The sequence below is a fragment of the Scyliorhinus canicula genome, chromosome 20 (genome assembly GCF_902713615.1).
Source record: "Scyliorhinus canicula chromosome 20, sScyCan1.1, whole genome shotgun sequence".
Lineage (NCBI taxonomy): Eukaryota > Metazoa > Chordata > Chondrichthyes > Carcharhiniformes > Scyliorhinidae > Scyliorhinus > Scyliorhinus canicula.
Genome location: NC_052165.1, coordinates 11,185,760 through 11,329,938, shown reverse-complemented (window position 1 = coordinate 11,329,938; position 144,179 = coordinate 11,185,760). Strand labels below are relative to the sequence as shown.

The window sequence follows — 144,179 nt, the reverse complement described above, 5'->3', positions numbered from 1 at the left end:
GTATTTTTGGGGGAATATTTCCAGTAAGACAGAAGATAATATTGGTATAAACAGTATCCTAATGGTGGAAGGGTCAGCTGAACCATTTTGCCTTTCCGCTCAGATAGTTCTGAAGCAACATTCACTGCTCCGCTTGGCAACCCAGCTAAAACTGGCAAAGCCCTTCCCAAACTAATTGGTGCTAAGGGTTCTTCCCTCAGGAAGCTATCTATTTTAATCAGAGGAAAACCCCACAATTGCTTAATAACAGCAATGTTTGAACAACGCAATACTGAAGCAACATTCAGTTTGTTTGCGATATATTGAAATGAGCAACAATACTTCATTAAAATTAAACATCTCTGCATTTAATGTTCCTCAATAACTAAGTCAAGTGGCCCCATTTAACTAAATGGGAACAAGGTCTCCTGGTGATCGCATTTAACCACGTGTTTCCCGGTGCTCGCTGCGCCGAGAAACACAACACTATCGAACGGCACTCGGGTTAGATAGAGGGCCTCAGCGGGGAATACGCGGCTGAGCCCGCACGTAGCCCGTTTTCTACACTGAGGAGTTCCGCTCACCAGAACTCTGCAGTGTCGCGACAGATTGGGACGCCATTTTTAAATGGTTCCCGATATCTGGAGCCCCTGACACGGTTCGCACCCAGCCCCCAAGTCACAACTCACTAGGAGGGGGTCCCGGGGTCCCCCCCCGCAGCCCCCCCAAACATACACGCGAGGCACCCATGGCCCGATCGCCGCCATGAGAAAAATGCCAGCTTGGCACCTTGGCAGTGCAGCACGGCAGCACAGTGGTTATCACAGTTGCTTCACAGCTCCAGGATCCGAGGTTCGATTCCAGGCTTGGGTCACTGGCTGCGTGGAGTCTGCACGCTCTCCCCGTGTCTGTGTGGGTTTCCTCCGGGTGCTCCCGTTTCCTCCCACATCCAAAGATGTGCAGGTTAGTTGCATTGGCCATGATAAATTGTCCTTGGTGTCCATAAAGGTTGGGTGGGGTTACTGTGTTACGGGGATAGAGTGGAGGTGTGGACTTGGGTAGGGTGCTCCTTCCAGGGGCCAGTGCAGACTCGATGGGCCTAATGGCCTCCTTCTGCACTGTAGATTCTATGATCAATACACAGTGCCAGCCAGGAAGTGCTAGCCTGGCAACCAGAAGGCACTGCCAGGGTGCCACCCAAAGGGCATGCACCCGGGATCCTCCAATCCCCATGGGAAACCCCCATGAGTGTTGTTCTGTCTGGTCCCCGTATGTGGAGACCAATCCTGAACAGCGGTCACCCGAGGCTTCCGAGGTGAGGAGGTAGATCTCAATGCCTCTGGTGCCTTGGGAAACTGTACACGAGAATGATGTTGGCTGTCTTACTCTAATATGCAGATTTGCCAAAAGGTGATCCCACCCACAATGGGCGGCATTTACAGCGCAACAGCGAGTCTCTTGGTTTCTATCGGCCACGTTGGGCCGTGGCGCGCTGCTGTTATGGGCGCAGTGTGACCGTTCGATCGCCCCAAATTATTTTGTGCCATGTGCTACTTTTGAAAAGATTGTCACTGATGATCTCATACAAGGTGCTTGAATGAAGGATGGTGCATACAGAAAAAAAGTTTTTCTGTCTATTCTGATAATCTACTTGATGCCGGACAGCACGGTGGCACAATGTTTAGCACTGCTGTCGCATGGCGCCGTGTTCGATCCTGGCCGCGGGTCACTGTCCGTGTGGAGTTTGCACATTCTCCCCGTGTCTGCGTGGGTCTCACCCTCACAACTCAAAAAGATGTGAGTGTAGGTGGCTTGGCCACGCTAAATTGCTCCTTAATTGGGAAAAAAAATAATTGGGTACTCTAAACTTATTTTTAAAATGATAATCTACTTTGAAGTGTTGGCTAGTGTAGACTTGAGAGATGAACAGACACTTCCAACACTGACGAAGGTTCAACTCAATTTTATTAACTACTTCTAACTAACTAACACACGATGACTGTGTGTCTAAATGATGCTAACTTAAACTAGAGACCTAAGCCTTGTCCGAACCAGTTGATTCTCTCAGCACGTGGTGTGAATCTGTGCTGGGCTGGATGAGTTCTTGTTACACTCAGAGGCAGCACCCAGAATGAATGGGAACCGTGGTGCCCTCTGCCTTTATAGTGTGTGTATTCTAACTGGTGATTGGCTGCGGTGTTTGTACATGTTGATTGGTCCCTGTGTGTGTCCATCAGTGTTTCTGCACCATGATATACTGGTGCATATTATGACATACTTAGCAGCAGCAACCCGGGGGGGGGGGGGGGGGGGGGGGGGAGGGGGGTAAGGGGGGGGGGTGTAAGGGGGGTAAGGGGGGGGGTAAGGGGGGGGGGTAAGGGGGGGGTAAGCGGGGGGGGGGGTGTTCCTTATTATAGTTTCTATTTTTTTTCCCTCTATGGTTATGTAACTTAACATTGTGTTAATTTAAGTTGTTGTTAATTTGTTGTGTTGTTCATTGAGGAGGGGCGAATGTTTATGATTGCTATCATTATTGTTATTGTTGGTATTTTATTATGGTTCGATGTTGTTGTATAAATACAAAATTTTTCAATAAAAATTATTTTTTAAAAAAATGTTACATTGATACAACTTCAGAAAGTAACCTGTGACTGTCATTCAACTGCATTTTGTTGGAATACAAATAAATAAATACATATATTGAACCTGTCCCTGCCCCTCCTATATTATCAAGGCAAGAGAACAATCTATACTAATATACTTTCTGAATTCACAATCCTTCATTTGATTTCTTTCAAGTTAGCAAACATATTGCAACAGCTGAATGTACCCTGCTCTATACAGGGGTTGACCATGTCTGAAAAAGATACATTTTGATCTTTGTTTAAAAAATAATGGCCTCTCTTTTCCCATCACGGGGGAGAAATAGTTTTGCTGCTATGCATGCAAGAATATTTCTTCCCCGGCAGAATTCCAGCCTTGTGCCACAAAAGAGAGTTGATGTATGTGTGGGAGTGGCTATTTATGTGGGAAAGCAAAATGGTTACTCCACCATGAGGAATAAGCAAAGTGCTTCAGTTCTCCGGGAGGCACATTACTGGGCTGACTCTTAGTGCTGGCTTCGGGCCTCTGATATTGGGGAGAAAACGGTGTCCCAAACCGTACCTGCCGGCAGGTGAACCAGCTCCGCCATTTAGCGACAGCCATCCTTCTCGTTTTCCAATGAAGGGTGAGGTGGGTTACAGAAGGTGCAGGCCCAAGAGAGAGAGAAGGCAAAATCGGATGTAATGGTGTTACAGCTAAATAAAGGTAATTACGAGGGCATGAGAGAGGAACTGGCGAAAATCGACTGGAAGCAGACCCTAGTGGGGAAGACAGCAGAGCAAAAATGGCAGGAGTTTGTATGCATAATTGAGGACACTGTACAGAGGTTCATCCCCAAGAAAAGAAAGATTATTCGGGGAGGGATTAGACAGCCATGGCTGACAAAGGAGGTCAGGAAATGTATCAAAGAAAAAGAGAGATCCTATAAAGTGGCCAAAAGCACTGGGAAATCAGAAGATTGGGAAGGCTACAAAAACAAACAGAGGTTAAAAAAGAGACAAATAAGGAAGGAGAGGATCAAATATGAAGGTAGGCTAGCCAGTAATATAAGAAATGATAGTAAAAGTTTCTTTCAATACATAAGAAACAAACGACAGGCCAAAGTAGACATTGGGCCAATTCAAACTGATTCTGGAAGGCTAGTGATGGGAGACGAGGAAATGGCTGGAGAACTTAATAAGTACTTTGCGTCTGTCTTCACAGTGGAAGACATGAGTAATATCCCAAAAATTATAAAGGGTCAGGGGGCTGAGTTGAGTATGGTTGCCATTACAAAAGAGATGGCGCTAAAAAAGCTAAAAGGTCTTAAAATTGACAAATCTCCTGGCCCCGATGGGCTACATCCTAGAGTTCTGAGGGAGGTGGCTGAAGAAATAGCGGAAGCGTTGGTTGAGATCTTTCAAAAATCACTAGAGTCAGGGAAAGTCCCGGACGATTGGAAGATCGCTGTTGTAACCCCCTTGTTCAAGAAAGGATCAAGACAAAAGATGGAAAATTATAGGCCAATTAGCCTAACCTCGGTTGTTGGTAAAATTCTAGAATCGATCGTTAAGGATGAGATTTCTAAATTCTTGGAAGAGCAGGGTCGGATTAGAACAAGTCAACATGGATTTAGTAAGGGGAGTCGTGCCTGACGAACCTGTTAGAATTCTTTGAGGAGGTGACAAGTAGGTTAGACCAAGGAAACCCAGTGGATGTGGTCTATCTAGATTTCCAAAAGGCCTTTGATAAGGTGCCACACAGGAGGCTGCTGAGTAAGGTGAGGGCCCATGGTGTTCGAGGTGAGCTACTGGCATGGGTTGAGGATTGGCTGTCTGACAGAAGGCAGAGAGTTGGGATAAAAGGTTCTTTTTCGGAATGGCAGCCGGTGACCAGCGGTGTCCCACAGGGTTCAGTGTTGGGGCCGCAGCTGTTCACCATATATATTAATGATCTGGATGAAGGGACTGGGGGCATTCTAGCGAAGTTTGCCGATGATACGAAGTTAGGTGGTCAGGCAGGTAGTGCTGAGGAAGTGGGGAGGCTGCAGAAGGATCTAGACAGTTTGGGAGAGTGGTGCAGGAAATGGCTGATGCAGTTCAACGTGAGAAAATGTGAGGTCTTGCACTTTGGAAAAAAGAATCCAAGCATAGACTACTTTCTAAACGGTGAGAAAATTCATAAAGCCAAAGTACAAAGGGATCTGGGAGTGCTAGTCGAGGATTCCCTAAAGGTAAACATGCAGTTTGAATCCGTGATTAAGAAAGCGAATGCAATGTTGTCATTTATCTCAAGAGGGTTGGAATATAAAAGCAGTGATGTGCTACTGAGCCTTTATAAGGCTCTGGTTAGGCCCCATTTGGAGTACTGTGTCCAGTTTTGGGCCCCACATCTCCGGAAGGACATACTGGCACTGGAGCGTGTCCAGTGGAGATTCACACGGATGATCCCTGGAATGGCCGGTCTAACATATGAGGAACGGCTGAGGATCCTGGGATTGTATTCATTGGAGTTTAGAAGGTTAAGGGGAGATCTAATAGAAACTTACAAGATAATACATGGCTTAGAAAGGGTGGACGCAAAGAAACTGTTTCCGTTAGGCGAGGAGACGAGGACCCGTGGGCACAGCCTTAGAATTAGAGGGGGTAAATTCAGAACAGAAATGCGGAGACATTTCTTCAGCCAGAGAGTGGTGGGCCTGTGGAATTCATTGCCGCGGAGTGCAGTGGAGGCCGGGACGCTAAATGGCTTCAAGGCAGAGATAGATAAATTCTTGATGTCGCGAGGAATTAAGGGCTACGGGGAGAATGCTGGTAGGTGGAGTTGAAATGCCCATCAGCCATGATTGAATGGCGGAGTGGACTCGATGGGCCGAATGGCCTTACTTCCACTCCTATGTCTTATGGTCTCATGGTCTTATGGTCTTTGAAGCCTCAGCAGTGCCCCCGACAAAAGCCCTCTGGGGTAATGGGTGGGGCTTCCTTCCCTGCCCACAATCCCCTTTGTGTCATGGTGTCTTCAGCTCCAATGTTTCCCTGGCTGCCTCAGGGCGATTGTCTCCATGAAGCTGGGAGGGCCAAGCATGCTGAGGGTCACTGGGAGCACCGAGTGAGAGGGGGGGTTAGGGGCTGGTGGGGAGGCGGGGGGGTGGGGAGGTAGGTAAGTGGTGGGTCTTGTACAACACATTAAACCCCATTTGTACAGCCAGTATGATGACTCTGTCACTTTCTTCCGCAATGCAGACCGGCCTCTGGTCCCTTTGCCCATCTCCGGGCATCTCCCCGCTCCCTGTGGCGTTCATCCCCCCTCCGGCCGTGGACATGTCCTCGGAGTTGCGTCCCATCCCCGAGGTGTTTGGATGTTGGCTGCTGTGTGTCTGGTGTTGCCTCCTGCATTGCTCTGGCACACTGTCCAGGCATCAAGGTGTGATTTGGATGCTAGGCAATGACTCCCACATGGCCCGCCCACCCACGGGGTTCCACTTGGATTGTGTGAAGTGCTCATTAACCACAATTGCCGATTCCCTATCGGCAACAGCCTTCAACCGAGCAGCCAGGGGCCTCAGCAATTGGTGGGGCAGACGGGCAGGGACAAGGGTTGATCCCAGAATGGGTACACACGATCCAGGGTTGGCATGGTTGTGCCACGAGCAAATCCCACCCCCCCCCCCCAGTGCCTCCCCCCCCTCCCCCCAACCCCCATGGCGGCCCACCCTGCGGAGGGTCCCCACCCCCGCCGAGCACTGGTGTGGCACGCCCAGCACCCCAGGGCTCTTTGCCTGTGAACGAAGATGGCTACTCGCCTCTCGGCTCCCAATGGGAACCCTTCCACCAGGTTCACGTTTTTCAAAAGTACTAATTAACGACAGCGTGAGCACTTGCTGGGGAGGCTGCTGGATGACGAGAGGCCGCTGGATATGGGGTGGCTCTCGTTGACTGTATGGAAATGGGGCTTAAGTGGTGATAATTGGTTTCGTGCCATGCTATGGCAAGCTCCTGATTTGGACCAATACAAGCTGGCTGGTTGCATAGCAAACTGTTGGCGCCAGGCACGGATCTTATTTTTGGCCTCTCCCCGCTATGCACTGGGCTCGTTACACTTGAACAAGAGCGCAACGAGGCCAGAGAATTGCGGCCTCTGTGTTTAATTGCGCATCAGCCCTGTGGCACTAGCACATAAAAGGCCATGATGCTTTTAATCTCAGTGTTATTTTGACCGCAGTTTTTGGACCGATACTACCTGGAATGCAACAGAATGGTTAAAAACATAAAATGTAAATCAGGACCCTGCAACAGCAATTGGACAATGTTCATGCTACCTCTGTTGAACATTTTGTTGTCCCTTTTGAAAAATAGATCAGAAAGTACAGAAGCTGGAAAAATAAATGCACCTGGTTGATAATTTCCCCTTTTTCTCACGTGTGAGATTTCTCTGATTTTCTCCCTGTTGCATATTTTAGCCTCCTACCCTCTGATTTCTGCTTGGACTCTCTGTGAATGGCACAGCTATGATTGGCAACTCAACATGTGGAGGAATGTGGCCAGAGCCCAAGTCTTATCACTCGACACAGCGCAGGATGGTCTCTAATCTGCCGGAGCATTCAAAATGCCTGGGTATGTTTATGGAGTTGAATTGTTCCATTTATAGTCAAAATATTTGAGTTTGAAAGGAAAATCGTGTTTGGAACAAGAGTTAACATTCTCAGCTATTTTCCCAAGTTACAATATCAGTCCTTTAACCAGGCTGTGGAAAACTGAAGCAATTGCTGCATTTGATGGATTGGAGTATTTCAATTTAATAGATTCAGCAAAGATGTTTGTTTGTTTAAACTGTGCCAATGATCACTTTAACAAAAAATAACTTCAATCTGTAGTCATTACGGGACAACATAACTTGGCAATGGAATACCAGACTCTGGTATTAAACTCATCACACAACACAATCATCAACGTGACACCACTGTCCATCGTCAACCCAGTTTTATAAATTAGAGCGATTGAAATTTGTCAGCTGTGACTTCCATAGTTACCCCAGTCCCAAGCACCGTGTACAGTAACTGATTCTACACGCTGTAAGTCAATTCAGGCTGTGATGTCTGGTGAATTACTGGCCTGGAATGTAGCACAGAGAAGGTGGGGCGGACAGTGTTAGGGGTCAACTGCTTCACAGAGGGGTGGAACCAAAACATTAAAAGGTCTACATTTTCTTAGCATCTGTTTTTCTTTAATTGTGTCCTGGGTAAAGATAGTCAGAAGGGAATTCCTACTTTGCAGAAGTATTTAAGTTGCCAAGTAGCGTAATGTCATTGTAGAAGAACCACCTACCATGATTCAACGATTCTTCTGCTCCTGGACCCTTTTCAGTGCTTGCTTAAGCATTAGTTTTTGTATGTATTCGATTTGCTGTAAAGCCAGAAAGCCTCATGTATCTTGCTAACATTTCACTGAATTGCCAAGTTCAGTTACTGTTAGGAACTAACTTAAGAACATTGAACCTGCTCCGCCATTCAACATGATCAAGGCTGGTCTCGGGTTTCAATGCCATTTCCCACCTGCTCCCCACATCCCTTAATTCCCTGAGAGATTAAAAATCTGCTTATCCCAGCCTTAAATGTATTCAACAAGGGGATGTCCGTATTCCTCTTGAGGTAGAGAATTCCACAGATTCACAACCCTTTGAGTGAAGGAATTTTACCTCATCTCAGTCCTAAATGATTGGGCCCCTTATCCTGAAATTGTGGCCCTAAATTTCCCCAGCCAACAGAAGCAATCTCCCAGCATCCACCCTGCCAAACACCATGGGCTGGATTCTCCGATTTGGAGACTATGTCCCCACGCCGGCATGGGAATGGTGGCAGGAAAACTGGCGCAAAACGGACACCGATTCCTCGTTTTGCTGGGAGCTAGCAGGGAGGCAGCGCGGAGCACCCGGCTCTAGCTGCCGGTACGGCCTCTAGAATTGCCTGGTCTGTGGCCACGCATGTGCATGGCGGCAGCCTGTAGCCGCCGCGCCGTACTTCATGGCTGATGCCACTCGTGGACCCGGCCTGGCTGGCTCGCGCGCCCCGGACCGCCCCACCACAGTGCCCCCAGCCCCGAATATGTCCACCCCTGCCTGCGGATCGGCCCTCCCCAGACTGTTGCGGCGCTGGACTGAGTCGGCAGCCACATGCTGAGTTCCCGACTGGTGAGACCATGAGAGACCCACGCCGTCGGGAACTCAGCCGGTCGGGGACGGAGCATCGGGGGGGCGGGCCTCAGGCAAAGTACAGGGCCCGTGGATACGGTGTGCGGCGTACTCTGTGAGTATCCTGCTTTTCAGGGGGCGGAGCATCGTGAAAGCGGCGCCGCCCCCAATTTCGTTGTCATCGGGATTATCTGCCCCATCGCCGGACACGATTCTGTCGCCAGGTATCGGAGAATCCAGCCCCATAGGTTTCAATGAGATTGCCTCTCATTTTCCAAATTCAAAAATTATAGGCCCAATTTACTCAGACTCTCATTGTAGGACAAACCCCCCATCCCAGGGATCAATTTAGTGACTCTTTAGTGTATGGCGTCCAATGCAAGTCTATTAAATGTGGAGACTAAAACTGCGCATTGAATTCCAGATGTGGTCTGACCAAAACCCTGCACAATTGAAACAAAGCTTCTTTATTCTTGCACTCCACTCTCCTTGCAACATGCCACTTGCATTCCTGATTGGTTGCTGCAGCTACATGCTAACTTTCTGTGTTCCTTGTATGAGGACAGCCAAGTCTCTCTGGGCATCAGCACTTACAATTTTCTCATCTTTCAAAAGTGCTCCTCTTTTTTATTTTTATGACCCAAGTGAACAACTTTACACTTCTCTGTAATAGTCTCTGTAATATCTGCCAGCTTGTTGTCCACTACCTTAATGTGTCTGTATCTCCTTGCAACCTCTCTATGTCCTCCCCACAACTTAACTTTTCACCTAGTTTGGCTTCAACAGCAGACCTAGATACATTATTCTCTGCTTTTTCATCTAAGTCATTCATATAGATTGTAAATAGCTGAGGTCCCAGCACTGATCAAAAACACAAAGTACTTTTTGCAGTTAGAAAAGAGTACGTTTTGGGCAGCGTGGTGGCGCTGTGCTGCCTCATGGCACCGAAGTCCCAGGTTCGATCCTGGCTCTGGGTCACTGACCGTGTGGAGTTTTCACATTCTCCCTGTGTTTGCGTGGATTTCACCCCCACAACCCAAAGATGTGCAGCGTAAGTGGATTGGCCACGCTAAATTACCGCTTAATTTGAAAAAATTAATTGGGTACACTAAATTTATTTTTTTAAAAAGACAAAGAAAGTTAAAGCACTTATCAGTTTTAAAGAGGCCAGGAGCTGTCAATCATAACAAAGATGTTTATAAACATTGCAGTTAGGATCAACGGACGGCACTTCAGATGCATTCAAGCATAAAGGGAAAGATAAATAAACAAACCACTTCCCTGCTGGGTTTAAATTGTCAATCAAAGGCTTGTTAAAGATGCAGTAAAATTGAATGAATGCTAAGCATAACAAAGGATCTCAGCGGATTTCAAGGTTTTTCAAAGGCTGGGGCATTTCTAGGAAGGCTCTGACACTTCAAAAAGTAAGAGTTTAACAGCATAGAGCTGTGGCAGAAGATGTGAGGAAAGGGAAAATCTTCCAGCCTTGAATCTTCAATGAGCTGCCTGGTCTACTCATCAGCTGCTAGGCAGAGCAGTTCAGAGTGTGAAGACATTAAATAGGTCAGACAAGGATGATGATTATGAACATATGGCTGCCTGAGATCATCACGCCAAGAGTGATATTCACATTTCTCAGGGCTGGAAGGGACATTCCAGACACTGGACGCCCACCCGAGGGTGTATCCCAGGGTTGACAGCTTACCGAGAGCCCGAGTCCACCCAGTGCCTTGGATCCTTGAGGGACCTTCCGTCTGCAGCCTTCCAGTGGCCGAGCGGCATATCAGCAAGGGGCTAACCCCCTTGGGAACCAGTGTGCCAGGCCAGGCATCGCTGCCAGGGTGTCAGTGTCATAGTGCCAGGGGTCGTATACCTTTGGCAATGCCAAGGGGTGGGCCCTAAACATGAGGCCTATGGGCTGCTGAAGGAGGGGCCTGCGAGAGGGGTGAAGGAGGGGCCTAAAGCTGAGGTTGTGGGGCTGAAGTGGGAAGGGGTGGCTGAAGGGGGGTTGCTGATGGAGGGCTGGGTTGGTCAGGTTGGGGACGGGGCACCCGTGAGGAGGTGACCCATTATTCCCAAAGTGGGGGGGAGGGTGCTTCTCCTTGATGAGGAGTTGGGGTGCTCCCCTTGTCAGTGGGCGGTTAACATTTGCATTGTGGAGGAGACAGGGGCCTGTCTCTGGATGCTGGGATCGGGGTGCCCTTTAAAAATGGCACCCAAGACTGGTAAGTGCATGGTGTGAGAATACCACCTCAGTGACACTCCTCATGCCAGTGAGACAGTCCCAATTCTTCGCTGGCACGAGCACTTAATTTTAAAACTGAAGTATTCCACCCTGTAGCTATCTCTTTTAGAACTTTAGTGTGCAGTCATCAGATCTCGGACATTTGTCAGATTTTGGCACCTTTCTCCAATACTTTATCGCTGCTGATATTAATTCTCCGCATTTCCTCACTCTTTACAGCCCCTCAGTTATCGTCTATTTCTGGCACGGAACTTGTGACTTTTATTGTGAAGACAGGCACAAACTGCTGACAATTACAACTCAGTTCCATGTAAGTAACTCTTACGTTAGACCTGGCTGACCAAATATGTAACTTGACATTATCCAGGATTATAAAATCAACTGATAAAGAAAACTCCAGCGAATATCAGAATGAGAAGAGTTATGGAGATTTTAAGGTTAAAAAGAAGCCCAAGGGATTTGGATTTGCTCCAAAGTTTCAAAAGGATTCCGCGCTGTCCGATCACTTGTCCAACATTTGGGCGAGGTTGAGTCGTAACCTCTTCCAACGAAATGGAAAAAAGACGGAAACTTTTTTACTTGGCCCTGCTATAAACTTTGCTCCCTCATTTCTAACTCCATCTTCCTCCTCAGCCACGATCTCAGGCCAAAGCATAACTTCTGACTCCCAACATTTGATTCTCTTTTAATTTCCTTTGCATTATCTTCACCAATTCATAGCGTTGGACATTGCCTCAACCACTGACACTGTCATATGTACCTTAGCCACCTCCAATCTTGACTAGGTCAATCTATTCCCAGGTAGCCTCCCGTCCTCTGTGGACTTCAAGTGATCCAGGTTCTGATGCTCGTATCCCATCATGCATCAATTATTTCAACCCATCACCCTGTCGGCCCTGATTTACATTGTCTACTGGTCATCCAATGCCTCATATTTAAAATTATTGTCCTCAGTATTCAACTGAACACCACCACGTGAAAGTTGCCCTCCAAACAACACACCTGATGGAAATATATCGCCGCTGCTTCACTGTTATTGGGTCAAATTCCTGGAACTCCCTCCCTAATAGCATTTAGGGTGTACCTACACCACACGGATTGCAACGGTTCAAGAAGACAGCTCACCACAACCTTCTCAAGGGCAATTAGGGATGGGCAATGAAAATGTTGACCTCGGCAATGACGCCCACGTTCGGTGAAAGAATAACAATTTAAAAAAATACCTTCATGGATCCTCCCCGCCCTAACTTTCCCAGGCCTACGACTCTGTACCACCAGCACTCACTTAGAGTATAATAAAAACAGAATTTGCTGATGAATAAAAACTAACAACTGTCAAAGCTATTCCCAGTTGGGTGCACAGAGTACGAACATTTCCTAGCCCCACGAAGCTAACCTGGGAAGAAGAGGCCCTACAGGTCAGATTTTCGTTCTGATGGTTGGGGAGCACAGCCGGGAGTGGGTGAGGTGTTGCCCTGCATCAGAGGTTGGGGCCCCCCAATCCAAGGATGTGTGTGAAGGTTCCTTGGTGTGTAGGCAGGCTGGGTAGAAAGCTTACCCCTGCACACAAGCACTTCTGTGGAGACATCATAAAATGAATAAAACAAGCAACATCCCTCTCGCCGTCACGCACTCCCCATGCCCCACCCTTACCAGCCCATGACACCTCATGCCCCCAATATCACCCTATTCCCCTTTTTCCACCCCATGTTCCCTCAAACCCCATTTGCCGCCTTATGCCTCTCGTCTTACCCCCATAGCATCTTATTTCCGTCTGCTAACTCATGCTGTCTTATCCCATGACTCATTATTGCCCCTATGCCAAATTAGTGCCAACTCATGCCAACCCATGTCACCCGGAACTACCCTTTGCCTATGTGCACTCGTGCCTACTCACCTAGTACAAACCTCAGAAACTTGCGGACCAATTACGTGTTTATTAATTTCACTATTTCGAACAAAAACACACTTTCATTGACAATACAAATTCAATACAATGAAATTCTTTCAACTAATTGCTTATGAAAACAAACATTTCTATTCTATAACCACTTGGAGATGTAAATTAAACTACTCACTTATGAAATACCCAACTGTGATTATGCCAGGTTCCAAATTCAGCCCTCACGCCTATGTCAACAGACAGAATGAAATATCAAGCATTAAGTTATGTTAAACACCACTCTGTTCTCCTTAAGTTAAAGACTGGCAGAGCTCAAACCCTTTACAGCTTTGCCAGTTCCAATGAGCCTCGACAGTTCTTTGACAGCTTTGACAATTCCAATACATTTCTGCCCCTTTTACACATAATCACATCAACTTTTAATCAAAGGGTACCGGATCTAACCCAAGGGTGGTCTGGGACCATCTCCGAAGGGATACTTTACTTCTCCAAAAGGGTACCCTGGCTATCCAAACAAATGTGCAAGGTTCAGGACTACTCTAACCAGGACTAATTTGCACACTTTGGGTCTAAGACACCTCACTCACCCAAATCACACATGACTGGAGACAGCTATTGATTCTATGGGCTGCTGCCTCTGTAATCACATTTGTGCAATTTATAACCTGCCCCTATTTCATCCCTCTGAAAATGCATGGAGTGCAGTTTTGGGGGCGAGACATCTGGATTTAGGCCTCTGTTACCATTTTTGTGTACATGGAGAGGCTCCTTCACCTGCGCCAAATCCACTGGGTGGGATTCTCCGTTACCCAAAGCTGAGTTTGTAATCTGCGATCGGGTGGAGATTGGGCTCACAATGCTAAAATAGGGGCCGGCGATAGATTGACGGTGGTCAGCCATGCTCCACCCCCCCTCCCCCCCCAAAATGGCATCATTGCGTTTGTGCGCCGCGTGCCATTGCAACGACGTCATCGGAAGTATTCCTGCGATGCTCCGTCCCCGATGGACCGAGTACCCGACCATGTGGGACATGTGTGGTCTCCGTGGTTGGGAACCTGACGTGGCGGCTGCAAACTGTGTCCAGTGCCACCACACTCAGCCGGAATCCATGCCGCTGGCTGGGGGGGCTTCCACGTGGGTTAGGGAGACTTGTGGGGGGATGGTCAGCGGGTGGCCTGTGGTGTCGCGGATGGAGGGTCAGGTCCACGCATGGCCGGCGCCATGTTGTACGGCACGACCACTGCAGGTCGTCGCCGTGCGGTCTCCGGCCGTTTCCGACGTGGCAGCCAGGAGTTTCACCTGGAGCCGCTGCTAGCCCCTCACCGGTCCCCGAATCGGTGAGGGTTTGGAGTCATAAAATTCCCACGAATTCTCCTTTCGAGCCAGCACTTAGTCGCTGAAACGGAGAATCCAGCCCACTGTGTTTGTTTTCCTACATTACAACAGTATACAATTATTACACTTTAAAAACGACTTAATTGATGTTGTGGCTCTTCCTCAGATAGGAATAGGTGCTACATAAATGTAGCTGTGAAGCTGTGCATACAAAAAGCTGGAAGGCAAAACGTTTAAGGATCATGGCGATAGACTTAATTTTTAAAGTCACATATCATTTTAAAATACTTAAACTCAGAGATTTTCATAATACAATTCAGCCAAAGATGAAAAGTATTACACTTCACCTTTTATGGTAACGAAATAAAAACTTGTGGCTTCTGCTGGGATGGGAGTTCCTCCACGGTACTTGAGCAAAGAAACTTAAACATTTACAATAAATGATCCAGGATTTATTGAATGCGTTCTCAATGCCTTACAATTAAATTGTGCTCCTCAATGTCTTTAACCCTCACTGTCCACGTTGCATTTTAGCAACATTTGAGCTTTATTCAAGAGCTGCACACTTGTAGTACGCAACAAAAATCCAATCCCTTTGAGCAGGAGCTGGATATTGGGCAACATTTCTGGCAGACCAAAGGGAATAGTTTGGTCTATCAAGAGCTGAATTCTACCTAAAGCTTTGACCTGGACAATGCTCCAAGCAGCGTGTTTGGTCAGCTGGATAGGATCGTCTCCAGATGTATCTGGGTGGTAAGCAGCATCTGTACTTTCCACCCCACATTTGAGACTTTGGGCGGGACTGTGTCATCGACCTTTCAGCAATGTTTTTAGGCAGTACATTTAATCTGGTGACAATGTCAGTGAGCAATGAATTGAAAACCTGATTCCAAACTGTGGATGAAACTTCTGACCATGTCAACTACCTCCCCTGTTTTATTAAGACCAAGAAATTAAACGCAAAGCTAATTGCCGGGTTTACCTTGCACTAAGACTATGAGAATGGGGTTTGTAAATTTGAACCCACGAGGCTCAATTCACTTCTCATCCTGATGTTTTGGGAGATGTGTTCAATCTCATTTTTTATTTCTGGAAAGATAGTGGGCTGGATTCTCCTTTTCATTGGCTAAGTGCTGGCTGAAATGGAGAATTCACGGGTGTCTTACAGCACCAGAATTTGCGCCGAACCTTCAGTGATTCTGGGACTGGTGACGGGCTAGCAGTAATGCCTGGGGAAACGGCCGGCTCCCCCACCAAAGATGGCCGGAGAATGGGTGGGTCCATGGCCACGCATCCCCACAGCGACGATTTACAGCGGCCGCGCTGAACAACATGGCGCCGGCTGAGCATGGACCTGACCTGCCATCCACGACCCCACAGGCCACCTCCTGGCCACACCCTACCAGTTCCCCCCCCCCCCCCCCCCAGCTCTCGCGGAAGCGTCCCCGGCCAGTGCCACCGATCCCAGCCAAGTGTGCCTTTGTTGGACACAGTCCGCAGCCGCCATGCCTGGTTCCCGATTGCTCAGACCGCACGTCAACCATGCGGTTGGGAATTTGGCCCATCAGGGGCGGAGCATCGCAGGAGGGCCTTCCAATCAAGCACCAATGGCGTGTGGCGCGCAAAGTGATTACAGCACTTCCGTGGGTGCAGAGCATGGCTGACCAGCGCCAAACCAACATCGGCCCCAATATTGCCATCGGAATGGATTCTCCGACCAATCGCCGATTACAATATCGGCGTCGGGTATCCAGGGGAATCCGGCCCAGTGTTTTAGATAGTTAGGTTGTTTAATATTCAGGACATCAACTGTGTCTTCAGACAACACTGATCATGCACTGGCTGGAATAGAGTCTTTAATATCGATAAATAATTCCTTACTGAAGCACTGCAGGTGGAGATTATTTGCTTTGTATGAAATAGAAAAAGAACATCTATCGATTTCTGATACAGCGAGAAGTTAATTTGAAGAATCCAGAGATCAGAGAAGAGAGTTGACACTATTTTACTGGCCTATAGTTGTTAACTTTAATTGAAATGGACTCGAGGAGGTTTCGATGCGTGGCCACTTAGCTCGAGTCATTCCAGCCCAGTCTCATTGGTCGCCTAATGTGTTAATCTTTGAAGCAATGATTAATGATATCCACATTCTACTATATTCCAGAAACATCTGTCTGTAACATGATTTTATTGGAGTGAGGGTCTGGCAGGGATGAAATAGAAAACGAACGTGCCCTTATAATTTTTATCCTGGATTCTTCATGGTACTATTTAGGAGCTTAACGTCGAATTCTGGGAGTCTCCAGGATAGCCCAGGACGGTGGACAATGTTCTGCTGGCCTCACTTCCGTATTTCACACAAGGCTTACATTGGACAGATTAAATATTCATCCACTCCCCTTGACAGTGAGAATACCTTTTGGCACCAGAGTGGAGAGCTGTCATTACTGGGTACTGCTCCATATTCTGGTCTCAATATCTGCTACCCGCTGGTCACCTTACCAATGGAACTGGAAATGTTGGTGTCATTGGCTAGTCATTCATTCACACATTTGTTTTTTTGTTGGACCTTTCCTGATGCAGGACAGTAGTGACGACATTTCCCAACAACTGAAGACACCTAAAGGTGATAAATTAATGGACCTACTTCCTTATTGAAAGCTAAGTCATCCAAGATATTTATGTAACAGATGTCACAGAGATAACACACTTCAATCTGGTACGGTGATGAAGGATTGATCAGTCAGATCTTTGCCCAATGGTCCAATCTGCTCCCTGATCCAGCCTAGCAAGTTGAATAGATTCTATGGTTACATTTCTTTATTGCTGTGTATGATATGGAGTTATGGTTACAATGTAGAGAGTCAAAGGTCTTCAGATAGCACTTTTATTTTGAGGCGCCCTTTCAGTCTCCCACCTATAGGGGCAGTGCCCACCTCAGCCAGTGGTGCTGCCAGCTATCCAGAGCATGTCAATTGGCCTTCTGCTGCCGAACATCCTCAGTTGGACAAGATTACCAGAAGCTGCCTGTTAATTGATTGTGTAGGCGGGCAGACCTCAGAAGCTATTGGGTTCAGGTGATGGCCCTGGCCCATGTTTAAAACTTTTTTTTTCAATTATGGGGCTGGTTTAGCTCACTGGGCTAAATCGTTGGCTTTTAAAGCAGACCAAGCAGGCCAGCAGCACGGTTCAATTCCCGTACCAGCCTCCCCGGACAGGCGCCGGAATGTGGCGACTAGGGGCTTTTCACAGTAACTTCATTGAAGCCTACTCATGACAATAAGCGATTTTCATTTCATTTCATTTAGCATGGCCAACCCACCTACCATGCACATCTTTGAGGTGTGGGAGGGTGAGACCCATGCAGACATGGGGAGAATGTGCAAACTCCACACGGACACCCGGGGCTGGGATCGAAACCGGGTCCTCAGCGCCGTGGGGCAGCAGTGATAACCACTGGGCCACCATGCTGCTCTGTTTAAAACTAAGGCGGCATGATTAAGTGAGATATTTGTCCATAAAACCTGCTTCTCAAGCTGTGCCTGACTCAATGGCTCGTTATTCTTGAAGTTTTCTGCAATGACAGTTCGTGCTGGAGGGAATCGCTACCTGTCCGACTTCTGATTAACTCGGAGTTGCTAATTATTTATTAAGAGTGGGAACTCTGGACAATTCTTCCCTGCTACTCCCCACCACTATATACACCCACACTACATCATCCATCCACCTCCACCCCTGCCACTATCTAAATACATCACGGCCTTTTCAAGCACCTCTCCAGTTAACTTTGCATTGACCGGAGATTAAAACTGGGCTCTATCCTGTTTGCACAGTTGAGAAATGGAAACTTTACCTCTGAGTCATTGAGACTTTAATATATTTGCTTTAAAAATTCTTAGTCACACAGCAAGTCAGAACAAGAGCAATGAACAGTGGAAGAAAATTTGATTCCAGGCCAGTACAACATTCTCTTGGCGTGGCGATGAAGTAGGGAGGAGGAGGACAGAAGAACAATTCTTTGCTTCTGAACAGATTCAACCTCCACTGTCGCAGGCCCAAAAAACTAAGCTATGGTGCTCCAGAAAGGACAGTTTGGCAACATACAGCCAATAACTGCCTCAGGCCAAGCCTCTTCAGCACCAGGATGATTCACTAGCATAGAGGAGTCGATAATGCTACAATGTTAGCTTTGTGACAGTTCCATGTTATTGTTTATTTATATCTTGAGATAGTAAAGGTTGCTAGATAATTGCATAACACCGCATGGTTAATCAACCCAGCATGCCCTTGGCTAGTGACTTTGAAACCGTCTGTATCTCATACACATTCTTTGGCTTATCCATCTTGCACGAATTTCTATCTCACCAAAAATGCAGTAAAAAAGAAAATTAATGCTACAAGTCATAGAACTCTATAGTGCAGAAGGAGGCCATTGCCCCGACCCTCCGAAAGAGCCCAATCCTGCTCCATCTCCATAACCCCACCTAACCTTTGAACACTGAGGGGTAATTTAACATGGCTGATCCACCTAACCTGCACATCTTTGGACTGTGGGAGGAAACCAGAAACCTGGAGGAAACCCACAAGTCCCAAAAGACGTGCTGTTAGGTGAATTGGACATGCTGAATTCTCCGTCTGTGTACCCGAACAGGCGCCGGAATGTGGCGACTAGGGGCTTTTCACAGTAACTTAATTGCAGTGTTAATGTAACCCTACTTGTGACAATAAAGATTATTATTATTATTAGCTTTCCTATTGTTGTGATGCATACTAACCTTTTGTGATACATGCACTAGGACACCCAGATCCACCTGAATCTTACGAGTTCTGCAGTCTTTCACCTTTTAGATAATGGGTGGGATTCTGTGGTCCCCCAACAGGGGGAGGCAGTGCACCGTTCGTTGGTGGTGGGATTCTCTATTCCTGCCATTGTCCATGGGAATTCACAGAAAAAGGCCAATTTATAACAACTCGTTGTTTCCTGCCAGCGCGTCAATTTTCTATTCATGCCAATGTGTAGCCCCCTACACCAAGAGCATTTATTTTCCACAGTAACCGTCTTATCAAATGAGTCCTAGAAATCTAAGTACAGTACACCCACCGGTTCCCCTTTATCCACAGCACATGTTACTCCTTAAAAGAACTCCAATAATTTGGCAAGACATAATTTTTTTTCACAAAACCATGTTGACTCTGCCTGATTGCCTTGAATTATTCTCAGTACCCTCCTATAAATCATAGCTCCTGACATTTTCCCTACAACATATATTAGGCTAATTGGCTTATAGTTTCCCACTTTTTGTTTCCCTCCCATTTTGAATAAAGGAGTTACATTTGCTACATTCCAGTGTGATGGAAGCTTCCCCGAACCGAGGGAATTTTGGAAAATTAAAGCCAACGCATGAACAATCGGACAATTTTGTGCGTGGCAGCTGTTGGCATTGCCGTCCTATTTGGAATGGCTGTCTGTCCAAACAAAGGGCCGGGAGCTCAACAGTGCACCGGAGCAGTGGCTATTGTTGGTGCAGGCCGGGGCCATGTAGCCTACAGGAGATAGGCAAGAAAATGGTTTTATAAATTTCCAGCGGCATGTACTAGAAAGGACTCTGACAATATCATTGGAGCTGTAGGAGCTGACTTTCCTACCCACGGCCTCCGCTATGCTTAACAAAATCCTCCCACCCCTACAACCAAAGCTGCCACTGGGAGGTTGCTTCTATTTAGGTGGTGGCCTCCTCATGCGGAATGATGTTGACCCACCTCGTTAAAATCCCCACGGCCTGGATAAGTAGTTCTCGAAAGGGCCATTGCATATTTATGTTGGCTCCCTGACCCCCCCCTATAATTCCAATCCTTCAGTCAGTAAAATTCCCAGAGGTTCGGACATTGCTGCGGGGCCACTCCACCACAATTCCCATGAATTTCCGGGCCCTTCCCCCCCACCTCCATTCCTGCCTCCTGGGGCTGGTACAATTCTGCCGAATGTGCCAGGTTGATGACCCAGTTTGAGAATTTTAAAATCTAAGGCATTGATTAATCAGGAGCCAATGTAAGCGCGTGAGCAGAGCGGCTATGGACGAATGAGACTTGGTGCAAGGAGCAGATGCTCAGCCGAGATTTGGAAAGCCTTAAGTTTAAGGAAGATGAGCGGCTGGAAGTAGAGCATTAGAATAGTTACATCTAGGCAACAAAGTCACAGTTTCAAATAAGCTGTGGTAGGGGCGGAGTTGGAAATAGATAACAGCAAGGTAATGTTTTCAACAATATGGTGCTCGGTATGACTTACACCAGACGTGCCATGGATGTCATTGAAAAACCTCAAGGCAATGAATTGGCCCCTCAAGTTGGCCAAAGGTGTCAAGATAAACAAGTAACCATTTCCTTTAGACAACAAAGGTCTAGCTTCATAAATACTGTTCATTGCCTTTAGGATCTGGATTGAGGGCGGCACTGTGGTAAGCACTGTTGCCTCACAGCACCAGGAGTCCAGGTTCGATTCCAGCCTTGGGTGACTGTGTTTTTGCACTCCCTCCTCGTGTCTGCGTGGGTTTCCTCCAGGTGTTGCAGTTTCCAAAAATGTGCAGGTTAGGTGGATTGGCCAAGCTAAATTGCCCGTTCGTGTCCAAATATGTGCAGGTTAGGTGGGGTGATGGGGATAGGATCAGTGCAGCCCCGATGGGCTGAATGGCCTCCTGCTGCACTGTAGGAAATCTATGGTCCTCACCTTTCTGATCCTCTGCCCATTAGACCACTTTGAGCAGAACCTGGTGTGCATCCTCTACATTTTATTGAGATCTTGCAGGAGCACAGTGCTTACATTCATCCTATTCCGGAACAGAAAATTAATATCAATGTTCCTTGCGATGCTCTAAGGAGTGTTTGATCTACATTTATAATATTCCTGTTACCTTTTGAACTAGTCATAACTGATCTAATTACTATTTTGATGAAAATAGTTGTTACAAAAAGGTTTAGACTTGTGTTCAAGTCTCAAGATCAGCAACCAAATCTGAGAGATTGGTTGATCCCTATTCCTATCCGAGCCGAATAAGAGACTGGCTACATGAAAGTGGTTCTTTCACCTTCCGCAGACTGTTTTAAGGTTTGCTTCATTTGAAATGTCTCTTCCAATCAGCAGATATTTTTTTTAAACGTTGACATACTGAGTCTCCTGGGAAAGGTGATTTTCGTTAAAGTATTCCCTGCAAAGAGTGGCATTTCTCTTCAAATTTTCATACAAATAAGAACAAAGAAAAGTACAGCACAGGAACAGGCCCTTCGGCCCTCCAAGCCCGTGCCGACCATGCTGCCCATCTAAACAAAAATCTTCTACACTTCCTGGGTCCGTATCCCTCTATTCCCATCCTATTCATGCATTTGTCAAGATGCCCCTTAAACATCACTATCGTCCCTGCTTCCACCACCTCCTCCGGCAGCGAGTTCCAGGCACCCACTACCCTCTGTGTAAAAAAAACTTGCTTCGTATATCTCCTCTAAACCTTGCATCTCACACCTTAAACCTGTGCTTCCCAGTAATTGACCCCTCTACCCTGGGGAAAAAGCCTGTGACTATCCACTCTGTCTATGCCCCTCATAATTTTGTAGACCTCTATCAGGTCGCCCCTCAACCCCCGTCGTTCCAGTGAGAACAAACCGAGTTTATTCAACCTCTCATCATAGCTAATGCCCTCCATACCATGCAACATCCTGGTAAATCTCTTCTGCACCCTCTCTAAAGCCTCCACATCCTTCTGGTAGTGTGGCGACCAGAATACTGTAAAACTGTTATAAAAGTTAAACTTTAATCTGGGCTTTTCAATAATTTGCTATCCTCAGCTTCAATTGATATTTTGCCTCCTTCAAAAATTGAAAAAATGGCTTTCACAAAGGTTTCTGCAAATGTATGCATACCAAATTAGTTGCAATCTCCCACAAGTAGCACGTCTTCATCAATAACTTGCTTCCCGATGCTTGGTTGGGTTCTGCTTGGGTAAGGTGCTGAATTCCTGGGTTGAGGCGAAAGTGACTATCCTTGACATTGAGATAGCATTTAACCGAATGTGGTGTCAAGGAGTCTGGGTAAAATTGACGTCAATGGGAATTGGGGAAAACTCTCAACTGACACGAGTCATACCTAACACAAAGGAAAATGGTTCTGGCTGTCAGAGGCCAATCATCTCAGCCCAGGACATCTCTGAAGAATTTTCTTGAGCTGTCCAAGGCCCAACCATCTTAAGTTGCTTCATCAATTATCTTCAGTCCTCTCTGAGATCAAAAGTGGATTCATTCGCTGATGAGTACTATTTAATTCCATTTGCAATGAAGCAAGGAAGAAAGATGCAAGAACAACTTGGAAAACTTGGGCTGATAAGTGGAAAGTAACATTTCTGTCACACAAGCATCTCCCCTTGATGTCCAATGGTATTACCATTGCTGAATCCCTCACCATCAACACTCTGGGAGTCACCATTGATAAGAAATGTAGCTGGGAATCCTATGGCATGTGGCTCAACTCCTGACTGTCCCAGGTCTTTCTACCATAAAGCGAAAGTCAATGGGATGGTGTCCGCATGGCTGGAGATTGCATCTGCAACACTCAAGATATGTGACACCATCCAGGATGAAGCAGCTTACTTGATGGCCATCCCATGTGCCACCTTAAACATCCGTTGCCTCCAACGCTGCCGCACCCTCTACATCATCCACAAATCTTCTTTAAATTACCTTCTAAACACAAGGCCTCCACTGCCTAGATGAACAAGGACAGTAGGCGCATGGGAACACGGCCACCTGTAAATCCCCTTCTAAACCACACATTATCCTGACTTGGAACTATCTCACTTTTCCTTCACCGTCATTGGATCATAATCCTGGAATTCCCTCCCTGACAACACTGCAAGTCCGCCACATGTTCCTCACCACCACCTTCTCAAGCACAATCAGGAATGGGCAATAAATGATGTTTTCTTTCCAATGATGCCCACGTTCTATGCAAAAAGAAAATGTATGTAAATTTTGAAAAATTCATTTAACGTGGCCGTCGCTGGCTCGACCAGCATTTATTGGCCATCCCTAATTGCACCTTGCGAAGGTTGTGAAGAACTGCCTTCTTGAACCGCTGCAGTCCCTGAGGTGTAGGTACACCCACAGTGCTGTTGAGGAGAGAATTCCAGGATGTTGCCCCAGCGACAGTGAAGGAACAGCGATATATTTCCAAGTCAGAGTGGTGAGTGACTTGGAGAGGAACCTCCAGCTGGTGGGGTTCCCAGGTATCTGCTGCTCTTGTCCTTCTAGATGATAGCAACGTGGGTTTGGAAGGTGCTGCCTGAGGAACCTTGGCGAGCTACTGCAGTGCATCTTGTGGTTATTTCTGTTGCTTTAACAACATGTTTTGTCCTCGATAGATTCTTGTGCACGAGGGGGTGAAAGCTTACTGTGGAGTAGGCAGAAATGTGGGGTTGAGGTTATAATCAGATCAGGTTATAATCATGATCTTATTGAAAGGGTGGAGTAGGCTCAAGGGGCCAAATGGCCTACTCCTAATGTGTATGTTCATACATATATCTGTATGTTGATTAAGCAAGATCAATCATAAAATGAAAGTCAGTTTTAACTTTGATTGTGAATATCAACAAGCTTTTCAAATATGTTACAGTGTATGTCCAAATATAATGTTCATGTACTTTGTATTATATTGTGACAAATTAGTGCAAAGCTTGTCTTTGCAATGTACACTGGATAATATTTGAAACAAGAGCTATTAAATTCTTGCTGAAACATGAACTGAAAGTGTGACCACTGGAAATAGCACATCAAACCTACATGAAGCTTTAAGTATTTTTTATGGGAAGAATTGAATTTACTTCACAAGTATGTTTTGTGAACCAGTGCCAACTTAAACTCGTTGAACCCACTGATTATTTTAAATGGCCTGTCATTCCTCAAGACTATCAGACATTCTGCAAAGGCAAAGGGAGAGTCTAGTACCATTCACTATGTTCATACTCTGCATATTTGTCTCACATTCCACAACCAAATGCAAATCATGTTTTCAATCTTGGAATGCAATTTTACCAGGGTTCTGTGAAATATGTACATTAAAAATTTTAAGAAGATCCGGGACATCTTTTAAAGCTTTCCCTTCATCTAGACTTGTACTGACTTTCAAGTCTGTAAGACCACTTTTCTGACCTCGGGCATCGACTGCTACAGTTTTGCAAAGCTGGCCAGTGGCAGCCACAGCCCTTGATGCCACTGGTTTTAACACAGGGCAGGTTTTCCATGGGCTGCAGGTCAGCCAAGCATGAATTGCACTCGCTGGCCTAAATTTCAGGCCTGGAGAAAACTAGCTCCAGGGCCGAATGCTGCAAATCTAGCTAAGCTGTTCCAGTACAGCTACAACACTGGCATTTACCTGGCAATATGGAAAACTGTCCAGACGTGTCCTGTACGCAACAAGCACGCCAAATCCAATCCATAAAATTGTAGCCCTGTCAGCCTACTCCCAATCTTTGGTAAAGTGATGGAAGGAGTCATCAACAGTGGTATTAAGCAGCACTTACTGAGCAATAACCTGTTCACTGACACTCAGTTTGGGTTCCATCTGGGTCATTCAGCTCCTGACCTCATTACATCCTTGGTTCAAACATGGACAAAAGAGCTGAACTCCAGACGTGAGGTGAGAGTGACTGGTCTTGACTTCAAGGCCGCATTTGACTCAGTGTGAAATCAAGGAGCCCCAGCTAAAGTGGAGTCATTAGGAATTGGGGGAAAACTCTCTGCAGGTTGGAGGCATACCTGGCACGAAGGAAGATGGTTGTGGTGGTTGGGGGTCAGTCATCTCAGCTCCAGGACATCACTGCAGGAGTTCCTCAGGGTAGTGTCCTCGGCCCAACCACCTTCAGCTGCTTCATCAATGCCATTCTTTCCATCACAAGGTTAGAAGTGGGGCTGTTCGCTGATGATTGCACAATGTTCAGCATCATTCACGATTTTCTGATACTGAAGCAGTCCGCGCCCAAAAGCAGCAAGACCTGGGCAATATCCAAGCTTGGGCTGACAAGTGGCAAGTAACCTGCATGCCGTAGAAGTGCCAGGCAATGACCATCTCCAACAAGAGAAAATGTAACCATCGCTCCTTGACATAAAAAAAAATAAATTTAGATTACCTTACCCAATAATTTTTTCCAATTAAGGGGAAATTTAGCGTCGCCAATCCACCTACTCTGCACATTTTTGAGTTGTGGGGGGCGAAACCCACTCAGACATGGGGAGAATGTGCAAACTCCACACGGACAGTGACCCAGAGCCAGGATCGAACCTGGGATCGCCGTGAGGCAGCTGTGCTAACCAGTAGGCCACCGTGCTGCCCTGCCCCATGACATTTAATGGCATCACCATTACTGAATTCCCCACAATCAACGTCCTGGGTGTGACCATTGACCAGAAACTGAACTGGACGAGTCATATAAATGTGGCTACAAGAGCAGATCAGAGGCTGGGAATCCTGTGGTGATTAACTCACCTCCTGACTCCCCAAAGCCTGTTCACCATTTACAAGACACAGGTCAAGAGTGTAATGGAATACTCTCCACTTGCCTGGATGAGTGCTGCTCCAAAAACAATCGAAAAGCTTGACACCATCCAGGACAAAGCAGCCCGCCTGATTGGCACCCCATCCACGAACATTCACTCCTTCCACCACAGATGCATAGTAGCAACCGTGTAACAGCAACAAGATGTACTGCAGGAACTTGTCAAGGCTCCTTAGTGAGCATCTACCAAATCTATGGCCACTACTGCCTAGAAGGACAAGGGCAGCAGGTACGGGGGAACACCACCCGCCTGGAATTTCTCTTCTAAGCTACTGACTATCCTGAGTTGGAAATATATCACCGTTCCTTCTCTGTTCCTGGGTCAAAATCCTGAACGTCCTCCCTAATAGCACTCTAGGTGTACCTACACCATAAGGACTGCGGATGTTCAAGAAGGCAGCTCACCACCACCTTCTCAAGGGTATTTAGGCCTGGGCAATGACTGCCAGCGACGCCCACATACTCTGAATGCATTTTAAAATCCACCTCTTGTCTGGAATGGGCATGGAGAGTACAGGATAGAAACTGATAGGTAAAGTTCAGCTTGTTCCTCACCGCCAATTGGCTGCTAAGCAAGCGGGAATTTTGGGAGGGGCTCGCAGGAGGAAAATCCTTCTGAATAGGAGTAGGCCATTGAATCCCTCTGGTTGTTTCACCATTCAATTAGATTATGGCTGATCTGTAGCTCAATTCTACCTTTGAACCGTATCCTTTGCCTTTTCCTAATAAAAATCTGTTGAGGCTTTCAGTTGTGTGACATTATGTGAAATGCTCAGAACACAAAGGGTTAATGTTATATCATAATGAGCCACTAGATGGAGTTAGATGCCGAACTATATAAAACACTGACTCGCAGACCTCTGGGAGAAGGCTGGAGAGAGTACAGAGGAGAGGTCTAGAGAGTGTAGAGTACAGTTATAGAGTGTAGAGACTAGTGTTAGTACAGTTTACATTGCAGATTACTAGATTATTGTTTACTATAGGAGTAAATGGTTGAGCTTGAATAAGTAGTGTAAATAAATGTTAGCTTCGTTAATGAACTTAGTTTCTGTGGTCTTTGTGAACACCATGACATCCATCCAGAGAACGAAATCACAAAGAACACCACAAGTTGACACAACATTCACATCCATTTGTGGGAGAGATTGCCAACATTTCTACTCAGACAGAGTGTAAATTATTACACAAGAGAATGGCCCAATTTTAATTTTAGAATTGTTTACCCGTGTCTTGCATTCTCTTTGTAACTCCTCTCTCAAATCCGTTTATCATTTTTAATCACATTCGTTAGATCATTTGTAAACTTTCAAAACTCAAGGGAGTGCAAGCCAGGTTTATGCAACCTGTCCTCCTAATTTAGTTCCTTTCAACCCTGATAAAATTCTGCTCAATCTGTGCTGTAACCCCTCCAACGTGAATATATAATTCTTTTCACTCCCCATAGTAAGGGATGCCAGTCCTTGCTGCACAGCAGTACCAGCTCTGATTGCTGAAATGTGCATTAACCTTATTTCCCTTTTCTTTTATTTTGCCGATACATTTTTGATCCATGAAGGATTTAGGGACATGTGTCTTTAAGACAGCCTTATCTTTAATTCAAGCAGAAGAAAGCAGTGGCCTGTGCCATTAATTCAAGCAGTGGATTTCAGCAGCAGGAGAGGCCACTGTGTTAGTCTGTGTTGGTTTAAACCAGAGCTGTGGATTGTCCGGCACCAATGGCAGAGATTTACTGGGAGTTGGTTTGCTTGAGTTGGCTGGTGGCCAATGAATTGGTCCAAAAGGATGTGCTCTGCCTGGTAACAGGTGGCAATTTGATCTGATCCCACTGGAATGTTCTCAGATACACGAGGGTTCAGGTATGGTTTCAGTTTTCATTCTCGCAACCTGATGGACGTATATAACTAACTCATACCCAAAAGGTCCAGCTGAACTCTCTCCGGAAAGGCCTATTGTGAAGACTGACTTACTCTTCTGTCTGGGTGTCTTTGTCTTGAGACTGCAGAGGCAAACCATGAGCTGGAAACAAAGTTTGATGTGAAATAAAGTGTCTCTCCAGAAAGGTACAGGCCTTAATGTGATCCTCTAGCTTGGAGGGCCCAGTTTAATATAAACTAAAGTGTCTCTCCAGAAAGCCGGCTGCCTGTGAGTACTGAATCTTTAACCTGCAGGGACTGTGAATTAATGTTTTTGTAAAGAAGACTGGTTCACCAACTGATTAAACAGACTTTAATTAGCAAGTGTGCTGTGAGGAATCACTATTTGAAGCAGAGAATCTTATCTTTTGACCCTCACCTTTTATTATTTTCACCCCTTACTCTCCCCCCCCCCCCCTCCCCCAATGTCCGTCTGCCTTGTGTGTGTGGATAGAGGGTGGGAAAGTTAAAGCGGGCAGTAATAATAATAATCGCTTATTGTTACCAGTAGGCTTCAATGAAGTTACTAGTTGCCACATTCCGGTGCCTGTTCGAGGAGGCTGGTACGGCAATTGAACCCGCACTGCTGGCCTTGTTCTGCATTACAAGCCAGCTGTTTAGCCCAGTGTGCTAAACCAGCAGTGTGCTAAACCAGTAAGAATTAGCTTGTCGTTATCCAGTTGTATTTACTGCATATTTCATGATAGTATAAAAACGGAACTCATGTTTAAACTTACAAACCTGGTGACTGTAATTATTGGGCAGGCAAAGGCCAAATACTTCAGGTATTTGTATAAGAATTATTGGTTAATTTAGGACTCCGGGATGAGATGGACTGGAATTGACTACAGGTGTAGTAACACTACCCGGCGAAGGATGGGTTGGGGGAGGGGGGGGGGGGGGTAACACCACCATGTTATGATCACTCTTACCTAGAGGATCCTTTACTATGAGGTAATTTATTAATCCCATTACACATTACCCGGTCTCATACAGTCTGTTCCCTCGTTGGTTCCAAGAATTGACAGTTCTAAGAAACTGTCCCAAATATTGCTAATTAAAGTCTTTGGTTCACAGCTGGTAATGGTCTTCTTTACATAAACATTCATTCAGGGTATTCTTCCTGGAATTTTACCATCTTACTAAAGTCAATGGACTTTGGAATGGCTTGCCAAATTTTATAATCCCACCCCCAGCAAGGCAGGGCAATAAATCCTCAATGAATTTATTCTCCAGGCTACCTTTGGCAATTTAATCCTTCCAATTTGTACAAAGAATATAATCTCCCATGATTACTGAAGTATGTTTCTCAAAGAAAAACGTTATTTCTTGACTTATATTCTGTCATAGTGTAGCTATAGTAAGGAGGGCGTATTTATCACTCACACCACTGACTTCTTTCCTTTGCAATCCTTATCTCCACCCAAATTGATTCTACATTTTAATCCACTGAATCAAGATCATTTCTAACTTCTGTACGGTTCCATTCCTCTATTAACAGAGTTGCCTACCCCAATTTTCTATATTGTGCTTCTGAAATGGCAAATACTCTTGAGTATTTAGGTCCTAACTGTAATCACTTTGCAATCATGTATCTGTAACAATATCATATAACTCTCAGTTATATCTATCCATGCTTTCAATTCTACCGTCAATATGAGAGTCTAACTACTTCCCATTGACATTTAATGGGATTACCATAGTTGAATTCCGCACCATCAACATTCTGGGGCTTTACTGGATCAGCCATATAAATGCTGTTAATACAAGACCAGGTCAGAGCCTGGGATTACTGCAGTGAATAACTCACTTCTTGACTCCCTAAGCCTCTCCATGAAAAATCTGGGTCGGAATTCTCCGACCCCCCCGCAGGGTCGGGGAATCGCCCGGGGCCGGCGTAAATCCCGCCCCCGCCTTGGCCGGAATTCTCTGCCACCCGGGAAACGGCAAGGACGGGAATCACGCCGCGCCGGTCGGCGGACCCCCCACAGCGATTCTCCAGCCCGCGATGGGCCGAAGTCCTGCCGCTGTCAGGCCTCTCCCGCCGACGTGGTTTAAACCACCTCTGGTGCGGCGGGAGCAGGTGGTGCGAGCGGGCCCCAGGGTCCTGAGAGAGGGCGAGCCGATCAGACCCCGAGGGGTGCCCCCACTGGCCCGCGATCGGGGCCCACCGGTCGGCGGGCGGGCCTGTGCCGTGGGGGCATTCTTTTTCTTCCGCCGCCGCCGCGGCCTCCACCATGGCGGAGGCGGAAGAGACCCCCCTACCGTGCATGCGGCGGGATGACGTCACCGGCCGCTGACGCTCCGACGCATGCGCGGCCTCACACTGGCTGGCGGGGCGGAAAAGCCGTTCGCGTCGGCTGGCGGGGTGTCAACCCCTCCGGCGTGGGCCTAGCCCCTAAAAGTGCGGAGAAGGGGAGGCCCGACGCCTGAGTGGTTAGCGCCACTCCATAAGATTTCACTGTATAAAACAGAAGGACTTTTACTATGCAGGAGTCAAATAAAGCAAACACTAAATATTATCTTAGATACCCTCCTGTACTCTAACATCCAGAATCAACATAAGTTAAACATGAATTAACAGGCAAATTGTGATTGATTATCAATGATGAATTACACATTAAATGGAAGATACAGCCAAGACAAATCTTATGAATTGGGTCTGCAGTCCACTCAGCATACTGACATTAAACCCAGTCACAACGTCTTTTAATACTTTTGTCTTCTTTACAGACAGTATCAGCACCTCTCCCTCTCGGATGAAGTCTAATCCCCAGCTGACAGCAATGCACAATCAACATGATCTTCACCACAAAAGGCACATGTCGGCAGAGGCTCGTCAATTTGATCTGGACGGTGTGGAGTCACCAATGTTATTTGTAAATCACGGAAACAGCTGCAGCAATGTATTTGCACTTTTGGATGTAACCGCAGTGTTCTTAAGCTGTCGGAGGGTGTCTTTGTCCTGTAATCTCTGTCACACAACAATCCTGAAACTACAGATGAAAGTCCAACTTGATTTTAGATTGAAACAGGGCAGTGCTCCATCAAGAAGGTGCCTTCCTGTTCCTTGATGTAACTCTAACACAGTGTTGAATTTGGCTAAGAAAAGGTTTAGGAGATCTAGTAAACCACCTGAACACTTTAAAAAAAATACTCACAGTTGATTTAAATGGTTAGAAAGTGCAAACAGTCCTGCCTTCATTCTCAGAACATTTACATTTTAATTGCGAGGAGGGGCACTTGAGAGCAGCAGAGCTGGAATCAGAGTTAAATTAGGTATTTTTTTTAGCTGGAACTAAATCTACAATTACTAGTTTCAACCCGAAGAAATGCACCTCTGGGGAAAAAAAACATTTACCATTTAGATTCTTTGGTGTTAAAATAGAACATCTCCCAAACCTGCAGATTGGGTTGATAAACATTAACGCACTTTGGGGAAAGCAGGTATTTTGAAGATTGATTTTGTCAAGTTTAATTCTTTTGTAGCTTCTTTTGTTGTTCATGCAGCTAATACCTCATCCCAGTTGATTTGGCAGGTGAAGTGGATCAACGCTGAGAAAGGGCCCCTGCACTCCCCCTCTCTCCCTCCTCTTCCAACAATCTTCTATGACTTCCAACATAAACCAGCCAAAGATCAAAAATCTGCCAGTAGGAAAGACTGAGTGTGAAGGCCTAACAGAGGAATTTAAGATGCGTTCCTTTAGGTGGGCCACGTTTTATGTGGATTTTTAATGCAGTAGAAGTACTGTTAATGATATATTGATGCATCCAGTGCAGGCAAAATATCACCAGGACACTTCAAAGGTTTGAGTTTAAATGCTAAATAATGTGTCTGCATTGTCAAATATTCAGGGTTAAATGATCCTCAAATCGTACAGAATATTCAAGGACCATTAGAGAAAATGACATTTCGCCAAATACCTCAGCCCAAACTGTCATTGAGCAATGAGTTAACTATTTGCTTGTAACTTGGTTCAAAACAAATCACTTCCAACACACATCTTAGGCAGGCTTAATTCATCTAATTAAAAACCTGATCATCTCTCATAATGGACTGTTACATACCACACTACAGTGTGCTGGTATTTATTACTTTTACAGCCCTATATGGAAGCAGAGCATTCTTCCACTGAATTTTACTACCCTCTAAACTTTTCCAGAGATCTGTCAAAATATTTTGGATGCAGAGTAAGAAATGAGCTTCGTCTTTTATAAACATGGAACATGAACTTTAAAACAGAGTTGGTTGGAGAAATTTGCAGATATCAGAATTATGTTGGATCTATATCGGAGTTACTCGGCGACTGAATGTGGGCGGGGGGGGAAAGTTTTAATTTGTCTGTGAACAATATAGGCCAGGGTTTTTCAGGAGTGGGGCAGACTTCAGAGCTATTTGAAAACTCCTGGATTCCTGCTCCCCTTTTCCCGGATCAGGCTATTTTCGCCAGCACAGGAGAACCGCGACGGTAGTGAGGGTGCACTTTACACTCCTGACCTGACCGGCCCCATTGGGAGAGTTGGCAACTCATAGTCCCTCGCAATCCTTGTGGAGTTGGGCCAGCTTCTCCATGGCTCCTGGTTTACTGCCTCCCTGAGGTTATGTTTATGGAACCTGAAAGTCTCGGCAACAACCAAAGCTTTAGGTGAGAGGTGGCCCTGCAATATCCTTGCAGTAGAGGGAGCACTTGAGCGCCCTTCCAGAATGTTCCGAGCAAAGCATATGGCAGGTTCTTTTTTGAAGCCTTTCCTTCCAAAATCTTTGTTTGAGTTTTGGGTCCTTCAATGGTTGCTACTATTCGACACCCCTAGGTGGCCAGCTTTGGTGTAGTGAAGATTTTATCTTCTTAATCCTTTCTGGAGGTCTTCCCCGATGATTTTTCTTACTCCAATGGATTTCTGCATTTCTTTTTCAGGTGTTTGCTGTGTGGATTCTGACCTCCTCCTCGCCAGTTTTCACTATGGTATTTTTAAAGTACAGGCTTGCAGACCACAAAGGTACAAAGCAACTAAGAGCTTTATTGGGAAGGTGTTTTCACACAGGCTGCTACTGTAGACTGATGTTCGTCTGTCCAAACTGTCGATGATGTCATCATGCGATTGACCTCTTAAAAGTGACCTTGTACCCAGCAGGAACAATATGACCCGGAACAATATGAACCCACAACAGGCAGAATCTTCGAAACCCGCAACCTCGACCACCTACAAGGACAAGGGCAGCAGGCATGTGGGAATATCATCACCAGCATGTGATTTCTGAGAGTGGTCTCTTTCAAGCCACTCACCATCCTGGCTTGGAAATTCTTCATCAGTCCTTCACTGTCACTGGGTAAAGGACTCCTTCCGATCAGCACTGTGGGTGCATCTACACCACATGGACCTCAGCGGCTCAAGAAGCTGGCACACCACCACCTTTTCAAGGGTAATCAGTGATGGGCAAAAAATGGTGGCCTTGCCAGCAACCCCATGAAAGAATAAATGGTAAATGAAAACTAATTCAAGTACCGGCAACAGGAATTTGTGTGGTGATTCAGGAACTCATTAATATGGAATCTAAAGAAAATATCAAATCACATTCAATGGGAAAGAAATCGGTATGCACTGGACTCATTTGAAGAAATGAATAGTAAAAGTATGTGATCCACTTTTAATCTACACATGGAAACTCAAGATGAAGTATTTGCAATGGAAGATCACAGCTCAAGAAGCATGGATAAAATAAATATTAAAGAAATGGATAAAAGTAAATTGTTATGGGTTCAGCTGCTCTGAAGAATTTTTTGATATGCAAATTAGTTTATAAGCAGGGTAAATAGATATTTACAGATATTTCTACCTTGCTTCTGTTTTGTAGAAGGGCCATTTAGATCCAAAATGTTAACTCTGTTTCTCTCCACAGATGCTGCTGGACCTGCTGGGTTTATACAGCCTTTTCTGTTTGTGTTTACTTAAGTGAAGTTGAGAACAATAGAGTATAGATGTTAAAACTACAGAAGGTGGAATTCCAAAGTGCAGACATAAGAAAACATGTTGCATTTGCATGTTAAATTACTTCTCTGATGTGTTGTTTGGATGGGATAAGGTCAAAGGGAATCAATGATACTCCAGTGGCAGGGTTAGTTCTGTCCTACAGAGTGAAGCACAGCTGATGAGCAGCTAAGATGCCCATCTGGAAATAGAAGTTCTCCCGAAAACAGGCTTCTGGGCTGAGAAGCGGCTTTTTTGAAAACCTCAAAGATTCTATGCTGAACCAGACGAAGGCTTCCAAAAATAAAGGTACAAATCGTGTGTCGCAATTATTTGCTGCATTTGGATTGCGAAGCTAAACTTTCTGGGATATTGTTTTAGGTAAAAAGGGGCATTCTCCGAGTTTACGAATGTGGCTAGATGCGGAAAGGGGTTAAGTCAAGTGTACTGTATGTGTGTGCGTGTGTGTGTGTGTGTGTAGCCAGGTTTGCGATACCCACGCATTTAACATCAGTGGGACTCTTAACAACAGGATTAAAAACATTTCATGTTCAAATTTCACCTGAAGTTCCATCCCTTTGATTTTCACTTCAATCTTTTTCAGTACGGCAATAGATAACAAATTGACACATTGGGCGATAAATTGTGCGAATGTAAGTGAGGTTGAGTTTTCATGGAGGAAATTCTGATTGTTTCAATCTCTGGAACAGTGATGATGTGTCCAGGGCATCAACCCATACATTACTGGCATGGACCCAGGATGACAGGATGTCCATTGTGTATAGTAACATACTGGGCAACTGCCATGAGTAAAATTCAATAAGATTCTATTTTATTTTCATTCTTTCTATGTAAATAGCGGAAAGGATAGCGGGAACTCAGAGTGTTGAACTGGAAATGGCAATGTTCACTGATATAAGAACAAAGAAAAATTACAGCACAGGAACAGGCCCTTCGGCCCTCCAAGCCTGCGCCGATCCAGATCCTCTATCCAAAACTGTCGCCTATTTTCTGAGGACATGATAAAACAGTAAAAATCTTGAGGAATACAGATAGTTAACTGAGGGGATGAAAAAGGAGATTAGAATGCCTGTAACGGATCACAAATTTTAATTTTATTCACCTATTTGACTTTGTTATATTTACTACACTGCTTCTTGTACGGAAGGTGAATGATTTTTTCTCGGAGGTCTAAATCATTCTTCAGAGACCGAAATTGATTCGTGAAACTGGCAATATTGTAGACATTTGGAGGTTAAGGAATAAAAGGGAACAAGGTTTCCACTCCACCAGTTAATCAAGACCCAAGTGGAATGGTCCCCTTGGACAAGATTCAACTTATTTGTCCAGCCGCTTTACAAAATGGCATGTGCAACAACAAACAACAGTTCTAAGAAAGAACTATTCTGTCTATTTTCACCTCTTGGCCTATAGCCCTGTAGGTAACAACACGCCAAGCACAAACCTGGTGCTCATGATTAAGAAGGGGATTTCTTGATTAATAAGGGGACCGGGGTTATGGGGAGAAGGCAGGAGAATGGGGATGAGGAATATTTCAGCCATGATCAAACGGCGGAGCAGCCTCGATGGGTTGTATGGCCTAATTGTTCTCCTATAGTTTATAGTCTTATGATCTAAACCCGTATACAAAATGAGTAAATTGGGTGCTACATTGATGGATGTTGCGTTTGCACTCGAGCAGAACTCCACTTGTTTCTGAAATGAGTTCTGAACTGTAATTTGTCTTAAATGTTTATATCTGCCCGTCCTTGGAGGACTGTTTGTTCAATTATATTGCCCAACTTCAGATGCAAGGCTGCACTGCACCAATTTAAGGAATACCAGACACATCCGTTTTTCCTGTGCACTTTCAGGCGGTTGAGTGAAGAGCTGGAGAGAAATGGAAGGTTATCAGACTCTCAGCTAGAAGTTCAGAGCAAGAGCAAGCCCCCGAAGAGGCATCAATAAAAATAGACAAGGGAAAATAATTCACAAAAATTAGATACGTTAAAAGAACTCCCTCAGGATTTTCCCATAGTAGATCGCCATAAATAGCATAGGCTATAGCAGCTGGAATTAATTCATCCTTTTCAACTTGCTCCGCCTCCCCTCAGCTGCACAATTTGCTGAACACACTTCGAGCGTTTGGCTCAAAAATCAGATTGGATTGCGCCTGTTTTACAGGCAAAGTAGGTGCCCGAGGGTCCATGATGTCAGTTGCGTTTGTCTCTTCAATGCGGCTGTCATATTGGATCGCTTACCTCCACAGGCATCCAGGGCACATATCAGAAAGGTTCAAAACACTCATTAGAATTTAGGTCTTGCGCTTGTTACTTTACCAATATGCCTTCTGTTGCAGCACAGCACATTGAATCATCGAATCCCTATGATGCAGAAGGAAACTATTTGGCCCGTCAAGCCTGCCCCGACCCTCCGATAGATCCCCAACCCAACCCCACTCCCCCGCCCTATCCCCGTAACCGCATTCAACCGTTGGATGCTAAGTGGGGTGCTCTTTCCAAGAGCCGGTGCAGACTCGATGGGGCAAATGGCCTCCTTCTGCACTGTAAATTCTATGATTCTAAAGGGCAATTTATCATGGCCAATTCACCCAACCTGCACATCTTTGGACTGTGGGAAGAAACGGGAACACCCGGAGGAAACCCACGCAGGCACAGGGAGAATGTGCAGACGCCACACAGTGACCCGAGGTCGGAATCGAACCCAGGACTCTGGTGCTGTGAGGCAGCAGTGCTAACCACTGTGCCACTCATAATCAAAATATGGCCAGCACTGTCCGTCGCTGCCTGTACGGATTTCTGAAACATACTCCTTTCAGGATGCAGCTGGGCTCATCAATGACATCTCCCAGCTTGCTGTCCACTATTGCATCAGGAACGTCCAACCAGAGAAACACAATTCTGAAATACAGAACATTTAGCGAAAAACAGATCAAGTAGAATTTGATTTTGGTTCCAAGAAAGTAAACATTTTTTTTTTAAATTTTAGATTACCCAATTAATTTTTCTAATTAAGGGGCAATTTAGAGTGGCCAATCTACCTACTCTGCACATTTTTGGGTTGTGGGGGCGAAACCCACGCAGACACGGGGAGAATGTGCAAACTCCACACGGATAGTGACCCAGAGCCGGGATCGAACCTGGGCCCTCAGCGCTGTAAGGCGGTTGTGCTAACCACTAGGCCACCATGCTGCCCTTAAGAAAGTAAACATAAGCTCCAATCTTGCCTGGACAGATATTTTCTAAGTATCAAAAGCATTTTCAGATATTTTTATAACGAGATTTCTCGAGGGTCGGAGAAACATCTACATCTCCCGTACCAGCCTCCCCGGACAGGCGCCGGAATGTGGCGACTAGGGGCTTTTCACAGTAACTTCATTGAAGCCTACTCGTGACAATAAGCGATTTTCATTTCATTTCATTTTCATCTACTTTCCCGGGAATGGAGTGAAGCAGGATGTAAGGGCAATAGGTTTTGCTGACACTGTAGTTTGCCTCGGAATGCAAGATGCCATAGATCTCACCTACATAACCTTGTGTGCTTCCCCGTCATCATCCGGAATAGAAAGGGATTTTGCTCCCCGGATGTCCGGCTTGCTGCTGACCATCGTTCTGGTCTATGCCTGTTTTCCTGACAGCAGCCAGACTTCATTCACCCTGCACCAGTCCTCTGTGCTGGCTTTTTCCAAACAAGCTGTCGGGTGAATATCGTCGCTGGGTGACAAACTAGCCATTCCAAACATGGCTCAAGACTCCCGTTAGGGACACAGACCCAGCCGCAGAGCTGATGTACAAGAACCGTGGGGGAGATTTTCAGAGAGGACAGTGACCCCGGCAGGAAGTTCGGAGGGTATCAGGAAACGCAATTATCTCTGGAGATTGCGTTTCCAAATTTTCCCCGCCCCTCGCCAGTGTCAGAAAGGGTGGAAGCCTCATTAATTGAGTTTAAATACATTAAAATATTACTAATGGGTCTCCCCACCACATGATCCCCATCACTAAATGTTCATACAGTAGTTTTGGGGAAACGAGATAGAGCAGAGGGGCCCCCTCTGGGTACGCAAGGTTAAGTAAAGCCTCGGAGGGGGTGGTGAAAGAGGGACATACCCGGGCGAAGCATCTAGTACCAACCTGGCAGTGTCAACCTGTGCCAGGCATTGGTGGGGGAGGCCCTCAAGGCAAACCCCTGGCAGGGGGGGGGTGATTTCCATTAATGTGTGGCTGGGAGGGGGGCATAGGGCTCACTGTGAGGGGGGAACTTGCAGGCACTGGGTTGGAGGAGGGAGTGGGTACTGAGCAGGGGGGAGGGAGGTAAAGAACACAGGTGATACTTCTGCAGTAGTGGAAGGAGAGACCTGGATAACCGTCCATGGTGGGGGTCTTTAGGTTTAATTGTTGATTGGGGCATTTTTTAAAAGATGGCGCACATTCTCCGTGAAGCCGGATGGCGGCTCTCAGCCCCCCCCCCCCCCCCCCCCCCCCCCGCCAGAGTGACAGCATTAATCCCGCCCAATTATTTTTTTCCTTTAAAGAGTCCCAAGATCTGGAGAGGAAGCTGGGGCCGGATTCTCTGATAAGCTCAACAGGCCCCCAAGAGCAGCGATCCTGAGCCCTACAGGGGGCCAGCATGGCAGTGGAGCGACTCATGCAGCTCCAGCAGCCGATACCGGTGTCAAATGGGCGCCACGGGTCTGCGCATGCGCGCTGCGGCCGGCGCGAATTCACGCACGCGCGATAGCTTCCTTCTCCGGGCCGGCTCTGATGCAATATGCCGATGAGCTACAGGGGCCAGCGCGAGTAAAAGAGGCCCCCACCAGGAGAAGCCGGCCCGCAGATCGGTAGGCCCCGATCACGGGCCAGGCCACGGTGGAGGGCCCCTCGGGGTCGGGGCCCCCCCCCCCCAAACACTTGCACTGTCTGTACCACCTGGAAGGAAATCTGCACTACGGCCCTGATTTGCGACTGTTTGCTACATGGCTCTGAATTCCTGAGGGAACTGCACTTACCCCTCAGATGGACAGCAGGGAGTATAGAATGAGAATGAGCGTGGCGATGAACACCAACAGGGGCATCGGCTGCCATGATTCCATTCCTTCAATCCAAACGTGTTGGGCCTTCCCATCACTTCACCACAAATATTCGCACCACATCCAGAAACCCGCCCCAGCAACTCTGCTCCATCTCACAACCAACAATTAAACATCGCACTTGTGCATTGTACACCTTGTGTATTTTTTTATCCATCCTCGTGTACTTACGAAGTGTTTTCCCAGCGGCTACAACTTAGGTGGTGTAATGCTGTGTATGATCCACTTCAGACACTCACGGTAGATAAACTCTGCATAGGTTAGCAGCACAAGTGGGTAGACCAGTCACAAGTGGATAGCACTGTGGCTTCACAGCGCCAGGGTCCCAGGTTCGATTCCCGGCTGGGTCACAGTCTGTGTGGAGTCTGCACGTTCTCCCCGTGTCTGCGTGGATTTCCTCCGGGTGCTCCGGTTTCCTCCCACAGTCCAAAGACGTGCAGGTTAGGTGGATTGGCTATGAGAAATTGCCCCTTAGTGACCAAAAAGGTGTGGAGTGGTTGTTGGGTTACGGGGACAGGGTGGAAGTGAGGGCTTAAGTGGGTCGGTGCGGGCTCGATGGGCCGAATGGCCTCCTTCCGCACTGTACGTTCTATGTTCTAATTCAGCTGCAGCGTGCGGCCTCTCGGCAGGAGCTGGGATAATTAGCACAGCTGCCTCTGAGGCACTAAAAAGGGCATTGATGGACTGAGTAACAGGGATGATAGAATTGTCAAAGGACAACAGGTGTCGCTCCTACGGAACCAAGATTAGTTTCCTGCGCCTGCTCCTCAGCTTTCCTGCACAAGAATGTTGCAGGGCCGGTGTGGTGTTCTTCAAACCTCAGCCAAACTGGCAGTTATATAAGTTCCACATCAACTGTGCGTGCTGCCATGGAGGGTATTAAGAAGCTCCAGGATCCACGTCGGACAGAATGGTCTCCATACTTTGTGCAAAGCCCATACAAGTTGCAACTAGACTCCTCCATGTTCTGGAGCCACAATGTGAAGGCTCACCTAGCAGCACACCTAGCTTGTCCTGATGATTGTCCGCCATCGCTTTACTGAGGTAGCCTGGGCCCTCAAAATCATAAGCATCCAAATCTTCATCTGCCGAGCTAGTGAGAAATCTCACCTTCCAGCACAAGGGGATCTATGGCATACTACCTCCCGCCCCATCGCAGTTTCTGCAGACTGGTGTGGATGGTGATTTAATCAGATCTCTCCTCTGGCCTACTCACTGCAGCTTTGCCTGAGAAGCCTGACTTTCCATTCCCACCGGCTCCCCAAAACAGGCAGGCAGCCAATAATGGTGGCTGCTGCCTGACTCATGATAGTGAGCTGCCAGAAACACAAGTCTGAAATACTGAACACTGAGTGAAAAACAAGATCAAGTAGAATTTTATTTTGAGCCACAGAATGTACACATAAGCTCCAGTCCCGCCTGGACGTATATTCTCCAAGTATTAAAAAGGGAATGCATTTTCAGATATTTTTATGATGAGATTTCCAGCTTTGATCTTCCGATCACACAGATGCTTTTCATGAAGTGTGCACATATTTTTCAGTAAAAGAGGTACATGCTGTTTATAGATTCCTTAGGCATGATCATGCAATGTATTCAACCCTTCAATGCAATGTTTGATCATTTAACAAATGCTTATATTTTGTGGTAAAACAGAAATCCCTCAATTTACAATACGCTAGCAACAGAATCTAGAATGTAGAAATCGAAGAAAAGGATGGTTGTAATCAGCATTTCAACTCGTTGACGTGAATCTTGCCTCTTCTTTAAGACATCACCTTCTTCTTGCACTCCACAGAGCAGAAAAGCATTCCCTCCACTGGCATGAACTTCTGACCCATCAGGCATTTGCCACAACAGGAGCACAGGAAGCAGTCAGCTGAGGCATGCCAGTTGTAGTTTCCATAGGTAACACGTTGGGCCTCTGGATCAATGACGTTGTGACAACACTGGCACACCTATAATCAGACATTGATGCAGAGGAAGAAAGTCAGGGGTACAGAATTCAAATCGGCCTTTACCAAAACATATCTGGTAGCAAACACGCGAGATTTGGACATTTCGTCCTGGACCGCATTCCTGCTGCAGTTGGCTCGCGTTCTAACCAAGTGCCTCTTTCCCCTACCTCCTCCACTCACGAGACACAGTTTCTAAGGAATGCCACAAGTTGGCGCTCCCTTGGTTTTCCCAAAGGTGGTTGTGTTATGAGCCAATCCAATTAGGACACGGTCAATCAAAAATTTAGAATTATTGAAATGTATGAAGGCACGTGGGTTGTTATTCATTACACATTTTGGGAACCTGGTTGTAAGCCAACCTCAATGACTACAGTTTCACTTCTACCCTAAAAGAATTAAAGGTCATAAGCCACATGGCGTGTCATTTTTGTTGGTTACTTTACATGTTTTTGATATTACTTTTCTTAGGAGTCAAGGGGCGTGATTCTCTCGCCTCCCCGCGGTGCGTTTGTCGGCAGCGGGAGGAAGCTCCCTGTTGGCCGGCAGCGGGATTTTCTGGTCCCACCACTGTCAATGGGAGTTCCCACTGAATCCACTCCATGCCAACCCATGGCGGGGGTGCATCGTCAGTAGGGCTGGAAGATCCCTCCTGCATGAACATCCGGAAGATCGCGCCCATTTTCTAACTGCAAATACGGATCTCTTGCCTCTTTTACTCCAACACTCAGGTCTTCTCCATTCAGTCTCCTGTTTCAAAATCTGACTAACTTAACCCGGGTCTCTTTTATTCTTCTTGTGTTTACAAGAAGTGAAGGAACTGTGCCTCAACTTGTCCTCCATTTGGGGATTCACCAACCAAATCGACGACCCCTTCTCCCAAGAATATATCATCAGCAGAAACCTTGTGCTGGTCTCAGGTGAATAAAATCATTCCGACGTTAACAGGCGTGGCTATTTTGTTAGGCTACCTGAATGGTGGTAACACATGGTCTCATGTCCTTGGTTGTAGTAGAAAACACTGGGCGGGATTTTTTTTGTACCGTCGAAGGCGGCCACGGCGACGGATTCCCCGGTAACAGGACCTTCGAATCACGCAAAACATCTAAACAATGGCGTGACCGGAAAATCCCATCATTGGCCAATAGAGAGTTGCCTCTGCTGCCGGAAAATGCCTTGGGTTGGTGGTTGGGGGGTGGGGGGGGGGGAAGGGTGGAAAGAGACCCATCCTGAATCATTGCCTCAACCACCACCTGTCCTGCCTCAGGCTAGAACCTGTGCATTTTGGATCTTTAGCACCTCACTTGTTATAAACAAATCACCGTAGATTGTGACATACAAGTCAGCCCCGTTTACCGGGTGCCAAAAATCATAATTAAGTTTATACTTAGCATATAAGTCAAGCCCCTCTTTTCTGCTATGAAATTCTACACTTTCAATACGAGTTGGCCTCAATCTTTCACCTCAGAAATGCACGTTTTGCTCTTCTTGTAAGTTGGTGCCTGGGACCAAGCAGGCTGCACAAACGGCGTTGCTAAGATGTACAGGCATTTAAGACACGTTCACACAGAGCAGACCACCCGTGGTGAATGTTGATGAGAAATTGGTCCTCTGGCAAAAAGAATCAAGCACGAAGCTGATTTCAACCTTGAAGTTGTAACATTTGCTAACTTGTTAAGTCGCTATAGTTTAAGTGCTATATACACATTGCATTCCTTGACAATGTGACCATTCCAGTAATTCTTAAGGACCCAGTCCAATATGTGCCTCTCAAGATCAAGCAAGTGTGGGGCAGCAGGGTGGTTAGCATAAATGCTTCACAGCTCCAGGGTCCCAGGTTCGATTCCCGGCTGGGTCACTGTCTGTGTGGAGTCTGCACGTCCTCCCCGTGTGCGTGGGTTTCCTCCGGGTGCTCCGGTTTCCTCCCACAGTCCAAAGATGTGCGGGTTAGGTGGATTGGCCATGCTAAATTGCCCGTAGTGTCCTAATAAAAGTAAGGTTGGGTTGGGGGGGGGTTGTTGGGTTATGGGTATCGGGAGGATACGTGGGTTTGAGTAGGGTGATCATGGCTCGGCACAACACTGAGGGCCGAAGGGCCTGTTCTGTGCTGTACTGTTCTATGTTCTATGTTGGTCTGTGTTCTCCGGGCACATTTGGGTCTTGGGTGGATTCCATCCTCTTTCAGTTTTTCACTAACGCAGAGTTCCCTCTCTATAGTACAGCTACTTAACAAGTTAGCAAATGTTACAACTTCAAGGTTGAAATCAGCTTCGTGCTTCATTCTTTTTGCCAGAGGAGCAATTTCTCTTCAACGTTCACCACAGGTGGTCTGCTCTGTGTGAACGTGTCTTAAATTCCTGTACATCTTAGCAACGCCATTTGTGCAGGAAACCACAGGACATGGGAAGACCAGAGTCACGGTGGTACAAGCCTGCATGGCCATTTTGGTAATTTTGAAATGTAAAACCACACTGAGAAGCAAGTTCTTTGCAGGAACTTTGTGCGTGTCCATGACAACAGTTGGATGTATGAGGATGGAGCAATAATGTGGATCAATAATTTGTTAAATAGGTATGCTAGTGACCTATGCAAAGATTGGAACTTTTTAATGTGGGACATGTTCAGATCCCAGATAGCCAATAACATCAACAGGTGCCAGTGAAGAAATAACACCCACATTGCCATTATCCTAGGGGCTATTATGCAACAAGCCATTCAAGGATCGTGGTTGTGCCGAGTTGATTAGGTGGACAAAGAAACCTTCAGGAAGAGTAGAAAAATGCACACTGCCCCATTTGATGTTTTTTTGCGGTTTCATCATCAAATCGTGGGATGCTATTAATGCAGATCATGTGACTTGTGACAATAAGCGATTTTCATTTCACTTCATTTCTTTTCAGAAAATGTGGACCACCCAATTCAGTGGATGGAGAGGACGATGATTTGTTGTTGAGGGCGATTCTGATACTGAAAGCACCAAATCTGATCCAGAGCGAGAACCTGAAGATGATGCCACAGCGAAAGTGACTCGGGTCGAATTTGATGAAGTCTTTGCATCGGACGCTGAAGACAATCATTTTGGCTGCTCTTAAAACATTTTGATTCTGAGTGAAAGGTATGTTTGTCGAATTAACTTATTCAGTAAAATGTGCCAAATTTATTCAATCTTAATTATTGGTGTTATGGTTAGTTTTCCATTGGCGTGATTCAACGGGGAAAAAAAAATGTCCCATTTTGGGTGCGTTTAGCGTGGTGTTTCTCGGAACTCTTGTTAATCTTTATGGCCTCAATGGGGAAGCCCAAACCGAGGTCACACACACCTTCATTTCCTGCACTGATGAGTTCAGTTTGTTAGTGTGGAAAGAGATTGGGGAGCCATTTTTAAATGCCGTCCCAATCTCTCGACCCCCCTCAGCATTCGCACCGTGGTCTCTGGACACCCACACCAAAACCTACCTCTCAGGGGGGTCATCACCCCATCTCATAACGGCAGGGTAACTCAGGTCTGATCACTGAGCAGCCTGGCAGTGCCAAGGTGCCCAGGTGGCAGAATACCAGGGTACCACCCTGCCCAGAGCCCGACCACCCGGGGGCCTCCGATGGCCCGGAAGACCCCCCCCCCCCCAGGTGTCGTTGCATCTGGTCCATGTTTGTGTGGACCACTGCTAAATGGCACCATGGCGAGATTTCTCACATGTGGGCATTCATCCTAGATTGCGCCATCTTGCAAGGCGTTCCGAGCGTTGCAAATGTCAACGGCCTCGTCGTGTCACCGAGTCGGGAGCGATGAGGGCATCCGATCACGCCCCACATTTCAAATTGGATATCATCAATATCAACCGATAATTTGCATTTTATACTTGTCATAAATAAGTTGCTCCGAATTTTGGAGGTTTCACAGGTGGACTTATATGCCGCGATCTACGGTAACAACTCAATTGCAAATCTCTTCCTTAAGGCAACACAAGATCAATAAATCTCAAATAAGACATTATCCAGCAATAAAATTTTAGACAGATGGTAAAATAGTCAATTAAACCCGATGTGGTAAAAAGATAAGGTAACTGGCAAAAGAATCGGAAGCAACAAAGGGAAGACCTCTTTCCACAATCAGCGATTAGGGCGCACATCAATGTGCAGCCTGATAGGGCAGCAGGGGAGTGCAAAAGTAGATTTCTAAAGGGAATTGAATGGCGATTTGAAGGAGAAAAAAATTACAAGGTTGTGGGGAAAGAGTTCGGGAGTTGGCACAGACTCGATTGGCCCTTCCTGTGCTAAATGGCCAATTATTTAATAGCTGAATAATGGAGTAGTCCGTTTCATTTTCTACGGATAATTAGCCAACTAGAATATTTTAAAAATAACTGTTTTGGCATCATCGTTTGCAGTTTCAAATCAACCTAATGGCTGGATCCATTAAATATCCAAATATGCACAATGGAAAGTGCATTTACAAGACATGAAGGGCCAAAAATATCTGTCCACAAACAGCTGCATTTTTAGCAAAGGTTACAAACATTGAAAATCCCTCAAGTCTCTCAGAATAAGTGAAGCTGAAGGGTGGGATCGACCTTCAATATGGCCGTTTGCAGCTTGAGAACCTCCCAGTTATAAATTCAGATGTCCTGGCAAGATACATTACCGCAGCATGAAGCTTCACATAGCAAGGTTTGCAGACAGGTTTGTCATTCACCATCACATAAATCTCCCCAGCGAGGACACAGTCACATTCGAAACAGCAGAAATGCTTCAAGTGCCAATTCTGGCCTTCGGCTTGAGTGTATTCATTGCTGAATATCAACTGGGGAGTGAGAGAAACAAGGAATAAATGAGCAGAATATACTTCTACATTGTAATCACAGGATGCAGTCATTAAATGGTGTTAGTGGTGTTGTCACTGGACTAATAATTCAGAATTCCAGGATAATGCTTCTGGGACACAGGTTTGAATGCCACGACGGCAGATGGTAACATTTGGGAGATCGATTAAAAACAAATTGGAATTAAAAGACGATGAAACCGCAGTTGTAAAAACCTACCTGGTTCAGGGAAGGAAATCTGTTGTCCTTACCTGGTCCGGCCTACATGTGACTCCCAGTCGCTAGCAATGTGGTTGACTCTTCAATGCCCTCTGAAGTGACCTCGCAAGGCACTCAGCTTCAAGGGACAATTAGGGATGGGCAATAAATGCTGACTCAGCCAGTGTTGCCCACCACCCATGAAATTAATAAAATATCTGTCTGAGATGTTAAATCACATAAATTGGATGCAGAGCAAGTGCGAGAATATGTAATGTTCGCAAAATGCATTTCCTTCATTCGCACCCCACGTGCATCAAAAATGGAAACAATCCTAACAACATAATTTTCATAAGGAATGAATAAGCTTTTATATTACGTACTCTTGAACCAACCATGAAGGGCCGGATTCTCCGTCCCGGCAGCCAGCCAATTGGGTTTTCCCATTGTTGGCACCTCTACGCCATTGGGAAATCCGCGCCCGTGAGTGTGCTGACCGCGAAGCGGAGGGTCTCGCCGACGGAGCATCCGGCCCGAAGCCTTTAAAAGCTGCAGCACTAAATGTATATTTTGAGGTGATTTACAAATGGGGAAGGTGTCTCCGGGATCCAAAGTATTTCATAAAGGTTGCAAAGGGTGGGAGTCACAATAATAGTGATTCCAGGATGTGGAGTTCATCACAGAATACCAATGTCATCCGCATAATTAGAGAAATATTGTCCGTAACCCGGTGGCCGTCGGTATTTTCTGGTCCCGAGGGCAGCGCTCCCCCGCCAGTGAGTTTCCCAGCAGCGTGATGCGGCTTCAATGGGAAAACCCAGTGACAAGCAGCGCGGGTCGAGAATGCTGCCGCCAGCCAGCGGTGCGCCGCCGGTAACCACTCGTCCAGGGGACCAGGATTCCAGCCAGTTGGTGTTTTATTGTTGTGTCAGGGTCTTTCCTGTTGATTCCCTTAGAATGTAGAAAGAAGGGAAGCCCCTATAGACAAGTCGTTGTTTCCCATACCCCATTGCAGGGCTAGAGAGCCACCGTTACAAAAGTAAATCCTCTGCATATGACGAGGGACCTTTACTGTCCAACTCTTTAAGTTGCAGTCTTTGTTTTCAGTCAACGTTGGGAAAGATACAAAAAAAATGAAACCCATTTGTTTTTTCTTCTTTCTCAAATACTAATGTTCCAAAATGCTATCTTTAAATATTCATGTTTAATTCAGGACCTGCACCAAGTTGGGACAATGAATTCCTTGTGCAACTTGCTAATATGCATCTGAACAATAATTGTTCTCAGCTCTCAATGTATACATATAAAGGAGTGACAACCATATAGAATACAATTAAAATATGTAAAAAATGCTTCTTCCCCCTTTGTAACTGTGTCTACATTCAACTCTCACTGAGATTGGCCAATATATAATGTACATTCTTTTTCATTTCAGGGATATCTGAAAAGAAAGTTAAGGTGATCATAGTTTCACATGTTTCTGCCGTTGTACTCGTCATACAACTGAGCGAAGCAGCTTGCAAAAATGACAGTCCTGTAGATTTTCGCTGAGACTAATTTCCCACTGATGCAAAAAGTGGAGGAAGCCCGGAGATGCTATGCGAATATGCGAATAGCTCGTCTTTTGAGGCTACATGTTGGGGGCCGTAGGCCACAATCTGATAAGTTGACCACAACAGGCCTCAACAGCTCCGGGAATCTCAATCCGTTTCAGCCTGGGGCCTTTCGTTAAACCACACGTGCTCGTTTCAAAAAACTGTCTCAAGCATTTGATGAATAGAAAATAGCACACACATTTTTTAAGAAAACAATTGTATGATGCTACAAACCTGACTCCAAGTCCTCTCTTTAGGGAAGAGCTCAAAGTGGCGGAGGGTTTTCAAAAGATAGTCCAGAATTGTCCAATTAATCTACCCGAGGAATGGGAATCTGTCCCATTTTCTAAGTCATCGGAAAGTTTACACTTTTCGCAGTCGAGATGTGGCTCATTCCTTTGAATTTGGTCCCCAGTATTTGACTTTCCACAAGACTGGTGTGCAAAATGGCCTTTTAAAAGTGAAAAAGTACTTTTGAACTTTGAAGCATGTGGAGGTCACTACGGGTGAACGGAGTTCTGTTCTTTTTAAAAATAAATTTAGAGTACCCAATTTTTTTTTTTTTCGAATTAAGGGGCAATTTAGTGTGGCTGATCCACCTAACCTGCACATCCTTGGGCTGTTCGAGTGAAGTCCACACAGATACGGGGAGAATGTGTAAACTCCACACAGACAGTGACCCGGGGCCCAGGATTCAACCTGTGTCCTCAGCACCTAGGCAGCAGTGCTAACCACTGCGCCACCTTGCCGCCCAAATGGTGTTCTATCCTAAAAGCTATCAAATTAGTGAAGCATTTTCAACACACACAACTGGACTGTGGTTTCGCATCTGGGTGCCCGTAGGGAGGGGTTAAGGAAATATCTTGGGAGTCTGGTAGACATTGGTTGATTTAACTAAAGAATTCAAACTTTTGATTCCCTATACTCCAGTTGTCAACTTCAAATTCAAAGGATTTGGGAGCTATACTGGCAGCAGCAGTTCTGCTCTGTAGAAGTCCTCTCGTGCTATTGCTCCGTCTACAAGTTCCTGCCGATATTCAGGTTTCGCAATAGGAGCAGACTGTGCAAAGTGCCTTTTGTTGCTTCTGTAACATTGGAGAAGGGGTAAGTTACAGGCTCTCTAGGAATAGCGCATTGTCCCTTTCTACTGCTTACCTGCTACTTTTAAATAAATCTGTTCCGCTATTGACAGCTAAACTGCAATCTGACCGTCCCTCCTATTATTTAAAATCTGGAAGTTGTTACCGGGGCTGGGATCATATCTGGTAAGTGACAGACAGTTATAAAAGTTTCTGTTTGTCCTTTAGATAGTATCACATGCTCAATATTTGGTAATATAAAGTCAAACACTGGCTGAGAAGAAAAACAAAGGGTCACTTGTGGACTTAGTCTTGGTCGCAGAGCATGAGGGGTATCCATGCAAAGTCCTCAAATGTGCAAGTTTTCTTTTGTTGGACAAGTTTATCATGCGCCATGCTTTCTTGATGTTTTCTTACATTTTTTTTGGGATTCATTGCTGTTTTAGGAATATTAAATTCAAACCAATCACATAAGAAATTTACGTGCATACAGAGGAAGAATGATTCAATGAACAACACATAAACGCATAAATAGCCACAGCACGAGGGCAACATTCACTGTTTCTCTCTCCAGTCACTGAATGAACCGGCTGAGTGTTTCCAGAGATTTCCAGCCAGTTCTGGATGTTGGCCTTTCTATGGCTAATGGCAATGTGGTGCAATGATACATAAGGGGGCGGCACGATAGCACAGTGGTTAGCAATGTTGCTTAACAGCTCCAGGGTCCCAGGTTCGATTCCCGGCTTGGGTCACTGTCTGTGTGGAGTCTGCATGTTCTCCCAGTGTCTGCGTGGGTTTCCTCCGGGTGCTCCGGTTTCCTCCCACAGTCCAAAGATGTGCTGGTTAGGTGGATTGGCCATGCTAAATTGCCTTTAGTGTCCAATAAAGGTTAGGTGTGGTTACTGGGTTATGGGGATAGAGTGGAGGTGTGGGCTTGAGTAGGGTGCTCTTTCCAAGGGCCGGTGCAGACTCAATGGGCCGAATGGCCTCCTTCTGCACTGTAAATTCTATGATCAATGAGCTAAGATTATTCGGGCAAAGGCATGAAATAGTGGTTTCATTGAAATGCATTTTGAGATTTTCAGCAGACTTTTAGTACACGTAGATATTTCTATTAGATTTGTAAATCACAGTTCAATTATTTTTTTAAAAATAAATTTAGAGTACCCAATTATTTTTTCCAATTAAGGGGCAATTTAGAGTGGCCAATCTACCTATCCTGCACATCTTTGGGTTGTGGGGGTGAAACCCACGCATACACGGAGAGAATGTGCAAACTCCACACAGACAGTGACCCAGGGCCGGGATTCGAACCCGGGTCCTAAGCGCCGTAGGCAGCAATGCTAACCACTGTGCCACCATGCTGCCCTCACAGTTCAATTATTAGATGCTACCCAATATGTTTTACTGAAGGTCAGGATTAGAGTAAAACAGTAGCTAAAATTTGAGGGTTTTGGGATTTTGCAGCCAGCAAATGCCAAGATGCCACAAGTTGCTGTCAGGTTGTACAATATGAAAACAGGCATTCAGAAGTTATGTACTAATTTTGTTTTAAAAGGTACATCAGCTCAAACATACTCAATCACTGTACCAGAGTTGACCCTTATAGCTAGGATCCCATGATTCAGTGCATCTATATTAAAGAAATGTTGAAATTATACATTTTCTAGAGTATTGATAAGCGATAGATTTTTATTTTTTCCCACCTCATCACAGCCAGCGCACCGTGGCTTCTCGGTGTCACAGTAGTGACGGCCGCAGTAGAGTTTTCCCTTCTTCCAGAAGTAGATCATATCCACCAGCAGCTCACTGCAGATGCAGCAGACAAAGCAGGGGGGGTGCCACAGCTTGTCATAGCCAGCCCGCTCGGCGTACACAGCCGGGTCGCCCTCCTTCATGTTCAGTTTACAACGGAAGCATGCCTAAAACAAGAACAAAACTCATTCACAAATGGAAATACCACACAACACTTGATGTGTCCCTCAGTTATCTAAGGAAAGGCAAAATTAAGGCACCCAAATGAGAATGTAAGAAACAGGATGGGGTGGGGAGTAGGCGAAATGGCCCATGAGCCTGCTCCACCATAATCTGATCTTGGCCTCAACTCCCACTTTCCTGCCTGTCCCCCATAGCCTTCCATCCCTATCATCCTCGATTCCCCTATCATCCTCGATTCCCCTATCATCCTCGATTCCCCTACCATCCTCGATTCCCCTATCATCCTCGATTCCCCTATCATCCTCGATTCCCCTACCATCCTCGATTCCCCTACCATCTTCGATTCCCCTACCATCTTCGATTCCCCTACCATCATCGATTCCCCTACCATCCTCGATTCCCCCACCATCCTCGATTCCCCCACCATCCTCGATTCCCCCATCATCCTCGATTCCCCCACCATCCTCGATTCCCCCACCATCCTCGATTCCCCCACCATCTTCGATTCCCCTATCATCCTCGATTCCCCTACCATCCTCGATTCCCCTACCATCCTCGATTCCCCCACCATCCTCGATTCCCCCACCATCCTCGATTCCCCCATCATCCTCGATTCCCCCACCATCCTCGATTCCCCCATCATCCTCGATTCCCCCATCATCCTCGATTCCCCCACCATCCTCGATTCCCCCACCATCTTCGATTCCCCTATCATCCTCGATTCCCCCACCATCTTCAATTCCCCCACCATCTTCGATTCCCCCATCATCCTCGATTCCCCTACCATCCTCGATTCCCCCACCATCCTCGATTTCCCCACCATCCTCGATTCCCCCACCATCCTCGATTCCCCTACCATCCTCGATTCCCCTACCATCCTCGATTCCCCCATCATCCTCGATTCTCCCACCATCCTCGATTCCCCTACCATCCTCGATTCCCCTATCATTCAAGAATCTGTCCAGCTCAGCATTGAATATATTCAGTGGTCCGGCCTCCACGGCTCTTTGGGGTTGGGAATTCCAAATAATAAAAAGATTGATCCGCTGAAAGGAGGAATTGCTCCTCATCACCAATTTAAATGGATGAACCCATTGTCAATGGAATTTTCCATTGAAGCCACCCCAACACTGCTGGGAAACCGGTGGGCGGGAGGGGGGGGGTGGGGGGGGGGGCGCTGCTGGCGGGAAACGAGAATCCCAACAGCCAGAGAATTCCGGTCTCCAGTTCTGGTTTTCCAACTCACTGGAACTTTCCAAAATCCAAGGGCGTTTGCAAGATTAGAATCAGTGAATCCACTGGGCCAGATTTTCCACACACCTCCGTGGCGTAATCCGCAGCAGCAGTGGCTGCCCACCATCGGCCAGCGACAGGATCTTCTGGTCCCGCTGCTGCCAATGGGATTTCTCATTTATGCACCCATGAATCCCGTGGCCGGGGGATCGCCGCCATCGGAACGGGAAAGTTTGCCATCGGCGGGACGGCAAGTTCCCGCCAGCAAAAATGGCTAGAAAGTTCTGGCCAATATCTCTGCAGCCAATTCAAGATCCTGGAATACAGGCCATCAAGTCCAGGGACTCATCAGCCTTTAATCCCATTAGCTCGCCTGGTAATTGTTTTCTACCGAAGATTGTTGGAATGCTTTAGTATCTAAAAATTAAATTCAAACAAGGTAGTTCATTAATTTAAACAAAAGCTTGGCAGTTAACTGCTCCCTGGTGCCTTCTCCACGGCAACACCTCTACTAATCAGTGGCTACTTGCCAAACAATCAGCACGTTCTTCTCATGCAGTATAAATTGTTGTTTCCTTTACAATTGGTATTTTTGTGAATCTATCCTGACGAGTGCTAGAATGGCACGGTGGCACAGTGGTTAGCACTGCTGCATCATAGCTCCAGCGACCTGGGTTCGATTCCGGCTTGGGTCACTGTCTGTGGGGCGTCTGCACGTTCTCCTGGTGTCTGCGTGAGATTCCTCCGGGTGCTCCGGGTTTCCTCCCACAAGACCTGAAATATGTGGTTGTTAGGTGAATTGGGCATTGTGAATTCTCCCTCAGTGTACCCAAACAGGAATGTGGCGACTAGGGAATTTTCACAGTAACTTCATTGCAGTGTTAGCGTAAGCCTACTTGTGACACTAATAAAGATTATTATTGTGAAAAATTTTGGCCGTGTGTCTCTTTTCCAGCAAAAAACTACTTTACAAGCTCATCTCAATGCAACCTTTTCCAATTTGATTTGTCCATCCGAAGATTAAAGTTGCTCAAGATTATTGCTGTACCTTCCTTAGAAAACTAATTATTCCCAGTGAATTCTTCCCTTTGATATTTCTCATCTCCACCCAAACCGATTCTACATTTTGATCTTCACAAAGAGTAAGAAAGACTGGATTTATTAATTAAGCTATCAAATTCCAGATACAGGATTGAATAGAGAGGGTACTTGATATGACTTTTTCAGTACATTTTCCAGTACTTTGCTGTCATGCCAATACTTCACATTTGAACTTTGTCGCCAGATTATTTAATCACAGGGCAAGAGGAAAGAGAGGAAATTCGAGCCGAGCCCAATTCTGTCCTCACTAGACACGTGGACACACAAACAATTGAGCAGCGTTGAGTGGAGACAGTCCTTTATTCCCACTCTGATCACTGGCCAACCTCGTCTATCATTGCCCAACTGAGACAACAAACCTAACAAGACCCAAGATTGAACTCACGGTTCTCCTGATCTTAGCTCATTCACTAACTGGTCCTCAACCACTCAGTCTTAAACCAGGAAATAAATTACAACATTTTAATTGTAGTCACAGAATCACTACTGCAATTCAATATTATTTTTAGTTTTAGTATTATTCCTACTTAGCTGCACGTTAGCAGTCTCCGTGCTTCCACAAGGGCATTTGAATCCATATTTTAGCTTCACATTTCAGCACCCGATTGAAGAATTGCTGTAATGATAGGGCCACTGGCTTTTGAAAGAGATGTTAAACTTGGGCCGTGGCTGCTCAGTTGGATGCAAAAGATCCCCTTGGCAGCCCCTCCCCTGCCCCAAGTATGTATTCCAAAACTAAACTGGGTTAACTGCTCATTTCTCCTCCTGTTATTAGTGGGGCTATACGCTGAACAAATTGGCTGCTGCAACGTGAAAATGGCGACTATCCATCAAAAGACAACAGGTTGGATTCACCCTTTTTCAGCCGAAGTGAGGAGGATCTGTGGTGTTTTACATGACAAAAAAAATCAGCGCCGCCCCCTCACCGATGCTGCGACTGGTGAGGGGCCTAGCAGCCGGCTCCCAAGATATAAACGGCCGGAGAAAGGCCGGGTCCGTAGCCGCGCACGGCGACGTCCTGCAGCGGTCGTGCTGTACAACATGCCACCGGCTGCGCGCTGACCCGATCTGCCAGATAGTACCCCCCTGGCCACCCCCCCCCATCAGTCCCCCTAGCCCTCGCGGAAGCCCCCCCACCCCCCCGGCGGCAGCGCTGGACAAAGTCCACAGCCGCCACACCAGGTTCCCAACCGCTGAGACCACACGTCAGCTGCGCGGTCGGGAACTCGGCCCATCGGGGGAGGGCCTTCAGGTGATGTCCTGAGGCTGTCACAACGCCGTGCGTTGCGATGACGCCGTTCCGGAGGGGGCGAAGCATACAGAATCTGCGTCAAACAGGCACCGCCCTCCGGTTTCGGCATCAAAACGGATGCTCCGCCAGATCGTCAATTACAAAATCAGCGTCGGGGAACGGGGGAACCTGCCCAATTGGTGGAAAAGGGCTTTGGGACGTCTCGAGGGCATGAAATGTTCGATATGAACGCAAGTTTCTTCCTTCTTTCTTTTACGGGACAGATTCTTGGATGACCTTGAAGACAGAGTCGGGCAGTAATTTATATTGATCCTGGACACTCTGAATTGCTGGACAAAGTAACTGGCCGGCCATTGAGCAAATCAGAATTAGCAGAACAATGATTACCCAGCAACACCTTCGGCGTTCGACATGGCGCATGTGAGCTCAGTCTTGTTGGCCATTTCTGCTGCTGGCAATGGTTAGCAATGTATTGAATTTGGTTACAAATCAACTGCTAGGGCCTTAATAATTGTTAGATTATTACAGGTTTATGAAAATAAGCCTTTGTTGCCTAGTGGTAAGATGTATATCCAGTCAAGGTAATGGAGTGGACATACAGATCACCAACAATGTTAGACTGGATTAGATGACTCTATAATGTGGTCATTTAGTATATAAAGAAAGTGTGGATGAAGGCGGGGTGGGGGAGGGGGGGGTCGATGAGTGTGCCACTAAAACTTCCATTTTTGCTAAGAATCACTAAGCCGGCACGGTAGCACAGTGGTTAGCACAGCTGCTTCACAGCTCCAGGGTTCCGGGTTCGAATCCCGGCTTGGGTCACAGTCTGTGCGGAGTCTGCACGTTCTCCCCGTGTCTGCGTGTGTTTCCTCCGGGTGCTCCGGTTTCTTCCCACAAATCCTGAAAGACGTGCTGCTGTTGGGTAATTTGGACATTCTGAATTCTCCGTGTGTGTGCCCGAACAGGTGCCGGAATGTGGCGACTAGGGGTTTTTCACAGTGACATCATTGCAGGGTTAATGTGAGCCTGCTTGTGACAATAAAGATTATGATGATTATTCTCAATATATTTTATTGGAGGGAAAAGTGTTGCCGCTGGGGCTAAACGCCGCTCGATTTGCGTTTCTGTTGGGGTGTTTCTCGTTCCACGATTGAGGACTTGCCGGGACCGGAATTAGTGCTAAAGTGCCTGACAATCTGGAGCTGCTTGTAAACTCTCCACTTACCACTCTCTCACTGCAGCCGTGAAGATGACTCAGAGACTTTGCCCACCCACCCCGATTTTGGGAGTCTGAAGTGGATCCACTGCTAAATGCCAATGAGAAGTGGGCCGCAGATTCAAGCCCGCCCTTCTGAACACTGGGAGGAGGCAGCAGAGGAATTCAGCGCTACCAGCCTCACCAGGAGGAGACAGCTGGTGATCCTGAGGGTGGTAGGGGGCGGTCAATGGTGAGGCCTCTGCCCCGAGAGAGGCAGTGTGCCAGGGAGGGTTCCGAAGGCCATGCTGCAGGTGACTTCTGGTTGGGTCACCCACTGCTTCCTCTGCAGTGGGGCAGTGCTTCTGAGGAGTTCCAACACCTGGTGGGTCACTGATTGAGCTTGGCCATGCCCGCCGCATGACGATACCGCTGGGGTGTGAGCGATTCCAGAGAGGTGGCTAGTGGGCTCCCACATCACCAGAGGCTCTGTGAACATTTACAGGACCCACTGAGCAGTCGGCGGAGTGACCCACCGGCACGGGGCGCAAACGTGGCCAACGCCAACAGCGAGGGACTGGAGCACAGGGTGCAAATCACGATCTGCCACTTGTGTGCTATTATATCTGATTTACCACAGTGGGCTAAATAGCTGGCTTGTAATGCAGTACAATGCCAGCAGAGCAGGTTCAATTCCTGTACCAGCCTCCCCGAACAGGCGCCAGAATGTGGCGACTAGGGGCTTTTCACAGTAATTTCATTGAAGCCTACTTTTGACAATAAGTGATTATTATTATATCTGCCCGATCGCAAGAGAATTCAGCCCCTTAATTTGATATTCCCTTAATAATAACCTTTTATTGGCATAAGTGAGCTTACATTAACACTGCAGTGAAGTTACTGTGAAAAGCCCAGAGTTGCCTTACTCCGGCGCCTGTTCGGGTAGACAGAGCGGGAATTCAGAATGTCCAACTCACCTAACAAGCACGTCTTTCGTGACTTGTGGGAGGAAACCGGAGCACCCGGAGGAAACCCACGCAGATACGGGGAGAACGTGCAGATTCTGCACAGTCAGTGACCTGCCCGGGAATGGAACCTGGGACCCTGGCGCTGTGAAGCAACAGTGCTAACCATTGCGCTACCGTGACGTAAGATTTTCTAAACATTTTGTTACACGTCTATTCGTGAAATGCTTCAGTAAAATATTCAGTCGCACCGACAACCATAAAACCTGTTGTGGCCCCATTAAAATTGATGACTGCTCATGGCCACAGGGTCCTGCTCTGTATCCATATCCCAAGACTCATCCCAGAAAGGCACGTGGGTATCAGGATCGACTGATTTTTCCCTCTCGGGGAACAACTCCCCGACTGCCTCACCCACTGTTGAGATTCAAATTGGAAGGTTGGTCATTACGGTGACGCGTTGGGGGAGAAGCCCCAATTGAGGCGTCTCCAGCCTCTGGATTAAGTGGGAGCGGGAACATAATCAGGCAAAGGGAAACTTAGTTCCATCGCAAAAATGTGTAATTTCAAATCCAATTCTACCGCATGGCGAATTAAAATGTGGTTCAGCAGAAACGGCAACAAATCTGGACTCCTTTATTTGTCCCAAGACCCTGCCAGAACGACTCGGGGGGGAGGGGGGGGGGGGGAATGAAAATAGGCCATTATGGCTGTTATGGGAACAAGGCAGTTGGCTAATTTTGGAAAGTCTGTCTCGCATGTTAATGCTAAATTTGTTTTCCCATGTTGAAGGGCTAAACTGCAAAGAAAATAATGGAAACAATGCGAGTGCATCCAAATCCCAGGGAAAGTAGTTCCTGTTTGTTGGAATGTCCCGTTTCCAAGGGCTGAACGAGATCACAATAAAGCAGCACTTAGGGGCGTGAGTAAAGGATTCTCCCCGTCGGCAAATAGCTTGTGAAATAGTTAGCTTCTGACATCTTGTCAGGTTTGCCAGAGAAGCTGCGGAGACAACGATGATGCGGCGAACAGACCAAACTGTTTCCTTTGGCTGAAAATAATTTCAAGGGGGCGTGTGGCTAGAATAATAATGGCCTGGACAGAAAATGGTTTGAGGCCTTTCGGTTTCTACATCCACTCAGTGGATTTGTCAGAATAACAGTAAAGGCCCCCCTCTGCTGGTCACTGCTTGTAATGGCTCAGGACAGTTAAGTTTGGGTCTAACATTTTGACATGTTCAGAGACAGCTTCTCCCCCCCCCAACCCTACCCATCATCAGCACATGTCTGCATCCCTCCCCCGCCCAACATGACACAGGCACGATGGTGAGCCAGCCAGCCTGGTCTGTAGGTAACGTGCAATGACTGAAGGTGCCATTGGATTGGCTGCAGGTGGAGACGCCACTTCAAATAATTCTGCAAGATAAATATTGAGAGATTAGACGGAGGGCGGGCAGTGGGGGGGGGGGGGGGGGGGGGGGAGGGGGGGGGGTTCCCCCGAAAAATGACTAAGTGACATTTGGGCGGAAACAACGGGGAGAATCTCGCCATGAGATGTGGGGGCGGGCCTCGGTGACCTCATGCCAGGGCACTGCTCACTTTGGGAGGGCGGGGAAGAGGATATCGGTGAGGATGTCTGTGTGTGCGTGGGGTCAGGGGGTGGGGCGGTTGCAACGTCCGGCGTCTTGAGTCCCTATTGCAGAAAATAAAGTGTCGGAGGATTTAGTGAGAATCTCTCCAATTTCAAAATAATGACCAAGGGCTGGATTCTCACGCCCCGCCCACCGCAAGATCACCACGGGTGGGACTTGGACCATTCATTTCCAGTCGAGGTCAATTGCGTCGTTATGAAGGGTCTCCACGCAAGCGTCAATAGCCATGATCTCAGCAGGCAAGCCTTGTCAACCAGGAGCCAACCCTCACCCGAGGGAGCGCCTCGATGGTGCCAGGAACCGTCGAATGCGCCAGGATGTAAGAGTCATGCGCGCTGCCTGGTATTGGGCGCAGATGTGCATTATGTTCAGCTGGTGGTCACACACCAACTATACATTCCTGGAGTGGAAGCTCTTCCTGTTGATGAAGGGTACTGCATGTTAAACCAGTACTTAGTGTAGTGATATGCATCACTGCATATACACAAGGGGTTAAGGTAAATATACTACAACTAAGTAGCCACTAGAGGGAGCACCAGAGATGAGTATATATACACATAGACAAACAGGAAGTCAGTCTGTCTCTCTTCACAGGAACGGCAGCTGGTGAACAGGACGCAGACAGGCAGCTCAGATGTAACATAGTATAAGCGCTGGAGAGAGAACAAACTCATAGAAATAAGCCATCTACTTCAACTGTAAGACGATGAGCTTTATTCAGACACAAGGAATAATATATGGTACCATGGTACTTCAGAACGCTTACTAGCAAAGTTAAACAAGATGCAGACAAAGCATAATCAAAAACAGAAGAAAACTCGGACCTGGGGAGACTTCACTGAGTCCATGCAACTCGTTGGAACTCCACCGCAGCTGAAAACAACCGGTAATTTAAGTCATAAATGGAAAAATCTTTAAATAACATTAGAACTGTATATCGTAGCTAATGGGTTGAGCGCGGCCTCAGAAGAAATTAAAATAGTACTTCTCCTCACAGGACATGAAGGTAGAGAAATCTATAGCTGCTTTAATTACTTGAAAGGTGAAGACAACACCAAATTAGAAGTAATACTTCAAAAATTTGAAGATTACTGTAACACCAGTAACAATGCTGCTTTAAGACGTTCAATGCTCAGACACCAAATTGTACAGGGAATGAGTGTTGTGAAACTCAAAAATCATCAGAACAGAGAGGTTTAATGCTGGAAATCACGATTGACAAGTGCAGATCGCAAGTAAATATAACTTTAAGTGTTTAACAAGAAAAAACGGCAAAAAAGTTCTTTTACTCGGGTCTGAAGTTAAAATGGTGTCTGAGCACAAAAGATGCAAGCTGCACATGCGCAGTGTACGAAAAAGTGCACAGTAAAGGAAAAGCGATTTGCGCATACACAATCTATTCCTACGCTTTACGTCACAAGCATCATGACATCAGAGGCCCCGGATCACGCCCACTTAAAGGGGAAAGCTCCGAAAATTGAAAAAAAGAGTTTTAAAGCTACAAAACACTATTTTTTCACCTCGAAAGAGAGAAGAATGCCTGAACTTCTACCAACAGTTGAAAATAACCTCCACAGCACCCTGGAACAAGCAGTTTGCACCACCCAAAGTGAAGAGCACAATGACAAATCCAAAACCAAAAAAGATGATTTGTTCATTGAACATGAAGAGCACGCTGACAAATCTGAAACAAAAAAAGATGATTTGTTTTTCGAAGAATAATACTCAGACATGGCTGAGTTATTCGGATATGATGATCATAAAAGCATCAGCGCCGCCATTGAAAAGTACAACACGACTCTACTCATGGTAGGTGAATCCAAAACCATGATGCAATGGCAGATCGTCGATACATTGGATGACAGCAACCTGTCAAATACCCAAGAAGAAAATGATGCCACACAGCGCGTACTGAACGACTCCATTGGGAGAGCACAGATTGACTCCACAGCGAGACCACTGCACGACTCCACACAGAGAGCGAAGAAAGACTCCAGAGAGAGCGATACTAGCCTCCACAGAGAGCTCGTTGACAGACGCCACAAAGGACGCAACTCAAGACTCCGTAGCGAAGTCCATGCATGAACAAGGTCTATCAACCTTATCTGAGCAACCAGCAGCAGACTATGAAAATCTACCAAGCTCACGTGAACAACAAAAAGACTATGAAAGTCTACCCAGCTTATTTGAGCCACCAGAAGAAAACCCTGAAAGTCTACCCAACTCATTTAATCAACAAGAAGACACTGAATGTCTACCCACTGTATGTGAGACAAGTGACGAAGAAATCACGATTCCCATACAAGATGTGCAAGATCACAGCGAGACGGACAGATTTCAGCTCGTATGCACAGAGGCACTCAACAATCAAAGTGAAACTACTCTTGAGTCAAGTGAGACCACGTCAATTAAAACCTCATCTACTCTAACCTATCCACCAGAAAATGAAATCTTGAAGATTTTGACTCCAGTGGAGGAGTATCAAGGAATCAAAGAGGAATCACATCACAATTCCCGCCCGCGTGACTCCGGCAGGGAGGGCTGTAGGATCGTGGAACGGTGGAGCATCAGGCTTCCAGTCCATTAGTCATATTTAAATCCCACTACCGTTGGTAGAGAATCCAGCCCCAAGTGCGAGCGGCTTGCGATGGAAATTGCACCAGCTTTCCTGCCCGAAATAACATTGGGAGAATCACCCCATAAATGTCCGGGTCACGTTCCCCCACACAAATCATGCAGGCAGAGGGTGTGACCATCCCACCACCACCCAAGTGAGCGATACCCCGCTCTGGGGTTGCTGAGGCCACCCCCTGTGCTAGCCCACCCTTTCAGTTCCCCCCCCCTTCATCTCTGCCCTCCATGCACCTCCTAACTGCCCCCCCTCCTACATGCATCATTTTCATTCTACCCCCCCCCCCAACCACCAAATAACTATGAGCCCTCTCCGGCCCCCTCTTGGCACTACCACCCTGGCCTGTCCCCAACCACCCAGGGGCTCCAATGGTCTCCGAGCGCCCGGTGTGGTCACCACGACTGGTTTCAGTTTTGGAAACCTGCGGTGATTCCCGCCGGCCACACGACGCGCCGGTGGCGGCAAAGATTCCCGGGAGCCGGGAGACTCCAGCTTTGAACGTGAACATATTTTAAAAAGGGTTTAAAGATGGAAATCCGGGTCTGATAGGGGCACCACTAAGAGGGAACCACAGATTTGCGCCGGGAAACACAGGAGGGGGATTCCAGAGCTGGCAGAGGGCGGGTATTAGACAACTGAGGGACTTGTTTATAGAGGGGAGGTTTGCGAGCCTGGGAGAGCTGGAGGAGAAATTTGGGCTCCCCCCGGGGAACACGTTCAGGTACCTCCAAGTGAAGGCATTTGCCAGACGACAGGTAGCGGGGTTCCCCGCGCTCCCCGACAGGGGGGTGAGTGATAGGGTGCTATCAGGGGTCTGGGTCGGGGAGGGGAAGATCTCGGACATCTATAAGATTATGCAGGAGGTGGAGGAGGTACCAGTAGAGGAGCTGAAAGATAAGTGGGAGTTAGAGCTGGGGGAACAGATAGAGGACGGGACATGGGCAGACGCCCTGGAGAGGGTTAACTCGTCGTCGTCATGCGCGCGACTAAGTCTCATTCAATTTAAGGTACTGCATAGAGCCCACATGACGGGGACAAGGATGAGTCGGTTTTTTCGGGGGTGAAGACAGGTGTATTAGATGTTCGGGAAGCCCTGCGAATCATGCACATATGTTTTGGGCATGTCCGGCACTGGAGGAGTTCTGGAAGGGGGTGGCAGGGACGGTGTCGAGAGTGGTGGGGTCCAGGGTCAAGCCAGGATGGGGACTTGCGATCTTCGGGGTTGGGGTGGAACCGGGGGTACAGGAGGCGAGGGAGGCTGGAATATTAGCCTTTGCGTCCTTGGTGGCTCGGAGGAGGATCCTGATTCAGTGGAGGGACGAAAGGCCTCCGAGTGTTAACACCTGGTTAAACGACATGGCAAACTTCATCCAATTGGAAAGGATCAAATTCGCCCTGAGAGGGTCGGTGCAGGGGTTTTCCAGGCGATGGCAACCCTTCCTAGACCTCTTGGATCAGAGATAGAAACTGAGGCCATGACAGCAGCAACCCGGGAGGGGAGGGGAGGGCGGGAGGGAGGGAGGGGGGGGGGGAGGGGGGAAAACGACGAAGGAAGTACGGTAGCGGCGGTGGCACGGGCAAGGCCTGCCCGAGGACGCTGCTAGAAATGATAAGTTGGTCTGACTGTCGGTTCGCCGGCGGGGGGGGGGGGGGGATGCGCGGGTAGGGGGGGGGGGGGGGATTCTTTTTCTTTTTCTTGTTAAGTAGGGGGGTTTGACTTTGTTTTGTTATAATTTAAATGTAAATGTAGGGGGGGTTAAAATGTTTGTATTTTGAAAAATTCAATAAAAATTATTTAAAAAAAAAAAAAAAAAAAAAAAGATGGAAATCCGGTTCATGCCCAGCGCCGGCTTTTGAGTTGGAGGGAGGGAGGGAAAGGCGGATATATAATCACGCCCAAGGTTTATTTTGTTGTTAAAATACTTTTTTCTTTACAACTTGTTGGAGGAGAGTCAGATACTAAGTACACTAGAGAAATACCTTGGAATAAGGAAACATCATCGATTCGCTGAACACCAGTCTATGGAAATATATCCCAGAAAATAGCTGTAAATACTTTACTCAGTTCCCAGATTCTAAGACCCAGAGTCCAGGGCCAGATTAGTGCGGGAGCTCTTGTGGCGGGGAGGGGTAGTGAGGTCCGGGTGGGGAGGGAGCATCGGGGGGGGGGGGGGGGGGGGGGCGAGGGGCAGGCCTTGCATTTTGGGGGTGCTGGATGTGGAAAGGGGCCATTCATGAAACCCATTCAAAGCTATTACATTTCCTAAGCGGTTAATACCTTATAAAAGCAAACAAAATTATATTTGGACCCACACATCAAAAGATGACTAATCCTTTAATATCCTCTTTAAACTGCAAATCAATCTGTGAACTCAGAACCCCTTACTGAGCTCACCATAACTTTGGATATTCAGCTGAGCGTTCATGACATAATAGCCTTGAAAAATATCAACAAACACCCCTATTTTGACAGCACGAACAGATGATTTTTTTGCTCACCCAACCTACACTAAATGGCCTGTCAATCAAAACAGTCCAGCAGGTCTTTGCTTTTTAAAAAACTCTTGACTGACAGTTTCAACCTGTTTTTATTATTTGTAAAGAGGAGGATATTTTAAAAACCTCAGGTCACAACACAAGGCCTCACCCATGAATTTGCGACTGTTTTACAATCCTTGGATCAGCCAAAATGGGGTCTGTTTGAACTCAGCACTGAGGCCAAGCGACCAGACTGAGGTTGGGTTAGGAATGGAGTAGGATCTCTATATCCAGGCTCCGCCTGCTATTTTTAAAAGCTCTTTAAGACTGTGAAACGCACCCCTTACACTACAAAAGGGCTTCAATGGGAGAAAGTGCTTGGGGCTGTCCTTTAAGTTGGTGTGATGCAAATTATTTATTTCTAGCTACACAATGACCTGCTTGTCAAAAGCATTATAAGTCTTTGGTTGTTCAACTTAATGTTTGAAAGCTTTCAAAAATATTAACAGATCGACATGAGAATCAGCTTTGATTTGTGTTGGATTTTCTCTGCATCGCACGTCGTGGACAGTATGACACATTCGCCGTGATACAAATGGTATTTCAGGCCTTGCTAAAAATGGGCATGTTCAGAAGAGTTTACAGAATCTGGCAACACTCAGATATTTCAACAGCTCAAAAATGCTTCACTGGATTCAAACCAAGTCAGGACTCCGAAGAGTTTCTGTATATATACACATGTATGTGTGTGTATGTGTATAGATGATATAACTGAATAAATAAATAAATAACCAACTCCTCAATTCCAGATCAAAGATCCAGGTATTTCTGCTCTGCCAACAGGGCTGGGAACAGAAGGTACTGCACAGGGCTAAACAGCTGGCTTTTAAAGCAGACCCAGGCAGGCCAGCAGCACGGTTCAATTCCCGTACCAGCCTCCCCGAACAGGCGCTGGAATGTGGCGACTAGGGCTTTTCACAGTAACTTCATTTGAAGCCGACTTGTGACAATAAATAAGCGATTTTCATTTGATTTTACCATGTGACTTGCTGGATTCTATTTATTTCAGGGGTTTTTCATCGACATTAACTTTCTGGTTCGTTGACTTCATTGATAAACACCACACAGGCATCAGCCCGTGCGCTGCCTGCCCCTGGGGAGTCTGCATAATCTGTGAAGATCTGCTAAAAGTGTAAAACACACTGATCCCCATTGTATTTTGCTATGTACTTATTGTTTGACAAGGGAGAAGTTCTCCCACTTTCGGACAAAGGTCACAAATTGCTTTAGTCTGCAAATGCCCATTTTGTTTCCTGTCATCTCTCGAGGCAGAATACCCCCGGAATGGCCCAATTGCTGTCTTCTTTCTTTTTCGAGTCCAAAATGGCACTATTTAGTGGAAGATTTGGCAGTTCAATATATATCCCGACCAAAATTCCTCCCACTTCCACCACCGCAATCAAATTTGTTATCTCACTGCTATTTGCGAAACCATTTACAAAATGGCTGCCACATTCAGCAGTGGCCACACTGCACAGTCACTCATTGTGTGAAAAAGGTCTTGGCGTGTCTCGCAGATACATGGTCGCGCACGACGCAGATGTTTTTTCCTTCTTTTGCATCAGAAATTTTTTTTAAGCAATAACGGTGCCAGGATTATGAGGCAGTTCCTTTGGCTCAGAAAAGAGTCTGGGCCGTTCGAGCCACTGTGACTCCCCAGCTCACAGGAAGGGCTTCTCAGTTTCCTTTTGCACGTACTCATTGGCTGGCATGGAGTTGAAATGAAAATCGCTTATTGTCACAAGTAGGCTTCAAATGAAGTTACTGTGAAAAGCCCCTAGTCACCACATTCCGGCGCCTGTTCGGGGAGGCTGGGACGGGAATAGATCCCGCGCTGCCTGCCTTGGTCTGCTTTCAAAGCCAGCGATTTAACCCAGTGTGCTAAAGCAGCCCCAGTTGGGAGGGGCAGGGTGTGCGGGGGGGGCTCTGTTGAAGATTACAGAGTGCGCAGGCCCCAGTGAACTGCCAATTTTATTGATAACAAGTTGTCAAGGGAGCCATGTACCTTAAGGCATCTAATCCCTTGGTATATGCAGCTTTCATATGCTCACTTCCACTGAAGGTGACTGACGCATGACAGAATGTATCAGGGTGTCTCAGGGACCGAGGCAGCAGATGCAGTAGTCTATGGTATTGGAGATCCTGATGGAGCAGAGGCAGTGGAGTAGAGTGGGGGGGGGGGGGGTTTGCTAAAAAAAATATATCTGAGGTCCCCATCTCATCCTCCTGCTCCTTTCTGCCTGGTCTCATCTCCTCCGGGATTTGTGGGACCCCTCGTCAGGGAGTGCTTGGTCAGGAGCACCTTACTCCTGAGGACTTTTAGGGGAGAATCTCCAACAAAGGTATGGTAGCGTAGCGCCCACGCTCCTTCGATTAAGCCCTCAGAAAATTTCTGGGAAACGTGGTGGTAGAATGTGGACGGAACCTTGACAAAAGAAAGTCTCCCGAGGTACGGAGATGGGGTGGGGGAGTGGAGCACGGTAGAGTGATCTTTCGGAGGGTTGGTGCAGACCTGATGGGCCAAATGGCCTCCCTCTGCACTGTAGGAATTCTATGGTGACTCAGAAATCCTCCTCAAACAGCAAGTGAGGCGAGAGAGCCAAGCTGCACCTTAAAATAGCGTGGGCAATCCTTGGCAATTCTTTAACTCCTGTTCAGCTGGTTGCTGTTATTTCGGAGGAGTCATTATTTGAAAGGCGTGCCATGCAGCTTCTTTAATGAGCACGCGCAGGTAATTTAATTGCGAGAGTCTCAAACGTTCCCTGCACGGCCGTTCCTGGCTCAAGTTTCAACTCCTTTATCTGGATGGCAATTTGTGTCGAGGGCTGGTTGGCCTGACATTTCAGATCCACGCCCCAGTTTTGGCTACCTCAGATGCGCCTCAAGTCTATGGGGGGGGGAAAGAGCTGGTCAAATGCGGAAGGTTTGTCCAAGCTAAACACTGATGGTGGAAGAGCTCAAATCATTACCAATACTACTAAGTGGTAAAAAACAATCGAGAAATCAACTACAGAGCGGAGACTTTTTCTTCATCTTCCCCCACAATGACTGAAGATTTCCCGAATTTGTAGAATTTTACTCAACCATGGATGTGTTTTCATGGCACCCGATAAAATGTTGCACTGTTGGAAAGTTCAATTTCAGTCACTCAATCAGTACTCTCATTTGAATCACTCCCTCTGGGGTCTTGTTTTGCCTTTATTGGGTGGGGAGGGGGGGTTTGCTAGACCTTTTTCGTACGGTCTGCACTCTCCACATCTTGGAGTCTAAGATATCTGTCAAAGCCTTTTAATTTCTCAGCTATTGATACAGGTCAACTATCGATCTGTAAGTTGCCTGTGGAGCAGTTCACCTGCAAATCATAGAATTCCTTAAGTGCAGAAGGCGGCCATTCGGCCCATCGAGTCTGCACCGGTCCTCTGAAAGAGCTACCCAGACCCACTCGCCTGCCACATCCCTGTAACCCCACCTAACCTTTGGGCACAATGGGGAATTGATCATGGCCAATCCACCTAACCTGCACATCTTTGGACTGTGGGAAGAAACCGGAGCACCCGGAGGAAACCCACGCCGACACGGGGAGAACGTACAAATTCCACACAGTCACCCGAGCAAAGAATCAAACCCAGATCACTGCCGCAGTGAAGCAGCAGTGCTAACCACTGTGTCACCCCACCATTACTGCTTCATTTTGAAATGAACCCAACACGAATAGAAACATGTCAACTTGTACTTTTCCTGATTTATTCCTGCAATTCTCCTGTAAATTAAAAATTCTGTTCTCCGAGACTCCCACGCTTGGTGCTGGTTTAGCCATTTCCTTGTCCAAAAAGGACCTGGCTCTTTTAATTTCCTATCCATGGCTGTATTTATTTGTGGCAGCTGCAGTGTTAAAATGCTGTTGCGCGTTTAAGTCTATCTGTGCAGTGACCATTTTTCTTTTGCTCAGGTTGTCTCTGCACTGTTGGTTTGCTCTCTGCATGTCTTCCACATTTTTTTCATACTTGGTGGGATCCCGGTGATCATGGAATGGAAGAATAAACATTTTCCAAACTTTCAAACAGCAGCAATTCATTCTTCTGTTTTCAAAACTTTTCAGGAAACTTCCTCGACTCTGCTATCCTTCTTTCTAACTAGTTTAAGAATTCACTTCAGCCCAGCACGTGCTACGGTGCCTGCTGTAGACAGTATGTGCTATGGTAGCCTGCTGTAGACAGTATGTGCTATGGTACCTGTTGTAGACAATATGTGCTATGGTGCCTGCTGTAGACAGTATGTGCTATGGTAGCCTGCTGTAGACAGTATGTGCTATGGTGCCTGCTGTAGACAGTATGTGCTATGGTGCCTGCTGTAGACAGTATGAGCTATGGTGCCTGCTGTAGACAGTATGTGCTATGGAGCCTGCTGTAGACAGTATGAGCTATGGTGCCTGCTGTAGACAGTATGTGCTATGGTACCTGCTGTAGACAGTATGTGCTATGGTGCCTGCTGTAGACAGTATGTGCTATGGTAGCCTGCTGTAGACAGTATGTGCTATGGTGCCTGCTGTAGACAGTATGTGCTATGGTGCCTGCTGTAGACAGTATGAGCTATGGTAGCCTGCTGTAGACAGTATGTGCTATGGTGCCTTCTGTAGACAGTATGTGCTATGGTAGCCTGCTGTAGACAGTATGAGCTATGGTGCCTGCTGTAGACAGTATGTGCTATGGTGCCTGCTGTAGACAGTATGTGCTATGGTGCCTGCTGTAGACAGTATGAGCTATGGTAGCCTGCTGTAGACAGTATGTGCTATGGTGCCTTCTGTAGACAGTATGTGCTATGGTAGCCTGCTGTAGACAGTATGAGCTATGGTGCCTGCTGTAGACAGTATGTGCTATGGTACCTGCAGTAGACAGTATGAGCTATGGTGCCTGCTGTAGACAGTATGTGCTATGGTAGCCTGCTGTAGACAGTATGTGCTATGGTAGCCTGCTGTAGACAGTATGTGCTATGGTGCCTGCTGTAGACAGTATGTGCTATGGTAGCCTGCTGTAGACAGTATGTGCTATGGTGCCTGCTGTAGACAGTATGTGCTATGGTGCCTGCTGTAGACAGTATGTGCTATGGTGCCTGCTGTAGACAGTATGTGCTATGGTAGCCTGCTGTAGACAGTATGTGCTATGGTGCCTGCTGTAGACAGTATGAGCTATGGTGCCTGCTGTAGACAGTATGAGCTATGGTGCCTGCTGTAGACAGTATGTGCTATGGTGCCTGCTGTAGACAGTATGTGCTATGGTGCCTGCTGTAGACAGTATGAGCTATGGTGCCTGCTGTAGACAGTATGTGCTATGGTGCCTGCTGTAGACAGTATGTGCTATGGTGCCTGCTGTAGACAGTATGTGCTATGGTGCCTGCTGTAGACAGTATGTGCTATGGTGCCTGCTGTAGACAGTATGTGCTATGGTGCCTGCTGTAGACAGTATGAGCTATGGTGCCTGCTGTAGACAGTATGTGCTATGGTAGCCTGCTGTAGACAGTATGTGCTATGGTGCCTGCTGTAGACAGTATGTGCTATGGTACCTGCTGTAGACAGTATGTGCTATGGTGCCTGCTGTAGACAGTATGTGCTATGGTGCCTGCTGTAGACAGTATGTGCTATGGTGCCTGCTGTAGACAGTATGTGCTATGGTAGCCTGCTGTAGACAGTATGTGCTATGGTAGCCTTCTGTAGACAGTATGTGCTATGGTACCTGCTGTAGACAGTATGTGCTATGGTGCCTGCTGTAGACAGTATGTGCTATGGTAGCCTGCTGTAGACAGTATGTGCTATGGTGCCTGCTGTAGACAGTATGAGCTATGGTGCCTGCTGTAGACAGTATGTGCTATGGTGCCTGCTGTAGACAGTATGTGCTAAGGTGCCTGCTGTAGACAGTATGTGCTATGGTAGCCTGCTGTAGACAGTATGTGCTATGGTGCCTGCAGTAGACAGTATGTGCTATGGTAGCCTGCTGTAGACAGTATGAGCTATGGTGCCTGCTGTAGACAGTATGTGCTATGATGCCTGCTGTAGACAGTATGTGCTATGGTAGCCTGCTGTAGACAGTATGTGCTATGGTACCTGCTGTAGACAGTATGTGCTATGGTAGCCTGCTGTAGACAGTATGTGCTATGGTGCCTGCTGTAGACAGTATGAGCTATGGTGCCTGCTGTAGACAGTATGTGCTATGGTACCTGCTGTAGACAGTATGAGCTATGGTACCTGCTGTAGACAGTATGTGCTATGGTAGCCTGCTGTAGACAGTATGTGCTATGGTGCCTGCTGTAGACAGTATGAGCTATGGTGCCTGCTGTAGACAGTATGTGCTATGGTACCTGCTGTAGACAGTATGTGCTATGGTGCCTGCTGTAGACAGTATGTGCTATGGTGCCTGCTGTAGACAGTATGAGCTATGGTACCTGCTGTAGACAGTATGTGCTATGGTGCCTGCTGTAGACAGTATGTGCTATGGTAGCCTGCTGTAGACAGTATGAGCTATGGTGCCTGCTGTAGACAGTATGTGCTATGGTGCCTGCTGTAGACAGTATGTGCTATGGTGCCTGCTGTAGACAGTATGTGCTATGGTACCTGCTGTAGACAGTATGTGCTATGGTAGCCTGCTGTAGACAGTATGTGCTATGGTACCTGCTGTAGACAGTATGTGCTATGGTACCTGCTGTAGACAGTATGTGCTATGGTACCTGCTGTAGACAGTATGTGCTATGGTGCCTGCTGTAGACAGTATGTGCTATGGTGCCTGCTGTAGACAGTATGTGCTATGGTGCCTGCTGTAGACAGTATGTGCTATGGTAGCCTGCTGTAGACAGTCTGAGCTATGGTGCCTGCTGTAGACAGTATGTGCTATGGTGCCTGCTGTAGACAGTATGTGCTATGGTAGCCTGCTGTAGACAGTATGTGCTATGGTGCCTGCTGTAGACAGTATGTGCTATGGTAGCCTGCTGTAGACAGTATGTGCTATGGTGCCTGCTGTAGACAGTATGTGCTATGGTAGCCTGCTGTAGACAGTATGTGCTATGGTGCCTGCTGTAGACAGTATGTGCTATGGTACCTGCTGTAGACAGTATGTGCTATGGTAGCCTGCTGTAGACAGTATGTGCTATGGTAGCCTGCTGTAGACAGTATGTGCTATGGTACCTGCTGTAGACAGTATGTGCTATGGTGCCTGCTGTAGACAGTATGTGCTATGGTGCCTGCTGTAGACAGTATGTGCTATGGTACCTGCTGTAGACAGTATGTGCTATGGTGCCTGCTGTAGACAGTATGTGCTATGGTGCCTGCTGTAGACAGTATGAGCTATGGTACCTGCTGTAGACAGTATGTGCTATGGTGCCTGCTGTAGACAGTATGTGCTATGGTGCCTGCTGTAGACAGTATGTGCTATGGTGCCTGGTGTAGACAGTATGTGCTATGGTACCTGCTGTAGACAGCGTGTGCTATGGTGCCGGCTGTAGACAGTATGTGCTATGGTGCCTGCTGTAGACAGTATGTGCTATGGTGCCTGCTGTAGACAGTATGTGCTATGGTGCCTGCTGTAGACAGTATGAGCTATGGTACCTGCTGTAGACAGTATGTGCTATGGTAGCCTGCTGTAGACAGTATGTGCTATGGTACCTGCTGTAGACAGTATGTGCTATAGTGCCTGCTGTAGACAGTATGTGCTATGGTACCTGCTGTAGACAGTATGTGCTATGGTAGCCTGCTGTAGACAGTATGTGCTATGGTAGCCTGCTGTAGACAGTATGTGCTATGGTACCTGCTGTAGACAGTATGTGCTATAGTGCCTGCTGTAGACAGTATGTGCTATGGTACCTGCTGTAGACAGTATGTGCTATGGTGCCTGCTGTAGACAGTATGAGCTATGGTAGCCTGCTGTAGACAGTATGTGCTATGGTACCTGCTGTAGACAGTATGTGCTATAGTGCCTGCTGTAGACAGTATGTGCTATGGTACCTGCTGTAGACAGTATGTGCTATGGTGCCTGCTGTAGACAGTATGTGCTATGGTGCCTGCTGTAGACAGTATGTGCTATGGTGCCTGCTGTAGACAGTATGTGCTATGGTGCCTGCTGTAGACAGTATGTGCTATGGAGCCTGCTGTAGACAGTATGTGCTATGGTGCCTGCTGTAGACAGTATGTGCTATGGTGCCTGCTGTAGACAGTATGTGCTATGGTACCTGCTGTAGACAGTATGAGCTATGGTAGCCTGCTGTAGACAGTATGTGCTATGGTGCCTGCTGTAGACAGTATGTGCTATGGTACCTGCTGTAGACAGTATGAGCTATGGTGCCTGCTGTAGACAGTATGTGCTATGGAGCCTGCTGTAGACAGTATGTGCTATGGTGCCTGCTGTAGACAGTATGTGCTATGGTGCCTGCTGTAGACAGTATGTGCTATGGTACCTGCTGTAGACAGTATGAGCTATGGTGCCTGCTGTAGACAGTATGTGCTATGGAGCCTGCTGTAGACAGTATGTGCTATGGTGCCTGCTGTAGACAGTATGTGCTATGGTGCCTGCTGTAGACAGTATGTGCTATGGTGCCTGCTGTAGACAGTATGTGCTATGGTACCTGCTGTAGACAGTATGTGCTATGGTGCCTGCTGTAGACAGTATGTGCTATGGTGCCTGCTGTAGACAGTATGTGCTATGGAGCCTGCTGTAGACAGTATGTGCTATGGTGCCTGCTGTAGACAGTATGTGCTATGGAGCCTGCTGTAGACAGTATGTGCTATGGTGCCTGCTGTAGACAGTATGTGCTATGGTGCCTGCAGTAGACAGTATGTGCTATGGTAGCCTGCTGTAGACAGTATGTGCTATGGTGCCTGCTGCAGACAGTATGTGCTATGGTGCCTGCTGTAGACAGTATGTGCTATGGTACCTGCTGTAGACAGTATGAGCTATGGTGCCTGCTGTAGACAGTATGTGCTATGGTGCCTGCTTAGGCCCTTTCTGCAGCTCTCTTTCTGTATTCGGTTGAGCTCCAGGTCCTGCTGCCTATACTACGGTGCAAATAAAGCTTGTTCGTTTTGTAATTCTGCTCACCTGCCTTGTGATTTGACCAGGTTCCTTCACTCTTCGGGGTGGCACAATTTCCACCCACAGTCCAAAGATGTGCAGGTGAGGGATTGGCCACGGTGACATTGTCCCTTGGTGTCCCAAGATGTAGGTTAGATGAGGTTATGGGGATTGTGGGCAGGAAGTGTACAGGCACCTCTGACTGGAAATTGCTGCTTGCCATATTGGGTAAGGGAGAGAGATATCCTTCACTTGCACATAAAGCAGCCATAGCACTTCTGAAAATGCAAATAATGGGTCTAATACCCGATTGAAATCTCACTCCAAGAGGGTTTTGCCTTGTGGTGGATGGCGCCATCTGGCTGCTCTCACAGAAACCAAAAACTAGGGATCGCCTGACCTGAACATAGTACCACCGATCACTGACCCAGGCTCCAGGTTTCTTCCCTCAGCCCCGACCATCCCATGTTGCGATGTCCATCACCACAAATTCTTCCAGACCTGATCAGGACCCACTTAGCTGAAGCTACACGACATGTTATAGCAGCCTGGTGCTTCAAACTAGCATGCAGGTGCAGCAGGCAACAAGGAGGGCAAGTGAAATTTTGGCTTTTATAACTGATGTGATAAAGTATAAAAGTAGAGAAGTGTTGCTGGCACTGTACAAGGTGAGGCCAGACCCGGAATACTGTGTACAGTTTTACTCCCTGTGATGAACAGTATTAATAACTGCTGTAAACGGTACCTGACCTTTAATACCTTGCCCCTTTAAGATGCTTGGAACCCTGGGGGACTCCGCCTCTGGCTACGCCCCCAAGAAACGGTATATAGGATAAGGCTCCATGTGGGGAGCACACTTCTCTCGGATGCTGTTCAGTTCTCAGTAGATTAAAGCCTTTTGATTACCGACCTCGCTCTCGCGTCGTAATTGAGGGTGCCTCACTCCCCTAATTTGAGGAGGGATGTGATTGCATTAGAGGCAGTTCAGAGGAGGTTCACAAGATTGATTTCAGAGATGAGGGGTTTGCCTTATGGCGAGAGACTGAGCAGTTTTGGCCGATACTCCATCGAGTTTCAGAGAATGAGAGGAAATCTAATGGAGGTGTAGAGGATGATAAAATGTATTGACAAAGTAGACATAGAGCGGATGCTACCCGTTGTGGGGCAATCTAGAATGAGAGGTCGTAGGCTGATGATGTAAGCAGATTTAACTCAGAGATGAGAAGAAATGACCTCTCTCAAAGAAACGTGAATCTGTGGAATTCATTACCCCAGAGTGTGATGGATGCTGCAACACTGGGGAAATTTAAGGATGAGACAGACAGGTTTTTAACTAGTAATGGATGGAATAGTTATGGAGAACGGGTAGGAAAGAGGGGTGAGGATGAGAGATCATATTGAATTGCGGAGCGGGTTCGAGGGGCTGAATTACTTACTCTGCCTCCTTGTTTTCATTAGCATTTGCCTTGAAGCTTCACCTGCTCCATTCTAAGTCATGTCTGAAGTCTGGACCCTAATCTTTCTCTCCTCAGACTATACCCCTCACCATCCGCCTACCTCCCCCTCTGCCACCATCCTCACACCCTGTTATCCTCCAGACTTTGATTCTGCTGCTGGCTGCTGCTACCCTCCCAGACTGCTCCCCAAGGACTACACGCCCCTCCTTTTCAGAGGTTGACACTCCAAAGCCCTCTGATTATCCACTCAATCACCTCATTCAACAGCTAATGCCCCAATCTGTGTAGAATGTGTGTTAAGAAAGATGATATTATATTAAATATTTTGGGGGTTTATGTGTTATCCTGTGAAACAGGCTTGTTTGTCTGTGCGTCTGACTAACTTAATTAAACTAGAAACAGTTGATCTGAAAGTCCTAGGATATAAAAGGGGTGGAGGTGGGAAAGGCTCGCACTTGAAGGAAATATGGCTCAAGTTGAATTTTCTATAAGTAAATAAGCAGTAAGTAGAAGTTTGCATTAGGTGATAAGGGATGATTTGGATTTTTAGCTGTTAAGTTTCAAAGTAGCTTAAAATGGGTTTGCAACTTGGAAATAGTCATAAATAATTAAGGCAGGTTATTAAATTTTAGTTGACCCAAAGTGGGGCAATATGGAGAACATGGGGTGGGATTCTCCGACCCCCCGCCGGGTCGGAGATTCTCCGGCCCGCGATGGTCCGAAGTCCCACCGCTGACAAGCCTCTCACGCCGGCGGGAATCAAAACACCTACCTGACCGGCGGGATTGGCGGCGCGGATGGGCGCCGGGGTCCTGTCCCGCGATCAGGGCCCACCGATCGGCGGGCGGGCCTGTGCCTTTGGCGCCACGCCAGCTGGCGTAGCGGGAACCACTCCGGCGCGGGCCTAGCCCCTCAATGTGAGGGCTTGGCCCCTAAAGGTGCGGAGACGTCCGCACCTTTGGGACAACCTGACGCCAAAGTGGTTCACGCCACTCCAACACGCCGGGACCCCCCGCCCCGCCGGGTAGGGGAGAATCCCGGCCATGAAAGATGTTTATACTCTGGTGAACATAAGCTTCACAGATGGATCAGGACAATGGAAACAAGATGAAAGAGAAAATTATTACTTAACAAGAGATGTGAGAGCTGTGTTGGGAGTGGCCATGTACGAGCACCTAGTGTGCTACTCTTGTGTTGTGAAAATAATTGTGAAGTGACAGAGGGAGGCAGTTTCCAGACAACCCAGAAAAGTGTCTGTTTTCTGTTTTGTTTCAAAGTTTCTTGAATTTCCACTGCAGAGTGGGAGTAAGTAAGAAGCCATCTTACATACCTTCCCCACTGCAAGAGTGGGTTTCTCTTGTTGTAATGTTATTGCATTTAATAGATGAAATATCCATAAGACATTGTTGTCTAAAGGGATACTTATTTGTGAGTCTAACCAAGTAGAAAATCTTTTGGGGGAAATGCTCTTTCAGACTGCTGTGTAAATGTAACCTTGTGTGGTTAAGTTTTCTTTTCTTAATAAATGTTTTAATTCAACAGTTAAAATCTCTAAAAGTGTCACTGAAATTTGTAGCTTCTGCCTTCAGAACACATTATCTTCTAGTGATCAAAATATAAGTGGAAACGAGTTGTGATATGTTTTCAAGTGTCCCTTTGGGATTTGTTTGCGTGGCAGTTACCCTCTGACGGATCATAACGATTGTTCATCTCCCTTCATCTCTTTCTGCACCTTCAAGCCAGTATTCACAATGGTATTCGCACAACAAATGAAATCATTCAAAAGGCTTTCACCATAATTCTTTGCAAAGATGAAAATTGATAAAGACAGAGTGTTGTTTAGGATTCCTGTTGATGGCTACCCAACCTGACAATTCTCAACGCACAGCCAATGCACGTGTTGCATTTTGGTGCAACTAAGCTGCTCTCCAATTTTAAGTTAATAAGAACTTTCGCTGAAGATTTATTGAGGGTGGAGAGAGATTCTACTGAATGCATGGAGAGAAAGAAAAAGAGAGAGAGAGAGAGAAAAGAGAGCGAGAGAGAAAAAGAGAGAAAAAAAAGACAAAGAGGGAGAGTGAGAGAGAGAGAGAGAGAGAGAGAGAGAACTTGCATTGATTTATTGCCTTATCATATCCTCAGACCACCCCAGAGTTAGAAAACAGTGCTACAAGAATTAACCTTTTCAGTCCAAAGATTCAAATTGCCCCTCTGGTCACCCCACCAGCATTTTCTTTTTCAACAGATGTCAAAGTCACTATCAGGGTGCAAAGTTTGTAATTTAGTGTGGCGAAGGATAGGAAGGAAAACCGGCAAGTCATTCAACCACATTTTCTGAACCTTCGGTTCAGTTAGGATATCACTAGATACCAACTGTGTGGACCATCTTGATGAGCAGAATGCCAGCCATCAGTCTCACTTCCAGGATCAGATGAAGGTAAATAAATTGCTCTCAATTTGCAGTGCCTCCTTGAGGTACGATTACTGTTCTTTGGTAAACACACATGCACATTTGATCACATATGTAAAAGTCAGAAAATTGGATCATTATAAAGATGATTACACTTTTGGGCTGAGTGTCAAAGTATATTTTTGTCTTAGAATCCGAGCCTTTTTGTCATTCCTTTGACATAAAAAGCAACCGTCTCTAAAAACCGAAAGCAAATTGTTTCCAAACATGTACATGGAAAATACTAGGGCAGGTCAATTTATTTATGAATCAGTAAAATTAGTCATTTAAGGCTCCAAGCATAAATATTAATATTTTCAAAATGTTTAAGGTTTACATCCATTCAGAAAAATTTTCAACATTGCAGTGCAGATAAAAATAGTCCAGGCTCATTATCCAATAAAACACAGGCATTCGCTCGTGAGTTATTAATTCTCACCAACTAATCAGGGACTAGCACTCAGAATTACAAATTTAAAAGTACAATCGTGTTTTGGAACCTGCAGTTTCAAACTGTTGAGAGTGTCTGAAAGGTTAACGCATATTAAGTCTGAATTCCACCTTACCGACGTAGCTTTAATACTTACGTATTGGGCAGCTGGTTGTCCAGCCACTGATCCAACAGCAGCTTTGGTGCTCCGTTCACCAATATCACTTTTGTCTTGCTCCTTCGACTGTGCTGCCATGTCATCCGGGAGTTTGACGTCGCCGACCCCAAGGGCCTCATTCTTGTACTTCTTCACAAACTGCTCCATCTGCTTCACTTCGTTGACAGATAACTCATGGCACTTCGAAGGGTCCTGATCGTGCGCAGGCAACTGCTTGGCCAACTGCTTCTTTCGATACTGAGCTCCCTCTGAGCCAGCCACGGGCTGCTTCTCCTTTGGTAGCAGCTCCATGTACCGCACAGCCTTCAAAAGGAAGAAATTAGTGGGATCATTGCAGCCTTCCAAGTTTGTGACTCAGGCAAGATAAGTCTTTCCCTTATTTGCCTCTCTGAGGGAGCACACAATGCATCTAACGGCGCTGCCCGAGGATAAACCAAATAACTTCCAAATGGTCGCCCTTCTTGGGCTGAGAGTATTGAACCTTTCAGAAGCATTTTTTAAAAGATGATAATTTTCCAGCTCTCGATAAAAACAACAAGATAAACCTGCAGCTGTTGTGATGTCAGTACTTCTGAATGGCAAAAAGCCACGCCATACAGGCTTCCTTGGAAAAGCTAAAGGGACATTATTGTGGTCTGCCAATACAGCTGGAAGGGTAGATTTATTTCCCCCTGCACAATAAATTTGTCATTCAATTTTTTTCTGAGATCTAAGTAATTATTGGTATGGTCACAACTGTGGTACCCCCCAAAAATGACGACAATTAACAACCAGTAAAACAAAAGATGAACAATTTTTTATATTGTTCTGAAAGAATAATTCACAAGTCTGAATTTTCCTATTCACTTAGAACAAATCTAATTTTAAACAACACTTTTCCAGAACTGATGGATTCACACGCCTTCACTATGCACTTACCAAAGCTTGATTCTGGACTGGTGGAGCCCACTCGTATGTAACCGTGCTGAAGGACACGTCCTTCTTGGCTGCTATCGGGTTAGTGAGTGTCACCATATTGCGCTTGTAAACAGGGACTCCATCAGTTTTAAGTTTTGCAATGAGGCCCGTGTACTTTGTATCCTCAAAGAGTTTGCCCACTTTCTTGTCTTCTTCATTACCAGTGAGGACATCGTGTTCTTCTTGGCCACACTTACAGTTGCGGCAGATCTTTCTGTGAATGCAAGGCCGACATTAAATTTGCAGAATTGCTGGTCTTATTTGTTTGAAGTTGCTTCTCCAGACATGGCGATTTATCCATACAAATTTCAGGAGAGCTGCTTACAGTACAGCACCACGCCGTCTCTTAACAAACACAATAACTTGGGGAACTCCTCCATGCTGTCAGAAGATTGTTTAGGCACACTCAAGTATTTCCTGGTAGCTAGTTAATTAGCAGTGCGAGCTGGTGCCTCCAGCTGAGAAATGGCATTGAGAAGGAGAAAAAAGAAAAAAGACCGAAAACAAGGCAGATAAAATACAGTTCAAAAGGGAAACGTATTGTAAAGGAGAATCAAAATGAAAGAACCTAGATATTATAGAATAACATAAATAAAATTAAACTAATGATTAACGATATAAGAAGCACTGGTATTTTGAAACGAAAAATATATAGTGTAGGAGAAATGTAGCGTCGTATTAAAGACATTAGCGTTATTTTACCATGTAAATTATCATGAGTATCGTGTCGCAAAAGTGAAAGAATTGCAACTGTCAATACTAGTTAAGTGTGCCAAGACTTGACTAGGGATGTTGCTATGACCTTTGACCTGGAAGTATTGCCATAAAGCAAATTTGTAACACATCTGTATTATCTGCAATTAGTTTCAAGAAGTTTGAAAAGGGCTTTTTAAGACTTTGCATCAACTGTAAAGGGATCAATTTAAAGTTTGTGTAATGATAAGAAACACTGGCCCGTGTGACCTAGGGCTCCTTGCCATGGAAACAACAACAACAACAGGAAGGAATTTAACATATGAAATCCAGGTGGCCAGTCACAAAGGAAGAGTTGCACCACAGAAAACATATTTACAAGAGGCTGTGTTTGTGTAAGAGAGATGAACAAGACAGAGAGCTTTGGACAAAGTTGGAACAGGGATTCAGAATTTGACCATTTTACCGCGCCAAATAGGTGACAAATATCTCCATGGAACCGAGATTGAATATAACTACTGGTAAACATTGCACGAGAGCCGAATCGATTGAGTTGGAAAGTGAGAGATTCTATGGACTGGATACTGAGTTAGAGAAGTTTGGAATGGCACGTTGTGCAATATGTCTGCAATGAGTGATGTAGGTGCCTGTGGTTGTGTCAGATTTACCTTTGTTAAATCGATAATTGAAAGTCAAATTTACCTTTTTATTTGAATTATCATTTGCTTGTTGGTTCATATTTACTTTGCATTTGTTCTTTCATATTTAATTTGCACCCCGAGGAAATCCACGAGGACACAGGGAGAACAAATTCCGCACAGTCACCCGAGATCAGAATTGAACCCGGGCCCCCAGCGCTGTGAGGCAGCAGTGCTAACCACTTTGCCTCCGTGATGCCTTTGATGTGGTGACACATTGTAAAAATTCTAAACAATTGCGCTTGACCTCATTTTCCTAGTAAACTCATTAATAAACATTTTTGGTGAATTATAATATCAATATTCCGAACTAACCTGGATAACAGTGGCACCAAGTCATCAAATTCAACTCATTCCACATGTATTAGGTGCAAATGGCTTCCTGTCTGTAAACGTCTATCTGAACGAAAAAGAACTTCAAAGTAACCTTGTGTGGGCCCTGGGCTGACCTGCTATCATATTAACTCAATAAGGTTCCTCGCGCTTCGATAGTGGTTTCCTATTTCTGAAGACATTATCAGCAAGGTGGGTGAATACAATTTGCTACATCACTTCATTGAATTATACTCAGTTCAGAGATGGTGGCCTAGTCTTGCGGTTGGAACAGCTCAACAACTTCACTATTCTTACATGGAAATAGGAGGAACTGCTGAAGAAAAGTTGGTTTAATAAGAGTATAATTAGTGCAACTTTCTTAAAAGAAGCCACAGTCCAATCCAAATAGTATTTTAATATGAGGCAGTCATAAAATTTGACATTTGGGATAGTAGAAATAGAAGCCGCTTGTGACGTTAGGGAACATCTATGAACGAGAAAATTGTAAAGGTAAGTTATCAAACACCATCCTTTCGAAATATGTTAACCGCCAAGCTAGTTATTCAGCAACAGGTTAAAAGGAGAAATTGCAGAAGTTGCTGCTAAGAAAAGTCAACTATATCCACCACAGTGAGAGAAAAGGAGCAATAGCAAATTGCAAATCAATGGCTGCAAGGTTAATCTCGGTCACACACACACACAAGCAGGCCCCAACAGAAAGAGCAGAGCCACACCAAGCAGGAGCATCTGGACCAGAAAATGCACACGTCACCCGGGCAATCTCCTAGCAGTGAATGCAGGGAGTGAGCAAAATGAGAATCAGGGGCTGGATTCTCCCCTACCCGGTGTGACGGAGGGTGCCGGCGTAAGGGAGTGGCGCCAACCACTCAGCGGTCGGGCCTCCCCAAAGGTGGGGAATTCTCCCCACCTTTGGGGGCCAGCCCCGCGCCGGAGCGGTTGGCACCAGAAGACTGGCGCAAACAACCGGCGCCCCCGGCAGCGGGGCTGGCCGAAAGGCTTTCGCCGGTCGGCGCATGCGCCGGCAGTGACGTCAGCGGCCAGATGCCGCTGACGTCACCACCGGCGCATGTGCGATGTGGGTTTCTCTTCTGCTTCCGTCATGGCGGAGGCCGTGGCGGCCGCGGAAGGAGAAAGAGTGCACCCAGGGCACTGGCCCGGAGTCTGAGTGGGGTGTCCCGATCGCGGGCCAGGGCACCATGGGGGCACCCCCCAGGGTTCGATCACCCCCCTCCCCCCCCCCCCCCCCCCCCCCCCTCCCCCCCAGGGACCCGCTCGCGCCGCTGATCCCGCCGTTCCAGAGGTGGTTCAAACCTCGGCGGCGGGAGAGGCCTCCCAGCGGCAGAACTTCGGCCCATCCGGGCCGGAGAATCACTGCAGGGGCCTCGCCGATCGGAGTGGCAGGTGTTCCCGGGTGGCGGAGAATCTCTGCCACGGCGGGGGCGGGATTTTTGGCGGCCCCAGGCGATTCTCCGACCCTGCTTGGGGTCGGAGAATTTTGCCCCAGTTTGGACACGCAGGTACATAATCTCACAGAGCAAAGTTTACGTCATATGTCCAGCAGTTATGTAGCAGCCTTGCACTGAAGCTGACCAGTCTTGTTGAGTCAGACTAAAGACTTGCAGTAATCTGCTATAATATGTTGGAAGTTCCTTGGCAATACCCATTCACATTGGCCCAGATTTTGCTGGGTAGACACTGGGGACCTTGGTAAACCTTCGGAAGCAACAATGTCTCTCCTTAACCTATAAGATTTAAGGATGGAGAAAGACTGACGAATGATGTGAAAGGAGGTTGAATTAGAGACAAGTCAGGTACAGAAAGAGAAAGATTGGATCAGGAGAGAGAACAACAAAACACAACTGAAATGAAAGTTTCTAAAATAAATTGGACATAAAATTTTGAAAATCTCCAACAACAATTTACTACCTGCACAAATAAAAGCAACACAGTTTAATTTTTCCCTTTTTGGTCCAGTGAGATTACGTGGCTTATTTTAAAATAAACAATTATCCAATTAAAATAAATCAACTAAACGGAGGGACACATTGAAGGGGCAGCCCCTCAGAAGGATCCTGGCTGAAACAAAAAAAAAGAAAATCACAAATAAAACTTAAAACATCAAACCAAAATGTGATTAAGAGAGTCGATAAGGCACCCTGGTCCCCCTCGGCGCCCACCAGGCATGGAAAGCCAGTGGACACCGCATGCTCCTTCTCCAGGGACACCATACCACGCAGTTCGCCATGTTAGAGGGGCAGACAGTCGGGTTGGACAAGCCCCTCAGATGCCCGCTGCCTCGTCCTGTTGATGGCACATTTGGCAGGGCCTAGAAGGAGCAAACCCTCCTCCTTCCCCGTCCCTCTCCGTACCAGTTATCCATACATCAGGAGTGTGGGGCTGAAGTGCAAACAAAACTCCAACAAAAGGTTTTTTAAAAAACTGAGCAGAGAGTGCAGTCTACAACAACCTACACTCGCATGGTCCACAGACTCCACAAGACCGCAAGAGATTAAGTGACATTGCAGAAGCATAAATTTCCACAACAAAAAGGCACTTTTACCATTAAGTAGCAGCCCCAAGTTTCTGTGAGGAGCTTAATTGCCAATTGATAAGCCAGCAATTCAATGGAACTGTCCCCGGAGGTTGAGGACCAGCAAGACACACAGCAGAGAGGCACAAATCGTCCTGCAATTTGTGACAATTTGCAATTCATGGATTAAGTTTTCTTTGCCACAGTTCGATGGATGATGTACACACCAATATCAACAAGTTCCATTACAGTCATCATCAATTTTCCAGCAAAATCAGAGCCTTTATAAGTGGTCACGAGAGTCAACAGTTATGTTCAGCCAACGTATTCTGTACCGATGAGAGAGACGGCCAGTTGACAATTGTTTCTCAAATAGCGAAACAGGCAAATGGCTCTGATACCAACTAGTACAAAACATTAGTTGTTCAAATTTCAGTCTGTGACTAGAAATAGAATGGAGTCCCATATACCATTTGAATTACTCCAGGATTCTTTAACCACCGAATTTGCATGTATGGATATGAAAAGTGGCCAATATAAAATACAATTGGGTGTATTTAAAATTTCTTGTGGTTGAAATCAAGCAAGCCCAGTGGGTTACACTCACAATCGCTCATTTGCCAGCTACTGAATATTTTGACCAAACTTGAGCATATTATGCCAAAACAGTCCGTCAGAGTTTCTTGATTACACACTGGCATCAGAATAGATCACCCATAACAATTCCAGAATTAAGCAAATTAGACAAAGCGATGGCCATGGTGTTCCCTCCTATCAACTCGCCAACAAAAAACAGTAAATGAAGATAGGCAATTATATTTGCCTCTTACTAATGTGAACATTAGAAGCTGCTTCATATCCAAATAAACACATTTTAAAAAATGCATGTTGCTCTCCAGTGACAGAGCCAGCATACAAGCAAATTAATCATAGAATCACGACACTGCAGAAGAAGGCCATTCGGCCCATCGAGTCTGCACTGACCCGAGAGCTTTTTCCTTCTTTTCATACTTTCACCTTCCCTCTGCTTCTGTTGATAATCCAACTCTTAATATCTCCTGAGAATGGTAAAAATAAGGTTTGTTCATGATAGGAATGACAGAACACAGGGTAGGGCTAATAAGATACACTTACTCCTGAAACATGATCACCTCACACAAAAAAACAAACATAAAATCTCCGACTGTCAGGTTTAGGGGACATAAGCATTTAACCTCAGACTCTGACCACGGTACCCAAATGTTCGATTCTCAAATGCTCTGTTGAGCTGCTTCAAATACTGTCAAGAAAAGATATTGGAAAATGTACTAACAGCTATCACAGTAATCCGTTCCCAACAACATTGGTTACATTTACCTTGAACAAAGAAAAACATTCTCAAGGTGCTTCGTAAACCAGACAAAAATGGATGGCGGGTAAAAAGATATTCAGACTGGAATCCAAAGACTTTGCTGAATGGGTGGATTTTAAGGATGCTTTCAGTGGCTCTTTCGAGAGAGTACTGAAGAGATGATGGCCCAACCTTAAAGAAATTGGGTGCGTTATGAACCCCGGACTTTATGAGATACATTTTAATATGTCCCCATTAATTTAATGTTCCGGCTAGGCGGATTGTTTATCTCAGATTCTTAAAGGATTAGTGGGTGAGTTTGCGGACACAAGTGCAAAGAAGATTGTCAGCTTTATATTATAAAACTTATTTTTTTCTGTGATATCTTTTGTGAAAGCTTAATGTTTATTTCCACAAGTGTGCTCACTAATTCTGTTACTGATACGTTAAAAGCTTGGTTCGTTGACAGTTTTATTGGTTTGTAGCAACAGCAGTTGTTTTTAAAAAGAAAGTTATGAATGGATGTTTTTTTAAGCAGCTCCACGCATGTCTTTGTCACTGTAGAGTTCATGGGTTAATTGTTTCTGTACAGAATGAATACTGGGTGAATGGACGTGCAAGTTCTGAGTTGACATGGACTTTATGAGGAGAAGATTCGAGAGGGTGCATATGGGGAGAGGGATGGATTGGCAGGGAGGAAATGGGTAAGACCTTTTGACCTTATCTTTCAAAAGGTTCCACAATCCAGGCTATGGGTCATGCCCCCTCTGAGGGATCGTGGCCCACAAATCATGGAGAAGCTGGTTTATATTCAAGAAAATTGCAGTGGGTAGGCGGAGCCTACCACTGAATGGAGCTATGTTATAGAAAAGCACATATTAAGGCTGAATGTTGGAAATTAAAATGTATAACTATTGCATTTGTACAATTGCCAGTGCTCCTCCAGAACATAATGCCCAAATGGGTAAAGCTGATGACACATCTGCAGGTTTTCCTGTATTCACTATTAAGGTGGAGGAAGGTGCTGGAAATTAGGGAAGAGCAGGAATACAAAGACACTGGCCATAATTTCCGAGTCTTCCTTCGACTGAGAGTGGTGGCAGAGGACTGGAAAAGGGTGTAAAGATAAGCGCATTAAATCAGGCGAGTCAGTTTAACCTTGGTGACAGGGAAGCTTCCAGAAGCAATAATTCGGGACAGATAATAATCATTTGGGAAAATATCGGCAAATTAAGGAAAACCAACATGGATTTGTTTCGGGAAAATCATGTCTAACTAACTTCTGGAGATTTCTTGAAGAGGTACTAGACGGTTAATGAGGTTGTACATGGACTAAAAAAAGTTTTTTGACACAATGCGGCATAACAGACTTGGAAAAAGTTATAGATAATGGAGTAAAAGGGACAGTTGCAGCATGGATAGGAAATTGGCTAAGTGACAGGATACAGAAGCAGTAGATGTTATTCAGACTGGAGGAAGGTTGGGAGTGGAATTCTCCACCAGTTACGGATATACATATTAACGACTTAGTGGCTTGGCGTACAGGGCACACTTTCAAAATTTGCAGATGATACGAAACTCAAAAGTATTCTGAGCTATGAGAAGGATAGTGTGGAACTTTAATAAGACATAGACAAGCTGGTGGAACGGGTGGGGGCGGACAAGTGGCAGGCGAAATTCAACACAGAAGTGATTAACTTTAGTCGGAAGAACATGGAGATGATAAAAAGGAAAGGGTCTGTAATGACCCTCATCAGACCCATGGGGACATCCCAATTTATCTCCCCATGGGACTCGTGGAATATTAGCCTCCTCTCCCCCCCACCCCCTGGTAGCCGGAGACCGAGCAGCTGTGGCACGTGGAAATCGACCTATAAAAGCGGGCCCGGACTGGGACCGGTTTGAATGGTAATCCCGTTTGGGATCGTGGAGCTGTAAGCCCTGTTGCTGCCTTACCTTTGTTGTCAAATTAAACCTATTTTGGATTTACCTTCCAGGATCGCCTGAGCTTTTATATTGGCGACGAGGAAAACAACGGCTGCGATCCAGGACGTTCCGACTGCACCGGAATTTCCCAGCACAAGAACAAGGTCAGTGAGACTGGACAAATGCCACTTTTAGGAAGGCGTGGAAGACTGGGCCCGGTATACCGAACGGATTCAGATTTCTTCCAGATGGTAATGTTGGAGATGACCGGCAAAAGGTAATAAATAATCCTGACTTCCTGCAGAGCCACAACTTTCAGCATAATTAAAAGCCTCACCCAGCCTGAGGCTCCGGACTCAAAAACCTTTAACGAGCTCGTTGCAAATCATCACAACCCCAAGCCATCATTAATCATGCAGAGATACCACTTTAACACAGCAGAGTGAACCTCTGGGGGAAATCGGTTCCGGAGTTTATGACACACTTTCGCAGGTTCGTCGAGCATGGTGACTTTAGCCCTAACCTCCCCGAGATGTGATGAGATTGGTTGGTGTGTGGCATAAGCAAAATAGCGATCCAAGTGAAGCTGTTAGCAGACCATGCTTGGATCTGAAATGGGCAAGAGAGTTGTTACTCTCCTGTGAGAATGCGGAAAAGGGGGTTCAGGAAGTCATGGGGTCCACGGACTAAGACATGCACAGCATTGGCCGACCCCCATTCCGACAGGTGCTGCTACCCCCCCCCCCCCCCCCCCCCCCCCAATGTACAGTACTTACACAACCCAGTCCCCTTCAGAACAGTGCCATAGCCAGGCCCGTTGGTCAAGAACCACCACAGTCCGACTGGACAGCATGGTAGCATTGTGGTTAGCTCAATTGCTTCACAGCTCCAGGGTCCCAGGTTCGATTCCCGGCTTGGGTCACTGTCTGTGCAGTCTGCACATCCTCCCCGTGTGTGCGTGGGTTTCCTCCCACAGTCCAAAGATGTGCGAGTTCGGTGGATTGGCCGCTAAATTGTCCTTAGTGTCCAAAATTGCCCTTAGTGTTGGGTGGGGTTACTGGGTAATGGGGATGGTGTCGAGGTGTGGGCTTGGATGGGGTGCTCTTTCCAAGAGCCAGTGCAAACTTGAGCAAAAGCGAGATCTTCCCAGTACACCCGCAAGTGGGAGGGGCAGCACTAAAGGGGCTGCCGTTTAAACAAGCCTGACACAAATTCCGCTACCTGGGGATCCAAATAGCCCATGACTGGAAAGGGATCCATAAATGGAACCTCACCAGTCTGACGGAGGAAGTAAAAAAGGACCTGCAAAGATGGAACACACTCCCACTCACCCTCGCGGGGAGAGTCCAGACGATCAAAATGAACGCACTGCCCAGGTTCCTCTTCCTGTTTAGATCCATTCCGATCTACATCCCCAAGGCCCTTTTCAAAGCGCTGGACAAACTAATCATGGCGTTCGTATGGGGGGGTAAAAATGGTAGGATCCCAAAGAAGGTCCTACAAAAAACAAAATCCAGGGGGGGGGGGGTAGGGAGACTAGTCCTCCCCAACCTACAATTCTACCACTGGGCGGCGACAACCGAGGGAATAAGGGAATGGATCAAGAAGCCAGAGGCCGAGTGGGTGCGTGCGGAGGAGGCCTCCTGCATGGGGACCTCCCTCCGGGCCCTCGCCACGGCAGCACTCCCATCCCCACCCAAAAAACACTCCAGCAGCCCGGTGGTGATAGCCACCCTCCAATCCTGGAACCACCTGCGGCAGCAATTTGGCCCGACCAAAATGTCGGACAAGGCTCCCATCTGCAACAACCATAGGTTCACACCAGCACTGACTGATGCCACCTTCAAAAGGTGGGGGCAGGACAGAGGGACACTGACAGTTAGGGACCTATACACGGACGGCAGGATCGCAACACTGGACGAACTGACAGAGAAATTTCAGCTAGACAGGGGGAACGAGCTAAGGTATCTGCAGCTTAAAAACGTCCTACGAAAGGAGACAAGGACGTACCCACAACCGCCACGACAGACACTACTGGAAGAACTACTGGACGCAAGCATACTAGACAAGGGAAACTGTAGTGACATGTACAACCAACTGACAGAAAGGGCCGACACCGTACTGGACGCAACTAGAAAAAAATGGGAGGAGGACCTGGGGATTGAGATAGGGTGGGGACTCTGGAGCGAAGCACTGCATAGGGTCAACTCCACCGCCACGTGCGCAAGGCTCAGCCTGATGCAGCTAAAAGTGGTACATAGAGCCCACTTAACAAGAACCCGTATGTAGGTTCTCCCCGGAGGTGGAGGGTAGATGTGAACGGTGCCAAGTAGGCCCGGCCAACCACGCTCACATGTTCTGGTCTTGCCCCAGACTTGTGGAGTACTGGACAACCTTCTTCGAGGCAATGTCCAAAGTGGTGGGGGTGAAGGTGGAGCCATGCCCGATAGTGGCGGTCTTCGGGGTCTCGGACCAGCCAGATCTATTCCTGGGGAGGAGGGCGGACGCCCTTGCCTTTGCCTCCCTGATCGCCCGCCGTAGAATCCTGTTTGGCTAGCGGTCAGCAGCACCGCCCAGAGCTGCAGACTGGCTGTCCGACCTCTCGGAATCTCTCCAAATGGAGAAAATCAAATTCGCCATCCGAGGGTCAGATGACGGCTTCCACAGAACGTGGGAGCCATTCACGCGAATGTTCCGGGACCCGTTTGTGGTCAACGAACAAGAGGAAGAATAGCCAGGTAGCCAGGAATCAGGGGAAAGTAGTCAAGAATCAGGGGAAGGTAGCCAAGGCATGAAAGGGAGAGATGGAGGGCGGCGGGGGGGGGGGGGGCGCGGAGACAGCTAAACCTGAGGAAAGAAAGGCGAACCGTAGGGGGGTGGGGGTGGGGGCAAGAGAGGAGAACCAACTGGTGGGGGGGGGGGGGGCAGGGAAACGAGAGCCGGAAGCAATGCACGGGATACCAAAACGTGCATGAAATCTCCAGGAGCGGGGAACGATGAAAATAAAGATGGAGGACGGGAGGAGCAGCAGAAGCGGAGGCGAGCGCGAGACGGCAGCGAGACCCGTCCGGGAGAAGCAGGCGACAACAACACGAAACACAGCCAAGTATCGCACACTGTAAATATCTCCCCGGCACCCAAATGTATATTTGCTCCCCACCCCCCACCCCCGCAAACAGTCGCCTACTTACGTGGTGTAAATAATTTTGCCAGTGTACAGAGCTGCCGCTGTCGAGCTGGTGCACAATACCCCACCAGTTATTCTATTTCATATTTTATTGTATTTTATGTTGGGATGTGCCCTTCTCTTCTAGATATGTGTATATATATATATATGTTTCTTATTCTGTGTACATAACGGTAATTATACCTTGTTCAAAAACCCAATATAAAAACATTTATAAAAAGGAATGGGCATAGAAAGCACCACAAATAGAAGCATTTGCCAGGGTGAAGCGACCGTTGTTATCTTCAAAATTGTTGACACGTTACAACCCATTGAAGGCGCTCATCATCAGGTGTGACTCCTCTGCATATGGCTTTGAGGTAGTGTTGTCCCAAATTTTATTAACTCCAGAATCACAGAATAATAGTGCAGAAGAGGCACTGCGGCCCATCGAGTCTGCACCGATGCATGAAAGACATCTGACCTATCTACCTAATCCCATTTGCCAGCACTTGGCCCATAAGCCTCGAATATTAGGACGTGCCAACTGCTAATGCAGGTAATTCTTAAAGGATGTGGGGCAACCTGCATCTACCATCAACCCAGGCAGTGCGTTCCAGACTGTCAGCCCCCTCTGGGTAAAATAGTTTTTCCTCAAATCCGCCTTAAAACACCTGCCCCTCACCTTGAACTTGTGTCCCCTCGTAAATGACCCATCAACTAAGGGAAACAGCTGCTCCCTAACCACCCTCTCCAAGCTCCTCATAATCTTGTACACCTCGATCAGGTCGCCCCTCAGTCATCTCTTCTCCAGTGAAAACAACCCAAGTCTATCCAACCTCTCTTCATAACTTCAACGTTCCACTCCAGGCAACATCCACGGGGCATCCCCTTAATCAAAACAAAATTCCATCAGCCCGATGGTTTAATTGCACCCAGTCTCCCAACCTTTCAAACCAAGATTCTTTTGAAACAGAACTACAGCAGTCAAACACGCTCCAACCCTCTTTTAAACCCTCACTGCACCACATGCCGATAATACAATATCTCTGAAATTCCTACATTAATCAGATGTTACACAGATGCCACGTAGTTGAGCGGCAGGCAATACCCTGTTCCCGATGTACGTCAGTGAGCACAAGATTGATTGGAGAGCAAGACTTGATGCAGATAGAATACAACTAAAAAGAGTTTTGTATGACATGAAATCTATGGAGGGTGGATGGTAGATGGGTACCTGACCCGTTGGGCAGTCGATTAGTCTGGAGGTGATGAAATCATTGCGGGAGTTTCAGCAGCAGCTGGGCTTGGGTAGAGATGGACAACATTAAGCAGATGAAGATCTTGGAATTGGAGCGGATATGGGATCAGAAGCTGAACTCTGCATCAAGTTATGATGTTGAAGCTGCAAACCCCCCCTTGATGGATGCGATGCAGAGTGAAGGAATTATTGCGAGGATGGGGCTTGTGGTGGCTACAGTCTTTTGATTGGAGGGAACCCTAGATTGTATGCCAGATGAGCAGTCTGAGAACATGAAGCTGTGCTGGATTTGAGAGAGGTGACAGAAAGGTAGAACTGGATATCGTTGGCAAACACATTCAGCACATTAAAAGGGCAAATTTAACAAATTTGCAGTCCTGGCATGGTGCTTTACCATCTGGGAGTGCACATCGGAATTTTAAAGGAATACCACATGAAACAAAATTGATGGTTTTATATTCAATATTCATCACAAAGTTTAAACAAAAATTGTTCTTGAGATGTGGACCAGGCCAATATTTATAACTGCCTTTGAGAAGGTGGTCATGAGCTGCCTTCTTGAACCGATGCAGTCCATGTGATGTAGGTACACCCACAGTGCTGTTAGGGAGGGAGTTCCAGGATTTTGATTCATTGGCAGTGAAGGAATGCCGATATATTTCCAAGCCAGGGTGATGGGTAGACTGGAGATGAACTTGCAGGTGGTGATGTTCCAATGCATCTGCTGCCCTTGTTCTTTTAGTCAGTAGAAATTGACCATTTGGAAGGTGCTGTCAAAGCAGCCATGGCAAGTTGCTGCAGTGCATCTCGTAGATGGTACACACGGCTGCCACAGTGTGAAGGTGGTGAGGGAGTGATAATTGGAGGTGGCAGATAAGGTGTTGATCAAGCGGGTTGCTTTGTCCTGGATGGTGTTGAGCTTCTTCCCGTACCAGCCTCCCCGAACAGGCGCCAGAATGTGGCGACTAGGGGCTTTTCACAGTAACTTAATTTGAAGCCTACTTGTGACAATAAGCAATATTCATTTCATTTCATTCATTTCTTAAGTGTTGTTGGAGCTGCACTCATCCAGGCAAGTGGGGAGTATTCCATCACATCCCTGACTTGTGCCTTCGAGGTGGTGGACAGGCTTTGGGGAGTCAGTAGGGGAGTCAAACCACAGAATTCAAACCTCTCACCTGCTCTTGTAATCACAGTATTTATATGGTTAGTCCAATAAGGTTTCTGCTCAATCGTGACCCCAAGATACGGAATTTTCTGATCCAATTAAGCAACATCAATATGGACTCAAGGTGGCACAGGTTCAATAGGAACTGAAGAGCTTAAGACACTGTATAGAAATAAATGACAGGAGAGGGGAGGAACAAGAAGCTGGAAACGTGTTCAGAGCCTGTTCGCGAATCATAGGTTATCCGAGAAAGTCAAGAGAACAAGACTGTTGAGTTGAAGAAGACGGCTGGGCAGAGCATTGATTCATTAAAAAATGATTGGGAGAGCAAGTTACAGTGTTGTAGCAGGTCTGGAGCAAGAGGAATTTGAATTAGAGAATCAAACTAACTTTGCCAAACTTTGTTGAATTGGTTAAGAAGAAATGGAAACTCGGGTATGCAACTGCACCAGAACGTGGCTGGAATGACTGGAAAAGGGCTCCTCTCCTGGCAGTTCCCAAGGATTTGATGTATTTCTTCGGCACAAGATGCTTCTCACATCACCGTCGATGTTGAAGAAGTACCCAGCGTCCCCTTTAACAGGGGAAGAAATCGATTTTGTCGTGTTGGAGGCCTAATCTAGACGAAAGGCGGGAGAAATTGACCTGTCGTTGTTGAAACTAGCAGCTGAGACCTATACAGAATAGCACCATCTTTGAGGAAGAAATTCACAGGAGAAACCAATACTTTGGTCTCTGACTTTACCGAAATAAAGAAATAAAGGAAAATGAAGCCAGCTTTTCATAATTCTACTTTGACAAAGAGTCACCGGACTCAAAACATTAGCTCTTCACGTGCCAGCCTCCCCGAACACGTGCTGGAATGTGGCAACAAGCCTACTTGTGACAATAAGCAATTTTCATTTTCATTTATTTCCTCTCCCTACTGATGCTGCCAGACTTGCTGAGATTTTCCAGATTACTACAGCATCTGCAGTAATTTGCCTTTATTTTTTTCATATTTCTGCTTCATTTTGTTTTAAGGAGGAAGGCGTGATGGGTGTGTGCAATTTTCATATTTTAAAGCTTGTTCACAAATATATCTCTATGTGATTGTAATGGCTCTTTCAGGTCACTCTGATTTTTCTCCGGAAGGGAGCTCAGTAATTTATCCCAATTTATTTTTACTTCCTCATTGTATAATCTAATTTCAGGAATGTCAGTCAGAATCATCCGGATTTATCTCTCCTCCCCCCCCCCCCCCCCCCCCCCACCCCTGAATTTACTAACACATCCTCCTGCTTTCCTTCCCCAGCAACATTCCTTTTGAGCTTATTACCAGGACATGTGTGACATGTATGACAAAATTCAACTGCATCCTTATGCAGTCCTGGCCAATAAAAATGTTTTTGTATTTGCACCCAAGTTCTCCTTACTCCTAAATGCCCCCCTACTGGAACCTCATGCGCTACTTGCGACACCTCCTTTCTATAACCCATTGGTAATAGGATTTGATCAACTTCTGCCCATTTCTCATTCTGCCTTAAAATGTAATGGTCTCCATTTTTTCATTAATACTGTATTTCTAATGTAATAACACTCCGGTATACACTCAGATTTTATTTCTGTATATGCTTTCTGACACAACTACTTTATCTCTGAAACCTTCTGTTGCAAGTCCACAAACTTTACTGAACTAAAGATATCAGCTTCATCCCCCAACTGCTCTTGTTCTTTATCAACAATCTGGTGAAAGATTGTTCCTGATAACTGAACCTCAGACTCGCGGGAGGGCCGGGCGAATCACGCCACGCTACCCTGGCACCCTCCGTGATTACTCCCCCGCCATAATGGCATGTCGCGTTTTGCGACACGCTGCTCGGAGAATCGCCGCTCGGCGTTTTTCACGGCGACCGGCGATTCTCCGGCCCGGATGCTGACCGGTTCACGCCGGCAGCAACCACACCTGGTCGCTGCCGGCATGAACTTCGCGCGACAGGCAAGTGTGGGGCCTGTGGGGAGCGGAGAGAGGATCGAGCACCATGGCGTGCTCGTCAGATGTCTGGCCTGCGATCGGTACCCACCGATCATCGGGCCGGCGTCTCTAAGAGACGCACTCTTTCCCCTCCGCCGCCCCGCAAGATCAAGCTGCCATGTCTTGCGGGGCAGCAGAGGGGAAGATGGAACCGCGCATGCGCGGGTTGGAGCCGGCCAACCTGCGCATGCGCGGCTGACATCACCTAGGCGCCGCCGGCCGCATCATTCTCAGCACACCGCTTTGACACAAGCGTCAAGGCCCGGCGCCCGAGATTCGTGCAACGCCGCTCCTAGCCCCCCGGGTTTGTGCGCCCCCTATCTTTATCCTTTGATTTCTCCTCCTCCTGCCTCAACCCGTGGCTTTTTGATCTTGTTACCACACAATCTAGAATTACCTCACAAAATGCTTCTTGCAACATCTCAGTTGTTTGAATTTCCACCAGCTTTTCAAATACAGTAGACATCACTCTGACCTGTGATCCAGCTATATCACTCCGTGCCGGCTGAGGGTATTCATGAAGGCTCACCTTCTCAACCTTGCCCCTTGCCCACGGTGTGATGATCCTCAGGTTAAATCACCACTAGTCAGCTGTCCCCCTCTAAGGGGAAAGCAGCCCATGGTCAACTGGGACTATGGCGGCTTTATCTTACCCAGGATAAACTGTAACTCTGAAAAAGATATTTTCTCTATTACTCCTACCACCACTTCACCACTTTTCAATGGACTCTCCCAACTTCACCTTACATAATGGAATACAACTCACTTTACCATTAATTCTACACATTAACAACTTTTCAGGTAATACTCCTTTTGAACTACATATCTCATGATCTCTCACAGTTAGAATTATAGAATCCCTACAGTGCAGAAGGAGGCCATTCGGTCCATTAAGTCTGCAACAACCCTCTGAAAGAACACCCTATATCAGCCCACTCTCCCACCCTATCCTCATAACCCTGTAACCCACCTAACCTTTGGACAATAAGGAGAAATTTATCATGGTCAATCCAGCTAACCCGCACAGCTTTTGACTGTGGGAGGAAACCGGAGCACCCGGAGGAAACCCACACAGACACGGGGAGAAGGTGCAAACTCCACACAGTGACCCAAGGTCGGAATTGAACACGGGTCTCTGGCGCTGTGAGGCAGCAGTGCTAACCACTGTGCCGCCCCAATTTCAGACACGGGGCCCCTGTTCCTTACTCATGGCCCAGGGAAACAAAAGGAGGAAAAAATTGTATCGCATTTAACGATGAGTAAAATAAAAAAATCAGACTGACGTTAGGGTGTTCCTTACTTTAACACACAGAGTGAGCAATACTTTGAAAAGTGGACAAAAGTGGTGGAGGCTGAAATCAAGCATCTGTTCTATGAGCTACACCCAAAAGCACCTCACTTCAGAAAGAAAAATATCCTATTCGAAGAAAGTAAATACTTCTCGCATTGTGGGCTAGCTTCCCACTTTTTTGAGATGCTGGCTATATAGAAAAATAAAATCAGCTTTGTCGTAAATGACCGTCCTTGCCGCTACATAAACAACAAGCATTGGTGAAATGAAGAAACATATGGGCCGGGATTCTCCCCTACCCGGCGTGGCGGGGGGGGTCCCGGCGTATTGGAGTGGCGTCAACCACTCCGGCGTCGGGCCTCCCCAAAGGTACGGAATTCTCCACACCTTTAGGGGCCAAGCCCTCACATTGAGGGGCTAGGCCCGTGCCGGAGTGATTTCCACTCCGCCGACCGGCGGGAATGGCCTTTGATGCCACGCCAGCTGGGGCAGAAAGTCCTTCGCCGGCCGGCGGAAGTCTGAGCATGTGCGCCGGTGCGTCAGCGGCTGCTGACGTCCTACCGATGCATGCGCAGGGGAGGGGGTCTCTTCCGCCCCAGCCATGGTGAAAGCCATGGCGGGTCGGAAGAAAAAGAGTGCCCCCACGGCACAGGTCCACCTGCCGATCGGTGGGTCCCGATCGCGGGCCAGGCCACCGTGGGGGCACCCCCCCGGGGTCAGATCGGCCCACGATCCCCCCCCCCCAGACCCCGGAGCCCGCCCGTGCCGCCAATCCTGCTGGTACCAGAGGTGGTTTAAACCACACCGGCGGGAGAGGTCTGTCAGCGGCAGGACTTCAGCCCATCGCGGGCCGGAGAATCGCCGTGGGGGGCCGCCGACCGGCACAGCGCGATTCCCGCCCCCGCTGGATCTCAGGGGGCGGAGAATTCGGGACACGGCGGGGGCAGGATTGAAGCCGGCCCCGGGCCGGGGGTCGGAGAATTCCGCCCATGGTGTCATGTCCAGTTTCAGAAAATACTGCAAAGATCAGGCCCTTGATAAAGAGGACAGAATATTCACATAGCATTCAAGAAAAACACTATATATTTTATTTAAATGGACAGGGGTCCATTTTTGAGGGAATATTCAAATTTTTCAACACTATTTATTCCTTCCAAAGGGTCTACTTAGGATTCAGCTGGTTAAGAAACGGTCAATCACTTGTAGCAGCCAATAACATTTAACTGCTTTTGCCCTCAAGTATACAACAGTAATTTTAAGTGCGATTTTTAAACATTCAGATCGAAAGAGGGAAGTTATGAGAACTTCATACACTCATTACAATCCAAACAAACATTGATCTCAGTATAAAATATGCCACCGGCAATAAATTTTCATTAGTTTTATAACAAACTACTGTACAAACTCTGGCGTGCATGTTATGCTGGAGGCACTCAGGCAGCCAAATTATAACGACAAAAACCGAGGTTTGACGGTCGCACTGGACTTTACAGTCAAGTTAAATCGACGTTGGGGCAGCACGGTGGCCTAGTGGTTAGCACAACCGCCTCACGGCGCTGAGGTCCCAGGTTCGATCCCGGCTCTGGGTCACTGTCCGTGTGGAGTTTGCACGTTCTCCCCGTGTCTGCGTGGGTTTCGCCCCCACAACCCAAAAATGTGCAAAGTAGGTGGATTGGCCACGCTAAATTGCCCCTTAATCGGAAAAAAATAATTGGCTAATCTAAATTTATTAAAAAAAAGTTAAATCGACGTATATGTCATTTTGATGTCCTTTGGTCAATGCCCGTGGTATTAGTCATTATCACTGTTAGCCCCAAAAAGTCAGACAGTTTGTCATAATAAAAATGTAATAATTTAGTTCGGAAAATCCTTTCCCAAATCCAACCAAATTCCACCACACGGAATTTAAAAGAAGTGGACAGGAAGATAAGGATGGAGTTCGGAAGGAATTGAAAGAAGGCTTCAAGTGTCTAATAGAACAAGGTCTTGAGAGGAAAGTAAAGGGATGCTTATTGTGGATATCACAATAATCTTAATATTGAAAGATCTCCTCCCTGTAAAATAACTTAAAATGGAAGAGAAAAGCTTTAAAAAAAAAAAAGACCTTTCATAAAGCTACAAAATAAACTCTTTGAAAGTTTACAAAAAAATGTACAGGCCAAACCCCCAGGGCTGAAAGAAACGATGGCCTAAACCTCACTTAAGAGGGGATGAAACCGGAAAAGGGGGTTGAAATTGAAAGTGCTGTAAAAGCATGAAATTTTTCAAGCACAGGAAGGGGGAGGGGCATTTTAACGATGGATTAAACATACACTACCTCCAAAAGTGGAGTTCAAAACCTTCACATTTATCCTTGCACTTCAGACACGGGGCACCAGCTCCTTGCTCATGGCCTAGGGTCATCTACAAAGAAAGAAAAAAAAAAACGTTAGTGATTGAAGAAAGAAAAACTGTCTTGCATTTTATCACGATTGGGTAAAAGAAAGCAATGCAGTATCAGGAATAAATTTGATGATCTGTACAACGGAAGTCAACATGGTTTTTGATGGGGAGGAGGTTGCCCATTATATACCCGGTCCTATTTTCTGTTCCATTGAGTTCAATGTGAAAGGAAACATAAGCAGAGGGCGCAGCTGCTGCCTGATCGATGAATGCTCATTTTATGGCCCTGGTCAAAAGTTGAAAGCTTTTCCCTTGGGCTTTTCACTAACAGAAAATCCTGGATGTGGAGATGACAGTAAGTGATGCTGAAATGGTAAAGCCGGATTTCAAGATCACATTAAACTGTATGACAATTTTTAAAAAAGGACTGATATTAGGATGCTCTTATCACACAAAGAGGGGTCAACACTTTGAAACAAAAACAGAAATTGCTGGAGAGTTTCAGCAGGTCTGAAAGTATCTGTGGAGAGCGAATGGAGGTGAAACAGTGGTTAGCACTGCTACCTCACCGCGCCAGGGACCCAGGTTCGATTCCGACCTTGGGTGACCGTTTGCGTGGAGTTGCACCTTCTCCCAGTGTCTGTGTGGGTTTCCTCCGGGTGCTCCGATTTCCTCCCACAGTCCAAGGACGTACAGGTTAGCTGGATTGGCCATGCTAAATTGTTTCTTCGTGTGGGAGTGCAGGACTGCGACAGGATAGATTAGGCCTAGCTAGAGTGGTCTTTCAAAGGGTCGGTACAGACTCAATGGGCTGAATGGCTTCCTTCTGCACCATAGGGATTCTATGATAATGTTTCGAGTTTGAATGCCTCTTTGGGTCTGGTTTAGCTCAGTGGGCTAAAACAGCTTGCTTGTAATGCAGAACAATGCCAACAGCGCAGGTTCAATTCCCATACCGGCCTCCCCGAACAGGCGCCGGAATTTGGCGACTAGGGGCTTTTGACAGTAACTTCATTGAAGCCTACTTGTGACAATAAACAATTATTATTATATTGTCAAAACAGGTGGGCAAAAAGGCAGGCACAGAAACCAAACAGTTAGATGGAGCATTGGGAGACTATCACATTATTTTGAACGGATTAATGGTCCAAACAGGCTCCTTTATCCATAACTTTTCTGTGAAGAAGGAATACCCCAAAAGGAGCAATGTACAAAATGAACCATACTGTACGGTTACTGCTCTATCGCAGTACTCACCGCGAGCACAACAGTGAGATGGACAAACTGACAATTTGCCTTTGGTCAAAGTTAGTGAGTAAAATATGATCAATTCTCCATTAACGGCCCCCAACGGGGAAGGCTGGGATGAACCGGTTTCTTGACGGACTGGACATACAAGTTGTGGGGGAGGGCAGAAAACGGGATCTGGAAGCACCACTAGCACTGGGAGAGATCATGGACAGCATTAGCTCCATGCAGGCGGGGAAGGCGCCGGGACCGGACGGATTCCCGGCGGACTTCTACAAAAAATTTGCGACAGCGCTGGCCCCGCACCTGCGGGAGATGTTCACAGACTCGCTAGCTAGGGGCACATTGCCACCCACGTTAGCACAGGCCTCAATCTCGCTGATACCTAAGAAAGACAAAGACCCAACGGAATGTGGGTCATACAGACCCATATCTCTGCTGAATGCAGACGCCAAAATACTGGCCAAAATCCTAGCCAAGAGGCTAGAAGACTGTGTACCTGAGGTGGTCACAGAGGACCAGACGGGCTTTGTCAAAGGTAGACAGCTTACCGCGAACATCAGGCGCCTGCTGAACGTGATAATGACCCCCTCCGGGGAGAGAACACAAGAGGTGATCGTCTCCCTGGACGCAGAAAAGGCCTTCGACAGAGTCGAGTGGAAATACCTCATAGAGGTACTGGAGCGGTTCGGGCTTGGAACAGGGTTCACCGCTTGGGTAAAGCTCCTGTACAACGCTCCCATGGCGAGTGTACAGACCAATAATACCAACTCCCAATACTTCCAGCTGCACAGGGGCACCAGACAAGGATGCCCACTGTCCCCGCTGCTGTTCGCACTAGCAATTGAACCGCTAGCAATCGCGCTCAGGGCAGCAAAAAATTGGAGGGGGATCCGAAGGGGAGGTAGAGAGCACAGAGTCTCACTCTATGCGGATGATCTGCTCCTCTATATCTCGGACCCACAAAGCAGCATGGACGGAATCATCGCGCTCCTGAAAGAGTTTGGAGCCTTCTCGGGCTACAAACTCAACATGAGCAAAAGTGAGATCTTCCCAGTACACCCGCAAGGGGGGGGGGGGGGGGGGGGGGGGGGGGGGGCAGCACTAAAGGGGCTGCCGTTCAATCAAGCCCGACATAAATTCCGCTACCTGGGGATCCAAATAGCCCATGACTGGAAAGGGATCCACAAATGGAACCTCACCAGCCTGATGGAGGAAGTTAAAAAGGACCTGCAAAGATGGAACACACTCCCGCTCTCCCTCGCGGGGAGAGTTCAGACGATCAAAATGAACGTACTGCCCAGGTTCCTCTTCCTGTTTAGATCCATTCCGATCTACATCCCCAAGGCCTTTTTCAAAGCGCTGGACAAACTCATCATGGCGTTCGTATGGGGGGGTAAAAATGCTAGGATCCCAAAGAAGGTCTTACAAAAAACAAAAACCAGGGGAGGGCTAGCCCTCCCGAATCTACAATTCTACCACTGGGCAGCAACAGCCGAGCGAGTAAGGGGATGGATCCAGGAGCCAGAGGCTGAGTGGGTGCGTGCGGAGGAGGCCTCCTGCATGGGAACCTCCCTCCGGGCCCTCGCCACGGCAGCACTCCCATCCCCACCCAAAAAACACTCCAGCAGCCCAGTGGTGACAGCCACCCTCCAATCCTGGAACCAACTGCGGCAGCAACTTGGCCTGACCAAAATGTCGGACAAGGCTCCCATCTGCAACAACCATAGGTTCAAACCAGCACTGACCGACGCCACCTTCAAAAGGTGGAGGCAGGACGGGGGGACACTGACAGTCAGGGACCTATACACGGACGACAGGATCGCAACACTGGACGAACTGACAGAGAAATTTCAGCTAGCTGGGGGGAACGAGCTACGGTACCTGCAGCTCAAAAACTTCCTACGAAAGGAGACAAGGACGTACCCACAACCGCCAAGACAGACACTACTGGAAGACCTACTGGACGCAAGTATCCTAGAGAAAGGGAACTGTAGTGACATGTATGACCGACTGGTAGATAGGGACGACACCGTACTGGACGCAACAAGAAGGAAATGGGAGGACGACCTGGGGATGGAGATAGGGTGGGGACTCTGGAGCGAAGCACTGCATAGGGTCAACTCCACCTCCACGTGCGCAAGGCTCAGCCTGACGCAACTAAAAGTGGTACATAGAGCCCACTTAACAAGAACCCGTATGAGTAGGTTCTTCCCGGAGGTGGAAGACAGATGTGAACGGTGCCAAAGAGGCCCGGCCAACCACGCCCACATGTTCTGGTCTTGCCCCAGACTCGTGGAGTACTGGACAGCCTTCTTCGAGGTTATGTCCAAAGTGGTGGGAGTGAGGGTGGAGCCATGCCCGATAGTGGCGGTCTTCGGGGTTTCAGAACAGCCAGATCTATTCCTGGGGAGGAGGGCGGACGCCCTTGCCTTTGCCTCCCTGATCGCCCGCCGTAGAATCCTGTTTGGCTGGCGGTCAGCAGCACCGCCCAGAGCTGCGGACTGGCTGTCCGACCTCTCGGAATCTCTCCAAATGGAGAAAATCAAATTTGCCATCCGAGGGTCGGACGACGGCTTCCACAGAACGTGGGAGCCATTCATGCAACTGTTCCGGGACCTATTTGTGGCCAATGTACAAGAGGAAGAATAGTCGGGGGAAGGTGGCGGGAGGGGGGGGGGGCTACAGGTTCGGTACGGGGGTTCGATGGCTAGCTAAGGCCCAAAACCAAACTAAATAAACATGTTGAGGGGGGGGGGGGGGGGGCGGGCGCAGTTACTACTACGAAGATGCTTACCTGTAAATATGTATGTTAATTTTTGCGTGTTTGTTTGTTTTTTTTGTTCTTTTTCTCTCCTAACAATTTGTAATTTGTTCAATATAAAATATGAAAACTGAATAAAAACATTTATAAAAAAAAATTCTCCATTAACGGAGCACTTATATTCCCTTTTTGCCACAACTTCTATTAAAGGAAATGTATGTTGCAGATTTGCAGAATGCCAACTTTACCAACCAATTCCTCAGCAGATGTGACGATTTATTTAAATTGTTCTCAAAAGTATGGGAAAAAAAAGACATGATTTTTACTGATCTGTCACAGCTGGTCTCTTTTGGATGAAATCGTACAAACATGTCTATATTTTTCGGCATCTGACTGTTAGAGAGAAATTTATTTCACAACAAGTTTACTAAACTGTCAAGCAAACTAGTCTGGATGTCTGCGATTCAGTCAGGGTTTTCCCTTTTAGGGTTATTTCAAATTGAGCCAAGATAAAACGAAAAATCTCCAACGCAACCTATCGATGTTTCTTTTGAGTCAGAGGTATTTGTGAGTACATTGTGGAATCAAACCACTTGCTTCTCGTGACCTTCAGTCAGGTTATTGATTTTTTTCCATAACTGGGCCATTTAAGAAAAGGAAGAATGGGGAAGTATTTGTTTGATGAATTAAAGTAAGCATTGGACAGAAGACTAGCTGGAACACTGCCAGAATAATTCCCTATTTGAGAACACGTTTTCTTTGCAGGAACTTCATATCATTGCTGTTGGGGGGGGGGGGGGGGGGGGGGGAAGCTAACTTAATCATTGAAGCCATCTGGGCTGGTGTCAGATTGAAAACGCGGACTGAAAACTAATCCAGATATTCAGCAATAGTCGGCAGCAGACAAATCCAAATTCACCCGCTTTATGGCTCCCTTAAGGTCAAATTATCCCACTACAGAGTTTACAACACATTTTGCACTGACTGTAGCTACTGATCTCAAGCGGGTAGTTACAGCATCACAGCCGACAACATCTCCTTTTAATGTCCTCCTCAAATTACAATTACCCTGCCCAGTCGAGAGCTCTGCTCATATGTTTACACAGGCCAAGGCTCATGAATTACACAAAACCTACTGAATCATATTTTAACCTTTGTACCATGGCCCAGCTGCATTTATAAAGTTAATAATAGAGCTTCTGCCAAGCTTCGTCTTCTGCTGAGCGAAATACGTGCGGCTTAGGTGGATTCATAGAATTTCATAGAATCATAGAATTTACAGGACAAGAGCCATTCGGCCCATCGAGTCTGCACCGGCTCTTGGAAAGAGCACCCTACCCAACCCCACACCTCCACCCTATCCCCATAACCCAGTAACCCCACCCAACACTAAGGGCAATTTAGCATGGCCAATCCACCTAACCTGCACATCTTTGGATTGAGGGAGGAAACCGGAGCACCCGGAGGAAACCCACGCAGACACGGGGAGAACGTGCAGACTCCGCACAGACAGCGACCCAAGCCGGGAATCGAACCTGGGACCCTGGAGCTGTGAAGCAATTGTGCGAACCACTATGCTACCGTGCTGCCCCATCTAATCCATGTATTAGAGACATGGATTGGCCATGCTAAATTGCCCCCGAGGTGTCCAAAGATGTGTAGGTTAGATGGGCTTATGGGGTTACGTGGATGGGGCAGGGGAGTGGGTCTAGGTAGGGTGCTCTTTCAGAGGATCGGTGCAGACTCGATGAGCACCTTCTGCACTGTCGGAATTCTATAGTTCTGTCCCACGGCCAAGGTGAAACAAGAATCTGCCCAAAGGTACATTCATTAATTCATTTCAAAGACATCCCTGCCTACAATGTACACTCTGGAGATGGAATTTACCTTCTAACCAGGTTTTGTCGGGGGGGTTGAGAATCTTGGTCAAAATTGCAAACAATTTGCCTTTATGACGGAGAATAAAAGGAGGCCGGATGAGAACTGGGAATTTGATTCATCGTTGCCCACTTCCAACAAATAATAACATTTAGAAAGAACTCCTTGAGGTACAGTATTTTCCACACTCAGCTGCCTATCACAGCAGTGCTTCTGTTAGCTGTTAGTTATGGCTCATTGATTGCACTCACACACTTCAACGGTAGAAGATTGTGGATTCAAACCCCATCGTGGGACTTCACTACTGTACTGGTGGGCATCCTCGATTGTGTACTGAAGGAAGTCTGCATTGTCATGTGTGCCAAACTACAGCTGAAATTTGTCCTGATGTGGTGGATCTAAAAGGTCCTGCAGCATTTTCTGAAGAATAGCAAAACACCTCTCTGTGTGTCCTGGCCATCAGTTATACTTTAACCCATTTAACTGTCATGGACAGAATATATATGCTTTCCTACAGCCTGCAATCAACATTCTTCGTATGGGAAGAGGTTTGTCTTCTTTTGGGAGTGTGTAATCCAATTAAAGAATTCAGCAGCAAGCTTTGGTGAACTTAAAAACAAAAAGGTGATTTATTCTAACACACCTACCCCAAATTAAACATTGTGTCAAACATACTTGTTCTCACAAGCACATACAGTATTAGATACAGGCATTGGTCGTTAACTGTCGATTATAGCTATCTCAGTCTCTAATTTGTGGCCTCTGATCTGTCCTGCGGTAGGCTTGTGGTTTCTTGAATGGTTTTGATGCCGTCCTTTAAAATGAAGGGTTGACAGCAGATTCCTGTGGTTGCATTTCTCGGAGGTTGATTCTCAGGTGAACCTGAACTGTAAGTGGTTATGTCCTCTGGCTATCTGATGTCTCAAAAGTTTGTTTCCGAGCCTGGTTCACTGACAGGCTGAACTGATGATTTGATGACTTTGGTGGAATTGTCTGCAAATAGTCCTCGGTTAATTTTTCAAAGCAGACAAAAATAAGGCCCCCCTCACCATGTGACTTTCCACAAGTTCAACTGCTTTCCTAATTCAGGGAGGTGCCCATGTCGATTGCACATCCTGTGTTGTGGGTTCACACGCTTGAGGTCTGCAACAGTGGGTGCGATTCAGAGGACTCAAGTTAAAGTCCACTGAACGGTGCATTTAGTGGGGCGTTTCTCAGCGCCTGCAACTTCGAGAAACATCCTGTTTAGTTTTTATTTAGCCTTGGGGGTTTCCCTCCGCCGAGGTTGCGATAGTGGCTCCTCGCACATCAGAGCACCATTTTGTCTGGCAGCCCTGACCTTCCCCCCCCCCCCCCCCCCGTCCTTTTGACCTCCCAACCTTGATGAGGCGCTCAAGAGATGGCACTGCCAGAATGCTAGGTTGGCAGTGTCAAGGTGCCCAGGGGGAGTGCCAGGGTGCCACCCTGTCCTGTTCCAACTACCATGGGGTCTCCAAGGACCAAGGAAGCCCCCAAGAGCCATTACGCCTGCTCCACGTTTCTGTCCACCAGTACTAAACAGCACCCTGGCACGGTTTGCCAGTCATGGCAAGTGAGTTCCGGGTGAATCCAACATTTGGGTATTTAAATGAGCCTTTAGGTTTCACGCCTGGCGCAGAGCACGACTTGGAGCTCGCGTGTGATTCACCTGTTGCGCACGGTGAAACAGTTGAATGGGGAAATGGAAGTTGCAGCTAATGGTAAGCAGTCAGATGAACTGTTCACGAACAGAGTGGCTAGAAATGGGCTGTCAATATTCGTGGTTCTCTTCCTCGGGTGTGGGTCACATCTGGTGGAAAAGGCTGCCCCACCGTGATAGTGAGTTTATGCAGCATGCGGCAGATCACCAGTGAATTCTGATACCTGCTCTGTTGAATACTCCCAGGCTCCTCCACGCCAATCCAAGCAATGGAGGCATTGTTCCTGCAAATGGCTTGCTTGATCACATTTCTTACGGCAGAACGGCCTTCAGTGAGTGCATAACCGTGTGGGGTCGTGTGGTGCCATCAGCAGAATTTCCCCATTACTAAGTAGTCACCCTCAGTTTGAAGCTGATGGCTCAAATGTAGCTGGTTTGAACATGTGTTAAACATCAGGCAGGACCTCAGAGTTGTGTTATGTCCCAATGGAGCAACTGGTTTGTGCAGCAACATCCCCTTCAGTATCTACCACATTACTCCCTGTTGATTTTGGCAGGTTTAAAGAGTTCCTGAATGCAACATGCACACTTGTAAAGTCATAGCAACTGCAACTTATAGAACATATAACATACAGTGCAGAAGAAGGCCATTCGACCCATCGAGTCTGCACCGACCCACTTAAGCCCTCACTTCCACCCTATCCCCAGTAACCCAATAAACCCTCCTAACGTTTTTGGTCACTACGGGAAATTTATCATGGCCAATCCACCTAACCTGCACGTCTTTGGACTGTGGGAGGAAACCGGAGCATCTGGAGGAAACCCACGCAGACACGGGGAGAACGCACAGACTCCCCGCAGACTCCGCACAGACAGTGACCCAGCGGGGAATCGAACCTGGGACCCTGGCCCTGTGAAGCCACAGTGCTAACCACTTGTGCTACCGTGCTGACCTGGAAGTAGATGATTCTCCCTTTAAATGACATTGGTGGCGAGTTCCTGCCTCCAATACCTGCCACCGGTACCAAATGGGCTTTGCACGCTGACTGATCACGATCTGCCTGTTCTACATACTTTTGGTGAACAGACGCCAATGTCCGCACTGAGATGGTGCGAGGTCATTTCTTGGCAGATGGGTGAGCACCGATTGGATGCCATTTCGAGAGCCCGAACAATGGCTGCTGCTGACCCCAATTTCATCTCCTGTGTGTCTTGAATTAAATCAGGCTAATTATTTGGGGGGGTGGAAAGACTGTTCCATCTTTTTTACTGGCAAGAGTTTCAGCATGCTACATATCAATCAAACCACATAACTGCATTCGCAGATGTGAACGGTGTACTTATGCCCTAATTTATCCTAATTTAGTCATGCAATTATCATGTTTAATACTAACAATTTCCCTTCCATCCCGATTCGATTACCAGATAATGAGACACCGCACTCTGCTTTAAATACCTTCCAAGAGTCATGGTGGTTTCATCTTTTTAAGACACATGCATAGCAAAAACTACATTGCAAAGAATTGAGATGAATAAAGCAGAATGTTCATTTTGTGTTTTTTACTGAATTTTTAAAGTCGTTCAAGGTGAGGTTGTTCAGGAATAGAACTGTACCCCCATGGTACAATGTAGAAAATCGTTATTTATTTACTTTTTAAAAACCCAATTTTTTTTTCCAATTAGGGAACAATTTAGTGTGGCCAATCCACCTACCCTGTACATCTTTGGACTATGGGGTTGAGACCCATGCAGACACGGGGAGAATGTGCAAACTCCACATGGGCAGTGACCTGGGGCCGGGAAATGTAGAAAACTATAACTGTTATGTTATGATCTGTTATGTCTGTTATGATCAAGTGTGTTCACACTTAATAACTTCTCCAAATTACCAAGCACAGCGTTTACATGCTCTAATTTATTTCTCCAATATTACATGAATATAAAAGGTAGAGATTTAGAGACTCTCAGCATCCAGGAAACTGGAATATTGGTTGATTGAACTATCCAAATTTAAGGGCACATAATTATTTCGAAGTCCAGCTGACTTCAGTATGGCTCAAGTTTCCCGTTTTGTTTTCCTCTTCCTCAATTTCTCCAAACCTTCTGCGAAACTAGTTACTAACATGGTTTCCTTTAATTTTTCCCCCCACCATTTGATAATTTGAATATTAAAGTAGGAATTTGCTTTCTTTGCAGCAAAAGAACTTGGTGTCGCTTTTATTCTGCACTTTCCTGCACTCAAAGCATCCCAAAATGCGTCGCTGCCAATGACATGTCACAGTTGCTACATAACAGAAATGAGATAAATGATCGATGAATCTATTTTGTTGGTGCTGCTTGACAGATAAATGAAGGCCAAGACAGAGGAAGAACTGTCAGGGGATCTCACACCCCCACTGGAGGTCTCAGCTGTGGGCCAGTGGCAGCATTCTCATCTGAAAGTTGTGGGTTGAAGTCCCACTCCAGGGACTAGGCTTACGCCCCAGTGCACCACACACACACACACATACACACACATACACACACATACACAGTGTGCTGCACAGAGAGAGCGAGAGCTGCTCTGAGGGCAGGGGAATTCTGCCTGGTGCCCTGACCCAAACATCTCGCTTAACAAATATCTAAAAGTGGTTGATCTGAACAGTATCCCTGATCATTAATTAAATGCAACATTTCCCATTTTACAACAATGACTACACTTCAAATGTGTTGGGAAGTGCTTTGGGACGCCCTGGAGGCCGGGAATCAATATTCTATCTTTTTCTCCAACTGAGGTGGTATAATAATAATCTTTATTGTCACAAGTAGTCTTACATTAACACTGCAATGAGGTTACAGTGAAAAGCCCCTAGTCACCACACTCCGGCACCGGTTCAGGTACTTGGAAGGAGAATTCAGAATGTCCAATTCACCTAACAAGCACGTCTTTCGGGACTGGTGGGAGGAAACCGGAGCACCCGGAGGAAACTCGCGCAGCCACGGGGAGAATGTGCAGCCTCTGCACAGACAGTGACCCAGCTGGGAATCGAACCCGGGTCCCTGGCGCTGTGAAGCAACAGCGCTAACCACTGTGCTACATGCCGCCCATATCAAATTTACAGTACAGAAGGTGGTAGGTTCGACACTGCTCCTCTGACACTGCAGCGCTGCCTCAGTGCTGCACTGGAACATCAGCCTAACTGAAAAGCTCAAATCCTGGGGATGGGCCTTGAACCCACGATCAGACAGTGAGTCAAACAGAGATTCAAAATGTGGAATGAGTGGCTGGTAAATATTTTTTTAAATTGTGAGTGACTAATAAATAAAAAATAAAAGCTAGTGGCTCACAAGAGGGCTTTGCAAGGAGCCCTGAAGATAGAAGATTGAGGACAATTGCAGTCACCAACCCCAGTGTTGCTGTACAATAAGATCTCTTGCATACCATGTGTGTGGAGAAAAATGTGCTTAAAGCTACAACATTCCTTCGATTGTCCCACAGGACTTTCCCGAACACCCTGAGCACCATCACTGCGGTAATCAGCACCTTCTCTTCTTTCCAGTGTTTGGAGCAGAGGGATCTTTAACCGGGGTTATGCATGTTTTATTAAATGGGTTAAAGTCCTCCAGGGCAATCCGCTGGGGTGTCGCCCCTTCCCTGATCAGATAAGGCAGAAGAGGGAGGATGCAGGGTGATTTTTTTTATTGACGGGGTTACAGGAAAGACTGCAGCCTCTTACCTTCTTCACTTTGTTCTCTAAATCCATTTCTTCTGTCCGGGGTGGGGGACTGACTGGCCGCTGTTCACAGGATTAACGCGATCCACAGAAACTCTCTCTGCCTCTCTGAACAATGTTTCACAGCACTTCCGCCCCACTGCAGCCCCTCGTCAGCAAAGACCAATCAGAAGGCGAGGGATAGAATGCTCCCACCAATCACAGCCCACCAGGACAACTGTCGGACCAATAAGGCGAGGGCTAGATTGCCCCAGCCAATCCGTTGTCTGGTTGAAAGCACCAATCCCCTGAGAGCACAGACACATTTGTATCAGTTCTTTCTCTGACTGCCATGGGGCTGCTGACCTGATGCAACCCCCCTCCCCTCTCCTCCCACTGTGCTTCAGTCTAGTGCCAGTGTTCATGTGTACTCAGTTGGCAAATATTGCCTCTTGCCTTGGGCTGTTTTACTATCCCAATTAAATTTGCCTCAAAGCTGCCAAGCCTCTGACTGAAAGTGAGCAAGATCCTGAAGTCACTTTCTGTTGGCCTTTTGAGTGGATTGGATTACACACTGAGGGGCTGTTAAGCCTATTCAGCCTTTTATTAAAACGACTTGAATCTTGTGCTATGGCTTCCAAACCTAGCAAGTGTTTAATAAGTGCCCTCCAATTTTGCCAGCAAAGAAGGGAGGACTGCTCATGCGCCGCCCCCCCCCCCCCCCCCCCCCCCTTCCATGGGGTACTGTTGAATTCCAACCCCCTGTTGCGGCCCCAACTCTGACAACACCACGTTGCACAGCGGCAATCAAAACTGGAGCAAGGACAGGGGGCAGGAGTACCTGAGGTGCAAGTGCCCAAGAATGGCATTTGCCACAGCGGCAGAGACCCTATGTGCTGTATGGATATCACGCAGCCTTTGGAAATTAAAATCAGAGAATTTGAGTAATGCTCAGCAGTTTGTCACACCGCTGTTTGTGGGAGCTTGCTGTGCACACGCTTCCTACATTGCAGTAGCGACCACATTTCAAAAGTACTCCTAGTTTCTATATTGATTTGGGATGTCCTGCAGTCACATCAGGAACTAATGTTTCTTTATTCACTCTCCTCTGATCTCTATTGGGCAGCACGATAGCACGGTGGTTAGCACTGTTGCTTCACAGCTCCAGGGTCTCGGGTTCGATTCCCGGCTTGGGTCACTGCCTGTGCGGAGTCTGCACGTTCTCCCCGTGTCTGCGTGGGTTTCCTCTGGGAGAGACTTACCTTCCTCCGCGCGGGCCCGCTGTGTGGCTCTGCCAAGTCGGCGGGGCCTGCGCCAAGGTGGGCCGCCGCGTGCATGCGTGGACCCGCTTGTGACTGCCTTGCGCATGCGCGGCCACGCGGTCTGTCTAGCAGGGTCCCGTCGGCAGCCAGAGCTGCGGGACGCATGCCGGGGCTCTGCTCACCCCCTGGAAAATGGAGAATCATCCCGGACCTTTGAGCAAAGAGTCCGGAGTGATTCTCGCCTGTTTTCCGATGGGCGTGGGGACTTAGTCCCCAGAGGGGAGAATCCTGCTCCCGATTGAAATGTATAAAATTTAAATCGGGCTGGATAAACTAGATGCAGGGAGGGTATTTTCCCTGGGTGGGGAATCTAGAACCAGAGGACACAGTCTCAGGATACGGGATATAACATTGAGTATTGAGGTCAGGAAAAATGTCTTCACTTAAAGTGTAGTGAACGTGTGGAATTCTCCACCAGAGAAGGCTGTTGAAGCCAAGTCACTGAATGTATTCCAGAAAGAGAGTTTTTTTTCGATTTTAACGGAATCAAGGGGTATGGGGAGAAAGTGGGAAAATGGTATTGGGTTTGAGACTCAACATGATCATATTGAATGGTGGGGCAGGCTTGAAGGGCTGAATGGACTCCTCCTACTAGTTCCCATATTTCTATATGTCCCGATGTCTCGCGACACTGGGGGGTTTCAGCGAGCGGAGCTCCCCAGTGTACAGAATGGAGCTATATGCATTCTCGGCCGCGCATTCCACGTTGAGGGCCCTTATCAAACGAGAGTCGCGTTATAGAACATAGAACATAGAACAGTACAGCACAGAACAGGCCCTTCGGCCCTCAATGTTGTGCCGAGCAATGATCACCCTACTCAAACCCACAAATCCACCCTATACCCGTAACCCAACAACCCCCCCCCCCCTTAACCTTACTTTTTAGGACACTACGGGCAATTTAGCATGGCCAATCCACCTAACCCGCACATCTTTGGACTGTGGGAGGAAACCGGAGCACCCGGAGGAAACCCACGCAGACACGGGGAGGACGTGCAGACTCCGCACAGACAGTGACCCAGCCGGGAATATATAGCCTTGTGTTTCTTGGCGCTGCAAGCACTGGGAAGCATGTAGCAGAATGCACTCGCTGTGGGACTTTGTTCCCATTTAGTTAGAATAGAATAGACTCAGTACAGTTTTAGCACAGGTTTAAATCGCTGGCATTGAAAGCAGACCAAGGCTATCCAGCAGCACGGTTCAATTCCCGTACCAGCCTCCCCGAACAGGCGTCAGAATGTGGCGACTAGGGGCTTTTCACAGTAACTTCATTTGAAGCCTACTTGTGACAATAAGCAATTTTCATTTTACTTTTTCCATTTGAGTGCAGGAGGAGACCATTCGGCCCATCGGGTCTGCATCGACCCTCCGAAATGAAAATGAAATTAAATTAAAATCGCTTTTTGTCACAAGTAGGCTTCAATTAAGTTACTGTGAAAAGCCCCTAGTCGCCACATTCCAGCGCCTGTTCGGGGAGGCCGGTACGGGAATTGAACCGTGCTGCTGGCCTGCTTTCAAAGCCAGCTAATTAGCCCTGTGCTAAACCACCCCTAAAGTTTGTGCACCCACACATCAAGGAAGGCATGCGTCATCAGTTACTAAACCCTGAGGAAAAATAGTAAAGATGACAGACGCGCGCACACACACACACACACACACACACCAGTCAGAAATATGCAGTGTGATGAATGTTATCTGTAGCTGATATAATGGTACCTTACCTTTAATGCATTGGCCCTTTAAGACCGGGCTTGGAACCCTGGGGGACTCCGCCTCTGGCTCCGCCTCCAGGAAACGGTATATAAGTTAAGGCTCACTGAGGCAACATGTGATGAGCACATTTCTCGGCTGCTGTACAGTTCTCAGATGATTAAAGCCTTTGAATCATCTATCTTCTCTCCTATGTCATGATTGAGGGTATCTCATGCAGGTTAGGTAGATTGGCCATGCTAAATTGCCTTTGCCTCTTAGTATCCAAAAAGTTGGGTGGGGTTACTGGGTTATGATGATAGGGTGGAGGCATAGGTTTAAGTAGGGCGCTCTTTATAAGGGCTGGTGCAGACTCGATGGGCCGAATGGCCTCCTTCTGCACTGTAAAGTCTATGAGAAATGAGAAGGTAAGAGTCCTGATAAAAGGTATGTCTATGAGGTGTAGATGATGGTTCCTTGTGGCCGTCAAGTTGGGTGATCTTGGTGGAGCTGACTTTGGCAGATTCTCAGTCTGTTGGAGACATTTGTTGGCTTGCCCGAGAGAGAGGTGACCTGGGTGTCTCTGCAGGGTTAAATGAAGAGGCTGTCCTCTTCCTTTATGCTTGTGCCTGCTAAACAACTTGCCTCCAGCAAAAGAGAGAAAGAGAGAGGTCCTCCTTCTCACTGGTCGTCAGCTAGTTTTTAACCTATTTTCCTGTGTATTCTCGGTCAGGGAAAGTCTCATATCTTGCATTCATCTCAGAGATAAATGAATAGGAGATGGGTGTTTTTGGATGGCTGAAGGTATGTACAAAATAGCCTCCATTTTCCTCACAAACACAAGAGATTGGGGGCAGCATTGTAGCACAGTGGTTAGCACAGTTGCTTCACAGCTCCAGAGTCCCAGGTTCAGTACCGGCTTGGATCACTGTCTGTGAGGAGTCTGCACTTTCTCTCTGTGTCTGACTGGGTTTCCTTCAGGTGCTCCGGCTTCCTCCAACAGTCCAGAGATGGGCAGGTCAGGTGGATTGGCCATGATAGATTGTCCTTAGTGTCCAAAAAAAGGCTGGGTGGGGTTACTAGGTTGCGAGGATAGGGTGGAGGTGTGGGCTTGGGTGGGGTGCTCTTTCCAAGGGCCGGTGCAGACTCGATGGGCCGAATAGCCACCTTCTGCACTGTAAATTCTATGAGTCCCATCTTTTACATTTCCCATATCTTTCTTCCAAGTGTCTGTTTGAAGTCGACCTTGCCATCTCTTCAGGCGTGAAATTCCATGTCCTCCCAGCAAGGTCTGTCAATATGGGGATGTGGCGCTAACAATTGCACACAGAGATGTGTACAATCGAGGCTTTATTGCTGTGTGATGCTATTCCTCCGGCTGCAACTGTAGAATAGGATCTCAGTGACTCACATGCATATTTATACACAAGCTCCCTGTGGGCGGAGCTAGCTGGCAGGGGCTTACCGGAGGAACCTGTATTACAGGTACAGCCATACATCCCCCTACTGCAAGTATGCATATCTACAGTGGTTATCACCACATTCACCCCCTGTAAAAAATGAGTCCGGCGGGGGTGACGTGTAACTATAATACAAAGGATGATATATTTACAAAAGGGTTCAAACAAAGAAAACCAAGAGTCCATCCGGTTAGCAGGTTACAGGTTGAGCCGAATCGGCGGTCGAGCGTTCCACTGTGATCGGCGTAGCTGTGGTGGCAACGTCGGCCCAGGCGGTGATGACAACGATGTTGCAGGTGCTGGCGGAGTTGGTGCTGGCTGCTGGCGGGATGACTCCGAGAGCGAGCCAAAATCTTCCGTGTCCTCCAATGTGGGCAGGGGGACGAGGGATGGACCTGGTGGGGACGAATACGGGGGCGCCGGGGAAAAGGAGGGTGGCGTGGGGGGGGAAAGGGGCGTGGGCATAGGATCGGCACCTGAGGGAGCCAGATCCCGGAGCGAGACTGTGTCCTGGCGGCCGTCGGGGAACTCCACATAGGCATACTGAGGGTTGGCATGGAGAAGGCGTACTTTGTCCACCAGGGGTTCCGCCTTGTGGTGCCGGACATGCCTACGGAGAAGGACTGGGCCCGGAGTTGTGAGCCAAGTCGGGAGCGACACCCCGGATGTAGACTTCCGGGGGAAGGCAAAAACACGTTCATGGGGTGTACTGTTAGTTGCGGTGCACAGTAGTGACCGAATGGAATGGAACGCGTGGAATGGGAGGATCTGTTGCCAGCGAGCGGCTGGGAGGTCCCTGGACCGTAGGGCCAGCTGGACGGCCCTCCAAACCGTCCCATTCTCCCTCTCTACCTGCCCGTTTCCCCGGGGGTTGTAACTGGTCGTCCTGCTGGAGGCGATACCCCTGCTGAGCAGGAACTGACGCAGCTCATCACTCATGAACGAGGATCCCCTGTCACTGTGGATGTAGTCGGGGAAACCGAACAGAGCGAGCATGGAATCCAGGGCCTTGATGACGGTGGCAGACGTCATATCTGGGAATGGGATGGTGAAGGGGAACCTAGAGAATTAATCGACCACACTAAGGATGTAGGTGTTGCGGTCGGTGGAGGGGAGGGGCCCTTTGAAATCCACGCTGAGGCGTTCAAAGGGGCGGGACACTTTCACCAGGCGTGCGCGGTCTGGCCGGTAGAAGTGCGGCTTGCACTCCGCACAGATCTGGCAGTCTCTGGTGACTGTCCGTACTTCCTCGACGGAGTAGGGCAGATTGCTGGCTTTGATTAGATGGTACAAGCGAGTGACCCCCGGATGGCAAAGGCTCTCTTGCAAGGCACAGAGCTGGTTCACTTGTGCGCTGGCACATGTACCTCGGGAGAGGGCGTCTGGGGGCTCGTTGAGCTTGCCGGGGCGATACAAGATCTCATAGTTAAAGGTGGAGAGCTCGATTCTCCACCGCAAGATTTTGTCATTCTTGATCTTGCCCCGCTGCGTGTTGTTGAACATGAAGGCTACCGACCGTCGGTCAGTGAGGAGAGTGAATCTCCTGCCGGCAGGTAATGCCTCCAGTGCCGCACTGCTTCAACGATTGCCTGGGCCTCCTTTTCAACAGAGGAATGTCGAATTTCGGAGGCGTGGATGGTGCGGGAAAAGAATGCCACGTGTCTGCCTGCCTGATTCAGCGTGGCGGCAAGGGCGACATCTGAAGCGTCGCTCTCTACTTGAAAAGGCAGTGTCTCATCTACTGCATGCTTCCTGGCCTTGGCTATGTCAGCTTGAATGCGGGTGAAGGCCTGTTGTGCCTTGGCCGTGAGGGGAAAATGTGTGGACTGGATAAGTGGGCGGGCCTTGTCCGTGTATTGTGGGACCCACTGGGCGTAATATGAAAAGAACCCCAGGCAGTGTTTGAGGGCCTTGGGGCAGTGGGTGAGTGGAAGCTCCATGAGGGGGCGCATGTGGTCGGGGTCGGGCACCAGTAGTCCATTTTGAACTACGTAGCCGAGGATGGCTAAGCGGTCTGTGCGGAACACGCACTTCTCCTTGTTGTACGTGAGATTAAGGAGAGATGCGGTGTGGAGGAATTTAGAAAGGTTGGCGACATGGTCTTGCTGGTCATGGCCGCAGTTGGTGACATTGTCGAGGTACGGGAAGATGGCCTGCAGTCCGTACCGGTCAACCATTCGGTCCATTTCTCGTTGAAATACCGAGACTCCATTTGTGACACCGAAGGGAACCCTAAGAAAATGGTACAGACGACCGTCTGCCTCGAAGACAGTGTAGGGACGGTCCGATTTACGGATGGGAGCTGGTGGTAGGCGGTTTCAGGTCAATAGTAGAGAAGACCCGGTACTGTGCAATCTGATTGACCATATCAGAAATGCGGGGGAGAGGGTACGGGTCGAGCTGCGTGTACTGGTTGATGGTCTGGCTGTAGTCCATGACCATCCTGTGCTTCTCCCCGGTCTTAACCACTAACACCTGGTCTCTCCAAGGGCTGTTGCTGGCCTCGATGATACCCTCCCGAAGCAGCCGCTGGACTTCGGACCTGATGAAGGTCTTGTCCTGGATGCTGTACCATCTGCTCCTGGTGGCAACGGGCTTGCAATCTGCGGTCAGATTGGCAAAGAGGGAGGGAGGCTCGACCTTGAGGGTCGCGAGGCCGCAAACGGTGAGGGGAGGTAGGGGTCCGCCGAATTTGAGGGTGAGGCTCTGGAGATTGCATTGGAAATCCAGGCCTAGTAAGAGTGACGCGCCGAGGTTGGGGAGAATGTACAGACGGAAACGGTCGAATTCCACGCTCTGTACAGTATGTTTAACCAGGCAGAAACCCCGGATCGGGACAGAGTGGGAACCGAAGGCGAGAGAGATCTGCCGGTTGGCGGGATGGACCGCAAGGGAATAGCGCCTTACCGTGTCCGGGTGGATGAAGCTCTCGGTGCTCCCGGAGTCGATGAGGCAGGAGGTCACGTGGCCGTTGACCAGCACCGCTGTGGAAGAGGGTGCCAGGTTGCGAGGACACGATTGGTCGAGCGTAACGGAGGCGAGTAGCGGGTGATCGGCAGTCAAGTCTGATGAGTCCGACGAGGAGCGGTAGCGACCCGTGTCCCGTGGCCCCGTCCCAGGGGAGGACAAAATGGCGGCGTCTGGAGTACCTGTGTGGGAGAAGATGGCGGCGGACAAAATGGCGGCGCCCATGAAGCACACGTTGTGGGGTCGGGACAAGATGGCGGCGCCCATGGAGCGCGTGGGGTCGGGGGAAGCGGAAGGCAGGGCCCATTGTGCAATCGGCTGAGGCGAGGGGGGGAATGGGAGCGCGATAGCGGCAACCGTCCGGGACAGACACACCGCTGCAAAGTGGCCTTTCTTGCCACAAGGTTTGCAGGTCGCGATGCGGGCCGGGCAGCGTTGGCGGGGGTGCTTCTGCTGACCGCAGAAGTAACAGCGGGGACCCCCTGGGAGCGCGGTGCGGCGAGCAGCACAGGCGTAGTGCATGGGGGCGGCTGCTGGGGGGGCCGGTTGGGGGGCCCACGAGGGGTAGGACGGGTGGGCCTGGGGGGCCGTTTGCGGGGTCCACGAGGGGTAGGACGGGTGGGCTGAGTGGCTAGCGGAGTAAGATTGCACACTATGGAAGGCGGCCTCATGGAAAGCGCCAGAGTCTTTGTGGCCGCGAGGGCGGCCCCTTCCAGCAGTCGTTGCCGGATGGGGTCTGATGCAATGCCTGTGACAAAGGCATCGCGCATGAGCAAATCAGAATGTTCCGTGGCTGTGAGGGCCCGGCAGTCGCAGTCTCGTACCAGAGGTATAAGGGCCCTCCAGAAGTCCTCAATCGACTCACCCGGCTGCTGGACGCGAGTAGAGAGTTGATGCCTCGCAAACAGGGTGTACGTCGACTGTGCATAGTTCTCCTTGAGCAGTTCCATAGCTCTGGTGTAGTCAGGCGCATCTTGAATTAGCGGAAAGACACTGGAGCTAAGTCTTGAGTACAGGAGTTTTTTTTTGAGCCTCCGTCGGGGGATGGTCCGCTGAAGAGATGTAGGCCTCGAAGACTGCAAACCAGTGAACTAAGTCTTTCCTGGCGTGAGGAGACTGCAGATCCAGCTGCAGACAGTCAGGCTTGATTCTGATGTCCATGGTATACGGAAAATCACACAGCAATAAATTGTAGCACTAACAATTGCACACAAAGACGAGAGATATGTACAATCGAGGCTTTATTGCTGTGTGATGCTATTCCTCCGGCTGCAACTGTAGACTAGGGTCTGAGTGACTCACACGCATATTTATACACAAGCTCCCTGTGGGCGGAGCTAGCCGGCAGGGGCTTACCGGAGGAACCTGTATTACAGGTACAGCCATACATCCCCCTCCTGCAAGTATGCATATCTACATTGGTTATCACCAGAGGGGATTTTCCAGAGTGGCTACTTTGTAGTACAAACCATCTTTTGGACCGTCTTTACTTATTTCTTTAAATAACACACATATTTCTAAAAGATTTCGATATCCCTGTAAGTCATTGGGGAAGCTGTAGCGCACGTTCATGACACATTTAATTCACCCACTTATATTTATTTACGCTTCCTTCTGCCTTTATTCCTCAATGCTAAACTGCAACTATATGAAGGGGTGGCATGGTGGCACAGTGGTGAGCACTGCCGCCTCACAGATCCAGGGTCAATTCCAGCCTCGGGTGACTGTGTGGAGTTTCTCGCTGTGTCTGCGTGGGTTTCCTCCGGGTGCTCTGGTTTCCTCCCACAGTTCAAAGATGTGCAGGTTAGGTGGATTGGCCGTGCTAAATTGCCCCTTAGTGTCCAAAACGGTTCGGTGAGGTTACTGGATTACGGGGGTAGGGTGGAGGTGTGTGTTTAAATAGGGTGCTCTTTCCAAGGGCCGGTGCAAACCCGATGGGCCGAATGGCCTCCTTCTGCACTGTATCCTATGAGATGATCGTAGCACAGTACAGCACAGGAGTCCATTCAGCCCATTGTGTCTGTGCCAGCTCTTTCAAAGAACAATTTAGTCCCACTCCTCCACCCTTTCCCCTTACTTTCGCGTTTTTTTTTTCCTGTAAGTATTTAGCTGTTAGTGGGAAAGAAAGCTGGAACAGTCACTCCACACTCGGGTCTGCTCCAAAGCTCAAACAGTTTATTGATTACACCGGCTGGAAGCCAGCTGCTGGGCACACCATGCCTTTCTTCCCCAATGAAAAGCGAATCATCAATGTTTATGCATTTTCAAATGGTTACACTGCCCACTTCGGCTGGACACCAGCCAATCGGACCGATTGTAGATTGCGTATAGATCTGATGAAATTAGTTATTAGGCATGATGGGACTGCATGATCAACTCATGGACAAGCAGAGACTTCTGAATGGTGTTAACCTGACTCTTCGCAGCTGTTCCTTAGTCTTCACATTAGCGAGCAAGATTGAGACTTCCTCATCTTGAATTTGTTTGCTGGTTCCATTGTTCGGAGACAGCTGCCTGTCATAATCTCGTCTAGCTGCTGATGAGTCACTGTGTGTGTCTGTGCAAGTTGACGTTCTGCACGAATGTGGCCAAGTAAGCCCCACAATGCCTCTGCAACTCCATTTTGGCTAGGATTTATATGTTCTTAGTTTAATAGCAAACATTTTGTATTTAATTGCCTCTGCCCTGGGAACTCACCCCAACATAGCCAAATGCTTTTTAATGCTTCTAATGAATCACCCGATGGATCACCCGATACATTTGAAATCAGGACCATTCACTGCAGAAAAATAAATTTCCATCTCAACTCGTTCTTTCACGATCACCTTTCTGCAGCCATTGGAGATACTCAAAATTCTTTGCGCTTTTAAATGCCTCACTCCCCTCGCCTCTTCGTGATTCTGCTTGGAGAAGAACAACCCCAGCTTTCCCAGTCAATTAAAAAAAAAAAATTTAGAGTGCCCAATTCATTTTTCTACTTAAGGGGTAATTTAGTGTGGCCAATCCACCTAACCTGCACATCTTTGGGTTGTGGGGGCGAAACCCTCGCAGACACCGGGAGAATGTGCAAACTCCACACAGACAGTGACCCAGGGCCGGGATTCGAACCCAGGTCCTCAGCGGCGTAAGCAGCAATGCTAACCACTGTGCCACCGTGCTGCCCCATCACACAGTGTTGATTAATAGTGATTATTAATAAGAGTGTGGGCCAGAAGTTTTGGGTCACCTGTCATTTTAATTGTCTACCACACTCAACCTCATTCTCCTTCAAAGTTCCAGTGAACCTCAACGAAAGCTTATGGAGCGCCATCTCAACTTCAATCGATCATTCTTTTTCCACATATTCATGTAATTCTCACTGAAGCTGCAGATTTCTGGCTCTTGTATTCACTTAAAACGTTGATTTTGTTTTACACACCTACAGAGTTTACGGTATTGTTGGGCGGCACGGTGGCACAGTGGCTAGCACTGTTGCTTCACAGCACCGGGTTCGATTCCCAGCTTGGGTCACTGTCTGTGCGGAGTCTGCACGTTCTCACCATGTCTGCGTGGGTTTCCTCTGGGTGCTCTGGTTTCCTCCCACAAGTCCTGAAAGACGTGCTTGTTAGGTGAATTGGACATTCTGAATTCCCCCTCTGTGTACCCAAACAGGTGCCGGAGTGTGGCGACTAGGGACTTTTCACAGTAACTTCATTGCAGTATTAATGTAAGCCTACTTGTGACACTAATAAAGATTGTTATTATTATTATTATTATTATGTAGTGCATTGTATACCAATTGTACCCTAATCAGTGGGTGGGACCTTTCTCACATGACACATATAGATAGAACAGTACAGCACAGAACAGGCCCTTCGGCCCTCGATGTTGTGCCGAGCAATGATCACCCCACTTAAACCCATTAACCTTACACTACGGGCAATTTAGCATGGCCAATCCACCTAACCCGCACATCTTTGGACTGTGGGAGGAAACCGGAGCACCCGGAGGAAACCCACGCACACACGGGGAGGACGTGCATACTCCACACAGACAGTGACCCAGCCGGGAATCGAACCTGGGACCACTGGAGCTGTGAAGCATTGATGCTAACCACCATGCTACCGTGAGGCCCCGGTCATTGGAAGATGTGAAGTGTTCCTCCACTGGAAAGTTATTATTAATTGGTGATTGACTGATTTTTCCACTTTCCTAGCTGTGCAAATGTGTTCATAAATTAATATTTAAGTAAAGGCCTGACTAAGGCTGTTTATGTGGGTTGAATTGTGACGAAATGTATTTCAGTGCTGATAAAAATTTGTTCAATCACAATCGCATCAGCAAAACTTCACACAAATGAACTTATTATGAGTCACCGTTGGGAGTTTTTGTATACAGAGAAACTTTGTATGTTAGAAAGGTGATGAGGGGCCCAATAAAATACTGACCAGCCGTTCTGTTTCATGTTCTGATTGATTTCATCACTCTTTATATTAGTTTGGTTTGCCACAATGTAACGCCTAATTCTAATATTCTACTATAGAATGCAACTTTTTATTCTCCTTGTGTCATTGTGTTGACGTAGCTAGTCAGATGACAAGATGACTTGGCAATTTCCAAGCATTATAAAACATTCATCAGAACTTAAAATACTGACCTGTTATTTAGAGTTATAACAAAAGTTACATCTTCATTTTATGTAATTTTTTTTTTAAGTCCATAAATTCAACCTCGGTCATGGGATGGGGAAAGAACCTTAGAATTTCAGAAAAAACCTCCCCATTCCAAAACTTGGTTGTGGCTCTCTTGAAATGTTTTGTCATTGAGCGTAACTTTGTTTCTGTCAAGCTCCACCTAACAAAGAATGATAGTTATACAGATATCAATACGAAAATAATTCTCTTAAAAATTAAATTCAAACTGACACCAAAGGCTTTATTTTCAGGATGTAGACAGGAGGAAACTTTGTTGGCGTTAAAAAGAGGAAGCTGATTTTAGCAGTATTTATATGGCAATCTCACTTGCAAATCGGCACTGCTAATTTGAAACGAGACTGTGTGTCTTCGGTAATCGATGCACTGACTACGCCCAAAGTGGGAACATTCTAAAATTTATATTCAGGTAGGATGAACCTCCTTTCCACAAAGTGTGCATTTCATCTCTACAAAATATTCCTTGGACTGAGTGCTAATATGGAATACATAGAATTGGTGAACTTTTAAGTGAAATAATAGTTGGAATTGTAAAATATGATTAAATGATGCATCATGAATATGTTAGCTGCGATATATAAGGATATTCAAAAGGTCTTCAATAAGGTGCTACACTTTAGACTCATGATGAAGGTTAAAGCATGTAGAATCAGACAACAGGTGGAAATTGGTTGTGAAATGGAGAGTGGGCAATAGTGCTTCAGGTGAACTTCTCAGACAAAACAGTGAGCAGGGGCGTTCCGCAAGGATTAATGCTGAGATTACTTTGTTCACCATTGACATTCATGATTTGCACTTGGGAATGGGAAGAGTAATTTCAGAGTTACAGATGGCACCAAATTGGGTTGAGTTGATCACACTCAGGGAGAATGTGACAAAATACAGGAATCCTTTAATAAATTTGCAGAAAGACCATGTAAGTGTAAAGTTGTTTCAATGCAGATCAATGTGAGGCGTTGCATTTTGATGGGAAGGATAAAGCGGCCACGTGGTACTTGGACGATGAGTTTCAATGGTGTAGAGGAGCAAAGGGATTTTGGTGTACAGACAAACAAATGACTCAAAACAGTGACACAGATTGACAAAGCCATTAAAACATCAAGCCAAACACTAGGATTAACTTCTCGAGGTTTAGAATGGAAAATATGACATTATCTTAAATTCATAGAACCTTGGTTGGATCACACTTAAAGTACTGGGTACAGTTCTGGTCTCCATAATATATTTATAAAAAAATAAAGACATTGGTGATAGTGCAAAAGCAATTTACTAGAATAACATCTGAACTGAGAAGACATATTTGTCCGAAAAGACGGAACAGTTTTGGGGCTCTATTATCTAGAAAGAGTAAGACTAAGGGGTGACCTGATGGAGACCAGTCTTTAATTTAATAATAGAATATGATTGATACGGTGAAAAGTTTTCCACCATCTGGGAGTCCAAATCAAAAGGGTGTGAATTTGAGGTAGCCTCTTATAAATCCAGTTTTGAATTCACGGGCAATATCTTTACCAAAGAATGGATAGAACATGAGGTGTGTTACTATAAGAAATAGCTCAGATAAACAGCACAGATTAATTTAAAGGGAGACTAGGTTAGTGCATGAGAGGGGCAGAAGGATACGTTGATATGGTTGAATGAAAAAGAATGTAAGGTAACCCGTAAACAAATAACCCACAGACAAATTGGGCTGAATGGCCGAATTTCTGGGGTGAACTTGTTATTTGATATAATTGACAAAACTGTTAGACATTCTGGATTCTCTGTCTGTGTACCCGAACAGTTGCTGGAGTGTGGTGACTAGGGGATTTTCACAGTAACTTCATTGCCGTGTTAGTGTAAGCCTACTTGTGACAATAATAAAGATTATTATTATTAATAGTGAAATGAAATGAAATGAAAATCGCTTATTGTCACGAGTAGGCTTCAATGAAGTTACTGTGAAAAGCCTCTAGTCACCACATTCCGGCGCCTGTCCGGGGAGGCTGGTATGAGTCTTTTTAGATTCGTGCCTGATTGCAAACATTCATATTAGGCTTGTTTTTTTTAAAAAAAAGCATTTATCTTTTGTGTAAAGAGTGGGGTTGATTGAAAATGGATCAATGTCTAATTTGGAATAGAACTGGTGAAAATGGGACAAACCAGTAATAATTAAATACTTCATGGAATAACGTGATTCATTTCAGGAAAAGGCAATGTGCGAGGTTTGAGAAATGGAAATACAGGAATGTAGACACTCTTATCCTGGTCTTAGGCTGAATTCAGCATTACAGCGGTACGTTTTATGGTACAGCAGCATCAGATTACTCAAAATAGGTGGTCGAGAATTCATAAATGATTTTAAGGTAGTTTATTAAGTTAGTTAAGGGCAACAGTTCAGATATGATGCATAAACTAAATATAGGAAAGACATGACAGGTGAAAGAAGTTTATTGATCCCAGAGGATGAACGGATGCACTGCACAGAATGTGTTGATGCCTGTAGCTTGTGGCGGCAAATTTCTTCTCTGAAGCTGACGTGTTCTTCTCCCAGTCTTTCTCCATCTTCCCCATCTCTGTGTGACATAATTCATCCTCGGTTGATCTTTGCCATTTTCACTTAGTCATGCGGTAACTGACTTGAAACTCAAATCTCAGTCTAGTACTGCAATGACAAAATGAAACGAAACCAAATACAGTAATCACATATTGAAGCATTTCATTGTGCGATGCAGATTCAAGTAGACCACCCAAGCCACGTTTAAAATCCCAGAAGGAAAACAAAATGGGTTTTGCCGAGACGAATATATTTGAAGTATTTCAACAAAGAAATACTTGATTTTAATGTACAGATTTAGTAATGACAAATAAATCGGAATTTATTAATAATCTGATATTGTGGGAACATCTTGAAAATGGTGATCCTAATATCGTTGGTTTTGATATTAAAATTGAGATGGTGAAAGTCACAAAGCAAGGTTTGGATGTTGAGAATTGGATGGGCATCTCCAGCAGTGTGAGATCTGCCTGCCGTGGAGATCCCCTGCCCTGGTGAAGATTGACTTTCCAACCACAGTGTTTCTTGTATACTGGAGGAGGGGCTTCCTCGCCTTTACCATGGGAACCAAAAGACAAGCCGTGGGGTCACATTTGTTTTCTTGCCGCTTTGAAATGTGCCTGGCTGTGCCATGGTGGCCTGCCCCGCCATCGGGGCCTACCGATCGGCAGGCGGGCTGGTTCCATGGAGCCTATATTCCACCGCGCCAGGACCCTGAAGGGCTCCGCTATATTGCCCGGGAGCCAGCAGAGCCGGTAACCCACGCGCATGCGCGAGCTCACGCTGGCCGTGGCGCACATCTGCGGACATGCGCCGGCCATGGCGTGCCGGCCTTCGGGCGCCGGAGCTGCGGACACCACTCCGGCGCCATACTAGCCCCCAAGGAAGGGGTGGATAGCTGCATGTTGAGGCCCGTTGACACCGGAGTGACTCGCATCACTTTTCATGCCGGCGTCAGAACTTGGCTGCAGGATTGGAGAATCCGGCCCAGGACTCTAATTTTTAAACTCTGCTCCTTTGTCTCAGATTCTCCAACCAGCAAAATAGGGGGTTTCCCGACGGTGTCGGGCTGCCCCATAATGGGAAACCCCATCGATCAGCCGGTGAAATGGAGAATCCCGACGGCGTGCTGAACCAGAAATCTAGCACGGCGGGACAGAGAAACCCCCCCCCCCCCCCCCGGGCGGGATGCCCCGATCGCTGACGGCGAAATCTCATTCGGCAATCGACCGGAGAATCCATTTTTACACTTGAATCAGGGACGGCGGCGTTTCTGCAATGCTTCACCACCGCAATAACGGCAGACTCGAAGAGCACGCTGCACGCTGTTGGGACGCCTCATGACATTACCTGAGGCCCTCCCCGGATGTTCGCCCCTATGGGCCTGGTAACTGATGGCGTCGCTCACATGTGCTGTCACCGTTCGAGGACCTCGCATGGCGGCTGCGGACTGTGTCCAGCGCCGTCGCAGTCGGGGAGGGGGGGGGAACCATTCCACGGGCAGGGGGGACTTCGGCAGGAGCTGGAGGAACTGGTGGGGGGGTGGCGAGGGGAGTTACAGGGGGGCAGTATTTGGCAGGCTGTGTCCGCCCGCTGCCCGCTCCATGCTGTACTGCACGGCTGACTCAGGCCTCCGCCGTGCACATGCACAGCCACGGACCCGTCCATTCTCCGGCTGTATCTGCAGGTAAAGCCGGGGGCTTTACAGTGTGAGGCTGCTAGACCCCCACAGGGCGGAGGAGCGGTGTGGGGGCGGCGCCGACTTTCTGGTCGTAAGACCAGACGGGTCCTGCGGACATAGCCGCAGAATCGGAGAATCCAGCCCACGGTGTTTCACTCAGCATCTTAGGCCTGGATTCCAAAAAGTATGTTTCCAGCCTGCATACCCAGAACCTGGCTTCCCCGCGATGATATTACACTGGAAGCAGCATTAATTGTTTCCGAGTCGGACTTTCCGCCCCATCTGGAAGTCTCACCCTACAGAGCTGATTGACCAGCAGCTCTGTAGTCCCAGCAGCGCCAGGACCCAGAGGTGGTCACAGCTGGGAGAACAGACAATAAACAACCAAGGAGGAAGACCGATGGAGCCTGGACTGCAAGGCAAGTCTGGGATTTTGGATGGCCTGGCTGGCAGGCCCCACCAAGGCGGGAAAGGAATTGGTGGGGAGCAGGGTGCCTGGTTTGAGAGGTCGGGAAGGGAGAGTTTTTTTTTTTTAAATTTAGATTACCCAATTATTTTTTCCAATTAAGGGGCAATTTAGCATGGCCAATCCACCTACTCTGCACATTTTTGGGTTGTGGGGGTGAAACCCACGCAGACACGGGGAGAATGTGCAAACTCCACACGGACAGTGACCCAGAGCCGGGATCGAACCTGGGACCTCGGCGCCGTGAGGCGGTTGTGCTAACCACTAGGCCACCGTGCTGCCCTTGGGAAGGGAGAGTTAATGAGAGGGTACAACCTGTGAGTGGGTGCCTCCGATGGGCACAAGGGACCCCCCCCCGCCCCCGCCGCCGCCGCCGCCGCAAATAAGATACCTCCCTCTTCTCACCTGACAGCAGTCCATGCAGAGAAACTGCTAGTCTATCCGCTTTCCATCCTCTTCAACTGCTGGACTTAAAAAAGCGGCAGAGGCAGAATGATACCTTAAGTGGCCATTAATTGGCTCATTAGTGGTGAGCTGGGAAAGCCTATCCAGTTTATTTTACGAGCTCTCCTCCCCCTATCTCACCTGACATTTTCAATTAGACCAGTGGAATGAGGAGGGGCATATAACCCAGTTCTTGGAAATTGATTAAATTACATCTTAACCTTTTATATTCCAGGGAATACCCCCCATAGTTTGTTTAATGTCACCTGAGTACTGTCATAGAACATAGAACATAGAACAGTACAGCACAGAACAGGCCCTTCGGCCCTCGATGTTGTGCCGAGCAAAGATCACCCTACTTAAACCCACGTAACCCGTATACCCGTAACCCAACAATCCCCCCATTAACCTTACACTACGGGCAATTTAGCATGGCCAATCCACCTAACCCGCACATCTATGATATGCAGACATGCAGATAATGATATACAGACAGGCACAGAGAGGCAGCTAATAAACACAGAGAACAGGACATGACCAATGAGCAGGCAGGACACTCAGGGGTGGTATCTCACTATAAATGGCACGAGGCACTCACTGCCTCTTTCCACTGATGAACATCTACAGAGTGAGTCAGGGTGTATGTACAGTTTCACACCTCCAGCACGTGGCTAAGAGCTAGTCTGGTTCCGTCAGACAGAGTAACCACACTTAGGTTAGCAGAGAGTCGAACTCATAGAGAATTGTGCTAACTGTGCTACTGGCTCAATAAATCAGATTGAACTGACTTCGAGGTCTGAAGTATCTTTTGGTTAAAGCTGCATCCAGTTGCAGCCTGTGTTATCCCAGAGTACATAACACATCAATAACCTTTGGAGTCCCTGTACCATTCTGGTAAAGCTGCATTGCATTCTCTTCAAGGCAAATACATCCTTCCTAATATTGTGTTGGCTAGAAATGCACTCTGTCCTCTGGGTATGGTCTAACCAGGGCTCCATACAGCTATAACATGACTTCTACCCCCTAGTATTCTAAAAAGATCAACATTTCATTACATTTTCTGAGTATTGGGGAGGCAGTGGTGTAGTGGTATTGTCACTGAATAAGTAACTTAGAGACCCTGGGTAATCTTCCAGAGATTCCGGTTCAAATCCCACCACGGCAGGTGGAGACATTGAGTTCAATAAAAATCCGTAATTAAAGGTCCATCGGCGATCATGAAATCGTTGTTGACGGAAAAAAAAAAATCTGGTTCTCCAATGCCCTTTAGGGAAGGAAATCTGTATTCCTTATCTGGGCTGGCCAGACCCACAGAAATGTAGTAAACTCTTAAATTCATCCTCAAGTGCAATTAGGGAGGGGCAATAAATGCTGGCTTGGCCAGTGACACTTAAATCCTATGAAATAATTTTTTTAAAAATTTGGTCAAGGTAGTTTAATGATCTGTGCACATATATCAAAACTTCTTTGCATCTCCACAGTTTCCTCTTCACCATTTCGAAGGCACAATGTTCGATCTGCTTTAAGTCCAAAATGGTGGAACTTGTATTTTCCTGCATTGAAATCAATCTGTCACAGTTTTGACCATTTATTCAATCCATTAATACCCCTCAGTACTTTTATATTTCCATCCACATGAATTATAGTGAGGGCAATTTTGATCCCGGTGCTATGTCTTTACTGCGTTGTCAGTGTGGGAGGTGGGAGACAGAGTGTTGCCAACCTCACACTCCACAGGGATGAAGCACCGCGTGTGCTCTGGGGTTTACTGAGCATGGATCATGAACTGACAGCTTGGAGGATCTATGGACAAAGTTATTTTTAATACAAGTGCAATATTACAATGGTGAATTATCTCTACTCGTGCCTAGGTGCCTAGGTGCACCCGTGTCAACTAGGTGCCCATCATTTCTTCCTCTTCCTCCCTCTCCCCCCATGTCGTGATGCATCCCCAGGATCCACAGCTGGCTTGAGATGACCTGCTTCCTTCCATGTTCTGTTGCCTGAGATGGCTGTGGCAGGAATCGCCTGGGGAACGGAGCCTTGAGAGTCCGGGCCTACTTTTGACTACATGGGTGTTGCAGTGTTACCGTCCTCAGTGTCGGGGCTGGAGGTGTGTCACTCACAGGGAGGGGGTTGTCAGATGGGCTGGACACCCACAGAGTCTCCTGTGTGGAAGGCTGCGGGCTGTGATCGTGCCTATTCTCTTCCCGTTGGCTCCTCTATGGGGCAGCTGAAATGATCCAGAACCCCGTCATCCTCTGGCGGCTACACATGGATTCCCACTAGTGCCTTCACCCTGGAGTTCATGCCCTCAACCATGGAGGTCATGAGCTGAGCCAGGGAGTGGCCATCCCCTGCTAGGGAATACATGTCCTACACCAAGGTCTCCACTGTGGACGCCATATTCATAGTGTTGGCCTCATTGTGTAGGAGTAAAGGCATCATCTCCTCGGGCAGAAGACAATGGGACACCTCCAGTTGGCCTTGCAGTCTGAGGAGGGATGCTGACATCCCTTCCAGATGCTCGCGACTCTGCTGTTGTAGCTCCGGAAGCTCAGGAATGACCAGACTCCGGGGCATGTCTTCGGCCGGGGGTTCAGCGGAGTCCTGGGCCGGCATCTCTCGTGAACTCTCGTGAAGCTTGCACCATGGCTGCGTGTGTAGGGGGTTCTCACTTTTGTCTGCTGCCCTCACCTCACCCTCTGCACAAGTGTGATCCTGCTCCTCGCCGGCCAGCTCATGGGCCCTGACTCCCAGCTTGGGCATGACTCCCAGGAGGCTCTGCCCACTCGCGGAGTTTTGCTTGAGTTTGTCCTGCAATGAGACAGATAGGGAGAGTGTAGGCGGGATTCCTGCTGAATCAGATGGCGATGAAGGCTGGCTTGTGTGGGAGCCTTCTTAAATCACTGCAGTCCACGTGGTGTAGGTACCCACAGAGCTGTTCGGGAGAGAGTTCCATGATTTTGACCCAGTGACCGTGAAGGAATGGTGATGTAGGGAGCGATTTAGCAGACCTGAGTTAAAACCTGCAACCCCCAAGAAACACCCTGCTATTCAATGGGCACTTTGATGAACTTCAGCTCGCCAGCAGAAAATGTTCCCCGCAGATCGGGGCGCCATTTTGGCCGGCTGCCCCATCACCCGCCTCCCCCCCTATCTTGGGGAGGTCGCTGAAATCCTCTACCTGGAAAATGCCACCACCACCCCTGGCCCAACCCCTGGAAATGCCAACCAGGCACCGGGGGACCTTGGCACTGCCAGGCTGCCCGGATGGTACTGCCAGGGTGCCAGGCTGGCAGTTCAAGGTGCCCGGGTGCAAGCAGGAGCACCAGGGTTCCACCCTGCCCTATCTCCGACCACCCAGGGGTTTCCAATGGCCTGGGAGGAAGAGAAAGAGTAAATGGAACACAGCAGGAAATTAAGAGCACATTGTAATAATCTTGCCAAGGCCAGTCGTTACATAATGGAAAAGACTGTTGCCGTGGCTCACAGCACACAGGTCCAGGCCAGGGAACCTACAGAATAACGGCCCAGATTGATGCAGCTCGGCTTCCACTGGAAGAGCTCCTATCTGCCCAATAGGGAAGTTCATACTCCATTAATCCCAAGGGGAGATCTATTGATGATCCCCCATGTCCTTCGTGGCCACCGTAACACACATCATCCATACAGATGCACAGCCTTCAGCCAGCAGTCAATGTTCAGTAGATCTGAGGCCATTGATGTGTCGCTAATTTTGTTGAAGTAAAATAATTTGTGCAAAGAAATGGAATACAAGTGAAAATGTAGCACGGTGACTTTACAAACACTTAATGAACCGACCAGTACAATTTGAGGGCCATTGTTTTACAGAGTGTGATATGTCAAGTTAATGGTTTTAAATATTTTGTTTTTATTTATAGGAATAGTCATTAGAGAAGGGAATAACATTGCAGGAATCTCCCATAGCAACTTCACTTCCTCTTTCTAAAATGTCATTAAAATGTTGTTGAACCAAAATACATGTTCTACCTTTTCAGAGTGCATGAAATATGCTGAATTACAAACGTCAATTTTGGTTTGTTTGTATTTATTAATTTTGATGGACTTTGTTTTGAAGCAGAGGCGTCGCCATCTTTTTGCCATTGCTCAAAACGTGACTATTTAATTTCAGACTTCTCACGGAAAGTCCAAAAATAAGATTCCCACAATGTAGAATGATTATTAATCTCATGAGTGCATGACTCATCCTCACATTTAATCCGAATGATGGGAAAGACCCACATACTCACATAACATTCCAGCTGTATTTATATGCTTGTTTCTGATTTTGGTCAAAAAAAAATGCAATGTCATGTCAACAGGAGTATATCAGGCCAAAGGAAAGGCAAATTTTACCTAATATCGTCAACCGTCAGCATTCATTGCAGGTAAGAACACACAAGCAAAAATAATAGCTGTGCCAAGCTTTAACCGTCTGGAACAAATATCGCTGCCGATATCACTGGTGGAAATAATGCTGGCAGCAAATATTGGATTTTTGGGAGCGAGTTTCGGGGTTGTCTATGACATGAAATACAAACCTCAGGTAGCCCCATGTACGGTTGTGTGCGTGGCGTTATAGACAAGAGCCTGGACACTTGGAAAAATATCCAAAATGGACTTTACTAGGATTACACTAGAATAGAAGGACACAATTACATTGAGAGACTTGAAAAATGGAGCCTGTCTTCACCGGAGCAGAGAAGGTTATGGAGGATCTACGTTAACTGTTTTGAAAAAGGTTTGAGGGGGTGAATGGTATATATTATTTCACTGGTTGGTAACTCAGTGGCAGAGGGTCATAATTTAATATCCACACTAAAGGTATAAATGGACACTAGTGAAGAACTTCTATCAGGCAAGGAGTTTAACATGCTCTGTCACAAATCGTCAGTCATGGAACTAAAAGAGAATTAGATTATCATTTTATGAAGAAAAATATTGAGTATAATCTGAAGGTTATGAGTATGGGCGCATGGTAGTACAGTGGTTAGCACTGTTGCCTCACAATGCAGGTTACCAGGTTCGATTCCGGCTTGGGTCACTGTCTGCGGAGTTTGTACGTTCTCCTGGTGTCTGCGTGGGTTTCCTCCCACAAGTTACAAAATAATAATAATCTTCATTAGTGTCACAAGTAGGCTTACATTAACACTGCAATGAAATTACTGTGAAAATCCTCTCGTCGCCACATTCCGGCACCTGTTCAGGTACACAGAGGGAGAATTCAGAATGTCCAATTCACCTAATAAGCACATCTTTCGGGACTTGTAGGAGGAAACCGGAGCACCCGGAGGAAACCCACGCAGAAACGGGAAGAACGTGCAGACTTCACACAGACAGTGACCCAAGCGGGAATCGAACCCGGGACCCTGGTGCTGTGCAACAACAATGCTAACCACTGTGCTCCTGTGCCTTGTTAGATGAATTGAACATTCTGAATTCTCCCTCAGTGCAGACGAACAGGCGCCAGAGTGTGGAGACTGGGGGATTTTGCAGTAACGTTATTGAAAAAAAAATGAAAATCGCTTATTGTCACGAGTAGGCTTCAATGAAGTTACTGTGAAAAGCCCCTAGTTGCCACATTCCGGCGCCTGTCCGGGGAGGCTGATACGGGAATCGAACCGTGCTGCTGGCCTGCTTGGTCTGCTTTAAAAGCCAGCGATTTAGTCCAGTGAGCTAAATCAGTTAAAACAGAAGTGTTAATGTAAGCCTACTTGTGACACTGATGAAGATTATCATTATTATAAATAAGACTAGAGTAGAAGGCTCTGATGTAAAGTGTGAATCACCAAATGGCCTCCTGGTGCTGAAAGTTCTATCACGGCACCTGAATCCAGAGATTAAATAATAACCCTGAACCCAGTTCCTTTCCTCAGAGTCTTTTCTACATGATCAGGAGCTGAGGGTGGGTGATGAGTGAGCTAGTCTAGTCTTGGTTGGAAATGGCTTTTCATATAACCTTTGTCTTTCACTCATGAAGCAATCCACAAAAGAACATTTATTGATTCAAGGACAAAAATATATTGGAAGGGTTTAGTGATGCTCAGGGTATATTGTGAATGACCCCAGTTATGTTGTAATTCTGTGGAAGACAGAGGGGTGCTTTCTCTCATGTAATAATTTAGCATTGAACGTGAAAGTGGTAGCTATGGAGTCTGTCATTTTTTATTTCTTTGGAGAGTGATTTAACAATTTAGATGTACAGTATAATGTTAACATAACTAGCACCATAATATAGAACCTGTTCGGCAATAATATAGTTTATCAGTACAATGTTTCAAATCTAAGACCATAAGAAATAGGAACAGGAGTGGGCCATTCAGCCCTTCGAACCTGCTCCACCATTTAATGAGGTCATGGCTGATCTAACACTCACAAAGTCCACTTCCCTGCCTAATCTCCAGAACCCTTAATTACCCAACTGAGTAAAAACCTGTCAATCTTGGCCTGGAAAATGTTCAAGGACTGGGCCTCCTCAGGTTCCTGGGGTAAATAATTCCAAAGATACATCCCTCTTACATGAATACGCTCTTATTCTGCGACTATGCCCTCTAGTCCTACACTCCCACTGGGTGGAAACATCCTCTCAACATTTAATCTGTCTGATCCCCGAAGAATCTTATATGTTTCAATCATATCACTGCCTATTCTTCTGAACTCCAAGGAGCATAGACCCAACCGATTTAATCTTTCCTCATATGGCAGACACGTGTGGTTACTTTATTACTTTAATTCTCTTAGTTTACCATCTTTGTCCCGTGTATCCCTTACTGTTCCTTAAGTGTAAAAGCAGTCTGGTGAACAGCTCAATGTGTCTACCAGTACTCGTGTCGACTTATACTTGATTTTCCTCTCCCCTCCCCAGTGCAAAACGCCTTGCTTTCTCTTCCTTTCATCTGCTGATCGCCCAGGTAACATAGGAGCCTCCGTGTGAGGAATGATGGACATGTGTCAGCAACTCTCGTTCCGTGCCACCATGCATTTCTGAACACTTTCACACATTGATGACATAATGGATGTCTGGCATTCCCACTCATTTGTCAATCTTGCTGACGTACATCGGAGCCCAGTCACCCCACACCTCCACAATTTAAAATTCTGACCCCTGTGTCTGAATACCTTCATGGCCTTACTCTTGTCTATCTCCATAACCCCGTCCAGCCTTACCACTGACGCAACTCGAGAACCCCTTATTCTTCCGGCTCTGGTATCCCGCCCCACTTTGTCACACCTTTCAAACGTGAAGGCCGCACACTCTATAATTCCATACTCTAGAACCCCATTTGCATCAATTTCGTTTTAGCGGTGCAAGATGCGCAGCAAGTGGCATTTTTTATGTTTAGTGCTGTTTGGTCAGAAATGAAAAGCACCCCCATTGGTTCAGTGATAGGCAGTGTTTACCAAAAATTGTTCACATGATAACGAGCAAGTGGACAGGAAACCTGTTCGGTTAACTTCACACAAGTTTCTGTAAAAATAGCAGAGTCTGGTCAGGTGCCTGAACAGAATAAAAAAATCCCCGTGATATGGCATGTGAGTTTATTATGTCACTCCTCTTGTTCTACTTCTGTTTCTTTTACAAGATAAACAAAAGACTTAGGAAAAAACCTTCAATAACTGACAGCTGGCATATTACGAGAAGTCAGCCCTGTGAGATAAACAAGAGAATAGTGATATTATGGTGCTTTACCTCTGAAATGAGCATTTAAACATGATTTTTGATTTGATATATTAAATGTACATTCAATCAGATAGATGACATAGGTTTTCCTTGTTTTATCCCTTTATTTTCTGAAGTTTGGTGATTACTGATTTCACCCGTCAGTTGCCAAGGGCCCTTATTCTATGCATTCAGCTTTTTTAAATAGCTAAATTTAGTTCTGTGATATAAAATAAGTTTATATTGCAAGTGTGTAATTTCAAAACGTATTAAATAATTCCATCTAAAATTGAGAACATGAAGTGAATAATTAAATAACTGTTACAGGAGAAAGTTTGTATCACAATTAACCTATATTTGCATGTGCTAATTGATTCCAATTTGTTTTAAAGTAAGATTATTCTTACCAATATAATTATACCCCTTGAGTTTAATTTAGATCTCATTTAAATTTGTAAAGGTTTTTAGTTCACATTTAATTAAGGCATAAGTGATTTCTAGCGGTATTTATGTTTATACTTTCCACGTTTCATAAAAATACAGTTTAACACCCTTGGTCAAAAGGGAGATCCCTGTTTCCTAACATTAGGAAAGGAACATTGTAACATTATTCCATTTGTCGAGCCAGTAAATTACGAACAATGTGTTGATATGTTACTGGAAAGACAGCAGTTATACTCTTCAGCTTTTGGAAATTTAAATCTTTTATTTTGTAAATTCGTTTACAATGCACGTTTACTGATTCTTCAGCGGTGGCACGGTGGTTAGCACTGCTACTTCATAGAACCAGGGACCCGGGTTGAATTCCGACCTCGGGTGGAGTTTGTGGAGTTTGCACCTTCTTCCCGTGTCTGGTGGTTTCCTCCGGGTGCTCCAGTTTCCTGCCACAGTCCAAAGATGTGCAGGTTAAGTGGATTGGCCATGATAAATTGCCTCTTAGTGTCCAAAGTTTAGGTGGGATTATGGGGATAAGGCAGGGGAGTTGGCTTAGGTAGGGTGCTCTTTCGGAGGGTCAGTGTCGACACGATGGGCCGAATGGCCTTCTTTTGCACTGTAGAGGTTCTATGATTCTATGAAGGATGGGATGGAAATGGTGTATGTTTTGTCCATTGTCCCTGAAAATTGTAAGTAGGATCCTTCAAACTGAAAGAGGATCCTGATCGACATGCCGAGCAGACTTCCACTCTAAACATGTGAGCATGCTCTTTAACAGGATTTGGTGAAGTCAACATTTGCTCAGCAGCCATCGTTCAGTGTCGACATTCCTCACCTCCACCCAGTGTCCCAGCTATCCCCTATTTATATGTGTTCATATATCTATCACATGTTCCCCTGTATAACATCATTAACATTAATAAACCATAACATTGTAATTGATAACACATTGACACATGCTTCTAACGTAATAAAAGTGCATCAGGTGGGACTTGGACATCACTTGGGTTTGAGCCAAAGTTCTTCCACCCACCCTACTTTTGAAATGCCAGCTTCCCATTTCCAATTTGAGGTATGGACATTCCGCAATTGAGAGCTGCCCCATGTGTTTGTTTATTTGAAGTGTGGGTATTGTGGCTGGATATTACAGTCTTAATTTTAAAAAACAGGATTGTTATGATGATGGGGGGAAAACCCTGAATTACATAGCGACACACTGAACTTTTTAATAAGACCTGTGGCTTCAAACATCGAGACACAAACTCGGTACTGGTGAGAGAGAGAGACAGCTGGATCGCACCCTATTTCCAGACAGGCAGAGATCAAAATCACAAAAGCCAGACAGAAGCTTGTGAGATTTCAAGAAGGAATTATATATAGGTCTTGGGGCTAAAGGGATCAAGGGATATGGGGGGAAGGTGGGATCAGGGTATTGAACTTGATGATCAGACATGTTCATACAGGTAGAGCAGGCTCGAAGGGCCGAACGGCCTACTCGTTTCTATTTTCTATGTATATTTCTATGTATGCTAACAGCTATCTCCTGTGGAGATAATGGGAGCTGATAATCATCTCAGCAGGAATGATATCCCGGGAGCAATGTGCCAGAGCAGTTTATGAACTTTTGCCTTCCAGGAATATACAAAGACTGGGATAAAAGCCAGCTGCAAAACCTGTTCCGTGTTTGGGTGTGTCAACATGTGACACAGGAGGAAAGACAAATGTTTTGCAGGTACCTCTTTCGCTCTCTCTAAGTCCTCAAAACCACAGCTGAATAGGACCCAGGACAGCTTCTCAGCCAAAATGCAGAACACCAGAATCTCAAAACGATGCGCATGCTAAGTCAGCACTACTGCAATCACACCGTAACCTCAACATTCCATAATCTATTCCTCACGGACATGTCAAAGACTGATTTGTATTTGTTTACACTTACTTTTGGACTCAGTACTCATTTTAAATCTGTATGAATGTATATATGTATGTGTTTTATCTTTGTTCTTACATTCAGTAGCTAAAAAAACACACTCTTCCTTTAACTCAAGACAGCCTGGTTAAATTGGGGACAGGGAAAAGGAATCTAGGAGGGAAGGGATCTTTTTTAAATTAAACTTGTTGAGATCAACCGAGGTGGCTGAATAAAGAAAGGGAACCAGTTCCTCCCTCCTCACCTGGGGCACAACAATTTGGGGGTGTCCCATCCGAAAGTTAACAAGTTGAGGGATCTCATCCAGGATAACAAGCATGGGGAACCTTGCCTGGGGACAGGTCATACCAGGGTGGATGGACAGTGATCATGGGGGGTTTAAATTATTAACAACCTACCCATAGCCCAACACAAAAGCATCTATTTGTTTAACCAGGGTGTTTGGGATGATAGCCCACTTTTGTGAAGTGGGTTACTAATTATAATATTTGAATTAGATTGTGTGTCTCAAGCATTATGACCAACTAAATTCAACCACATTGGATTTCCCAGGACCTGGGTGACACTGCAACTAAAGGGAGGTGGGATTTGACAGAACAGGTAAGTTCTTTTCTGGCACTGCTTGTGGGCCAGGTCAAGCAGTATGTTTCCCTCCTGGTCCATCAAAAAAGTCTGCCTGATCTTCCTTCCCCTTCATAATCTTCCACATCCCCAACATTCAGCAGCCTTGCTGACCCTGTGATCTCTCCCACCCCACCTCCACAATCTCTCAAATCCCTTCCCGCGATCTCGTTCCCCCCCTCCCTTGTGCAATGTCTCCCTTACTCTCTAGCATGCACTGTGTCCCCTTCCCCTCTTTTGGCTGCCAATCTTCTTGGTTGACCAGGACCATTCTCAGCAATCTCCCAGCAGGGGACTGTAGCGTAAAATGTTCATTCGACAGTTGTCAATGTGGCCAACTGTTCGGGTCACAAATTGAATAAAATTAATTCAAATTTATTCCTGCCATTAGATTTGGCAGGGCAGCCATGTTGCCAGCATTTCTGGCTTACCTTAGATGTTAATGAATTATCTCCAGTAAATAGCAGGGCCAGCAACCTTCTACTCTCAATGTTAAACTGTAGATGAGATTGTTAACGTTCCAAAATTGAGGAAGTTTTTAAAAATTGATACAAGTCCAGGGTGCCCCCATTCTTCATTTTCCAAAGGCAATCTCAGTGACTCAAAGGAAAACAATCTGATCGTTAGAGAATTGGTTCATTTGATTCGTGTTTGGAGCAATTCCCACCCTAATAAATAAAAAATACAAAAATCCGATATAGGTGGACAGAAATCTTTAGATCTTGCAGTTGTAAATGTGTTCATATAGATCTTTGGAGATGGGGATTTTGGTTTGAAAATGTACATTATAAATGACTTTGTTTAATTAAAATTTTTTTTAGAGTACCCAATTATTTTTTTCCAATTTAGGGGCAATTTAGCATGGCCAATCCACCTGTCCTGCACATCTTTGGGTTGTGGGGGTGAAACCCACGCAGACATGGGGAGAATGTGCAAACTCCACACGGACAGTGACCCAGGGCTGGGATCGAACCCAGGTGCTCAGCGCCGTAGGCAGCAGTGCTAACCACTATGCCACCATGCTGCCCTGCGTTGTGTTTATATTAACACAACTTCAGGAATTGTGACGAGAGGACTAACTAGCCTCATCTCACATTACTCCATTTGGACTTGAAAAGGGATATATTATACAAGGTTATACACTTTTCTCCAGCAGGAAAGACCACGGGCTGGATTCTCCGCTCCGCGCCGCTAAAATCTCGTTCGGCGACGGGGCGGAGAATCCGTTTTGATGCTGAAATCGGGAGCGGAGGATCTGAAAACTGGCGCCGCCCTCGATTTCAAAATCGGGGGCGGCAACGGTTTTCGGATTCTCCGCCTCCTGAAAATTGGTGTACTCTCGGAGTATGCCGCACCACGTACCTATGGCCTGAGGCCATTCCTAGAGGCCCGCCCCTCGATGCTCCAACCCCGACCAGCCGAGTTCCCGACGGCGTGGGACATGTGTGGTCTCACCCGTCGTGAACATAGCGTGGCGACTACGGACTCAGTCCGTGCCACCACAGTCGGGGGAAGGCCGTTCTGTGGGCAGTGAGAGCTTCATTTGGGGCTGGAGGCACTGGGGCCGGGTGGTCCGGTGCACGTGAGCGGCCGAAGGCGGGCACTATTTTTGCAGTCCAGGCGGGCTGAGTCCACCATGAAGCACGGCGTGGCCGCTGCAGGCCGCCGTTGTGTGCATGCGTGGCCACGGACCCGGAAATGCTCAGGGCAGTATCGGCAGCTCGAGCTGGGTGCTCTACGCTGCCTCCCTGCTAATCCCCAGCAAAACAGCGAATTGGTGGCCGTTTTGCGCCAGTTTTCCTGGTGTAAAACATCACCGTTTTCATGCCGGCGTGGGGACTTAGTCTCCCAAGCGGACAATCCAGCCCCACGTTAGCTATCACATACGCACACGTTATTTATAATAATAATAATCTTTATTGTCACAATAGGCTTACATTAACACTGCAATGAAGTTACTGTGAAAAGCCCCTGTATACAATTTGTAAAAGCGATCTTTTTCAGTTATAAAATATCCTGCAGTCAATCTTGTTGACTCAACACACAGGCCTGAGATCAGCAAAATGATTCGCTCGCAATTTACTGACCTTTTAATGTTGCTGTCAAAGGGAATGATCTCTTATTTACAGAGCTGTCACGAGCCATCTTTTTTTTCCAGCCCCCCTCAGGTATATTTGCTAACTTAGTTGATGGTATTTTAAGAAGTATTATGCATAAACCCCAACAAAACCAAACTGAATATTGTTATAAATTACAATTTGGACGATAAGGTTAAGCATGTGATAGGATGTCTGGGCATTTGGATGAAAAATACATCAACCCAATGAGGAGATAACCAATCCGCAATCTCAGAAGCGCAATGTTGTCTGCCGTAATTTGTTAACTGCATAAGTAAGTGTGAATATTTTGCAACATGACAGTGACTCTTGTCCATGGAGAGCAAAAGTAAGATTTAGGAACTCCTTGCTAAATTTGGCTGCACTGCATTGCAAGAACCCTTAATATCGCCTGGGACAATGTGTGACATAATTTAATGCTAAAAGGGTTTATTGCATGTTGCACAGAGAGCAATTGGATTCAAACATACATATTATATAAATCATTCATTTGGCAATAATGAGGATGTTACACTTAATGTTTATCATTAACAGGTGTGGACATCAATCAGGAAAGATATTATTCCATCTACAAATTGTTCATCACCTATAATGTAAGCATCTCTGGGCAGCATGGCCTTAATTCAAATACTCAAACATTAACCTCTTGCTTTTGCATGAGTAGGTATGAAATCATGGCCAATGTACTGTGACAAGACTCGGTGTAGGCTTACTGGTGGCATAATGCCATTCTCAGTGACATGCCTGAGTCCCATACTGCTGAAAATTAATTTATGGCCCACTATAAATCACCTTGATTTTTTGAGGGTTGATGGGGTTGATAATTTACAATTACTATTCCACAACACTTGCATGTTCATGTGCTTTATGTTCTGCGCCTGGAGTGTGGTGCAAACTACTTTACAGTGATTGGATCAAACAGGCTCTTAAAGGACTGCAATGCCAGGACATTTCAAAACAGCTCTTCATGTCTTAAGCTTCTATAAGTACATAGAGGAAGAGAATAGCTAACGCAAATGTTGACCCTTTCGAGTACGATATTGGTGAGCTAATAATGGGGAAAACAAAGGAGGCAGAGGCATTGAACCAATATTTTGCCTCTGTCTTCATGGTGGAGGATAATAAAATATTTCCAAAAACTGCAGTTAATGCAGAGAAACTTGGTACAATAACCATCACTCGGGAGATGGTATTGAATAAACTAAGGGGATTAAAGGCAGATGAGACTCCGAGACCTGATGGCTTGCACCTAAGGGTGTTAAACAAGGTGGCAGCAGAAATAATGGATGCATTGGTTATGATATTTCAAAATTCCCTGGTTTCTGGAAAGGTCCCGGTGGATTGGAAACATGCCAGTGTAATTCCCCTATTCCTAAAGGGAGAGGGGCAAAATGTAGGAAACTATAGATCAGTTAGCTTGAACTCTGTGGTGTGGGCTCATAAAAGACTGATCATGAAAGTGAGATCGCAGGGGATTGGGGGTAGAGTTTGGATTGAGGATTGGCTGATTGACAGAAAGCAGAGTGTTGGGATAAAAGAGTCCTTCACTGGTTGGCGAACGGTAACTAGCGGGGTCCTCAAACCTCTTTTATGCGGCATCTTGTCAAATGCCTTCTGGAAATCTAGATATACCACATCCACAGGTTCCCCATTATCCATCTTGCTGGTTACATCCTCAAAGAACTTAAACAAGTTTCTCAAGCATGACTTACCCTTCATAAAACCATGCTGACAATGGTGGATTGAACTTTGTCTTTCCAAATGTTCAGTCATCTCATCCTTAATTCCAGCAACGCCCACACCACAGAGTTCAAGCTAACTGGTCTATAGTTTCCTACATTTTGCCCCTCTCCCTTTAGGAATAGGGGAATTACACTGGCATGTTTCCAATCCACCGGGTCCTCAAACCTCAGCTGTTTGCAATCCATATAAATGATCTGCAAGCAGGGACAGAATGTAACGTAGCAAGATGTAAGGTGATACTAAAATAGGTGGGAAAGCAGGCAGTGAGAGGAGATAAAGATTTTCCAGATAAGGGCCGGGATTCTCCCCTACCCGGCGGGACGGGGGGTCCCGGCGTGTTGGCGTGACCCACTCCGGCGTCGGGCCGCCCCAAAGGTGCGGACGTCTCCGCACCTTTAGGGGCCAAGCCCTCACATTGAGGGGCTAGGCCCACGCTGGAGTGGTTCCCACTCCACTGGTTGGCATGAATGGCCTTTGGCACCATGCCAGCCGGGGCCGAAAGGACTTCACCAGCCGGCGTAAGTCCGCGAATGCGCCGGAGCGTCAGCGGCTGCTGACGTCATACCGGTGCATGTGCAGGGGAGGGAGTCTCTTCCCCCTCCGCCATGGTGAAGACCATGATCTGATTGAATGGTGGCTCGAAGGTGTGAGAAGGAATTTCTTCAGCCAGAGGGTGGTGAACTGTGGAACTCTTTGCCGTAGAAGCTGTGGAGGCCAAATCACTGAGTGTCTTTAAGACAAAGAACAAAGAAAAGTACAGCACAGGAACAGGCCCTTCGGCCCTCCAAGCCTGCGCTGACCATGCTGCCCGTCTAAACTAAAATCTTCTACACTTCCTGGGTCCGTATCCCTCTATTCCCATCCTATTCATGTATTTGTCAAGACGCCCCTTAAACGTCACTATTGTCCCTGCTTCCACCACCTCCTCCGGCAGCGAGTTCCAGGCACCCATTACCCTCTGTGTAAAACACTTGCCTCGTACATCTCCTTTAAACCTTGCCCCTCGCATCTTAAACCTATGCCCTCTAGTAATTGACCCCTCTACCCTAGAAAAAAGCTCCTGACTATCCACTCTGTATATGTCACTTGTAATTTTGTCGCCCTCTATCAAATCGTGCCTCAACCCCCGTCGTTCCAGTGAGAACAAACCGGGTTTTTTCAACCTCTCCTCATAGCTAATGCCTTCCAGACCAGGCAACATCCTGGTAAACCTCTTCTGCACCCACTCGAAAGCCTCCACATCCTTCTGGTAGTGTGGCAACCAGAATTGAACACTATACACAAGGCAGAGATAGATAGGTTCTTGATTAAGACGGACATCAGGGATTATGGGGAAAAGGCAGGAGAATGGGAATGAGAAAAATATCAGCCATGATTGAATGGCGGAGCAGACTCGATGGGCCGAGTGGCTTAATTCTGTTCTTATGTCTGATGGACTGGTGGCTGAATTGCCGACTTCTGCTTTTAATTTCTGTGTTCCTATGTCCAGATTTAGGCTGGAATTGTCGCATTGTTGGGATTCTGTGTTCCCGCTGGCAGCTCATCCCTGGCTGCGGTTCCCCGGCAGCGTGGTGTGGCTTCGATGAGAAATCCCATTGACAAATGGCGGGAAGAGAGAATCCATTTGCCTGTGAATGGTGCATAGCTGAGAAACGCAGGGCTGGGGGGGGGGGGGGGGGGGGGGGGGGGGGGGGGGGGGGGGGGTGGGGGGGCAGGAGAATCCTGCCCAGCCCTTAGTGTTTAAACTTTGCCCAAAGCAGCAGGATAAGAGGGTGCTCTTCAATATTTGCACAACCGGCGTTCAGCACTGTGAGAGTGAAAATATAAAATACACAATTTGTTATAGTTCAGGGAATACATCCCTGCTGGTAAAGCGTCACGCTACGTGTAGTCAGCAGAGTGTTTGTGTGAGCTTACAGTTCTCCATCTTAGATCGTATGAGCAACACCTCTTAATAAAACCTCCCATTGTGTTTCGAAAGAGTCAACATTGTGGGCCCCTCCACTCCTTTTCCCTTTGCGGCAGGCAACAAAGAAAAATGCTTGGGCGGGATTCTCTGTCCCGCCGCACCCGTTTTCTGGCATGGTGCGCCCCCGCCGGGGGCAGCGGGATTCTCCACCCCAGCAGCTGGCCATTTCCGTCGGGAAATCTGTGGGCGTGGCGCGCCCCCGCCAGCAGCGGGATTCTCCAACCCAGCAGCTGGCTATTTCCGTCGGGAAATCCGTTGGCGTGGCACGACCCCCCCGGCAGCGGGATTCTCTACCCCAGCAGCCGGCCAATGGGGTTTTCCATTGTGGACACCCCCACTCCGTCGGGAAATCCGTGGGTGTGAGCGCGCTTCCGGCGAAGCGGAGGATCCCGCCGATGGAGAATCCCGCCCAAGATAACCGATAACTTTTTCTATTTAGCAGTAAGCGTGCACGCACCGAAGCCTACAATACCCTCGCCCACTCTGTGGGAAACCATCCTGGTTTCTACTCCCCCCTCCAGGATGATTAACTTGTTTGCTCGCGACCCCTCACTCTGCAATCACAGTTTTGAATCAGGCCTCGTCAATCGGTTTCTGTTATTTTAAATAAAAGCAAATTACTGCGGATGCTGGAATCTGAAACAAAAACAAAAAATACTGGACAATCGCAGCAGGTCTGACAGCATCTGTGGAGAGAGAAGGGAGCTAACGTTTCGAGTCTGACAAAGCTTTGACAAAGAGTCACCCAGACTCGGCACGTTAGCTCTGTTATTTTAAAGACAGGATCAGGTACCGAAGTAATTTCTAAATATTTTTAATTCAAATCACGGTAGCATAGTGGTTAGCACAAATGCTTCACAGCTCCAGGTTCGATTCCCGGCTTGGGTCACTGTCTGTGTGGAGTCTGCACGTTCTCCCCGTGTGTGCGTGGGTTTCCTCTGGGTGCTCCGGTTTCCTCCCACAGTCCAAAGATGTGCAGGTTAGGTGGATTGGCCATGCTAAATTGCCCTTAGGGTCCAAATTGCCCTTAGTGTTAGGTGGGGTTACTGGGTTATGGGGATGGGGTGGAGGTATGGGCTTGGGTAGGGTGCTCTTTCCAAGAGCTGGTGAAGGCTCGATGGGCCGAATGTCCTCCTTCTGCACTTAAAATTTTCAAATCTATGAAATCCAGTATTCCAAATTGTAATCTCAGTGTTACTGTAACACAGTTCTGAAACTCTGGGGGCTTACTTTAACTAATTAAGATACTAATGCTTGGGAATGTAATTAACAGTAATTAGCGACTTCACATAATCATACAGCAGCAGAACAAAACATGTGCATTGATGAAAAGAAAAAGGCCCTGCCTATGAAAGGAATCCCAATTATTCACACAGGAACTGAAAATGAAAATCGCAGAAGGGGGTGGATAATGTTTTCCACCTGCTGAGTTTTTCTTATTTCTATTAATTTTGTTTCTCTGGGGATCTGGCGTATTTTTTTTTTGACAAAGTTTTGGCAGATAACCAAGACACTGCCCAAAGGAAGTTGTCATTTTTTCTGTTCTGTTGGTTGAGGGATAAACATTGGCGAGGATTCCGGGCCAGCTTCTGTGGCTTCTCAAATGCATTATTCTGAAAAAGACAACTGGGACTGCAGTTTAACAACTCTTCCAAAAGATGGCACCACTGGCAATGTAGCAGCCCCTCATCTCTGTACGGAAGTGTCAGTGTAGATTACAGGCGGAATTTAATAGAAAGGTTTCTAAGTTTACTTGTGGCAGATGTTTCAGGGAGTTCCGCACCGCTATCAAACGACACTTTAGTCACTTTTTGGTGCGTTTCTCACCGGTTAAGCCCATTAGAATTTTATTCATTACTGTGGAGTTGAACTCAGAGGCCAGGCTGCCATTTTGAAGGGTGCCCCGATGTCGAAGTGAGCTTGTGGGTCCCCGCCACCCATGGGTAATGTCGCCCCCCCTACACGCATGGGCATTACCCCACATACCCCCAAGTGAGGACACCCTGCTATGGGGTCCCAAGGGGTACCCCTCTTCAGGCCCCCACACCCTCTTATCGGCCCCCATCACCCCCCCCCCCCAACCTCCCAGAGAACTCTACCTGACTGCATTTAACTCCCACCCTTCAAAACTCCCCTCCACTCTACTTTCATGGGCCCACCCCCCTCCCCCTCCTCTGGCCGGCCCTGACCGTTGGGAGTGTCACCCTGGCACCCAGGCAATGCTCCTGCCAGCTTGGCAGTTCCACCGGACCACCTTGGCAGGGTGGCAGGGCCAAGGTGCCAGTTGGGCAGTGCCAACGTGCCCTTGTTGCACAGGGAGGGCCAGGGAGCCACCCTGCATTATCCCTAACCGCCTCGGGACCTCCAATGGCCTGGGAGACCCCCCCCAGAGTGCCGTTCTGCCTGATCCACATTTGTGTGGACCAGTACTGAGCGGTGCCCAGCTGCAACTTCTCTGGGAAGGCCGGTGGATCCCGCATGGGCAGTAGATCCCGGGTAAGCGGGCCTAAGTAGGTTTAAACCCTACTTAGGCACACGCCATTTGGTCACACACCTTTTGGGTTTGATTCTTTCCGACACCTTCCGGGACTTGGGTACATCCCGCGAGGCGTGAAGGCTGCCGGGAAGCCTGTGAAAGGCCTCTCCTGGGATCTACCACCCATATCGTACTCTCGCTCAAGCGCAACGCGGCCACAATTTCGCGCCCCACATCTTCGGCACATGGAGGGTGGAGGGGAGTTTTGAAGGGTGGGGGGGGGAGTAAATGCAGGTAGATACGGGTTTCTGGGAGATTGTCCAGGGGGATAGAGGGGACTTGAGCTCACAGCCCCCTTAGCTCAGAGACAAGAGTGTTACCAACAGCTTAGAGGCTGTTTAGCACAGGGCT

The 144,179-nt window shown here is 47.1% G+C and overlaps 1 protein-coding gene across 1 annotated transcript; it reads right to left on the bottom strand.

Moving 5' to 3' along the window:
* Positions 1-40,171: 40,171 nt before the first annotated feature.
* Positions 40,172-107,729, bottom strand: tes (testis derived transcript (3 LIM domains)). The gene is made up of 7 exons (XM_038780781.1): positions 107,565-107,729; positions 96,216-96,301; positions 77,447-77,699; positions 76,508-76,831; positions 50,166-50,381; positions 45,410-45,568; positions 40,172-40,770 (listed from the first exon to the last, which is right to left on the bottom strand). The coding sequence occupies exons 1-7, from the start codon at positions 107,589-107,591 to the stop codon at positions 40,579-40,581; spliced, it is 1,257 nt and encodes a 418-aa protein (XP_038636709.1). The 5' UTR covers positions 107,592-107,729; the 3' UTR covers positions 40,172-40,578.
* Positions 107,730-144,179: the final 36,450 nt, after the last annotated feature.

What these genes read in the sequence shown, in the direction of transcription:
- tes (XM_038780781.1), bottom strand. Translation starts at nt 107,591, where the DNA reads ATGGATTTAGAGAACAAAGTGAAGAAG. An exon ending in CAGTCCAGAATCAAGCTTTG is followed by an intron (nt 76,832 to 77,446) that starts GTAAGTGCATAG and finishes TTCCTTTTGAAG; the next exon opens with GCTGTGCGGTACATGGAGCT. An exon ending in ATGTGAAGCTTCATGCTGCG is followed by an intron (nt 40,771 to 45,409) that starts GTAATGTATCTT and finishes GTCTGATTATAG; the next exon opens with GTGTGCCAGTGTTGTCACAA.